General features: G+C 47.7%; 3 protein-coding genes across 3 annotated transcripts; all 3 read right to left on the reverse strand.

The window, feature by feature from the left end:
• Positions 1–21,604: 21,604 nt before the first annotated feature.
• Positions 21,605–24,351, reverse strand: Acta1 (actin alpha 1, skeletal muscle). Its single transcript, XM_004659681.2, has 7 exons — positions 24,329–24,351; positions 23,317–23,457; positions 22,897–23,221; positions 22,656–22,817; positions 22,321–22,512; positions 22,023–22,204; positions 21,605–21,940 (listed from the first exon to the last, which is right to left on the reverse strand). The coding sequence occupies exons 2-7, from the start codon at positions 23,443–23,445 to the stop codon at positions 21,797–21,799; spliced, it is 1,134 nt and encodes a 377-aa protein (XP_004659738.1). The 5' UTR covers positions 23,446–23,457; positions 24,329–24,351; the 3' UTR covers positions 21,605–21,796.
• Positions 24,352–36,588: 12,237 nt separating this feature from the next.
• On the reverse strand, positions 36,589–92,849 carry Nup133 (nucleoporin 133). The gene is made up of 26 exons (XM_004659683.2): positions 92,609–92,849; positions 89,477–89,595; positions 86,094–86,197; positions 84,667–84,774; positions 82,618–82,752; positions 80,868–81,038; positions 78,310–78,465; positions 77,708–77,778; positions 75,721–75,868; positions 72,816–72,963; positions 70,405–70,562; positions 69,346–69,437; positions 65,307–65,470; positions 63,764–63,858; positions 61,733–61,957; positions 58,908–59,030; positions 58,063–58,162; positions 57,302–57,553; positions 56,550–56,683; positions 52,855–53,013; positions 51,141–51,276; positions 49,732–49,850; positions 47,810–47,890; positions 41,285–41,349; positions 38,818–38,906; positions 36,589–36,801 (listed from the first exon to the last, which is right to left on the reverse strand). Exons 1-26 carry the CDS (start codon positions 92,788–92,790, stop codon positions 36,665–36,667), a joined length of 3,471 nt encoding a protein of 1,156 aa, XP_004659740.2. The 5' UTR covers positions 92,791–92,849; the 3' UTR covers positions 36,589–36,664.
• A 5,902-nt stretch (positions 92,850–98,751) lies between these two features.
• Positions 98,752–141,837, reverse strand: Abcb10 (ATP binding cassette subfamily B member 10). The gene is made up of 13 exons (XM_012949010.2): positions 141,417–141,837; positions 133,716–133,916; positions 132,801–133,003; positions 126,245–126,379; positions 124,992–125,138; positions 122,884–123,019; positions 117,519–117,614; positions 116,244–116,453; positions 108,665–108,744; positions 107,246–107,426; positions 104,544–104,587; positions 101,241–101,275; positions 98,752–100,793 (listed from the first exon to the last, which is right to left on the reverse strand). The coding sequence occupies exons 1-13, from the start codon at positions 141,835–141,837 to the stop codon at positions 100,562–100,564; spliced, it is 2,121 nt and encodes a 706-aa protein (XP_012804464.2). The 3' UTR covers positions 98,752–100,561.
• Between the last annotated feature and the right edge of the window lie 1,178 nt (positions 141,838–143,015).

Raw genomic sequence — 143,015 nt, forward strand, 5'->3', positions numbered from 1 at the left:
CCTGGAATTCACTGTGTAGTTTCAGGGTGGCCTTGAACTCGCAGCGATCCTCCTACCTCTGCCTCTCACTTGAGATTAAAGGCATGCACCACCACTCCCGCCTCAGCCTAAAACTCTTGGTGATTATCTCATTTCACCTTTTCGTTTGCTTTTTTTTTTTAACTTCTGTTTTTGTCTTTTTGGTGTTTACCAGACAAGGTCTCATTAGATACTCAATAGCTTGCTGGTTGCTGGGGTGGTGTGGGTGTAAATGTCCCGCAGGGCCTCAGGTGTTTTGGTCCGCAGCTGGTGGAGCCTTTGGGAGGTAGAGCCTTGCTGGAGGAAGTGTGTTATGGGGAGGGGAGCAAGACCTTGTGGCTGATTAGTCCAGCTCTATTGGGTGTTGAGAGCTAGCTTGCTCAGGCTGCTCTTGCTGCTGATGCATGAAGATGCAAGGCGGTTGCCATATTCTTCTCCAGTCTGATGAAACCTCCCTTAGAAACTAAGCTTGAAATAAACCCTTTCCTCTCATAGCTGCTTCTGGTCAGATGTTTTGTCCCAACACCAAGGAGATAACTTACAACTGCCTCGTCAGGCCTCAAATTTGTGGTAATCCTCCTGCCTCAGCCTACCAAGTGCTGGGATAACAGGCCTGTGCCACCACACCTGACTCTGCTTTTGTCCTCCCCACCCAGCAAGGCAGGATCTCACTGTAGCCCAGGCTGACCTGGAACTCACTGTGCAGTTCCAGGCTGGCCTCAAACTCACAGTGATCCTCCTACTTCTGCCCCTGAATGCTGGGAGGGATTAAAGGTATGCACCACCACACCCATCTGGTAATTTATTTATTTTATAATTTTAGTATTATTTATTTATTTGCAAGCAGAGAGAGATAGAGAGAAGAGAGTCAGACAGGATGAAAATGGGTGCACCAGGGCCTCCAGCCACTGCAAACAAATTCCAGATGCATGCACCACCTTGTGCTGTGCATGTGGTTTATGTGGGTACTGGGGAACTGAACCTGGTTCTTTATGGTTCTCAGACAAGTACCTTAATTGGTAAGCTATCTCTTCAGCCCTAATTATTTATTTTTTATTTGCTTTTGTCTTTTTTTTTTTTTTTTGAGATAGGGTCTTGTTCAAGCCCAAACTGACCTGGAATTAACTATGTATTCTCAGGGTGGACTCGAACTCATGACAATCCTCCTACCTCTGCCTCCCAAGTGCTGGGATTAAAGGCGTGCACCACCCCACCCAGTGCTTTTATCTTTTGAGGCGGGGTCTTGCTATGTGGACCAGGGTATCGAACTTGTGACCAACTGCCTTAGTCTCCTGAGTGCCGGGATGACAGGCCTGCACCATGCCACTGGGCTTACATGCACCTTCTCATGGTGCAAAATGTCAGCTCCTCCGTAATTACCAGCCACCATGCTGGGTCACTCCACAGACACCGTCCCTGCGAAAATCAAGGATGTCATTGCTTCTGCCAGGGGACCAAGCTCACAAGAAATGCTCAAGATTTTGTTTTAGGGGATCAAAACTAGGCAGAGGGAATGCTGATTTTTGTTGTCGATGAAGGTGCAAACTGTTCTTCCAGACTCTGGAAGATGATCTTGACATACATCAACCACACAACTGAGCTGAGTACGAGCCTCCCCGCCATGAGTCATTTGTGTGTCTTTATCCACTTCTCTCCTCAAGACAGTATCCTGTGAAGCCCTTCAACTGAGTCACAGTCAGGGTGAGAGCACGGTAGTTTTTTTTTTTTGTTGTTTGTTGGTTTTTGGTTTTGCTAGATCAGAAAGTTCACGGGACATTAGGACATGTGTGATTTTACCTTAGAGGTAAGGGGTCAAGATGCCAAGGTTGAGCCGGGCATGGTGGCGCACGCCTTTAATCCTGGCACTTGGGAGGCAGAGGTAGGATCACTGGGAGGTCAAGGCCACCCTGACACTGCATAGTGAATTGTGAGATGTTCCCCGTGGTCTCGGAGGTTGGGAGAAAGCTTCCCCCTTAGTTCCCAGCTGGAGGAGCCTTTGGGCGGTGGAGCCCCCTGCAGGAGGCGTGTCACAGGCGCAGCCCTGCTGGGTGTGGAGAGCCAGCTCGTTCACGTGACTTCGTCCGCGTTGTGTGGAGATGTGATGCCCCAGCTGCCTGCTGTGCCACGTGGAAACTTTCCCTTGAAACCGTAATCCTGAAGTTAGCTCTTCCCTCTCATAAGCTGCTTTTGGCTGGGTGTTTTGTTCCAGCAATGGAATGCAACTGCGACGGGAGCTTTGCCTTGTTCCCCCTCCACTCTGAGAGCCGAGGAGGTCCCAGGTCTGCCCAGACTGACCCCTGTTCTTGACCATTTTTCCTCTGTCCTTTTTGTTTGTTTGTTTGTTTGTTTTGTTTTGTTTTGTTGGCCTTTTCAAGGTAGGGTCTCACTCTTGCCCAGGCTGACCTGGAATTCACTCTGTAATCCCAGCCCAACCTTGAACTCATGGTCATCTCCTACCTCTGTATCCCAAGTGCTGGGATTAAAGACATGTGTCACCACGCCCAGTTTAAAATAGTTCTATTTATTTACGAGACAGAGAGAGAAAGTATAGTCATGACAGGGCCTTCTGCCACTGCCAGCAAACTTCAGATGCATGAGCCACTTTGTACATCTGGCTTTATGTGGGTACTGAGGAATTGAACCCAGGCCATCAAGCTTTGCATACAAGTGCCTTTAACCACTGAGCCATCTTTCTTTTTTTTTTTTTGATTTTTTGAATTTTTTTTTTTTTGAGGTAGGGTCTCGCTCTAGCCCAGGCTGACCTGGAATTCACTATGGAGTCTCAGGGTGGCCTCAAACTCTCGGCGATCCTCCTACCTCTGCCTCCCAAGTGCTGGGATTAAAGGTGTGCGCCACCACGCCCGGCTACTGAGCCATCTTTCTAGCCCAAGTCCTTCCTGCTGAGACAGACACCATATTGGCTTTGGATCTCTGGTCTTTTTCTATTCTATTCTATTTTCTTTTTCTATTTTTGGCACGGGGGTATTTATTTTTTCCTATTTATTTATTTATTTATTTATGTATTTGGTAGAGAGAAAGAGAATGGGCATGCCAGGACCTCTAGCCACTGCAAACAAACTCCAGACACATGTGCCACCTTGTGCATCTGGCTAATGTGGATGCTAGGGAATCAAACCTGGGTCCTTTGGCTTTGCAGGCAAATACCTTAACCACTAAGCCATCCCTCCAGCCCTTATTTTTGCTTTTCTTTTATTTTTTTGGTTTTCAAGGTAGAATCTCACTCTAGACCAGGCTGACCTGGACTCAAACTCACAGTGATCCTCCTACTTGTCTCCTGAGTGCTGGGATTAAAGGCACATGCCACCATGCCTGGCAATTATTTTTCAGCCAGCAGGATAACCTGCTTACCACAGAGGGTCTTGGCAGAAGGTGGGTACTGACAGCTCCCTCTTGGAATTCATGATTCCGGCTGCAAACCCTGCCTGCTGGCAGCCGAGAGAGCTCATCTGTGCCACTGCCCTAATGCCTTCCTAGCATCCTGTCCTGTGGTCCACGGTAATGCTGTCATTGTCTCCTAAAGAGAGGAAGTGGAGTTAAAGAGAGGTGGTGAGATCTGGGCATGACCCATCACTGTTGAGAGGAAGAGCCAGGGCCCAACCCATGTAGCTTGGCTCCCAAAGGCTAATGCTACCCAGGGGTCTAACTCAGGTTTTGGCGGTGCCTCAGGCTCTTCGAAAAGAAAGAACTGTTATTTGTTAACTGAGAACATTAATCTCTGCCAGGTAGGTCTACAATGACGTGCATAAGCTCTGCTGCTAGGTCAGTTCTGAAGATGTCATCCCAGCCTCTGGGGACCTCGGCTCCACCTGCAGGACCCATCAAAGCGGGCTGCTGCTCTTGGCTGCAGAGCCTCCAGCTCGTCAAGGTTCTGCCGACAGGGGCCCTGGACAGGGGCTGTTTCTGGTTCAGTTGTAAACCAGCCACAATGCACAAAAAGCAGCAGGGACTGTTTTTTTTAAGCTTCTTCAATCTTGCTGGAGGCTTAGCCATCTATTTCTGGAAAGGTTTGGAACACGTGGAGTGTACACGCTCACAGACACGTGTGCACAAGAGCCAGACCACAAGCCACCTGGAGAAGCTGCTTCCTGCAGACAGTTATTTAGAAAGGGAAAGCCACATTGAAACAAATCTTCAAGCTGCTGAGGATGTTTCTACCCACAGGATGCTCTTGTCTGATATTTAGGAAGCGGATATGCTCCAAATATGGTGATAGAGACATTCTTCCTTCCAGGGAGAGCTGGGCACAAACTCCAGAGAAAGAAATTAGTATTTCCTCCACCCAAGGGGGCTGACAGCCCTTGACTTTGATAAGCAGGTGGTGGAAGCCAAGCTTGAACCTTCCCGTTAACTAACTGGGGGTGACGTGTCTGTAACGTCAACTTCAATTCAGCGTTTCCTTCTATGCCGCATTCCCTGTTGACCTGCAGAAGGCTTGGCATATGCCAAGAATGAGGATCTGTCCATAATGGGCCCCTTACAATAATAAGTAAGTGTACATAAGTCCACAAGATATAAACTGATTGGATAAGAAATAAGTGGACAATAAGGGTAGCCCCTGCTTGTTTCTGAATGATACCAGTGACTACCTCTCTCTCCAGCAGGTGGAGCTCAGTCTCCCATAGCCTGGGCTCCAGACGAAACTGTGGGGTAACTTAACAGGAGAGTTGCCAGGGAAGAGGCAAGGATGAATTTCCCAGGTTACATGTGTGGCTGTGTCGTGCTGTAGTGAGAAGGTGCTTTGTCTCCTCTGTGTTTCTTTTAAATTGTATTTGCATACGTGTGTGGGGGGGTGTACCAGGGTCTCTTGCCACACCACTCTGCTTCCGGCTTTACATGGGTGCTAGGGAATTGAACCTGGGCCTGTAGGCTTTGTAAACAAGTGCCTTTAAGCCAGTGATCCATCTCTCCAGCTTCTCCAGCAGCCCATAAAATCATAAAATCAGGATCAAATCATCAGAGAAACCCAAGCTGAAGAGTGTCCTGAAAAAATACCTGACCAGGACCAGGCAAGGAGGCCTTGTGTGTAATCCCAGCACTCTTGTTTTTGAGGCAAGCCCTACAGACTGGCTTTTTTTAAAGTTTTTTTTATTTTTCAAGGTAGGGTCTCACTCTAGCCCAGGCTGAGCTGGAATGCACTATGTAGTCTCAGGGTGGCCTCGAACTCACAGCAATTCTCCTACCTTTGCCTCCCAAGTGCTGGGATTAAAGGTATGTGTCACCATGCCCGACATGCACACAGGGAGTTTGATGCCAGGGCCTCCAGCCACTGCCACCAAACTGCAACCTTGCACACTTGTGTCACCTTTGTGCGTCTGGCTTATATGGGATCTGGGGAGTTGAACATGGGTTCTTAGGCTTTGCAGGCAAGCACCTTATCCACTAAGCCGTCTCTCCAGCCCCGATCCCGGCACTTTTGAGGTGGAGGCTGGAAAACAAGTAGCTCAGTCATCTTCAGCTGCATTGTAAGTTTGAGGACAGCCTGGGCTACATGAGATACAGTGTCAAAAAACAAAACAAGGGCTGGGGAGATGGTTCGATGAGTAAAATGCTCACTACACAAGCACAAGGATCCCCAGAGTCCACGTAAGATGATGGGCACGATGGTACCAGGCAGGCAGCAGCAGATGAACCCCTGGGGTACACTGGCTATCTAGTCTAGCCAGGTTGGTGAGCTCTACATTGAGTGAGAGACCCTTTTTTTTCTCAAAAAATAAATGAAGTGGAAGTCAGGCGTGGTGGCGCACGCTTTTAATCCCAGCATTCAGGAGGCAGAGGTAGGAGGATCGCTGTGAGTTCGAGATCACCCTGAGACTACATAGTGAATTCCAGGTCAGCCTGGGCTAGAGTGAAACTCTACCTCAAAAAACCAAAAAATTTTTTTTTAAAAAGTGGAGCAGAGCATGGTGGTTCATGCCTTTAGTCTCAGCACTCAGGAGGCTGATGTAGAAGGATCACTATGAGTTCAAGGCCAACCTGGGACTATAGGCTGAGTTCCAGGTCAGCCTGGGTTAAAGTGAGATCCTGCCTCCAAAAAAAAAAAAAAAAAAAAAATCTGGGCTGGAGAGATGGCTTAGTGGTTAAGGAGCTTGCCTGCAAAGCCAAAGGACCCGGGTTGAATTCCCCAGGACCCACGTAAATCAGATACACAAGGTGGCCCATGCAGCTGAAGTTTGTCTGTAGAAGCTGATGGCCCTGATGGGCCAATTCTCTTTATATATATCTGTCTGTCTCTCTCTCCTCTTCTCTCTCTCAAAATAAATTTTTTGAAATGTTTTTTTAAAAAAAAGTCTGGGGCTGGAGAGATGGCTTAGCGGTTAAGCACTTGCCTGTGAAGCCTAAGGACCTCAGTTCGAGGCTTGATTCCCCAGAACCCACATTAGCCAGATACAGAAGGGGGCACACGCATCTGGAGTTCATTTGCAGTGGCTGGAGGACCTGGCGCGCCCATTCTCTCTCTCTTTCTCTGCCTCTTTCTCTTTCTGTCTGTTGCTCTCAAATAAATAAATAAAAATAAACAAAATATTTTTTAAAAAAAAGTCTGGCCAGGTGTAGTGGCACACACCTTTAATCCCAGCACTTGGGAGGCAGACGTAGGAGGATCGCCATGAGTTCAAGGCCACCCCAAGACTACATAGTGAATGCCAGGTCAGCCTGGGCTAGAGTGAGACCCTACCTCGAAAAACCAAAAAAACAAAGGAAGTCTGTTGCAGTCAGCTCCCCGTTGCTGGGATGGACACCCAAGCCAGGCACAGTATAGGAGGAAGGTTTTGTTTCGGGCTCACAGACCAGGGCACGTCCCATGCATGGCAGAAGAAGCTGCCTGTGGACTTCCAGAGAGGAGCACCACGCAGCAGCACAGAACGGATTTGGACATACAAAACAACAAAACAACCCCCCAACCCAACTCATACTCTTCAACGGTGTCCAAGTTCTGAAAGACAAGGGAACATTCAAACACTGTCACCACCCGGAGGAGCATCAGCCAGCCCAGTGGCCTGCGTAGGTTTCTGGGGCTGGCGACCCCCGTGCGGCACACATCAACGGAGGGGAGAAGCGGACCACGTGACAGCACAGGACCTGCGCCTGCCTGGAATGTCCCATGCCTCATCTTCCATCCCGGAAACCAAGAGCTTGACCCCGTTCATGACTGCTTACTGCCCGGGCCATGGCAGGAAGATCATTTCCACAGTGACTCTCTCTTGCAGTATACGGTCACAGCCCGAGGCTGGAATCCCTCCACCATCAAGTACATGGGAATAGCCCTAGCTCCAGATGGTACCCTCCTGGGGTTTCGGCATCTTTCTGGAAGCTTCTCTGGATGTGACAGGCACGTGCCACGCACCACGAGGATGGGCCAAGGGCCCATGAGCCATCCCAGCTCAGCTCTGGAAGACAGGCAGAGTCATGGTCGAGCAGACACTAGCGAGGCTGGCCGGATGGCTGTAAGCTCAGGGGCAGTCCTCTGTGAAAGGTCTCATGGCCCTACCCGTCTGCAAGCCAGGGTTCTTGGGCTGGACAGACCAGAGAACCAGCTCCCCTGTGCTCTGTGCCCTGCTACAGTCCTCCAGGCCAAGAGCAGCGAGCCCAGCCAGACGCCCTCCACGCTGCAGGGCCCCAGGCAGTCACCTGGCTCTTCCTGGATGCAGTGGGCGAAAGGAGCCAAGTCCACTTGCCAGGATGCTTGTCACTTTCCATCAGCCCCCTCCCCCAAGCTGTTCAATAGTCAATCGGGGAACCGCATGCAAACCTGAAGCCCACGTTCAGGTGACAGGGCCCTGATGTGCGACAAGGAGGACCCCGCCCTGCAGGGCTCCCCACTGCTTCTCCAGCGCAAAATTTCACTTCCAAAACCACTGGCCCCCTTGTCCAGTTATAACGTTAGCCATCCTGGTAAACACACCAGTAGGTGACCAAGGAGGGAGAGCAAGGGAGTCCTTGACCGACACACACCAGGTTGATCTAGGGAGAAAGCCGCCAGACAGAAGAGCGTGAAAACTCACTCAAAGTACCCAGGGGACCCTGTGTCTGGCCTGGCCTTCCAGTGGGGCTGAAGGAGCCCTAGCAAGCTAGGGCTCAGACACGGGCCCTACCCAGAATGGACACCCTCCACCCGACATTACATGCTCCCCCACACCCCCTGGACTCTCCGGGCTACAGAGTCCCTGCAACCTAATAATACACGCAAATCAGAAGCCAGGCCACAGGCTCTGGCCATGCAAGGACAGGAAGAAAGCCGATGCCTGCCCTGGCCTGTCCCTTGGCCTTGTCCTGAGGCCGCGCGGCTGTCCAGGGCCAGCAGCGCCTATATTGAGAACATGAGCGTGCTGGAGGGAATGGCCGGCATGCGCCCAGCTGTCGCAGCAGCCCCGCCCGGCCACCCCGCAGAGCCACTTCTGCCACAGGCTCCGGAGGCCACAGGAACAGCATGGTGACTCCTCCACTTAGGACCCAGCCACGGCTTGTGGGGAGGGGAAGGGGGCACATACACCCAAAGGGACAACAATGTGAGCTAGAGCCTAAGGGGACCACCTGTCCTCGGCAGACCCTGCCTGAACCCTGGAGGGGTCCTTGCACCTCTCATGGGGAAGGGCCCACCCTAGCACCCTAGGCCCCCACCACCCCAGCACATACCTGAAGATCCCATGACTCAGGAAGAGTCAGCAGACAGTCCCCTGATACAGCAGTAACTGTGACCATCATCCCTCTTAGCCTTACTCTGCATGCCTGCTAAATGGCAATTTTTTTTTCTTTTATGAAAAAGAGAGAGAGAATTGGTGCCACTGCAACTGACCTCTAGATGCATGCACCACCTTGTGTGTCTGCATGAGTGTGTGCGCTTGCACCACCTTGTGTGTCTGGCTGATGTGGGATCTGGAGAGTGGAACATAGGTTCCTTAGGCTTCACAAGCAAGCACCTTAACTGCTAAACCATCTCTCCAGCCATTTTTTTAAAATTTCATTTACTTATTTCAGAGAGAGAGAAAGAAGCAGGTAGAGAGAAAGGGAGAAAGAGAGAGAGAGAATGAGAATGGGTACACCAGGGCTTCTAGCCACTGCAAACGAATTCCAGATGCATGTGCAACCTTGCACATCTGGTTAATGTGGGTACTGGGGAATCGAACCTGGGTCCTTAGGCTTAAGTGCCTTAACAGCTAAGCCCTCTGTAAATGGGAATTCTTTTCCCCAGTAGGTGGCTCCCAGAGGGATAGCCAGTCTCCTGACTCAGGTCATGATGGGCAGAGAGGTGCTCCCAAGCTGGCCCGATGTTAGGGAGCCAGGGACACGAGAAGCATTGTCTCTGCATTCCAGGAGTCCCCAGGTCAGGGACTGGAATTTGAAGGAGTGTCCTGAAGCTTGAGGCAGGGTCCTGTCCTGCCCTGGGGTGGACATATCATCCCCTGCCCAGGGCATGGATGGTATTCACAAGCTCCTGGGGATGTTCAGTGACGGCCAAACCTGGAGGGCTGGAGAGATGCTTCAGTGGTTAAAGGTGTTCGCTCTTCAAGCCTGCCAACCCAAGCTTGAGCCCAAACACCCTCATAAAGCTATACACAAAGTGGGGCCTATGTCTGTAATCCCACCATCCCTGTGGCAATGGGAGGTGGAGCCGAAGCTCACAGGTCAGCTACACGGGCCTTTCCAGTGGCAGAAGGGGAGAGTTGTGGGGGAGGAGGCACTGGAGAGATGGCTCAGCAGGTGAGAGCACTTCCCGCTCAAGCAGGAGAGCCCTGCCGAGCTCAGTTCTCCAGCACCCACGCGCACAGCAGGGTGCGGCCATGAACATCGACAACCCCCGTCATGTACGGAACAGAGACTGGAGAATTGCTGGGGTTTCAAAAACAGGCTCTGGGATCAAAGAGTCCACCTCAAGGACATATGTGGGTCAACGACAGAGGGGATTGGCCTCCGCATGCGTGTATTTACATACACACATGCATGCACCTCACACTCATACTGCACATATGCAAGAAGAAGAAGAAAAAAGGAGAGAGGCCTTGTCTCAATGTCAAAGTGGAAGGGGAGGTTCGAATGCCTGAGATTGTCCTGTGACCTCTGCACTTGAGGTATGGCACGTGTGTGCCTGCATACACAGGCACATTGCATACACACCCATATGCCCACACATAGGAAGGAGGGTACTGTACGAATCCAGTCCTTGCCATCAGGACCAGGCACCAGAGGCACTTTGGAGGGTCAAGTTGAGGGCCAGGGCTCCTGCACAGAGCCCCAGAGTGGCGAACAGGGCTGCTCTCAGTGCAAGCTTGTAGTTCACACTGTGCTTACCCGAGGCGAGGGGCGAACCCGGAGCCGGTGTGTCCAGGCCCTCTGCTTCTTGTTAGGACTAGGCAGGATGGTCAGCTGCTGCCAGGAGCTTCCAGAAAGGGGTGCTGTGCCACAGGAGGGTGAATTGCCATGAACCTGGGCCTCAGAGCCTTGGAGCTCTGGTGGGGGGGCGGGGTCCTGATTCCACCTCATTGGGCCTGGCCAGGCATCTTTTTTTCTGAGCACAGAGTATTTTTTTTTGTTGTTGTTGTTGTTTTGAGGTAGGGTTTCACAGTAGCGCAGGCCGACCTGGAATTCACTATGTAGTCTCAGGGTGACCTCGGATTTACAGTGATCCTCCTACTTCTGCCTCCCAAGTGCTGGGATTAAAAGCATGCCCCACCACGCCCGGCTCACAGAGCACTTCTTAAAGACAAACCAAAAGGCCCTGACTCTTCATCAGGCAGCTGGTATCCCTCCTGGGAACACAGGGCACACATTTGTTGTAGCTGTTCACCTCCCCAAAGCATGCTGGGAAAGGTTCTGTGTTTCTCCTGCCTCATCCAGAACCTTCTTATTTCCTGGGCACCTATGAGGCAGGAGGACACCGGACCTACCTTATGATTTAGTAAGAGACTGTAACAGCAAGAGGCAGGGCTACTCAGAACCTGGCACAGGAATATCACCTGAGAGCTCATCTGTCTTTTTCTTTCTTTCAAGATACATAAAAAGGCTTTATTTGGGCTAGTGGGATTGCTTAGTGGTTAAGGTGCTTGCCTGCAAAGCCAAAGGACTCAAGTTTAATTACCTAGCACCCATGTAATCCAGATGCACAAGGTGGCACATGTATCTGGAGTTCATTTGCAGTGGCTGGAAGCCCTGGAGTGCCCATTTGCTCGCTCGCTCAATCTCTCTCTCTCTCTCTCTCTATCTCTGCCTCTTTCCCTCTCTCTCAAAAAAAAAATTTTAAAGGCTTTATTGGGAAAAGAAAGGAAGGGAGGGGGTTACTTAATAGGATGGTATTGTATATCTGTAAGTAGAAGAATAGATTAATGAGGGTGAAAAGGCCCAAAGTAAGGCCAGGGGAAGAGATTGAGTAAAGGAAAGGTGGAGGGAGGGCTAATCAAAATCTAAGAGGATATAAATAAATCATATGGAAACCTACTTTTTTGGACAATGGAACACTCAGGAGCCATAGATTGTTGCCAGAAAATTTTCAGTGCCAGGGATGGGATACCTTCCAGTGAGTTGATGCCCCCAAAACATTACAGGCCATTGCCAAGGCTCTTGGTTTCCCACCAGGAATAGATGAGAAGACCCTATTGCTGAAGACTCCACATACTTGGGCTGCAAGGTCACTGAGAAATCCTGCTGGAGCTGAGCTGATAACCTCCTCCATGTAAACCAGCTGACAGAAAGCTGGAAGAAGTCATTCTACATGTAGTTCAATGGAAGAAAGAGATACCACCAGTGAAGATACTCAACAGTGGACACTGCAAGCCTTATAATTGGCCAGCCAGGCCAAATGAGCCAATGGGTGCAATAGTGGCACATCTGTCATGGTGGAAACCAACTGCCCTCTAATTGGACTGGAGGCCCGCTCCATAGGAAGGAACACATCCCTGATACTGAAAACCTAAAGCAGGGGTAGTCATGAGCCCTAGGGGTATAATATCTGCTGCTGTCTGGCTAAATCAAACTGTCCAGTAAGGACTTCCCTTAATGTTCATACTAATGTTCATGTTAATGCTACTCTCACTTTTGGTAGAGAAGCTTCTCTTTTCAGATGGCAGTGACCTTGGGATGACTCAGAAGGCATCATGGTGCTGGAAAGAAGTGACAGGAGTGCTCAGCACTGCAATATCTCTATCACACCTTCCCAGACTCAGGGTCTATTGCGGAAGAGGTGGCAGAAAGAATGTAAGAGCCAAAGGAAGTGTAGGACTCCTTACAACATGCTCCCCCCAGACACAAAATGGCCTGGATATCCATGACCTTACAGTGCCTGACACTACATACATAAGACCATCATAATAGGAGAAAAAGATCATGAATCAAAATAAAAGAGAGACTGATTGAGAGGGGGAGGGGATATGATGGAGAATGGAGTTTCAAAGGGGAAAGTGGGGGAAGGAAGGGCATTACCATGGGATATTTTTTATAATCATGGAAGTTGTTAATAAAAAAGTTTGTTTTTTGAAAAAAAAAAAAAGCTGGTTGGAGCTGGGGAGATGGCTTAGAGGTTAAGGCATTTGCCTGCAAAGCCAAAGGATCCGAGTTCAATTCTCTAGGACCCACATAAGCCAGATGCACAAGGGAGGCGCATGTATCTGTAGTCCGTTTGCAGTAGCTGGAGGCCCTGGTGTGCCCATTCTCTCCCTCTCTTTTTCTCTCTCTCTGCCTCTTTCTCTCAAATAAATAAATAGTTTTTAAAAAGGCTTTATTTGCAGAGGATCAGGAATTTAATCAAACAAGCCAAATCCCATGTCATCATCTGACTCCTCGGAGTCTTCCTGCAAAAAAAAGCCGGGGAGGCACCAACAGCCGCAGCCCGCCGGCAGGCACACTGGCAAACTTGCCAGTACCTTGGGCGATGACATCTTCAATATTTTTCTGTTCAGCTCACTGATGACCTTGTTGAGCTGGTCATCACCAGCCTCGAGGCCCACACTGTCCAGGATCTTCTTGATCTCTTTGGCGCGGGGGGGAGAAGTCTCCCCACCCCCCGGAGCAGCCTGCAGGTAGGAGGCGACATAAGGCGTGTCAACAGCGGCCGACTGGCCAAGCGTGTGTGACCTCGGCAGCGCTGGGGAGTTAAAGGCATCTGTACTTCTCTAGGACAAGAGACTGAACCCTTGGGCTGTGGGGTGTTGTTCATTGGTGAAGCTTTCTTAGCAGGCTCAAGGCCTGAGTTCCATCCCCAGGACAGTTAAAACAAAGCAACAAATAAGCAAGAAAATAAAACCCAAACACACACAAACAAAATAGAAAACTGCCAAGCATGGTGGCACATGCCTTTAATCCCAGAACTCCAGAGGCAGAGGTAGGAGGATCACCATGAGTTCAAGGCCACCCTGAGACTCCATAGTGAATTCCAGGTCAGCCTGAGCCAGAGCAAGACCCTACCTCAAAAAAAAAAAAAAAAAAAAAAAAAACTTGAAAGAAAGAAAGAAAACCCACAAAAGACTAAACCCAGATGAATTCCAGTGTTGACCAAGTGACAGAGCAGCATACCTCTTGCCCTTGAACACTGTCAATGACCTTGGAAAGGCTTATGTGCCCATCATTAGGCCAAGAAAGGACAATAGTGTCACCATGGAAGGTCTGGGCCACTGGTCAACTAGGCACAGCAAGTGGAGGGACTGGCCCAGGCAGGACCCTCTTAGCACTGCTAACAAGCACCTGAGTTCCCCCGTGCCAGTTTCTTTTTTTTTTTTTTCAAAATTTTTTTTTTGTTTTTATTTATTTGAGAGTGACAGAGAGAGAGAGAAAGAGGCAAATAGATACAGAGAATGGGCGCGCCAGGGCCTCCAGCCTCTGCAAACGAACTCCAGACGCGTGCGCCCCCTTGTGCATCTGGCTACGTGGGTCCTGGGGAATCAAGCCTCGAACCGGGGTCCTTAGGCTTCTCAGGCAAGCGCTTAACCACTAAGCCATCTCTCCAGCCCCCCCCCCCCCGTGCCAGTTTCTACCATCTCCAAGCTGCAAAGCTGGGCGTGGTCTTTACAGATGGCGGGGTGGAGGTTCACAGACATGAACAATTTGTACAAGACACCACCCCTTCCAAAATGGCAGTCTGCGGGGTGGGATGGGGCATGTGTTTGAGGTTCTACTGTTTGCTTCTGGTCCATCCCTTGCCCATGCTGCTGCACAGTTAGGAGCCCTGGCACATGGGTTCCCTGATCCCTTCCGGAAGCTGCCTTGGAGACCCCAGCCCACTGCTGTTCTGATAGATTCTCTAGTCCATTCCAAGAGCCACTGATGATGCCAAGGGCTGGCAGCTCCTCAACCTCATACAGCAATTAGCTTCACGTGCCTAGGTATTGAAAAGGCACAGAGCTCCTAATACGAGAGAGGGATTGCTTTGCAATTCCAGTTTGGTGTTCAAATGCTTCCCTCAGCCCTTGCCCTGTGCCTTCAGATTCCCCTCCACCAGCTGGAAGGCTTATTTAACATCAGATATGAGCAGGCGCTGATATAAAAATAGAGGCAGGCAGTGGGTGCTGCTTGGTGACTCACCGAGCCAGGCCGACTGGTGGAGGGCTCCACAGACAGCTGCCTTGCTCTCCTCTCCCTTCCCCTCCCCTCCCCTCTCCTCCCTCCATCCCTCCCCAATGCCCTCTTTCCCCTCACTCAGTGTTTCCCCGGTCCAGCTACTTTGACTCTCCTCCTTCCCTCTTTCCCTCTGCCTCTCGCTCTTCACTAAGCAGGTTACGAGTGAAACAGGGCTATTTTTGAGAAGGTTTTTCCAAGATATTTACCATTTCATATTTCCCCAAGTTTGTGTACAAGACACTGGAGAGATAACCCGGGGGGAGCTCTCATCCTCTGTGGTTTTCTGCCCAGAACATTCCAGTCCCACTGACCGGTCCTGCCAGCCCCACAGCACCGTGGACTGAAGGGAAAGTAAAAGGGTTGAGACCCGAGTCACAGGGTCCGTACTATCTCCCCGAGGCCACCCTGCTCTCCCCTAACCTGCCCTCCAGTTTGCATCAGGTCAATGTCTTTCCACATCATTCTTTTTTTTTTTTTAAATTTATTTATTTGAGAGCGACAGACACAGAGAGAAAGACAGATAGAGGGAGAGAGAGAATGGGCGCGCCAGGGCTTCCAGCCTCTGCAAACGAACTCCAGACGCGTGCACCCCCTTGTGCATCTGGCTAACGTGGGACCTGGGGAACCGAGCCTCGAACCGGGGTCCTTAGGCTTCACAGGCAAGCGCTTAACTGCTAAGCCATCTCTCCAGCCCATCATTCTTTTTTTTATTAAAAAAAAATTGTTTTTTTGAGGTAGGTAGGATTTCACTCTAGCTCAGGCTGACCTGGAGTTCACTATGTAGTCTCAGGGTGGCAATGCTATTGGCTCAGGATGAAAGTTTTCCCTGGCTACACAGCCCAGCTTGAGGGGCACAATTGTAAAATCAAGAGACTTCATCACTGGTAATGAATGTTGGAATTAAACTACAGATATTTTTCTATCTTTTTCTAAAAATATATTTTATTTATTTATTTATTTGAGAGAGAGACAGAGGAAGAGGCAGAGAGAAAAAGAGAATGGGCGCGCCAGTGGCCTCCAGCCACTGCAAACAAATTTCAGACCCATGCACTCCCTTGTGCATCTGGCTTATGTGGGTCCTGGGGAATTGAAGCAGGGTCCTTAGGCTTCTCAGGCAAATGCCTTAACTGTTTAGCCATTTCCCCAGCCCTTTTCTTTCTTTTTTATTGACAACTTCCATAATTATAGACAATAAAATATGATAATTCCCTCCCCTGCTTTCTCCTTCACAAATCCACTCTTCATCATTCCCCTCCCCCTCTCAATCAGTCTCTCTTTTATTCTGATGTCATCATCTTTTCCTCCTATTATGAGGGTCTCGTGTAGGTAGTTCCAGGCACTGCGAGGTCGTGGGTATGCAGGCCATTTTGTGTCTGGAAGAGTGCATTGTAAGCAGTTCTACTTTGCTTTGGTTCTTACCTTCCGAATGCTGCCTCTTCCGCAATGGACCCTGAGCCTTGGAAGGTGTGATGGAGATGCTTCCCTGCCTAAAACTCCTCTGCCACTTCCCCTCAGCACTATGGTCCCTATGAATCATCTCAGCAGTCACTGCCATCTGAAAAGAGAAGCTTCTCTACCAAAAGTGAGAGTAGCATTAATATAAGGGTATGAATGTTAACAGCTGAAATAGCTCAGTTGGGAGAGCATTAGACTGAAGGGTATGAATGGTAAGAGAAATGCTTACATAATATATGCATTTAACCATACACCAGCAGGTGTTACACCCCTCAGGCTCATGACCTCCCCTATCATAGGTTTTCAATATCAAGCATGTATTCCGTCCCATAGAGCGGGCCTCCAGTCCAGTTGGTTTCCCCCATAACAGACATGCCACTATTGCACCCATTGGCTCATTTGGCCTGGCTGGCCAAACTTAAGTGACCACTGTTGCTTATCTCCACTGAGGACTTCTCTCTGCAATAGGGCTGCAAGCACTGTGGCTTTTTCCAGCTTTCTGTCAGCTGATCTACAGGAAGGAGGTTTTCAGCTCAGTTGCAGCTTGATTTCTCCGTGACCTGCAGCCTAGTCATGTGGAGTCTTCAGCAGTATGAACCGCACATGTTTGGTGTTTGCTTGATGGTTATTTATTTTGCATTGGTTCAGTCTCTCCTTGTTATGCCTTTCTTATAGCAATGGAAATGTGTACTTTGTACCATCATACATTGAAAGTATATAACTTGGGGTTGGAGAGATGGCTTAGTGGTTAAGGTGTTTGCCTGCAAAGCCAAAGGACCCAGGTTTGATTCCCCAGGACACACTTTAGCCAGATGCACAAAAGGGCACATGCGTCTGGAGTTCATTTGCAGCAGTTGGATGCCCTGGCGCACCCATTCTCTCTCTCCCTCTTCCTCTGTAAAATAAATCAATCATTCAATAAGTAAATAAGTAAATAAATTTAAAAAATCAGAAGCCAAAAAAAAAAAAATCAGAAGCCAGGTGTGGTAGCAACGCCTTTAATCCCAGCACTTGGGAGGCAGAGATAGGAGGATTGCCATGAGTTCGAGGCCACCCTGAGACTACATAGTGAATTCTAGGTCATCCTGGGCTAGAGTGAGACCCTACCTCAAAAAAACAAAAACAAAAACAACAACAAAAATTCAGAAGAGTCAGGCATGGTAGTGCTGCATGTCTTTAATTCCATTACTCAGGAGGCTAACGTAGGAGGACCTCTGTGAGTTCAAGGCCAGCCTGGACTAGAGTGAGATGAGCCTGTCTCAAAAAAAAAAAAAAAAAAAAAAAAAAAAAAAAAAAAAAAGAAGCAGAAGGAAATCATTGTCCTACCCATCAAAGCTGTGTGGTGATTCATCACTGTGACCTGATTCCTTTGTCTGTTTTGCCCTGTTTCTTTTTTGGTGATTTGTGGACAGATGGTACAGGGGTTTCAGCTGCAAGGCTCCAGGCTTCCCCGCTGGTGCTCTGTCCTCCTAGGGTCTGGTCAGAGTTGGTGCATATTTAGACCCAGGCAAAGACAACAGCTTAACACACACGCACGCACATGTGCACACACGCACGCACGTACGCACGCACACGCCCAACAGGGCTTGGGCTTGAGGCAGACCTCCTCAGGCCTCCAAGGACAAGGCGGGCAGTACTGCAGAGGTGCGATGGCATCTCTGAGAAGGCATGACTGCTTTCTTCTTTATTTTTAAAATATATTTTCATTTACTTTTATGTATTTATATGAGAGCAACAGACAGACAGAGAGAGAAAAAGGCAGATAGATAGAGAATGGGCACGCCAGGGCCTCCAGCCACTGCAAACAAACTACAGATGCGTGCACCACCTTGTGCATCTGGCTTACGGGGATCCTGGGGAAATCAAGCCTCGAACCAGGGTCCTTAGGCTTCACAGGCAAGCACTTAACTGCTAAGCCATCTCTCCAGCCCCTTCTTTTTTTCTTTTTAAGGAATATAGACTGTGGAGTTTTGTTGTAGTTTTTAAAATTTATTTATTTTTTACTACTACTCTACTATTCTGATGTGAAGCAGTGCTTTGGTCACCCTTGGCTGCCTGCAGTAGTACCTTGAAATTCCTGAACACAGCTTGTTACTAACGGGGCTGGCTCCTCTCACTGCTCAATTAGAGGCCTGAAGAGGACTTCGTCTTGCAGCTAATTTTCCTTCTTCCCCTGCTCGTCCTCTTTCTGCTCTTCTTTAGGAAAACACATCATTTTTCATTTTTCTTTCTTTTTTGATTTTTCTTTGATATAGGATCTCACTCTAGTCCAGTCTGACCTAGACCTAGAATTCACTATGTAGTCTCAGGCTGGCCTTGAACTTACAACAATTCTCCTACCTCTACCTCCCGAGTGCTGAGATTAAAGACATTCACCACATCTGACTCTTTTTGATTTTTTTGAAGCAAGATTTCACTCTAGCCCAGGCTGACCTGGAATTCATAACAATCCTCCTACCCCAACCCAGTGATAGGATTAAAGGCATGTGCCCCCATGCCTGCTATTAGTTTGGGTTTTTTTTTTATTCATTTTACTTTATTTATTTATTTACCTATTTATTTATTTGAGGTAGGCTCTCACTCTAGTACAGGCTGACCTGAAATTCACTATGTAGTCTCAGGGTGGCCTCAAACACACAGTGATCCTCCTACCTCTGCCTCCCAAGTGCTGGGATTAAAGGCATGCACCACCCATGCCCAGTTTTTGTGTGTGTGTGTTTCTTTTACTTCATTTGTTTATTTATTTATTTTGGGTTTTCGAGGTAGGGTCTCACTCTAGCTCAGGATGACCTGGAATTCACTATGTAGTCTCAGGGTGGTCTCAAACTCTCTGTGATCCTCCTACCTCTGCTCCCCAAGTGCTGGGATTAAAGGCGTGTGCCGCCACTCCCAGCTCTCTTTTACTTTATTTTCTTTCTTTTTTAAAAATCATTAGAATAGTGCTTTATTGGATTCTTTTACTTTATTTTCAAAGGCAAAATTTTTATGTTTTTTAAAAATTATTTTTATTTATTTATGAGAGAAAGAGAGAAGCAGAGAGAGAAGGGAGGCTGGAGAGATGGCTTAGCAGTTAAGGCACTTGCCTGCAAAGCCAAAGAACCCATTTTGATTTTGATTTGACTTCCCAGGACCCATGTAAACCAGATTCACAGGTGATATATGTGTCTGGAGTTCATTACAGTGCCTGGAAGCCCTGGTGTGCCCATTCTCTCTCTCCCTCTTTCTCTTTCCTTCTCAAATAAATGTATAAAAGTAAAGCTGGAATGGCTTGGCAGTTAGAGCACTTGCCTGCAAAGCTAAAGGACGCAGGTTTGATTTTCCAGGACCCACATTAGCCAGATGCACAAGTGGGCACATGCATCTGGAGTCCGTTTGCAGGGGCTGAAGGCCCTGACACACCCATTCTCATTCTCTCTCTCTCTTTCTGCCCCTTTCTCTCTCAAATAAATAAAATAAAGTAAAATAAAATAAAATAAAATAAAGAGAGAGGTGGGGGAGGTAGAGAATGGTGTGTCAGGGCATCTAGCCACTGCAAACGAACTCCAGACACATGCACCACCATTTGGTTTACGTGAGTTCAGACCCTACCTCACTCTCGAGTGTGCTGGCATTGCACACAACCACATTCAGTGTGTGCACACCAGAGCATCCAGCTACTGCAAATAAACTCCAGATGCATGTGCCACCTTGTGCGTCTGGCTTACTTGGGTCCTGGGGAATCAAACTTGGGTCCTTTGGCTTTGCAAACAAGTGCCTTAACCACTAAGCCATCGTTCCAGCCCCTTTCTTGCCCCCCCCCCCAACCAATACTGAGGGAGTGGCAAGTACAGTGGCTCTCTGGTTAATGGGCAGTAACTTTATTCCAGTAGGCATATGATACCTGCTGGAAGCTATTGATTCTCTCCCCACCTTGAACCAATGTTTGTGTATATTCTAGGTTTTTGTTTTGTTCTTTTCTTTTCTTTGTTTGTTTGTTTGGTTGTTTGTTCTTTTTTTTTTTTTTTTTTTTTTGAGGTGGGGTCTCACTCTAGCTCAGGCTAATCTGGAATTCGGTATCTAGTCTCAGATTGGCCTCAAATTCATGGCGATCCTTGTTGCAGTCCGGTTCGCATTGCTGGTAGAAATCACTCAACCAAGAGCAGCTTCTGGGAAAAAGAGATTTATTTTGGCTTACAGGCTCGAGGGGAAGCTCCACGATGACAGGGGGAAACGATGACATGAGCAGAGGGTGGACATTACCCCCTGGCCAACATAAGGTGGGACACAGCAACAGGAGGGTGTGCCAAACACTGGCATGGGGAAACTGGCTTTAATACCCATAAGCCCACCCCCAACAATACACTCCCTCCAGGAGGCATTAATTCCCAAATATCCATCAGCTGGAAACCTAGCATTCAAAACACCTAAGTTTATGGGGGACACCTGAATCAAACCACCACAATCCTCCTGTCTCTGCTTTGTTCTTTTAGACTCACGCCTTTCTATATAACACTACACCAAGGGCTCAGGTCCCATGGAGGGAATTGTAGCCGACAGCCCACGTCTCTGGGATGAACTTCCAAACCAGGCACAGTTATGGAGGAAGGGAATTTATTTGAAGCTTACAGATCCGATCTGTGTGGGCTGTGGAGGTGGGTCGGCAGTGTAAGGCAGTTGCTTGCAAAACGTGCTAGCCTGGGTTTGATTCCACAATAACCACATAAAGCCAGACGCACAAAGTGGTGCATGCATCTGGAATTCCTTTGTAGGGGCAAGAGGCCCATTCCTATTCTCTCTCCTCTCTGCCCTCACAAAGACTGACATCCATACACACGTGGGGTGGCTGGGGTGCACTCAGCAGTGGAGTGCTTGTCTAGCATGCTCAGGGCTCTGGGTGGATTAAACAACGACTGAATAGAAGTATTATTTCTCCTTTCGTGTGGGCCTGGGTTTGCCTGCCCTGGATTTACTTACTGCTAGCCGCATTTAGCTGCCTCCTCTTTTTTTTTTTTTTTTTTTTTTTCTGGAGACTGCAGGTCCTCCTTCCTTGACCCCCTCCCACCCCGTGACTCCTCAGCTGCGGTAAGAAGGATGCTACTTCCTGCCACCAGTACCTGGTGTGGGCTACGCAAAGGACTTGCCCGTGTGGACGGGAAGGTGACTGTTAACACTGGCTCATTCTATGCAGAGTTGGACGCATTCCGTTAAATTCAGCGCGGGGTGAGAGTGTATAGGGCGAGGCTGCCAACTGCTGAGCCGCGCTGGGAGTCTCGCTTGGGGCAGCACCACGGTCAGCGCCCGTCGGGCGGCGGCTATGGGGGCGACCGCGGAGCTGTGCTGAGCCAGGGAGATGCCTTGGCACACACCCAGCGGCGAGGCAGGCCACGGCGGGACTCTTGGTGGGGAAGAGATTTGATACGGAGTGAACAACTGTGCGTGTGCGTGCGTGTCTGTGTCCCAGGGAGACCCCTGTGTCTCAGGGGCTCATTCATTTGGAGACCTGTGACAAGTGAGGGTAGGAGGTGGGTCCCTCTTCCTACTCCCCCCCCCCAGTAGTAAAAAAAAAAAGACAACAAACAGTTCTTGGCAGCAAAACAGAACGGATGGCTTTAATGCTTCAAGTTTCCCACTTCCTTCCACAGGGCTTTGTTTTAAAAATAACAAAATGAGGTAAACCGGGTCAAGGTCTGTACACGTTAGAAACAGGTGCGGGCCCGGGGCGGCGCAGGAGCGGTGGCCGAGCACCTGTCGTCCTGAGGAGAGGGCGCACGCGGAGCCGGCGCGCCTAGAAGCATTTGCGGTGCACGATGGAGGGCCCGGCCTCGTCGTACTCCTGCTTGGTGATCCACATCTGCTGGAAGGTGGACAGCGAGGCCAGGATGGAGCCGCCGATCCACACGGAGTACTTCCGCTCAGGGGGGGCGATGATCTGCAAAGACGAGGGCGTCAGGCGCAGGAGTCCCCGGCGCCCCCGGGCGTCCCCACCGCCCCCCTCCCGGGGCGGCGCCCACCTTGATCTTCATGGTGCTGGGGGCCAGAGCCGTGATCTCCTTCTGCATGCGGTCAGCGATGCCGGGGTACATGGTGGTGCCCCCTGACATGACGTTGTTGGCGTACAGGTCCTTCCTGATGTCGATGTCGCACTTCATGATGCTGTTGTAGGTGGTCTCGTGGATCCCCGCCGACTCCATGCCTGGGGGTCGCGGGGAGGGGCGGTGTGAACAGAGACGCAGGCGTGCGCCCCGCGGGGGGCACCGACGGCGCGGGCGCGGGGACCCTGGGCACGGGGGGCGGGTGGCCCGGGCTCACCGATGAAGGAGGGCTGGAAGAGCGTCTCCGGGCAGCGGAAGCGCTCGTTGCCGATGGTGATGACCTGACCGTCGGGCAGCTCGTAGCTCTTCTCCAGGGAGGAGGAGGAGGCGGCGGTGGCCATCTCGTTCTCGAAGTCCAGGGCCACGTAGCACAGCTTCTCCTTGATGTCGCGCACGATCTCGCGCTCAGCTGCAGGGGCAGAGGCAGCGGGGCGACGTCAGCGCGGGGCCGGGGGGGGGGGTCCCGAGCGCGCGCCAAGGATGCGGGGTGTGGATACGGGGTGCAGGATGCGGGGTGCGGATACGGTGTGGGGTGCGGGGTGGGGCGCGCACCCGTGGTCACGAAGGAGTAGCCACGCTCGGTGAGGATCTTCATCAGATAGTCCGTGAGGTCGCGGCCGGCCAAGTCCAGGCGCATGATGGCGTGAGGCAGGGCGTAGCCCTCGTAGATGGGCACGTTGTGGGTGACGCCGTCGCCGGAGTCCAGCACGATCCCTGCGGCGGGCGGAGCGGGGCGTTAGGGGCCGGGACCGGGGTCGCGGGCCGGGGCGGGGCGGGGCGAGGCGGCACTCACCGGTGGTACGGCCGGAGGCGTAGAGCGACAGCACGGCCTGGATGGCCACGTACATGGCGGGCACGTTGAAGGTCTCGAACATGATCTGCGTCATCTTCTCGCGGTTGGCCTTGGGGTTCAGGGGGGCCTCGGTGAGCAGGGTCGGGTGCTCCTCGGGGGCCACGCGCAGCTCATTGTAGAAGGTGTGGTGCCAGATCTTCTCCATGTCGTCCCAGTTGGTGATGATGCCGTGCTCGATGGGGTACTTCAGGGTCAGGATGCCTCTCTTGCTCTGGGCCTCGTCGCCCACGTAGGAGTCCTTCTGACCCATGCCCACCATGACGCCCTGCGGGGGGAGACACGAGACGCCCGGTCACCGACGGGCAGCGCCAGCCTCCACTCCGCACACTTGCCGGCTCCCTCCCCCGCCGAGCAGCTGACCTGGTGTCGAGGGCGGCCCACGATGGACGGGAACACTGCCCTGGGGGCGTCATCCCCGGCAAAGCCGGCCTTCACCAAGCCCGAGCCATTGTCGCACACAAGGGCGGTGGTCTCGTCTTCGTCGCACATGGTGTCTGGTTTCTGCAAGGACAAGGCCACCGCGGAGTTGAGCGCCGGAACGACGAGGCCGAGGCGAGACCCACCCAGCCCCCCTTTCCTCTGCGGCCAGAGGCTCTTCTCCTGGGGCGCAGGGCTGCGCTTTTGCTGAGGCCTTCGCTGTAGGTCACCCACTCCGGAGCTGGGGGCTGTATTCTTGGCCTCCCAATCCCATTCCGTGAAGGAAGCATCGAGGCCTGGCTGCCCACCTGCCTGGCCACCGAGACAGCGACATGCTCACGGAAGGGTGCTAGCGTCCCAACTACAGAGGAGCCGCCAGCTGGGACATCCATAGCCTTCCCTACCCTCAGGTGGCACTCCCGCCTGTCTCTGCTCTCAGACTGGCCCTTGCTGCCCTGGGGCTCAAGCTGGGGGTAGACAGGGAGGGAGCTTCCCCAGAGCTAAGGCAACCCTGAATCTCCCCTAAAGCACGCCTTCAAATCAGTCTCCTGGGGCTAGAGCTGTACTTGGGGGGAACAGCGAGCATTGGCCTCTCATCTCAAGGGCTTGGATCGGATGAGGGGGGTGGAGGAATGAAGGGAGAACCTAGAAACAGCCCAAGCCAAAGGCTGGGCATAGCTCAGTCAGTGGTAGAGCCAGGAGGGGTTAAAAAAAAAAAAAAAAGGAAGAGGAAGAGGAAGAGGAAGGACAAGGAACACTGCCATCCCAGGAAAAATACTAAAGGTCTGGTGAGTTGACCTAAAAGGCTGAAGAAATTCCAGAACCCATGGTCTTTAAAAAACAACACTGACTCTGGAGCTAAGGTGCACTGCCAGGCACAGGTCTGATGCTAAAAGACCCTGCTCTGGCCCTGGGCTCTAGTCACCCTCTGTGAGCCTCCCCACCCCCACCCTACCTGGGTGGGTGGCTACACCTGCTGCTCTCTGGCTCAGGCCCTGGTTGCCGCGGGAGGGAAGCGAGGCTGTCCGCTGCGTGACCGTATGTCCCCTTGCTCAGGTTTTATATAGCCCGTGGGAGCTTTCTCCACACCACCCCGCAGGAATGTCGCTGCCCTTCCCAAGCCATATTTGGGTGTGGGCACTAGAGTCCCCTCCTTCAGCTGGTTCCTAGCCTGGGCCCCCGCCTGGGTGCCCTGCACTGACCAAAGAAGGAGCGGACTGGCCCTGGCCCAGGTAGCTCAGACCGGGCCGTATATGGAGTCTCCTGAGCCATCTGCCCCTCCCAACACCGGATGCCTTGCCAAAGGGATGGGCTGGGGCAGAGGTCACTGTGCTTGCTGGTGGCCGGTCTGCGCTCTGCAAACTGCACCTGTTTCAAAGATCTTCCTACCCATCCACCCTGGGCATATGGGGTGCTTGGGAGCTACCTGACCACTGGTCTCCCACATTGCACCCCATTTCTGGGTTCTCTACTTAGGCCACCAAGTCCAGGTGTACAGTTCTGGTGTGTGAGGGGGGAAGGGGGTCAGGTAAGTCCTATGGACAGGTGAGTTGGGAAGACGGAGAAGCCCTAGGCGGAGACGGAAGGCGAGACTACCCCTTCTCTCCCACCCCAGAGAGCTCCCCAGCCCAGAGGTTAGACCCAAGCCAGCCCCTCCTCCACCCTGAGGCCGCCACACAGGACATGCAGCTGTCACCAGACTGACAACTGGTGGAAGGAGGGGGGTGTTGACGGGAGGGGTTGCACAGACCTGGCCTCTTGGGGCTTGGGGCCAGCGTACTGGAGCTGTCTCTTCTCAGTGCTGTCGTGTAGACAGTTAGGGTCAGAGTGAGAGGGGTCCCTAAATGCAGGACAGGCCGCCTGTCCTTTTGACTGGACTGAGGATATGTCCTTCCCACCACCTCCTTGGTGACGCTGAATGTCCCTCTGCTGGGTCTGAAAGAAGGGTCACAACTGGGACTTGGGGAGCCTGGAGGGCGCTGAGGTAGACAAAGGTGGTGATGGGTGTCCTTGCTAAGGAGGACCAAGACCTTGTGCTGGAGCCCAACCTCAGCTCCCCCCACAGAGGCCCGACAGACTCATCTTTATATTTAGAGGCTGATGCCCGCCAGGCTCACTGCTTCTGACCACCTTGGAGACACCGCCTGCCAGGCCTGCGCAGGCTCTATTTATACTGCTGACAGATGAGGCTCTGCCTTTTGGGTTTCTAGGAGTAGGAGCTACATATGGAAGGTGGAATGAGCTGGGGTGGGGTCAGTGGAGGTCACATCTCGGCGCCTGTCTCCATTTGGGCAAGGAGAGGGATCAAGAAGCCCAAGGTTGTTTTGTGACCAACTAGGAGATGTGCTGAGGGGTGTACCAGAGCCATGGCATGAGCCACCATGGAGCCATTCATTTTTCTGATGGCTTAAGCATTCCTAAAATAGTTGCTATTCGCTTTTGGTCATGGAACTGGGCAGCTGGGACAGGTGCGGGTCCTCTGAGGCCCCAGCATGCCTACCCCATGAAGCTCCTCCCAAACCGTACCGAGCGGCACAGCCAGGCTCAGTGGACCCAGCTGTGACTTTGTCTTTTAACTTTCTAGTTACTTGGGACTAAGTGACAAATAGCCCTTTAGATGCCGCGTCAGGAGGCACTGGAGGTGCCAGAATAAAAGCTAGCAGCAGTGAACGGCACGGACAGCCTCAGCTTCGGGAAGGCACTTACATTAGGACCTTGAAGGTAGGAAGAAAAGTGCAGGTGTCCCTGGACACCTCAAAGAGGGCAGGGTGTCACTACTGCCCCAAACACCCTGCTCACTGCCGTGCTCGCCTGTTCCACAGGTGTTTTCTCAGCTCAGCCTGACGGTCAGCAATCCAAAGCGGACCATGAGCTACCATCCACTAGCTACAGGAGACCTGGCACAGCACCTAGCAGGTGCTAGGTGAGCAGGGCAGATGGGCACTCACTGCCCACACCTGCGCTGGTGCATATTGGGCCTGCCGGTCACCTGGCACCCATGCTGCCACTTTGCTTTCACCAACTCAGGGAGTAGTAGGAAAATTCTGGAAGGTCAAGAGGGCATCTGAATGAAGTCATACATTTCTGCCCTCCTTTCTTCCCTTCCCTTCCCCCCTCCTTTTCTTCGAGAGAGACAGAGAGGATAGAGGAGGCAGAGAGAGAATGGGTGCACCAGGGCCTTCAGCCACTGCAAATGAACTCCAGGTGCGTGTGCCCCCTTGTGCGCATGTGCTTGGAGTACGGGGAACCTGGAGATTTGAACATTAGCTATTAGGCTTCCCAGTCAAGCGCCTTATCTGGTAAGCCATCTCTCTAGTCCTTCTCTCTCTCAAATAAATAATAAATAAATAAATATATTTTTTTAAGTTCAAATGTATAACACAAAGCTGTTTGTTCGGGGATGCTTGTGCATATGGCTGCACTAACCACGTAACATAAAGCAGGGAGCAGCCACACAGACAGGGAGGAGATTCAGGGTCACACTGTTTCTCTGGTAAAGCGTGTACAGTAGAAACAGTGTGTGGCAGCCCGGCTCACATTGCTGGTCAAAATCACCCAACCAAGAGCCGCTTCTGGGAAAAAGAGATTTATTTTGGCTTACAGGCTCGAGGGGAAGCTCCACGATGGCAGGGGAAAATGATGGCATGAGCAGAGGGTGGACATCACCCCCTGGCCAACATAAAGTGGACCACAGCAACAGGAGGGTGTTCCCAACACTGGCATGGGGAAACTGGCTATAAAGCCCATAAGCCCGCCCCCAACAATACACTCCCTCCAGGAGGCCTTAATTCCCAAATATCCATCAGCTGGGAACCTAGCAGTAGGAACACCTAAGTTTATGGGGGACACCTGACTCAAACCACCACAGTGTGTTGGCACCATCCTTAGCCTCCTCCATGTCCTCCATGTCCATCCCCGGCCCCCCCCCTCAGCGACCCTCCTCCTTGGGGAATGTGGGTGGTGCATTGTGGGGTGGCCATCAGTTATGGGTAAGAGGCAATGTCTCTGTGCATAATGTCCCAACATGTGGCTCTACCATTCTTTCCTCCAGCATCATCTGGGTCTGGCTTCTTTGTTACATTTCTTCTACCACACAAACTGGTTTGTAGGGAGTGAGAGAACATCGCACATGTCCTCCAAAGGCCAGGTCCTGGTGCGCAGAACCAGGATTGCTGCACTGCTGAGCCGCCATCCAGGCAGCAGAGATTAGGAGAAAGTATCTGAAAAGGCTCCACAGACAACTCCTGGGCTCATGGTGCAGGAAATTCTCACCATGCCTCACACAAAAGGTGACACAGGGCTGGGGGGATGGCTTAGCGGTGAAGAAAGGCACTTGCCTGCAAAGCCTAAGGACCCAGGTTCAAATTCCACAGGACCCACATACACCACATGCACAAGGTGGCACAAGCATCTGGAGTTACTCTGCAGTGGCTAGAGGCCCTGGCACACCCTTTCTGTTAGTTCCTCTCTCTCTGTCTCTCCAAATAAATGATTTCTTTTTTAAAGGTGACATAGTCCAATACATGCCAAGACTCATTTCAAAATGGGAATCCAGGTTTTCCTGGCTGAAGAGTTACCAGGTGGGGCGAGCCCCCTGTCCTGCAGGAGAAGAACGACCACCAGACGAAGATCCTTCTTGATCACACTTTATTGGAAAGCCTCTTGGTTAACAGGAAAGCTGATGGCGAGGGGCGCAGGAGTGTAGCTGCTTTTATAGGGCAGAATACTACGGGGCGCCTGCTGATTGGCTGCTATAGGCTCACCCGCCCACAGGAGCCACGGGATAGGCTCGGGACAAGGTGCGTCAAGCGCATGCGCAACCTCAAGCGGCGCTGCCTAAATAAGGAATTGTTTACCTCAAGACTGGCAGGAAGCCAGCGCCATCTTGTAATGGCGTCTGCATTAGCTCCCTACAGTTCCCCCTTTTTTATTAACTTATGGCATAGCTCAGGAAAAATAGCCACCTTTCCGATCAGGTCCACACCTCATGATGTGTTGACTGATCAAGGGAAGAAGTTCAATCTCCCCTTCCTCAGTGCAATGGGACAGATCCCCTGAGAGTGCAAAGGTGGCGGTCAAACGAAAGCTACCAGATCCCTGCCCATCCTCGTGCAATGGGTACTCTGAGACCCTGAGGGTGCAAGGGCCAGGGGAGCTATTTGTCTTTTAAAGCTGACAGCCAAATTTGGGGGGAGGAACCACTTTCCAAGGCAGCAAGCGCTTGAGAAATGACCATCTTGTCTCTCTTGGTCTGGGTTCGCAGGCGGCAAATCAACCAGAGGCAAAGTACGCATCCTCCCAGGCAGCACACCAGGAACATTTTCATTTCTACCCATTCCTTAAAATAAGAGAACACTCTTTAGATGGGAATTTAGGGCTGTCTGAGTCTCCAGGGCCACGGTAGTGGAGGAGGCCAAACTATTCAAAGTTTCAGTAGTCTGTACCGAAGTGGCCATGGCCACACTGGCTGCTGTGGCAGCAGCTGCTATTGCGGCCACAGCCGCTATCACCGCTGCCGTGATACCAAAATCTCTTTTTTGTCTGAATAGCGATAGCGTGCTGGGGGCCTCTACAGGCACGGGGACCCACCGGGGCACCCTAAGGACCATAGCATTCTTGAATACCTTGGCATTCCAGCATTGAGACAAGTAACAGGAAGCATTGGTACAATTATTGAAAGAGAAGTTACTAAGAACGAACAGAAACGGTGGATGCCGGCGCAGGGGCAAAGGAAGTATTCCTCCCACAGCCATGTCCAATGTCATTAACACCCCCAGATGTACTGAGGCGCTTCCAAAATGCCCCTTCATCTTGTGTCTCTTCCTCTTTCACTTGATTCTCCGTATGGAGGGTCCTGGACACATTATTGCAAGCTACAAGTCCTCCTTGTAATAGTACAAAGGGTGTAAAGTCTGTGTAGCTGCCATTTGTCCCACATAAAATCCACTTTGAAAATGGAGTTGTAAAGAAGCGAGGGAAGACCATGGCAGAATGGAGCACCGGCATAGGTTTGGGAAAGGTTGACAGAATACCCCAACGTGGCTCTCCTTTAATGGATTCCAGGCACAGGAAGAAGATTATCCACAAGACCTTTATCATCTCTGCCCTGATGGACCTTACTGTCTTCTTGACCCTCCTCCGGAGATCGCTTGACTGTCCTCACCAGCCGGGCTGGAACCCAATGAGGGGAATCCTGTTCCTGTGGAAAAACACAAACAGCTCCCCTGGATCTTATTATAATAAGATCCGGTCCTTTTCATTTATTATCTAAGACATCCTTTCACATCACCATCTCACTAGATGACTGGACCCTATGTTGACTGTGCCTGTCAGCTGCAGATTTATCATTGTTGTCTAAAATTTAAAAATTAAGGGTAAAAAGGGCTAAGGAAACTCTCTCCTTGGGGGTCTCATTTTCTGCTATCCCCCTTTTTTGTTTAAATAAGAGAGCTTTCAAACTTTTATTTGTTCTTTTTACTATACCTTGACCTTGTAGGTTGTAAGGAAGGCCAGTGGTATGAGCGACCTGTATTTGTGCGCAGAAGGCTCGGAAACCAGTAGATGTGTATGCTGGGCCATTATCAGTTTTTAGATGGCACGGCTTTCCCCAAGCAGCCCAGGCCTCCAAACAATGAGTCTTGACATGAGAGACCTTTTCACCTGTCAATGGAGAGGCGAAAATAACGCCTGAACAAGTGTCCACTGAGACATGTAGGTATTTTAATCTTCCAAACTCTGGAAGATGTGTCACATCCATTTGCCAACGGTCTCCAGGGCGCAGGCCCCGGGGGTTAACGCCTACATGTGGGGAGGGCAAAAAGGTGACACAAGACCGACAAGATTTTACAATGTCTCGTGCTTCATTTCTGGAAATAGAAAATTTCTTTCTCAAGGTGTTTGCAGGAACATGATATAGTCTATGGAATTCAGTAGCTGAAGCTTTTGTATCTTCCAGAGAAATCATGGCGAGCCTAGTGGCCCGGTCCACGAGGTTATTAGCCTGTGATAAGGGGCCAGGCAGTAGTGAATGTGCCCGAATATGAGTTACATAGAAAGGGCAAGTTCGCTGCAAAATTAAAGACTGAAGTTGTAAAAGAATATTAGACACTAGACTAGTAGAGCGAACCGAAGCGGCAATCTCTAGGCCAGCAACCGCATTAGCTACATATAGGGAATCCGTGAACAAGTTAAAAGAAGTAGAGAATGTCTGAAAGACCTCCAAAACAATTAGGCATTCAACAATTTGAGGGGAATCAGGTCTAAACATTCTTACAACAGGCTCCGAGCCCTGTACCAAGTAGGCCCCACGACCAGACTTTGAACCATCAGTAAAGATGGCAGGGGCTGATGTAATAGGCTCCTGAACAGTGATTTTAGGAAAGTAAACCAGATTATTTTCAACAAAGGACAAAATAGGGCTCTAGCCTGTGTCTGAGCATTATCTGTAACCAAAGATTTCCACTCAAGGAACTGGCCTTTTGAAAGACAAGCCTTTGCCAACTCTGTCCAATCTGTAGGAGTCAAAGGAGCTGTAATGATCCTGCACAACAGCGCAACGGAATAATCTGCACCTGGTCCAAAATCCTTGACAGCCTGAACCAAATCCTTTAGTTGTTTATAGGGAACTGGTTCATGTCTCCTTTGTTGAGTTACTGGGTCCTCAAAAACAGGAAAAGCGGAGGCCAGCCGCGATCAGGTTTTTGTTTTAATAAAGCGGCATGTGTCCCCAGGGGAATTATAGGGTGGTGGTGTGGAAGGCTCTATTGACTGTAAAGGACCACACCCTTGGCCTTTAGGCCCCTTTGTCAGCAGAGGGCGCCTAGGCGGGGACCTACATCGCTCCCTTTTATAACAGGCGGTGGTCTCCTTTAGTCTTTCCTCTTCCCCTTTAAATAATTTTTCTTCTTCCTCCTCTGCAGAATCGGAGCTAGCCTCCTCATCTGCCTCAAGTACATTTAAATGTGTAAGCTCCTCAATGGGAGGATAGAGCCTGTCAAAGGCTCCTTAGCCCCCCTCAAGGGGCGGGCGATCATAAGTTTCACCTATTTCTTTGAGCTCATCTTGTAAACTTTTATCTTTGTCTTGTCCTTGTTTTTCCTTTTTTATTTCTCCCTTTCTTCTAGGCCTAGTCTGTGAATCCCCATTTGGATCTGACTCAGAAAGGCTATCCTGATGCCTTGCCAAAGCCTCCTGTCCCTTTCTAATAATGTCTATGTGGTTCCCCTTACTCAAGCAGGAGAGAATAAGCCGCCAGAACGGCAATGTACCCTTACCAATTCTGTCCTCTTGTTTTGCCGCTTCCAGGTCTCTACCTAGCTTCTCCCAAGTAGGGAGAGAGAAGTCCCCCGACACCGCCAACCATGGCGCAATCTCGTCCAAATCTTTAACAATCTTTTTTATTCTTGCGGAGGAGACCTTAATGTCCCTTTGCTTAAGCAGTTCTTTTATTGGCTGGACGAAGTCAACGGGCGCAAAGTCCGCACCCTGAGAGTTGCCCATGTTGCGCTCACAGCAAACGACAAGGACAATAAACCACACAGGAATGAAAATAACAAGGATCAGGTAGGGATCTAAGTGGAGAAGCATTATGACTGGGGATGACTTACCGACGTCTTCCTCTCCGTGTGTCAAGTTCTGGATCCTCTTCGGCCCCTTGCCCGGTGACCACAAAGCACCCGGCGTCCCGGGTTTCGGCACCACTTTGGGGCGAGCCCCCTGTCCTGCAGAAGAATGACCACCAGACGAAGATCCTTCTTGATCACACTTTATTGGAGAGCCTCTTGGTTAACAGAAAAGCTGATGGCGAGGGGCGAGGGGCACAGGAGTGTAGCTGCTTTTATAGGGCAGAATACTATGGGGTGCCTGCTGATTGGCTGCCATAGGCTCACCCGCCCACAGGAGCCACGGGATAGGCTCGGGACAAGGTGCGTCAAGCGCATGCGCAACCTCAAGCGAGGTTGGCGCCAAGGCGCTGCCTAAATAAGGAATTGTTTACCTCAAGACTGGCAGGAAGCCAGAGCCATCTTGTAATGGCGTCTGCATTAGCTCCCTACAACCAGGGTATTTTCTTCTACATGCTTTTTTTTTTTCCCAAATCCCGCCACTGCAAACAAACTCCAGACACATGCAACACTTTGTGCATGTGGCCTTGTGGTCACTGTGGAATTGAGCCTAGGCTACCAGGCATTGTAAGCAAGTGCATTTATTATCTGGCAAGCAAGTGAATTTCTCTGCTGAGTCATCTCCCCAGCCCAGAGGTTATTTATTTATTTATTTATTTTTAATGTGTGTGTGTGAGAGAGAGAGAGAGAGCAAGAGAATTGGTGCACCAGGGCCTCCAGCCACTGCAATCGAACTCCGGGTATGTAAGCCACCTTTTGTGCATGTGCAACCTTGCAAATGTGTCACCTTGTGTATCTGGCTTACATGGAACCTGGGGAGTCGAACATGGGTCCTTAGGCTTTACAGGCAAGTGCCTTAACCACTAAGCCATCTCTCCAAGCCTTCCTCCCCGCCACACACTTTTTTTGGTTTTGTCAGGTAAGGTTTTGCTCTAGCCCAGGCTGACCTGGGATTCACTATGTACTCTCAGGGTGCCCTCAAACTCACAGCAATCTTTCTACCTCTGCCTCCCAAATGCTGGGATTAAAGGCATGCACCACCATACTGAGAAGTTGTCTTTTTAGAGATCATTAGAAGTTTTTTAATACTTTTTTAAAAGTGAGACACAGAACTGGTACTCCAGAGCCTCCAGCCACTGAAATCAAACTCCAGACGCATGTGCCATCTTGTGTATATGTGCGACCTTGCATCATCTTGTGCATCTGGCTTACGTGGGATCTGGAGAGTTGAATATGAGTCTTTAGGCTTTGCAGGCAAGCACCTTAACTGCTAAGCCATCTCTTCTGCCCTTAAAGATCAGTTTTTTTTCTTTTTTGTTTTTTTTTGGTTTTTCGAGGTAGGGTCTCACTCTGGTCCAGGCTGACCTGTAATTAACTCTGTCATCTCAGGGTGGCCTTGAACTCATGGCAACCCTCCTACCTCTGCCTCCCGAGTGCTGGGATTAAAGGTGTGCGCCACCACGCCCGGCAAAGATCAGTTTTTTGTATGTAACGTGAGTGCAGGCACACAGATGCCATGATGCACATGTGGAGGGCACAGGTCAAGTTCAGGGTTGGTCCTCGCCTACCACATAGTTTGAGGCAGTTTCCTGGCATTCGCCTCTGCAAGCTGGCCCACGAGCCAGGGATCCTCCAGCTACGTCTCAGCTCTCTCCACAGAAGTGCTAGGGTACATGCTTGTGCACCCAGCCTTAACACGGGTCTGTCACGCTTGTGCAAGTTTTCTCCACTGAACCACCTCCCCACTCAAGAAAGCTATTTTCTACAGCATTTTTTTTAGCACATTGTTTAGAATGTAGATTGGTACGCGTGGTGAGTGTGCACTTTACACATGAGGACAGGAGAGGCATGGGCTGCATTGAGACTTCTGTAGTGTGCTTCAAAATGCACAGCGTGTGGCATCACAGCAGCCCAAGGTGCCTGGAGCCAGTCAGTCCTGGAGACCACGGACTTCCCCATCTCAGGAGGACTCGATGCCCCACAGCTGCCAGGGGCCTTCACTCACAGATCCAGCAAGTCCTCTGTGTAGTCCAGTTCTGCCTGGGTCCTGACTGACCACACACCCTAGGAGGGCTGGCCCAGTACACCTGCCTGCTCAGGGTCAGGGGCAGCACTGTCCTGCTGCCCCCATAGGCAGGCAAACAACCTTTCTAAGGAAAACGTGTCACAAAGCACCGGCACACCTCCTGTTACCTGACCTAGACAAAAGCTGCAAATTCTCTGATGAAGATTAATGTATACGCATTTTTTAAAATTTAGAAGGAAAAAAATACTCAAAAGCTGTACTTTCACAGTTGGAATAATTTTTATTATTTGTGAGGAAAGAAAGAAAATGAATGAATGAGAATGGGAGCACCAGGTCCTCTAGCCACTGCAAATGAACTCCAGATACATGGGCCACTTTGTGCATCTGGCTTCCCGTGGGTCCTGGGGAATCCATCCTGTCACTGCATTTTGCAGGCAAGTGCCCTAACTGCTGAGCCATCTCTTCAGGCCCCAGTTTCTCCTTCCCTCCCTTTCTTTTCTTTAGACAAGATTTCACACTAGTCCAGACTGACCTGGATCTCACTCTGTAGCCCTAGACTGGCCTTGAACTCATGGTAATCCTTTCTGTATCAGGCTCCCAAGTTCTGGGACTAAAGGTATGTACCACCACACCTGGCTTACAGGTGGAAAAAGTTTAAATGTCAATTATTTGGGAGCTGCTAACAGAGACAGCCAAAGGGTTAGCCAGAGACAGGGTGGCCACTGCCACGGTTATAGCCACAAGCATGGAAGCTTCAGCCTGGTTCTCCTGTTCAGCCCAGGCTGGTGAGGAGAAAGCAAATCTGAGACAGCAGATTGGAGGGTCCACAGAAGGGCAGCCCACAGTGGGCCCGGCTTGACAAATGCTTGCCACAGGGAAAGCCGAGGGGCAATAACTCAGCAGGAATTACTGAGCACACCCGAGGTTCACTGAATCACAAGATACATTGTGACTGGTACCAACCAGGGACCTGGTAACAATGACAGACTGGGAAGCCACACAAACACCTCATTCACTGAAATACTTGCATTAAAATCATTCCTTACCTAAGTAGAAACGAGAGGAATGTTCCAATGAGTTAGCCAGTTGTCAAACTCACAATTAGACCTACTGTTTTTTTTTTAATATTTTTATTTTGTGTATTTATTTATTTGACAGAGAAAGAGGGGAGGGCGAGGGAGAGAATGGGTGCACCATGGCCTCCAACCACTGCAAATGAACTCCAGATGAGTGCACCCCCTTGTGCATCTGGCTTACATGGGTCCTGGGGAATTGAACCTGGGTCCTTTGGCTTTGCAGGCAAATGTCTTAACTGCTAAGCCATCCCTCCAGCCCTAGACCTACTGTTTTGACTTTTCAGTTGCATAAGTCACAGAAAAGGATCTGACTAAAATAGACACCAAAGCCTCAGACTCTCCTCCGTGTACCACATTCAGAGTCACAGCGACTCCAGAGACTGACTAGGGAAATCTTACAATTTTTTTTTGCTCTTTTCAACATTTATTTTTTTTCAAATTTTTATTAACAACTTCCATGATAATAAAAAATATCCCATGGTAATACCCTCCCTCCCCCAACTTTCCCCTTTGAAACTCCACTCTCCATGATATGCCCTCCCCCTCTCAATCAGTCTGTCTTTTACTTTTGATGTCATGATCTTTTCCTCCTGTTATGATGGTCTTGTGTAGGTAGTGTCAGGCACTGTGAGGTCATGGATATCCAGGCCATTTTGTGTCTGGGGTGGGCATGTTGCAGAGTCCTGCCCTTCCTTTGGCTTTTACATTCTTTCCGCCACCTCTTCCGCATTAGACCCTGAGCCTTGGAAGGTGTGATAGAGATACTGCAGTGCTGTGTTTGTTTGTTTTCTGAGACATGATCTTGCAAGGTAGCCCTGACTGGCTTTGCACTCAAGGTCCTTCTACCTCAGCTCCTGGAGTGCAGGGGTTGTAGGTGTGTGTCGTCACTCTGGCCTGACGTCGGGACTTTCAAGACAGGAGTGACAGCAGCACTCGAGAGGAGCTGCAGGTGCCCTAGACTGAGGAAGGCTGGAAAGAGGGTTCCGGTGGGGAAGAGGGTGAAAATACCAAAGCATGAACAAACACCTCAGCTGCATGAATATAAAACTGCATTTGCTTCAAGTTGATTAAGGCCTAAGGTTTTGTTTTATCTACTTATTTTCTCTCTCTCTCTTTTTTCCCTGCTTTTTGAGGTAGGGTTTCACTCTAGCTCAGGCTCACCTGGAATTTACTACGTAGTCTCATGGTGGCCTTGAACTCGTGACGGTCCTCCTACCTCTGTCTCCCAAATGCTGGGATTAGAGGTGTGTGCCACCCCGCCTGGCAGTGTAAGTTTTTAAATTTTTTTTTTTATTTATTTGAGAGCGACAGACATTGAAAGAAAGAGGCACAGAGAGAGAGAGAGAATTGGCATGCCAGGGCCTCCAGCTACTGCAAACGAACTCCAGCACGTGTCCCCTTGTGCAGCTAGCTTACGTGAGTCCTGGGTAATTGAGCCTCGAACCAGGGTCCTTAGGCTTCACAGGCAAGCGTTTCACCACTAAGCCATCTCTCCAGCCCAAGTGTAAGGTTTTTAATAAGAACACATTTATACAAATTTTAGAAACAGTGACCATTTTTAGAAAAAGTCACATCTGACCCTGGACATAATACTCATAATTTGCTTTCAGGACGAACTCAAAGTAAGGGTTGGACTTGAGGCTTCCCAGCTGATCGGCCTGCAGCAGATCCTTCACGTCGGGCAAGTACTCACTGAGCTGGGTGCCTGCAAACAAGGAAACACAAAGCCACTCTGACTCTGTCTTCTTTCTCTTTGATCACAGACAAGTGACATTTTCATTACACTTTTTTTTTTCTTTTCAAGGGAGGGTCTCACTCTAGCCCAGGCTGACCTGGAACTCTGTAGGCCCTAGTTGGCCTCAAACTCATTTATAATGATCCTCCTCCCTCAGCCTCCTGAGTACGTGTGCCACCATATTTGGCTCAATCTCTCTCTGTTTTGGGGGGTAGGGTGCGGGTAGTAGTGGCTTCACTGTAGCCCAGGCAGATCTTGAACTCACAGAGATCCTCCTACTTCTGCCTCCCCAGTGCTTGGATTAAAGGTGTGCACCACCATCTGAAAGGCCTCGACTCGATATCCAAGACCTCGCAGTCCCTAGCAACCCCTACACGAGACCCTCATAACAGGAGAAAAGGATGATGACATCAAATTAAAAGACACTAATGGAGAGAGGGAGGGTTTATCACGGAGAGCAGAGTTATAAAGGGGAAAGCGGGGGGTAGGGGATACCATGGTTTGTTGTAAGTATAGAAGTTGTCAATAATAATATATATATGTGAGTGTGTGTGTGTATGTATATACATGTGTATACATATATGTGTGTATGTATATATGTATATACATATGTATATATACACACATATATACATATACATACACACACACACAATACACACACACACACACACACACACACACACACATACATATACATATATATAAAGGTATGCTCCACTGCTACCAGCTTTTGGTATGTTTTCAACTTTTTTGAGGTAGGGTTTCATTCACTTGGCCCAGGCTGACCTGGGGGATGGGGGATACCATGGTTTGTTGTAAGTATAGAAGTTGTCAATAATAATATATGTGTGTGTGTGTGTGTGCATATTTGTATATGTGGGGGCATATTTCCTAATTGCTCTCCATCTTATTCTTTTGAGACAAGGTCTCTCACTAACTTAGATACTGCTCATTTGGCAGACTAGGTGACCAGGAAGCCCTAGGGACCCTGACGTCTCCATCTCTCCACAGAACCACCACACCCAGCCAAATCCTGGTTTTTCAGCAAACACCCCTGAAAGGGAGCACCGTGGCTCAGATGAGCTAAAGCACTGGCCTGGTGCAAATACCCTCAAGCCCAGCATTAGATCTTCCTATTTATCACACTCAGCTCTGTGCAGTTCTATACTGTCCAAGAACAAATGTCCACTGAGCAACCACCATGTACCAAGCAGGGGCAGGCATATTTGGTATGAATCAAATAATATATTTTGGCTGTGTGTGGTGAGGCACGCCTTTAATCCCAGCACTAGGGAGGCAGAGATAGGAGGATCGCCATGAGTTCGAGACCACCCTGAGACTACACATTGAATTCCACATCAACCTGAGCCAGAGTGAGACCTTATCTAGAAAAGCCAAATAAAAAAAGATTTGTAGATTTGTGTTGGGCACAGCAGTGTACGCCTTTAATCCCAGCACTTGAGAGACAGAGGTAGGAGGATTGCTATAGTCTAAGGCCAGGCTGAGACTACACAGTGAATTCCAGGTCAGACTGGGCTAGCATGAGGCTCTTGCTCAAAAAACTTAAAAAAAAAAAAAAAAAAAAAAAAAAGGATTTGTATAATGGTCTTATCAATTTACCTTCAGTTCAGTTGAGAACAGACTCCAAAATCTCATCTCACTTCAGTTGAAATCCTCACAAGAGTTAAGTGAAAATTCAAGGAAATCATTACTTTTACCAGTATAGATTTCCAGTATCACAACTAGCATTTGTGTCCATAGGTGACTACAGGACTGGAGTCCCAGAGGGTGAGCTCGACTTCAACTTGACACTTCCCCCAGTACAGGGGCTGTAAGACTCCTTATTCACTGTGACCAAACACAACGCTGCTCATGACCCTGCTTCATGTAAACCTCCATGTCATGTCACATCTTGGCAGTGCTCAGAGCCCACAATCTCCAAAGCTGAGCAGCGAGCAACATGTAACAGTAGAAACCACTCACCATCTTTTAAAAGCTTCTGTAAGATCTTCACAAACACACTGTCTTTAGACACTTCAATGGGATCATCTTTGCCATCTGAACTGGACCAGCTGGAAAACAAAATCATCACCACAGCTGAGGCCAATGACTGCTTGCGACTGGCTTTCTCTCGGTGGCTGTGGCGTGGCGTGTCATGCTCCGTGACAGAGTTCGCGTAGGTCTGCACGAACCTCGCTACAACAGCAGCAAGCGCCAACAGCACTCACACCTCACTTCAAAATCAGACAGTGAAGACCCCCACCACCTTTTAAAATCTTATTTACAAATGCAGGTGTGCATGGCTGTGCCAGGGTTTTAGGCTGCTGCAGATGAACATCAGAGGCTTGTGCCTTGGCTTTACATGGATGGCAGGGACTGAACCTGGCCCAGCAGGCTTTGCAAGCCAGTATCTCTAAGTACTGAGCTTCTCTCAGCCTCCCTCCTTTTTACTTATTTATTTTATTTAATTTTTTTGAGGTAGGGTCTCACTCTAGCTCAGGATGACTTGGAATTCATTATGTAGTCTCAGGTTGGCCTCAAACTCATGGCGATCCTCCTACCTCTGCACCCAAGTGCTGGGATTAAAGGCATGCTCCACCATGCCCGGCTATTTATTTATGTTTTAATATTTTTGTTGTTGTTGTTTTAAAATAGAACTTTATTCTTATATGTGAGAGACAGAAAGAGGGAGAGTGAGAGAGAGAAAGAGAGAGAGAGAATAGGCACACCAGGGCTTCCAGCTATTGCAAATGAACTCCAGATGTGTGTGTGCCCTTCTACATCTGGCTTACGTGGATTCTGGGAAATTGAACTGAGGTCCTTTGGCTTTGAAGGCAAGTGTCTTAACTGCTAAGCCATCTCTTCAGCCCTTATTTTTATTTTTGAGGAAGGGTCTCACTCTAGCCCAGCCTGACCTGGAATTTACCATGTAGTCTGAGGCTGGCCTCAAACGCACAGTGATCTTCTTACTTCTGCCTCCCAAGTGCTGGGATTAAAGGCAAAATAAACACTTTGTTTTTGAGCAGCTTTTTCCCAAAAGGATGTGAACGTGCAGCCACTGCTCTGCAGTCTCCAACACACACAAGCCCCAGAACACATGCAACCCTCTACAAGCTGCCACGGCAAGGAGTTCCCACAAAAACGACGGAATCCTTTCAAGAAGCGGGCTGATCATGGTACCAGACAGGCACAGGGCTAGCATTTTAGAGGGTGATGCCAACACTAGACCCAACAACCCTAGCTTCCTGAGAGTGATCTGGAACAAAAGCTGCATGTACTCTCTCAGCACCCAGGAAAGAGAACTGCAGAGGTATCTCAGTGTCCAGGCCCCCTCACAGCTCTCTGCCCAGAAGAGCCCTAACTTCTCCCTGCCCTGAGTCTTTGCTGGAGATGTCCTCTGTGGAAAGGAGATAGCTGCTGAGAAAACACTGAGACTGACTCAGTGACTGAGTGGGCACTGATATTCCCACTGCAACCACTTTGGACTACACAAAGTGTACCTTCAAGTGCGTTCTGGAAGAACAGGTCTGACTTCTGTAAAAATAAGGACTATGCACATGCCTATGTAAACTGGAGTCCAAATGTTAACAACAAAAGCAGTGTTCTTTTTTGAGAGAGAGCAAGAGTAGGAGAGCGAATCAGTGCACCAGGGCCTCCAGCCACTGCGATCTAACTGCAGACGTGTGTGCCATCTTGTGCATGTGTCACCTTGTGTCTACGGGATCTGCGGAGCTGAGCATGGGTCCCACCAAGCCATCTCTCCAGCCCACAACAGCAGATTATTTTCTTGGGGTGGGGGAGAGGAAGGGAAGAAGAAAGAGAAAGGGAGGGAGAGAGAGAATGAATTGGTGTGCCAGGGCTTTCAGCCACTGTAATCAATGACTCCAGATGCGTGTGACCCCTTGCAATTGCATCACTTTATGTGTCTGGCTCATGTGGGACCTGGAGAACCAAACATGAGTCCTTAGGCTTAGCAGGAAAGCACCTTAACCACTAAGCCACCTCTCCAGCCCTAAAAGCATTTTTGTTTTGTTTTTGAGGTAGGGTCTCACTGTAGCTCAGGCTGTCCTGGAATTCACTGTCCAGGGTGGCCTTGAGCTCTTGGAGATCCTCCTACTTGTACCTCCCAAGTGCTGAGATTAAAGTCATGTGCCACCACACTTGGCTCCAAAAGCAGTTTGTAAATGCTGAGCATGGTGGCAAATGCCTCAAAGAGGCCAAGATAAGCGGATCACAAGTTCCAGGCTAGTAATGATTTACTACATTGCTGGTCCTGTATATTTAGGCTGTTCCTAAATGAATGAATTAAATAGCATGGTTACGAGTGAAACCACACTACACCCAGAATGCTAAAACAACCAGAAGTGTCCAGACCTGTCTGGTGCATGATGTCACAGCTGTCCTGGGAGCAGACCTATGCATAAGACTTGGCACCCAAGCAGGGACTTACTCGTCTCTCTGCAGAGCTCTGCACAGGATTTCCAGCTTCAGGTCGTAGATATTCACATCTTCCTCCTTCACAGTGAAACAAAATGTTCAGGTTAAACCCTGGCTCTGATGGTTAATCTCTGGTGGTCAACTTGACAGGACTTAGAATCCCCATAGAAACAAATCTCTTGGCATGTCTGTTAGGGATTGTTAAAATGGAGGTGGAAAGGCTAACTCTAACTGTGGGTAGTATCAATCCACTGGCCGAGGGTTCCTTTCTACCTAAAAAGAAAGGTGACTAAGAACCGGCCCCTGGCCCTCTGTCTGGCTTCCTCACCATTCCTTCTGCATGCTTTCCCCAGCCAGATGAGCCCTAACCTGAACCAGACCCTTCCTCCCCCACTGTGCTTTGTTCCAGCAATGAGAAGGTAACCGACACACTGCCTTTGAAACTAAGGAACATATTTTCCATTTTGTTTATAACAACTCTTAATCCTATATAAGCATCACTGCTATGCTTTAACTCGTAGTTAAAATTTCATCTTTCTGCCGGGCGTGGGAGCGCACGCCTGTAATCCCAGCACTCTGGAGGCAGAGGTAGGAGGATCGCCATGAGTTCAAGGCCACCCTGAGACTACATAGTGAATTCCAGGACAGCCTGGACCAGAGTGAGACCCTACCTCGAAAAAACAAACAAACAAATTCATCTTTCTTTCTCTCAGGTTCCAGTACTATTTGGAAGAGACAGCCAGCTCTGTGCTGCCTTCAGATTACTGTGATTCATCAGGAACTCTGAGAGGACAACATTGTAAGAGGGCTGTTGTTCCAGGTCAGCCTGGGCTACAGTGAGACATTACCTCGAAATATTAAAACAAAAACAAAACCACCAGACTGGGCATGGTGTGCACACCTTTAATCCCAGCACTTGGAAGGCAGACATAGGGTGATTGCTATGAATTCAAGGCCAGCCTGAGTTAGAGTGAGACCACATCTTGAAAAAAATATAGACAGATTTGTGTGTAAAAGTTAGTATGCCATGTCATTATTTTTTATCTTTGGTTTTTCGAGGTAGGGTCTTGAACTCATGGTGATCCTCCTACTTCTGCCTCCTGAGTGATAGGATTAAAGGCGTGTGCCACCACATTCAGCATGTAATGTCTTTAAACAAAACCGAACCTCAGGAGTTTAACAAGCTACATTTAAAAATATTTGTGCATAGAAATGGCACCTAGAAGTTGTGTGAGGTGGCACATGCCTTTAATCCCAGCACTTGGCAGGCAGAGGTAAGAGGATCAACATGAGTTCAAGGCCACCCAAGACTACATAGTGAATTCCAGGTCAGTCTGGACTAGAGCAAGTCCCTACCTTGAAACTCACTCCCCCCCCCAAAAACCAACAAAACAACACTCTTCTACTAAAAATGAGGTGTATACGAAATTATCAACCACAGCACAGACGTATAACAAGTATGGATCCAAGCAGTTATTAAAAAAAAAAAAAAAATCTCCCAACTAAAAAAAAGTCCAGGCCCAGATGGATTCACTGCTGAATTTTACCAGACCTTCACAGAAGAATTAACACCAGTGCTTCTTAAACTTTTCCATAAAATAGAAAAGAAAGGAATCCTACCAAACTCCTTCTATGAAGCCAGCATCACCCTGATACCAAAACCAGACAAAGACAGAACAAAAAAAGAAAATTACTGACTAATCTCCCTTATGAACATTGATGCAAAACTTCTCAACAAAATATTGGCAAAAAAAAAAAAAAATACAAGAATATATCAGAAAGGTCATTCACCCTGACCAAGTAAGCTTTATCCCAGAAATGCAGGGATGGTTCAGCATATGCAAAACGATAAATGTAACATATTATAGAAATGGAATGAAGGACAAAGATCACATGATCATCTCAGTAGATGCAGAAAAGGTATTTGACAAAATCCAACATCACTTCATCATAAAAGTCCTACAGAGACTGGGAATAAAAGGAACATATCTCAACATAATAAAAGCTCTTTATGACAAACCTACAGCCAACATAATACTAAAACAAAAACTTAAAGCTTTTCCACTAAAATCAGGAATAAGACAAGGGTGACCACGGTCCCCATTTTTACTTAATATAGGACTAGAAGTCTTAACCATAGCAATATGGCGAGAGATGCACATAAAAGGGATACAAATTGGAAAGAAAGAGATCAAGTTATCATTATTTGCAGATGATATGATTCTATACATATAGGACCCTAAAGACTCTACCAGCAAACTGTTAGAGCTGATAAAAACCTACAGCAATGTAGCAGGATACAAAATAAACATACAGAAATCAGTAGCCTTACTATATGCTAACAACAAACACACAGAGGATGAAATCAGAGAATCACTCCCATTCACAATGGCATTAAAAAAAAAAAAAGTACCTTGGAATAAACCTAACCAAGGAAGTGAAGGATCTCTACAATGAAAATTTTAAAACACTCAAGGAGAAATGGCAGAAGACACCAGGAAATGGAAAGACATCCCTTGTACTTGGATTAGAAGACACTCAACATTGTGAAAATGGCAATCTTCTAAAAAAAGCAACCTACACATTTAATGCAATCCCCATCAAATTTCTAATGGCATTCTTCACAGAACAGAAAAAACAATCCAGGGCTGGAGAGATGGCTTAGCAGTTAAGGTGTCTGCCTGCAAAGCCAAAGGATCCCAGTCTGACTCACCAGGACCCATGTAGGCCAGATGCACAATGGGGTGCAAGCATCTGGAGTTTGTTTGCAGTGGCTGGTAGCCCTGGCATACCCATTTTCTCTTTTTCCTCTCTGCCTTTCTCTCTCTCTCTTAAATAAATAAATAATTTTTAAAAAAGAAAAAACAATCCAAAAATTCATCTGGAAGCATAAAAACCTCATATATAAAAGAATTTTGAGCAACAAAAATAAGGCTAGGGGGTGTCACCATACCTGATTTTAACCTGTATTAAAGAGCCATCATAAGAAAAACAGCACAGTCCTGGCATAAAACCAGACATGTAGATCAATGGAACAGAACAGAGGACCCAGTATAAGTCCGGGTAGCTATAGCCACCTGATCTTCAACAAAAATGCCAAAAATAATCATTGGAAAAAAGACAGCTTCTTACATGCGCAACCATGTTTATTGCTGCTCAATTTATAATAGCTGGGAAATGGAACCAGACTAGATGTCTCTCAACAGATGAGTGGATAATGAAGATGTGGCACATTTATACAATGGAGTTCTACTCAGCGGTAAAGAAAAATGAAGTTATGAAATTTGCAGAAAAATGGATGGACCTGGAAAGTATTATACTAAGTGAGGTAACCCAGGCCCAGAAAGCCAAGCGCCACATGTTCTCTCTCATATGTGGATCCTAGCTACAGATGATTGGGCTTCTGCGTGAGAATGAAAATACTTAGTAGCGGAGGCCAGTAAGGTAAAAAGGAGATATAAAGGGTAGAGAAAGGAAGGGAGGAGGGTACTTAATAGATTGATATTGTATATATGTAAGTACAATGATTGTAATGGGGAGGTAATATGATGGAGAATGGAATTTCAAATGGGAAAGTGTGGGGGTGGAGAGGGAGGGAATTACCATGGGATATATTTTATAATCATGGAAAATGTTAATAAAAATTAAAAAAAAAAAGACAGCTTCTTCAGCAAATGATGCTGGGAAAACTGAATATGCATTTGTAGAAGGAAGAAAATAGATCCTTATCATTCTCCACGCACAAGAATTAAGTCTAAATGGATCAAAGACCTTAATATCAGACCCAAAACCTGAAACTGCTAAAGGAAAAAGTAGGGGAAACCCTTCAACATATCAGTCTTGGCAAAGACTTCTGAATATAACCCCAATTGCTCAGGAAATAAAACCATAGATCAATTGCTGGGACCTCATGAAATTTTGTACAGCAAGGAACACTATGAGTAGAGCAAAGAGACAACCTACAGAATGGGAGAAAATCTTTGCCAGCTATACATCTGACCGAGAATACCAAAATATACAAATAACTCAAAAAAGTAAATAATAAGAAATCAAATAACCCAATTAAAAAATGGGCTGAGGAACTAAATAAGAGTTCTCAAAAGAATAAATACAAATGGCATATAAACATCTAAAAAAAAGTTCTACAACCCTAGCCATCAGAAAAATGCAGATTAAAACTACGATAAGATTCCATCTCACTCCTGTCAGATTGGCTACCATTATGAAAACAAATGACCATAAATGCTGGCGAGGATGTGGAAAAACGGGAACCCTTCTACACTGTTGGTGGGAATGCAATCTGGCCCAGCCACTGTGGAAATCAGTGTGGAGGTTCCTGAGACAGCTAAAGATTGATCTACCATATGACCCAGCTATAGTACTCCTAGACATGTGTCCTACGGACTTATCTCACTACCTTAGAGATACTTGCACAACCATGTTTACTGCTGCTCAATTCACAATAGCTGGGAAATGGAACCAGCCTAGATGTCCCTCAACTGATGAGTGGATGATGAAGCTGTGGTACATTTATACAAGTTTGGAGTTGTACTCAGCAGTAAAGAAAAATGAACTTATGAAATTTGCAGGAAAATGGATGGATCTGGAAAGGATTATACTAAGTGAGGTAACCCAGGCCCAGAAAGCCAAATGTCTCATGTTCTCTCTCATATGTGGATCCTAGCTACAAATGATTGGACTTCTGTGTGAGTAAAACAAAACTCAGTAGCAAAGGCCAGTAACCTAAAAAAGAGATACAAAGGGAAGAGAAAGGAAGGGAGGGGGAACTTAATAGGATGGTATTGTATATATGTTAAGTAGAAGAACAATTAATGGGGGTGAAAAGGCCTAAGTGAGGTCAGGGGAAGACATTGAGTAAAGGAAAGGTGGAGGGAGGGCTAATCAAAATCTAAGAGAATATAAATAAGTCATTTGGGAACCTACTTTTTTGGACAATGGAACACTAAGGAGCCATAGATTGTTAGTAGAAAATCTTCAGTGCCAGGGACGGGATACCTTCCAGTGAGTTTTTGGCCAGGGAAGTCCCTGATGCCTCCAAAACATTACAGGCCATTGCTGAGGCCCTTGGTTTCCCACCAGGAATAGATGATAAGACCCTATTGCTGAAGACTCCACATACTGGGGCTGTAAGGTCACTGAGAAATCCTGATGGAGCTGAGCTGAAAACCTCCGCCATGTAGACCAGCTGACAGAAAGTTGGAAAAAGCTACTCTGCATGCAGCTCAACAGGAAAAAGAGAAATCACCAGTGAAGATACTCCACAGTGGACACTACAAGGCTTATATTTTGCTAGCCAGACCAAATGAGCCAATAGTGGCATGTCTGTTATGGTGGAAACCAACTGCTGTTCATGGAGGCCAGCTCCATGGGAAGGATACTGAAAACCTCCAAAAAGGGTAATCATGAGCCCTAGGGGTGTACCATCTGCTGCTGTCTGGCTAAATGTATATTCTATGCTCATCTCACTACCAATGTATTAATGCTACTTTCACTTTTGGTTAGAGAAACTTTTATTTTCAGGTGGCAGTGACCTTGGGATGACTCAGAAGGCACCATGGTGCTGAGAAGAAGTGACAGAGGAGTGCTCAGCACTGAAATATCTCTATCACATCTTCCAAGGCTCAGGGTCCACTGCAGAAGAGGTGGGAGAAAGAATGTAAGAGCCAAAGGAAGGTTAGGACTCCTTACCATGTGCTCCTCCAGACACAAAATGGCCTGGATATCCATAACCTCACAGTGCCTGACACTACCTATACAAGACCATCATAACAAGAGGAAGAGATGATAACATTAAAATAAAAGAGAGACTGACTGAGAGGGGGAAGGGATATGATGGAGAGTGGAGTTTCAAAGGGGAAAGTGGGGGAGGGAGGGAATTACCATAACTGTCTACAATTATGGAAGTGATATACAAAAAACTTAAAATTAAAAAAAGTCATGGGCTGGAGAAATGGCTTAGTGGTTAAGGTGTTTGCCTTTTAAGCCAAAAGAGCCAGGTTCTATTCCCTAGGATCCATGAAGCCAGATGCACAAATTGACGCATGTGTTTGGAGTTCATTTACCGTGGCTGAAGGCCCTGGCGTATCTATTCTCTCCCTCTCTCTATCTGCCTCTTTCTCTCTCTCAAATAAAGAAAATAATTTTTTTTTTTTTTAAGTCAAACTCCAGACACACGGGCCACTTTGTGCTTCTGGCTTTGTGTGGGTACTAGTAAATCAAACTCAGGTCAGAAGTCTTTGCAAACAAGCACCTTTAACTCCCAGCTTAGTTTTATGATTGGCCAAAAGATAAGTTTTTTGTTTTTTTTTGTTTCTTCAAGGTAGGGTCTTGCTCTAGCCCAGGCTAACCTGGAATTCACTGTGTAGTCTCAGGGTGGCCTCGAACTCATGGCGATCCTCCTACCTCTGCCTCCCAAGTACTGGGATTAAAGACATGTGCCACCACGCCGGGCTCAAAAGATAAGTTTTTACCTCTTTTGTATATACTTAGTTGCTTGAAACCCGGAAATTTTACTTACCTCATCAATGTATTCCAGCAAATCCAGGGCTTTCTTAAAATCATACTCATTGGCTCTTCTGTTTTCCTCACAGATGTAGAGCTATGGTAAGTTACAAGATAGAATATTAGACATTTTTGTAGTCAAGAACAATGTTACACCCCTTACCGCACAAAAATGTTCTAAAAATGTACATCCTTACCAGAAATTAATTTCTGTAACAGGGTCTGTATACGTTTAAAATTTCTATTTGTAGCATCAAGAAGTACATTTTGGCATCTTTCACACATGCTCCCCTAACCCCTCGAGGTAGGGTGTCACTCCAGCCTTTAAAAGCTGTGACTTAGTTCAGTCAGGCTATAGTTTACTCCTGGGTTCTATCCCCAGTGCTGCAAAGCGATAAGGAGGCACCCGCTATGTGACTTATGGTCACTGTGTTAGGAAACAACTGGTTACAGATGTTCCTCAAAATACTGTCATTTTACAATCAGAACATAATTGCTTTGTTACAATTATCAATGTGAAGTTTCCCTCTCTTTTTTTTTTAAATTTATTTTTATTTATTTATTACACAGAGAGAAGGAATGGGCACACCAGGGCCTCCAGCCACTGCAAACGAACTCCAGATGTGTGCACCCCCTTTTGTATCTGGCTAATGTGGGTTCTGGGGAATTGAACCTGGGTCCTTTGGCTTTGCAGGCAAGTGCCTTAACCATTAAGCCATCTCTTCAGCCCCCTTTTTCTGATGCTGGGGGTCTAACCCAGGAAGTAGGATATGGAAGGCAAGTACTCTACCACAAAGCTACACCGCCAGCCCTCGTCTTCTTTTTCTAGCAAGTATTTGTGGTAGGACAAATTTCATTTTAAAGACTGTATTCAGAACTTTCTAGAAGTAAGCTATCTGTTACTTTTCATTGTCCTCCAACATTTAAGTCCCTTATTCTGCAAATCTCTTTCCTCCTCAACCTTTGAAAGTGGAAAATGGCATCAAAGTGGATGAAGCAAGACAGGCACCCCCACTTTCTTCTCTGTGACACATGAAGTAATGCACTTAAACCCTCAGCTTAACTCTCCAAATTCAATGTGCTCTTGAGAGAAGCTACATGAGCTCCATACAGAAGCTCTGTTGTCAGTAATGGCCAATAAGCACACAAGGGTCTGGACTGCTTGTTTTCCTTGAACTCTAATTAGAACAAATTCGGGGTGAAGTAACCGAGAGGGGAGGCTTTGTGCACACAGCATCAGCCAGCTTATCCACTGCAGCTCAGCTTGAACCTCAGCTCTGGATTGTTCAGTGGCCAGGAGATGGGTGAAGGCTGTTCCCCCAGGCTGAGCATCCCAGTTCCTCAAACCCTTTTTTTTTTAAAAAAACTTTTTTTTTTTTTTTTAATTTGTTTGAGTGCGACAGACACAGAGAGAAAGACAGATAGAGAGAGAGAGAGAGAGAGAATGGGCGCGCCAGGGCTTCCAGCCTCTGCAAACGAACTCCAGACGCGTGCGTCCCCTTGTGCATCTGGCTAACGTGGGACCTGGGGAACCGAGCCTCGAACTGGGGTCCTTAGGCTTCACAGGCAAGCGCTTAACCGCTAAGCCATCTCTCCAGCCCTCAAACCCTTTTTTTAATGGAAGAGCCTGCACAGAAATGTTCTGGGAAGAGTTATCTCATAGCACACACCTCTACACTGAGAGAGCAAGACAGTGATTCCTTATAGTCCCCTGGATGTGTGCTCGAGGGCCAGAGGAGCTGTGTGGGGAGGCAGAGGCCGGGCAACTGCTCCCGGCTCCCAAGCAGATCACAATTTTTTTTTTTTTGGTTGGGAGGGGTACTCTCAGGAAGGTGGAACGGGGGAAAGAACTTCATTAGGATTTACAAGTCGGGCCAGTAAACGCACACTTGTTCTGAGTGTGGAAGCAGGCGAGGTCAGGACAACCTGGACACCTACGCTGATGAGCTGTGGTGCAGTAAGCACGGGCATCGTGCTGAGACTCAGCTGTCTCTCGGCTAGCAGCTGCTCTGGCAGGGTCTCCTGGTGCAGCAGAAATCGCTCCTGCTCAGCCATTGCTGGTGGTCAAGCACACAGAGACAAGGATCAGACTTTCACTTCTGTCATCATGAATCACATACAAATTAAAATCCAGACACTATACAGGTGCTTCGTTGGTAGTCAGTGGTCTCTGGGTGCTAGTAACTTTGCTTATTCTTGACTGCTCATTATGTTGACTTCATCCAAGGCATATCAATGACCACAGCATTGGTCAACACTGGAGAGAAGGAAGGAAGAACACTTGCCCCTGAAGCCGTCCCGAGAGCTCTGAGCCCCAGCCACAGGGCTGTACGCGAGAGTGCTCAGGCAAGAGCGCAGCAGACTCTCGCTCACAGAGGGCAATGATAAAGACACCAAGGTGGAGCACCATAAAAATAAAATGTGGGGGGACACGTACCTCATCTACTAGCTGACAAAGGCACCCCACTGGATGAGGTGTCAGGCCTCACCTGGCCCATATTCTTTGGGATGCAGCCGATCCCCTGGCTCCGCCTGACGCCCTGAGTTGCTGGGGAGGGTGGGAGCTGCTCCGTTTGCACAGAGCAGAGACAAGTGCTCCCTTTCAGCCCTTGAAGCACCCCACCAACTCCCAGGGGCAGAAAAACAGGGCCCCAGTAGCTCCAGGAGGTGGGACCAATCATCAAACACAACCTTCTTCCCTGATTGATGGTTTCTTTTATTTACAATTTTTCCACAGGAATTATTCAGATTTTACTTTGAAGTCCTTACCCTGTGACTCAGCACACTGCAGGGACTGACAGTCTACAGGAGTCAGAGCTGAGCTACCCCAGTGCACTACAGGAAAGAAGCCGAGACAGAACCCACGGCGAACACCCAGACTGCCAACGACTAGCCTGAGGGACTGAGAACAGGCAGGCACATGGGAAAGAACGGAGGACCTGGACACTGCCTGGGCATGTACGTGTGCCACACACACATGGGGCACTTACACATGCTACGTGCCACACAGGCACGTACACGTGCATGTGCCACATGCCACACCACATCCCACAAACAGTAAAATAAGAAAATGAATAAATAAAATACAAATGTTGGGCCAGGTGTGGATGGCAGAGGCTTATAATCCCAGCAGACAGAGGCAAAGGAAAGAGGACCACATACTTGAGGTCAGTCAAGGACAGCCAGACCCTGACTCAAAACAACTTCCCCCCTTAAAATAACGACGACTCCAAATACCTAAGTGAGCAGTAAGCACAAGTATTACATGAGAGCGTCCTCTTGAAGCAGAGGTGGCAACGGAACAGTGACTGCGCAACTGCTCACGTGCCTCTCGTTCTAGGTCTTACCGTCAACTTTCTCTCGCAGCTCGTCCTCTGAAAGGCCTGAAGCTAAAGCAGCCAATTTACTCAAGCCAAGAAGGGTTTTTTTCTTTGCAAAGTAACGAGTTTCCATATTTGCTAAACCCAGAAGTGTCACATGAGCCTGTGATAAATAAAACAGGAAAACCACAGCAGGTTCTTGAAGTGAAGGCTCAGCACATCCCAAGCCCATTTCTCCCCCAAGTGACATTAAAAGAAAAAAACTCACCCTGGCATCACTGCCATAACACAGTGCATCTTCAACTCACACAGGAGGCACTGCCTCCACAACAACTATGTATTCACTTGAACATCTTGTCATAAGCACACTAATCTGTATTATTAATGCTCATAATAGGAACTAATACCATGAGAACAGTCACTAGTGATGACTTTCACATAAACATTAGGGAAAAGGGCTGGAGAGATGGCTTAACAGTTAAGGTGCCTGCCTGTGAAGCCTAAGGACCCATGTTCGACTCTCCAGGTCCCACATAAACCAGATGCACAGTAATGCAAGTGCACAGTGTTACACATGAGCACAAGGGGTACACATGGCTGGAGTCTGAGTGCAATGTCTGGAGACTCTGGCGAGCTAATTCTTATCCCCCCCCACACACACACAAAAAGACAAGCCTGTTGGGCCTGTCTCAAAAAAAAGTTAATGCTTTTTATTATTATAACAGCAGATAACACACAATGACCTGCACTTGAAATATCAGAAATAATGACACCACCATTCAAATTAGCTGAGAGAAGATGAAGAGATAAACATGCTAATAATTTGCATATGCCCAGCTCAAATTGAACTTTTTTTTTCTTTTCTGGGTTTTCAAGATAAGGTTTCACCCTAGCCCAGGCTGACCTGAAATTACTATGTAGTCTCAGGGTGACCTCAAACTCACAGCAATTCTCTTACCTCTGCCTCTTGAGTACTGTGATTAAAGGTATGCACTGCCATGCCAGGCAAACTAAACATTTTTTATTTTATTGTAATTACTCATTACTTTCTCCTTCCTGGCAACAGCCAAGCTGACTCTCATGTATTTATTTTATTTTATTTTTTTATTTGCAAGCAGAAAGAGATAGAATAAAGAGGGAGAAATGGGCACATCAGGGTCTCTGGCCACTGCAATTGAACTCCAGATACATGTGTCACTTTGTGCATCTTGCTTTACATGGGCACTAGGGAATCAAACCTAGGCTTTGTAGGCAAGCACCTTAACCACTGGACCATCTCTCTAACCCTTAACTTGCATTTTCTAGCTAAGGATGCTGAGTACTTTTTAAACACTTGCTAGCCATTTCTAAAACTTCAGAAATGCTTGTTTGGATCTTTTTGTCCAGTTTTCTTTCTAGTTTTTAATTTGGGTTATTTGCTTTCATGCTACTGAACTGAGTTCCTTATGTATCTTTTTTGTTTGTTTGTTCGTTTTTTGTTTTTTTGAGGTAGGGTCTCACTCTAGCTCAGGCTGACCTAGAATTCACTATGTCATCTCAGGGTGGTCTTGAACTCATGGTGATCCTCCTACCTCTGCCTCCCAAGTGCTGGGATTAAAGGCGTGCACCACCATGTCTGGCTTCCTTATATATCTTAATCATTCTTCAGATGGGTGGCTGTAAATAGTAATCACTAAAACTCAAACTAATTCAAGACATCTAAACTGCACACAGCTGTTTAGCAGGACCAAACCCTTCTTACCTTTTCTAGCTCTTGGCCATTAATTTCGTGTAACCAGCTGAGATGTTCATGTGCTTGCAAAAAATTTGCCAGCTGTCCATGTTGAGAAATGGGCTGAGATAATAATTTGCCCCTCTTTCCTTTCTCCAGATACCAACGGAAGAGAAAGTCTGAAAAATTCTACAAGGAACAGAGCCAAGAATACATTAATACTTAGAAGTAACACATTTCTGATAATCAAATATTAAGTACCTTCCAAAAACCCCCAAACAAATCTTTTAGCCAGCAATTGTAGGGCTGGGGATGTGGCCCCGTTGGTAGAGTACTTGACTACCACGCAGGAAGCCATGGGTCAGAGCCCAGTGGTGCAATAAGCAGGATGTGATGGTGCACACCTGTAGTACCGGAGGCCGGAGGATCTGGATTCAAGGTCATTGTCAGGCCACATAATAAGTTCAAGGCTAGTCTGGGCTACATAAGATACTGTCTCAAAAAACAAACAGGTTGGGCATGGTGGCACATGCTTTTAATTCCATACAGCACTCCGGAGGCAGAGGTAGGAGAACTGGATTGCCGAGAGTTTGAGGCCAGCCTAAGACTACATAGTGATTCCAGACCAGCCTGGGCTAGAGTGAGACCTACCTTGGAAAAAAAAAAAAGTAAAACAAACAGCAACAACAAGTTATTCTGCACTGCTAGTGTACAACTGATGTTAGCAAACCATTTTTACCCTGGAACTCAGTCCCTCTACTTGACAAATCCAGCAGATATCTTGCTGAAGAGCCTGATGTCAAAACTGGTAATGGGAGCCATAGGCCACATGTAAAAGAGTTGAGACTTAACTACATTAAAACCTCCGTTTTCCTCAGGTACCCTGGCCATTCCTCAATCCATCAGCATTATTTGTGGCCAGTGGTTCCCCTTTGAATTCACAGAAAGTCTCATCTCCTTCACCATACAGAGTTCTAGGGACAGTACCAAGAGGTGACGAGCCAGAACAGGCCTCAGGCTAGAGTTCTCTACAGATGGCCATGTGGGCTGGTTTTCCCCACAGAATGTGTGTTCAATGTTGAGGTTCTGAGGAGAATGTGCTGGAAAGGAAGACTAAATGACCCTGTGTCTCCTGGATTAGGAGCTCTGCACTAAAGCAGGGATCTGCCTATGACCAAAAGACCTGAGGATGAAGTGAAGCAGATGTGAGAAGTGCTGAGTCCAAGCCTGCATTTCTGTTCCTAACTCATCAGTGATCAGTCTCTGACTACACCGCCTAAAACAGTAGAGGCTAGGGGTTCCCCAGGACGAAAAGAACACAGTTGTACAGGACTTACACACACACTCACTCACATCTACAATTCAGTTTAAGGGGAGTGATGGTTTGAATGGAAAATGTCTCTATCACCTGAAGTGTTTGTGATTAGCTTCCTGCTTGGTCCCCAGCTGGTCGAGTGCTGCTGGAGGCCAACCTTGGGGATGATTAGTGCAGCCTACTGCAGGTACTGGGAGCTGAAAGCTGCCTCACTCACTCCTGTCCTGATGCTGAGCCAGGTGTCATGCTTCCTCCACCGTGACGAAGCTTCCCCTCAAAACTATAAGCCAGAAATAACTCCTTTCCTCTCATCAACTGCTCGGGAAGGGCGTTCTGCCCCAGCAACAAGGAGGAAGGTTCAATTCCCCATCACCCATGTAAAAGCATGGCCGTGCTTATCTGTGACCTCAGGCCTCGGAAGGTGGAGCAGAAACTGCAAAGTAGCTGGGGATCACGAACTGAAAACAAAACTGCAAAAATGGCAGCTCTGGGTTGAATGACAGATTCTGTTTCAAGGAAATGAGCAAAAAGAGGAGGACAACCAATGTTCTCCCCTGGCCTCTGCAAGCATACCTGCATTTGCATAAACCACATACAGAGAGCACAACACACTCCACCCGCAAAGAACCCCCTGAGGATGACCGGGTGGCTACATTCTCACAAAACAACCTAAAGACAAGCAGATGGTTTGTATCAGCACAGAAGGCCTTTAAGCTTAAACTATCTTTTTGAGTTTTTAATTTTTTTTAAGACAGTCTCATGTATCCCAGGCTGGCCTTAAACTATGTAGTTGAGCATGACTTTCAACTTCTGATCCTCCTCTCTCTGTCTCTCTAGTGCTGAAATTGCTGGCATATGCCACCATGTCTAGTTTATACAGTGTTGAGGATTGAACCCTGCTCCCTGTATATGCTGGGCACTCCACCAACAGTTATATTACAGCCCTAAAGTAACTGCTACAAGTTAAAGAAAAAGCAAAGGTGAGCAGATGTCAATAAGCAACAAGAGGGCTGGAGAAATGGCTTAGAGTTAAGTGCTTGCCTGTGAAGCCTAAAGACACTGGTTCAAGGCTCGATTCCCCAGGACCCATGTTAGCCAGATGCACAAGGGGGTGCATGCATCTGGAGTTCGTTTGCCGTGGCTGGAGGCCCTGGTACGCCCATCTCCCTCTCTCTCTCTCAGTCTCTTTCTCTCCCTGTCGCTCTCAACTAAATAAATAAAAAAATAAACAAAACAAAATTAAAAAAAAATTAAGCAACAAGAATCCATGAGAAGAATTTTAAAATATCTAGATTGGTCAGATGCATTCAGCAATGCCCAGAACCTTTAAAGACCTTGTCACACAGACTCGGTCAGTGAAATGCCAAAAACACTGATCACTCAGGGTCATGGATATGCCTGAGATGTTAAGGTGAGTATAAATCATGGGCTCAGAAGGATTCTAACTGGTGGAAATACAGTGTGAGGAATTTATAGCTTTGCGGTTTACAGTGGCTTTCTAACTTTCATACAATATTCCTTTGATAGCAGAAATGAGCTTTTCTATGATAATCAACTCATGAAATAAAGTGACTTTAAGAAGCCACCTATAAAAACAGGTACTTGTCTAAAAACAGAAGCTTATGTCAGGAGCCTGAGTGTGCATCTGGGGTCTCAACAGGCTTGCCCTTGAGGATGCCCAGTTCAACTACAAACATCATTAATGTCCCTGCACGTGCGTATTCTTGTTACAACTCAAAGACGAGAACACAGGCGAAGGTATGCTGTGCCTGGGGGGCTCACGCTCGTAATCTCAGCACTTGGGAGATGAAGGCAGGATTATGTGTTCCAGGCCAGCCTGGGATATATAGTGAGATTCTATCATGATAAAAACAGTGGAGCTAGAGAGATGGCTTAGCGGTTAAGCGCTTGCCTGTGAAGCCTAAGGACCCCGGTTCGAGGCTTGATTCCTCAGGATCACGTTAGCCAGATGCACAAGGGGGTGCATGCATGTGGAATTCGTTTGCAGTGGCTGGAGGCCCTGGCGCTCCCATTCTCTCTCTCTCTCTGTCTGTCACTCTCAAATAAATAAAAATAAACAAAACAAAACAAAACAAAAAACAGTGAAAGAAAGCTGGGTGTGGTGGCACATGCCTTTAATCCTAGCACTCAGGAAGCAGAAGTAGGAGGATCACTATGAGTACGAGGCCACCCTGAGACTAAAGAGTGAATCCCTGGGCTGCAGTGAGACCCTACCTCAAAAAAGCAAAAAAAAAAAAAAGAACTATCTGTGTATTAATAGAGTTAATCAACTCATCAGTACCTTCTTATTCCTTTCTCAGCTACTGACAAAAAGGCTGTCTTCTCCCAACAGTCCCAGTGACACCTAACGAAGAGGCAGAGCCCACTGCCTGCACACCCAGCGTGTTACCTGGTCAGCAAACTGGGTCATATAGCGTTGGAGTCGGGCCTGGTTGTCCGTCTGCTCACACATCTGTACCAGGATATCGAAGTCACAGTACTTCTCTGCCAGAGAGGCCGCCCAAGGGTGCTGGCCTAGCGCAACTGCAGGAAAGAACAGAAAGGAAATGTCCTATACATCCAATATGTGGTAAGAAATGTGTCCGAACTGAGAGGTAATGCAGGGGAAACCTTTCCGTGTCTGTGAAGGAAGAAAGCGCAGCCCCTGGCCCATCGCTGCCCCTGGAGGAACTAACTCCCCTTGTGCTGCCAGTAGAACAGCCCTGACCCCGCCTCAAAGGAGTGTACTTTCTGTTCCACCTGTGTCCCCCCGGGCACTGCCAGGCTTGGTTTTAAAGCCAGTGTTCCTGCGAAGGCATGAGGAGCTGAAGTCTGTTTTTTGGTCGGTTGGTTTGTCTTTCCTTAGTTTCCCAAGTGCTAGAAAATGCCACCAAGCCTAAGCCCAGGGTGCTGTGCTCTTTGAGCGCAAGTACTTCCACAGGTCAACTCACTCACTTCTCAATCCACTGCTGTGTGTGTGGCACACGCACCTGGTTACGTACTCAGCAAAAAGGCAGATGGCAAGAACAAAGAAAGCTATACGAGTGTGCCTGGCTTTCTTGGTTGCAGATGGATTAACACGGCAACGTGCCTGAGCTCCCGAGCTCTCTGACCCTCTATCCATCCCACAGCCATGGCCCTTGCTGACTCTCATGCACTCACGCAGGGGAGAGAGGAGGTCTGATCTTTTCTGCACATACTCCACTTCCAGGTTGTTGTATCTTTCTTGGTCACTGGATTTGTCTAGAGACTTCAACTGGGCAACATAACCATCCAGGAAGCAGTCAATCAGGGCCACAAGCTGCTCTGTCACAACACTTCGGAGGTTGCTGTCAGCTTGTGGGTACACTGTCTGCAGGATGATCCCATGCTGGCGTATGATCACTGTGCGGATGCCCGCGGGACCACCTGTGGCTGGAGAGTCCACAAAGTAACTTGTTACAAAAGGGTTCTATGATGGAGAGGGGAAAGATCAAATACCTAAAAACCAGGTTGCCTCATTGTTCTAGTAAAAAAAATTGGTGTTCAGGTGTTTTCTGTTCATGCCCTGCTTGAACCACCTTTCCTCAACACAGGTACACATGATCCCTCTTTCTTCTCCACACCTTTAATGCTACGCTGTTTTGTGATATGAACATATATAGAGTCCCTTCCTCCAAGGCCAGAACCTACTTCTGTGGAGAATCACTGGTACTAAAATCCAGCAGGTGCATCATGAGCACTGCTCAGATAAGGAGATCATGGTGGGTTGGGGGGTGTCAATAAATATGCCGGAGGGACATATTTATGAAATATGAACTGCTCACTTGGGGATGGCAGCTGTTCTTTCATTTCAGGGACAAACCTGTCCTAGGAAACGACACATCTTCTGACACAGCCATGAGGAATGTGCTCTGGTAGCTATAAACACGCCAGCATGTTACCTGTCCATGGCACGTGCTCCAGCTCTTTTCCTACAGGCTCTTCCTGACTATACATGGAGCTTCTGTTTAGGCGACAGTGACTGGCAGCCTGCAGCATGTCCTAGGAGAATGAGGGACAATTCTCAGCACCTGTGTGTGCCTTTTGTTTTCCACATTTATTCACAATTTAACTCCAACTTTGAAAACTAAAGCAGAAACACCAGTCCTTCAAAGGCTAATGGACTAAACTAAAGCATTTTAGCTAGAAGTTTAGTTCAGTTTTGAGTAGTTAAAAAACTGAAGGCATGTACTTGGCCCCAGCTACTTGGGCAGCTGAGGCAGGAAGGTCACAGAAGCACAAGAGCTCAAGACCAGAGAAGAGAGAGGATTAAGTTACATTTCCAAATTAAAGTGGAAAGTCAGGTTTATAGAACTTACTAGTTAGCCGGGCGTGGTGGCGCACGCCTTTAATCCCAGCACTCAGGAGGCCAGGTCAGCCTGGGCTACAGTGAGACCCCACATCAAAAAACAGAAAACAAGCAAGCAAGCAAAAAAAGAACTTACTAGTATCCTGAAGGAAAACATTCAAATTTTTTTTCCTTTGGTTTTTACACCAAGGTCTTACTCTAACTGGGGCTAACCTGGAACCTTGCAGCCCAGGTTGGCATTAAATCACTCTACCTCAGTCTCTGGAGTGCTGGAATGAAAGGTGTGAATCACCACACAGAGCTTGAATTTTCTGCTAGTTGATAAAATGCATACTATTTCAGCTTTCTGAAATTTAACAAATGTCTTACAAGCTACTAGCAATACAGAGCACGTAAGAAACTTTCTTGCCCCTCCCAACACCGCGCTCTGTGTGGCACCTTGAGGATCGTGTTGACGTTGATCGCCACCTCGGCCCACTCCAAGGAGTCCAGCGCTGCCTCCCTCAGGACCTGCTCCTCATGCTCCAGCAGGCTCTCGCAGATGGTGTCCACCCGAGACACCTGAGGGCAGACAGAGTCACTGTCACCACAGAGCCAGCGGGATACAACCCCTCAGTGGGTTTGGTTGTGTCAGTAAGGTTCATCTTCAGATCATTCAACCGAAGAAAATCGACTACAGTTGGTGAAAGAACGTAACACCAAAAAGAAAAAAAAAATTCTAACTTGTGACTAAAGTTGTTGCTATTTCAGACATCATAAGGAATCGAGGGATGATTTACAGTGTACAGGGGATGTGTGCCTTATGTACTATGACATTGCTTTAAACGTTTTTATCATTTTATTTATGTATTTATTAGATACAGAGGGACAGAGGGAGAGACAGAGAGAATGGGCATGCCAGGGCCTCCAGCCACTGCAAATGAACTCCAGACGCATGTGCCACGATGTGCATCTGGCTTACATGGGATCTGGAGAATTGAACCTGAGGCCTTAGGCTTCGCAGTGCCTTAACCACTAAGCCACCTCTCCAGCGCTACCATGCCATTTGGGTTTCGGTGTTCATGAGGGTGAGAAGAGTCTGGAGCTAATCCCCTGCAGGCACAGGCATGCCTCCTGACTCATACAAAAGCAGGGAAAGGCTAAGGTACTTAGTGCCTGCTACTTGCCCTCCTGTGTGCAAACAGCCTGAATGCCGTACACCACAGCCTGCACCAGGAGAGAGGAGCTCTGCTTTTATGAAGCACTTCATGGTCCTAGGCCTCTTCCCATGGCGGCCAGTGGCAAGAAAGGGCTGTACCTCCAGAGCCTGTCCTGTGTCCTTTTACCTTCCATGAGGCTGGCCAAATAAAAAATCTCTCTTTATATGGCTCACCAATTGGAAACTGGGTTGAACTAATTTGCTCTTCCTAAAGTGCTAGTTCTGGGCTGAGGAGATGGCTCAGTGGTCAAGAGTCGTCGTTGCGTAAGCATGAGGATCTTCAGTCTGGAAACCACCGAGTCTGACTCCCCAGAACCCATGCAAAAAGCTGGACGTGGGGGCAGCAGAGATGGCTTAACGGTTAAGCGTTTGCCTGTGAAGCCTAAGGACCAAGGCTCGATTCTTCAGGTCCTACATAAGCCAGATGCACATGGTGGCGCATGTGTCTGGAGTTTGTTTGTAGTGGCTGGAGGCCCTGGCATACCCATCCTCTCTCTCTCTGCTTCTTTCTCTCTCTGTTGCTTTCAAATAAATAAAAATTAAAAAATTTCTAAAAAAGCTGGGTGTGGCCACACATGGTTGTGACCCCATCGCAAGGAAATATGTGGATAAGAAATAAGAAAAGGGGGCTGGAGAGATGGCTTAGCGGTTAAGCGCTTGCCTGTGAAGCCTAAGGACCCCGGTTCGAGGCTCAATTCCCCAGGTCCCACGTTAGCCAGATGCACAAGGGGGCGCACACGTCTGGAGTTCGTTTGCAGAGGCTGGAAGCCCTGGCACGCCCATTCTCTCTCTCTCCCTCTATCTGTCTTTCTCTCTGTGTCTGTCGCTCTCAAATAAAATAAATAAATAAAAATTTAAAAAGAAACATTTAAAAAAAAAAAGAAATAAGAAAAGGTAACCAGGGCTGGAAAGATGGCTTGGCAGTTAAAGCGCTTGCCCAAGAAGCCTAAGAACTCATGTTTGAATCCCCCGGTCCCAAGGTAAGCCAGATACAGTGAGGCAAGCATGCAAAGCTGCATATGTGGAAAAGGGGTGCATGTGTCTGGAGTCCATTTGTAGCAGCTGTACCTGGAGTGCCCATTCTCTCTCTCTTTCAAATAAATAAAAATAATAATAATAATAAAAGAGAAGATATCCAATGTCTCCTCTGCATGCATCTGCACACCATCTACACATACACATGCATACACCACAAATACACACACACACACACACACACACACACACACACACACACACACACACAGAGCTAATTCCCTTTAGAAATGCAAGTTATGGGGCAGATGCCTCCTTGGTGTAGAACTTCAAGTTGTAACTGCCCTTGGCATGGGTTTGTTGGCTGTCCTTGTGTATCCTCTCTTCCTGGTGCCCCTCAGTGTTCCCTTATGGGCTATGCCAAGAGGAGGACCATGAACACTATCCGGGGGGTCGGGGGGAGCCAACGACAGCACTCACTGTAAGAGAAGAGGCGGAAGCAGCAGCTCCAAGCACAACCATGTTACGTGAGTGCACGCCCAAGAGCACACACACACTTTTACTCATCACCTCCCTCAAGCACTGCTCACAAATCCCAGATCTAATGGATGACTCCGGCTTTCCCCTCTGCTCCAGCCAGCAGGAAAGCCAATACGCCACAGGCAGCCACTTTGCTCTGCTTCTTACCCAAATGTAGACAAGGAACCAGACTCTTTTTTGGTTCTTTCAAACAACCTACCATTAGCAGTATTCTAAATACTTTGTGGTTATCATGTAAAATTTTATATGGCTAGAGATCAAAAAGGAAGAAATGTTGTTAAAATTTGACTTTTTAAACTGGGAAACTTCAGAGGGATTGTCTTACAGATTGCTGGCCAATTTCCTAGATTGAAAAAATAAAAAGAAACCAAAAATGTGCAAGCAGTGAGCCTGAACATCAGCTGCGTGCGGTGGCTGTGCTCCAGTAGGTCACAGGTATTCGAGGTGTCACAGCAAAGTTCAGGCTTGCCTTCCCCCGAAACAGGCTTCACTCTGTAGCCCAGACTGCGAACTCCGATCCTCCTTTCTCTGCCTCCCAGGGGCACTTTACCTCTCGGAAGAAGACATCTGCAGGAGTCAGGCTGGATGGGACGTCACACTCCCTCTTGTTCAGGGTGAGCAGGATGGCTGCATTCACCAGCTCCGGCAGCCGGGAGTGGTGGTTCTTGAGCGCGATGGCTGCGGAAAGCTTTTCTGCATGCTCACAGAGCAGCAGCCGAGTGGTCATCGGTATCCCTCTGACGGGAGATGTGCTCAGGCGCCTAAGCAGGCCAACCTGGCGGTGACAAATACGTGTTCTCAGAAATCACTCGCAGCAGGTGTGTCCACCTCTTCCCAGGAGCTCCCCTACCGTGGGCCACCTCCAACCACCTCTGTTCCCAGTGTACCCTCACGCCCACATACCCTCCTGCAGGAAGTGCAGCTGTTGCTGTCAGGGTCACCCAGAGCCTCTACCCGTGACCACTGCATTTCTACCTGCGACCATCATTTCACAAACTGCTGCTGTCAAGCGACTTGTTCCTGTCTGTATCAGACCTTTGAACTTGGAAACTCGGCACTGCTGTCTCTTCTTACACATATACCACGGAGCACCCCGACCCCACCCACCCGTCCGCCCAGCTTAAGAGGCAAGCATGTGTGTGGATGTGCACGTACACCCCAGAGGGTGTCTGTCTGTGACCTCACACCAGCAGGGGTGACAGGCTAACTCTGTCTGTGACCTCACACCACCAGGGGTGACAGGCTAACCCTGCCTCTGACCTCACACCACCAGGGGTGACAGGCTAACCCTGCCTCTGACCTCACACCACCAGGGGTGACAGACTAACCCTGCCTCTGACCTCACACCACCAGGGGTGACAGGCTAACCCTGCCTCTGACCTCACACCATCAGGGGTGACAGACTAACCCTGCCAGACCTCACACCACCAGGGGTGACAGACTAACCCTGCCTGACCTCACACCATCAGGGATGACAGGCTAACTCTGTCTGTGACCTCACACCACCAGGGGTGACAGGCTAACTCTTGTCTGTGACCTCACACCACCAGGGGTGACAGGCTAACTCTGTCTGTGACCTCACACCACCAGGGGTGACAGGCTAACTCTTGTCTGTGACCTCACACCACCAGGGGTGACAGGCTAACTTTTGTCTGTGACCTCACACCACCAAGGGTGACAGGCTAACTCTGTCTGTGACCTCACACCACCAGGGGTGACAGGCTAACTCTGTCTGTGACCTCACACCACCAGGGGTGACAGGCTAACCCTGCCCAACCTCAGACCAGCCAGGGTGACAGGCTAACCCTGCCCAACCTCAGACCAGCCAGGGTGACAAGCTAACCCTGCCCGACGTCAGACCAGGGAGAGAAGCCATGGCATTGGGAGGGGTTGACATCACTTCCCATTCCTTTTGGAACCAAGATGTAACCCTGGTGACTATGACCAGGTTCTAGGAACAGTGCTGCTCATGTTTCCTGGCTGTGAACGCATGTGCTTCCTGCTCAGTGACAAAGCCACCGAGGCGACAGCACCTTGGATGCAGAGCTGTGCAGCTGGAGCTCCATCAGGGCTTTGAGAGGCCATGAAGCTCACACCCTGGGCGCCTGTGGCCTGTGATAAGCAGGTGTGTCCATGTGTATCACAATCCCTCTTTCAGCACACAGCTTCAGTGTGGAGGACAGCTTACTGATCCCTTCCTTATGAGCTGGCCAATGTCATGTTCTAACAATTTAAAACCAATGCATAAAAACTTAGGTTTTTAGATTAAAGGAAATCTGAATAAAATCCTGTTCTTAAAAGCACTAGTCTAATTTGGTTGTAGTGGCACATGCCTGTAATGACCATCATTAGGAGATGGAGGTGGGGGAATCAGGAGTTCAAGGCCAGCTTGGGCTACACCCTGTCTCAAAAGTCCTTCCCTCTGAAAAGGGCTGGTTTCATGACATGATATGCAGAGGAGGGTGTACAGACATTTCCAGCTGAAATTTTCCTTCAGGCTTCCTTCCTGGAGGAATAGGTCTCCACATGGACCTGGAGTCAGTTGCTTCAGCACATAGGCCAGGTCCCCCCAGACACCTACTTGGTGCAGGAAGTCCATCAAGAGGCAGTGGGCTTTCATCTTGTCCTCCAGCTGGTGCAGAATGATCAGTGAGGTGTTGCTGAGCCCAGGAGCCTCTGTGAGAGAGAAAGCTTTCTTAATAAACACAGCTATAAAGTAAAAAGAAGATCTTAAAGGGAGAGAGCAAGCTCCAATCCTCTCATAAAATTATTTACATTACTCCAGAGCTTTAAAACTTAGGACTGAGCCAGGTGTGGTGGTGAACGTCTTTAATCCCAGCACTTGGGAGGCAAAGGTAGGAGGATCGCCATGAGTTCAAGGCCACCCTGAGACTACTTAGTGGCCAGCCTGGATTAGAGTTTGACACTACCTGGAAAAACAAAACAAACAAGCAGACAGACAGACAACCAACCAATTAAGGACTAAGGATGTAACTCAATGGTCAAGCTGTGAGGCCTTGGGCTTAATCTGCAGCGCTGCATAAAGAAAACAAAATAGCACACCTGTGACCCACCACTAAGGAGGCAGAGGCAAAAGCACTGGTCCACTGAGGCCACCGTGGGTTACTTAGCAGGGTTCATAGAATTCATACTGAAATCTGTGTGACTTGGCTCAAGGAAAACTGAGGAAGGAGGTGTTTAGTGAGGCTCAGCAGACATACCAGAAGGCAGAATCATGGGCAGAGTGATATAATATTTGGGGGCAAGTCAGTACCAAATGCCTACCAACATTATCAAGTTCCTTTTAGAAATAAAATGCTAATAAGAGTCCCCAAGACTTGCCCAGTGTTCCCTGGGACTTTATCTAATCTACACACAGCACCATCTGTTCCGAGCCTGCCTTACCACCTTCACTTTTATTTGTGAGTGCACACATGCATGTGCAGCGTTTGATAAGATGTGTGTGGCAGGTGTACAGTCTGTGTTGAGATCAGAGAATGGAGGATGTCTTCTTTTCCCTCATCTGTCTTTTTCTTTGAGACAGCCTCTCACTAAATCCAGCACTGTTACTTTTGGTTGGTGAGTCCCTGTGATTCTCGTCTCCATGCAGGAGTGGTGTTATAGATGTGCATGGCAACTTTCTATATGGATGCTGGGGAATAGAATTCTGGCAGTCTCTTGGGCTGGAGAGATGGCTTAGCGGTTCAGCGCTTGCCTGTGAAGCCTAAGGACCCCAGTTCAAGGCTCCATTCCCCAGGACCCACGTTAGCCAGATGCACAAGGGGGCACACACATCTGGAGTTCGTTTGCAGTGGCTGGAAGCCCTGGTGTGCCTATTCTCTCTCTCTCTCTGCCTCTTTCTCTGTCTATTGCTCTCAAATAAATAAATAAATAAAAATAACAAAAAAAATTAAAAATTAAAATTAAAAAAAAAGAATTCAGGCAGTCTCAGATTCCCTCAGGCCTCAAGTTGTGTGACAACCTATTCATCTCCCCAGCCCTAAAAATTTTCAAGTTAACATTTACTTACTTGAGAAACTAAAAATATATGCTGAGTTATCCTTGATTGCAGAACCCAACATTCCCTGCTTTGATTCCTCCATCATTCTAATCTGTCCTCTTACCCTGGGGGACAGACTCTGCCCATCGTGGGTCCGAGGCTGGGTAGTCATCCACCAGGTCCACGCTGATCTGGGTGACAGCCCTGTCTAGCTCAGAGTCCGAATCCATGTCAGTGTGAGAAGAAAACAGCTCATCAGCCATCATCTGGGCACGGTTTAAATCCTTCCTGCAGAGTGCGGGGAGCACAGCATGGAGAAAGAACATTCCCGAAGCTCACCACGGAAATGGTGAGGTTAGAGTCGCGTGTACGTGTGTCTCCCAAAGGACTGCTAACGACATGCACCTCCTTAAAAGAAAGTTACAGTGTAACCATGAGTTCACCAATATACTGCATCCTTCCGATAGGTGCTGGACACAGCGATGACAAGTCACTCCAGTTGGCTCTGGGCTTCAGAAATTACAGTGCCAACAAGTCCACAAGCAAGCACGGGACAGGGAGAGAGAGAGGGCCAGTGAGCACATGGAAGGACCAATAAATCTGGCAAAAGGGTAGGGAAAGCTCTGTGGAGGAGGATGACAAAGGGGACAGGGAGACTGTGACAGTTGTCAGCCATCCACAGAGCACGTGCCAAGTCTCCATTGATTAGGGGGGAGGTGGTATCTCAGTGAGACCTGAAGCCATGCTTGAGAACCCACATTGCCAGGGGGAGGAGTTTGACAAAAACATCCAGACTGGCAGACTGGAGGACAGTGAGCCCCTAAAAAGAGAAAAGGGGACTCTTCTAAACTGGGCAGAAGCATGAGAACCCAATGCCAGCAGCACCAAGAAGCAGACACGTGTGCCCCACATTCAGAAGGGAAGAACCACACACAGAATCAGAGTCCACAAAACCTTGACTGCAGTGTGGGCTCAACATGTGACCTCAGGACCATGAGAGAGGTGGAGGGCTAGGTGTCACTCCAGTTCTTACTATGAGTACCCAGGGAGAAATGGAAGGTGAGAGAGGAGAAAAATATACTGAGAGGTAACTCAGGACACAGGTAAAGCAACCCACTTTCTACTTCCTCAGGACTCGCGGCTGCATGGCCCTAGCTACCACGCTGGGTGGAACTTCTGGGAGTCCAGGGCCCAGCCACAATGGGGTCTGCTTATGCTGCTCCCAAGACTGCCTCGGACTCAGCTCAGGTACCCCTTTCCTTGCCTGGGAATCCTCCCCTGTAAGATACCTTAAACTGCCTGAGCACCATCTATCTACAGCCTCGAGTATACTCTATTTGGAAACAGAGCATTTGTACCCAGGATTAGTAAGAGAGGTAGCATCCTTACAAGAAGGTCATGTGCTGAAGTCATGTGTTCAGCTGGGTGCAGTGGTATACAACTGTAATCCCAGCACTGAGGCAGGAAGAGCTCCAATTTCAGGCCGGTCTGGGTTACAACAGAGATACCCTGTTGATGAAAGGGGTGAAGGTTGGAGGGAAGAATGAAAGTAAGAAAGGAGAGGGCAAAAGAGAGAAGATGACACTGTCAAGGCCATGTGAAAATGGAGGCATAGACAAGAGAAGCACCAGCAAGCCCAACTGTGCCATGGCTTTCAGGATCATCAGTAAGGAGGGCAGGAAATCTCTTCTTAGAGCACATGGGGGAAGCTAAGCCCTGTGGGCCCCGTGTTCTCAGGCGGCATGATCTCAGATGTGGGTGTCTGCACTGTTCGAAGCCAGAGTCTATGACAGTTTGCTTTGGCAGCCCGAAGAAACCACTGTCATGAGTGCACTGGCTGGCTGCATTTTCACACACAGCTGACAGGGTCATAAGTAAAGACACCCTTGTACATGATGAAGTAACCCAAATCTTTCCAGTGAGACCAAACCATGGACAGAAGAGGGTCAAAGACTACACCTACCTAGCTAGTGGTACCCCTCATGGTAGCAGGCAGTGCATTCTGCAAAAGAAGCCCAGGCAGCCAGCAAGAGCGCAGGTGCACAAGTTTGTGGCTGGTTAAGTTCTGAGGCTCTTCTGCAGCGGCTTTGAGAGCCTTGCACACAGGAGGGACATCACTTGCTGAAAGGCTGAGGGAACAGGAGGGACACAGGCGGGCAGCAAAGACAAAGAGAAAGGCTGAAATGACTTTCGAACCTGGGAAGTACAAACAGCCAGGCTGGAGACTAAGCCACTACAGGTTATGGGAACACAAGGGGACTCACACAGGTTTTAACCAGTAGGTACAAGTTTCTACAAACTTTCAAGAATAAAAAGGTTTTGAATTTACATTTTGATGAGCTAAAATAAAAAGCAAACCAATACAAAGCAAAAATGGACAAAACCTGAAAGTCTCATCTCCCCATGTGACCCTCCTGGGGATGTGTCACTACCTGGGGATAATGTGGTTGTAGTGGGCTGGAGGGAGGGGCTACTGGCCTCTAGTGGGAAGTGGCCAGCGTGCAGCTCAACAGCCTGCAAATCAGCACATGGCCCTCAACAAGGCACCTGCCTCAAATGTCAATGCAGTGATGAGGAGGCCACAAGAAGCAGGGAGCTGGCCACAACGAAAGCCCAGCTGGGGCCTGTTTAACTGCCAAAACCTGACCTCCAATAGCAACTGCAGATGTGAACTTCCCTGAAGACCCATCGTTTCTGTGGTGGCACAGTACACAGCAAAGCTCAGCTAACAGGCCTGGTCTACTTCGTTCCTAACACCCACGGAACTCCCCCTGCACCTCAGCTGCTTGGACGTTATAAACAATGAGCCTTGCTTGCTTCCCCATGACCATCAGTTTTACAGTTACTGTTTCCTGTGGAGGCTGTTAGATCCAACACTCTGCCAGCCTAGCTGGGGTCTCCTGTGGCTGCCAGGTTCAGATAGCTGTGTGAAAGCTCAGCACTCAGGAGTCCCTAGTGACAGTGCACTCCCCTGAACTGCTCTCATCATCCACACCACACAACAGGCACTGGTAAAATGGATCCCACACATAAGATTAGCAGACTTTGAAGAAATCAAGCTGGAGTGGAACTGGAAACCTCCTCCCTGTGACTAGCTGTCAGAATGCTGGGAGGAGCTATGCAGCATGAAGCAAGCAGCCTTTTGAGAGACAGAAGTCATCAACGGTGTTAAATAGCAGTGGACCCTACAAGTTTTATGGCTGGCCAGCCATGCCAATGTGCCAACTGGTGCCATGGTGGCATGTCTGGTACAAGAAAAACCAATTGCTCTCTGATTGGACGGAAGGTCTGCTTCATGGGAGGGAATACATGCCTTGACTGAAAACCTAGTCAAAAGTCTATGGCTGGGGAGGTCAAAAGCCCTAAGGGAGTAACAACTGCTATTGTCTGGCTGAACACATGTACTATGCTATCTCACTTTTGGTTAGAGAAGCCTCTCTTTTCAGATGGCAGTGACCACTCAGGTGACTCAAAAGTTACCACAGTGCTGAGAAGAAGTGAGTCTTCAGCACTAAGTGAGACATCTCTATCACACCTTCCCAGGCTCAGGGTCCACTGTGGAAGAGGTGGTGGAAAGAAAGTAAGAGCCAAAGGAAGGTAGGAAATGCTTATGATGCTGTCTTCTATACACAAAGTGGCCTTGATATTCATGACCTCACAGTGGCTGACACTACCTACACAAGACCTGCATAATAGGAAGGAAAATGATGACATTAAAATAGAAGAGAGGCTCATTGGAAACAAGGGATTAAATGGAGAATGGATTTAGGGGAGGGGAGTGAGAGTGGTGGGTGGGGATTATCACAGATTATTGTCTATACTTATGGAAGCTGTCCACAAAAAGTTAAAAAAGGAAAAAGAGCCCGGGTGTGGTGGCACACATCTCTAATCCCAGCACTCAGAAGGCACAGGTACGAGGATCGCTGAAAGTTTGAGGCCACCCTGAGACTACATAGTGAATTCCAGGTCAGCGTGAGCTACAGTGAAACCCTACCTCAGAAAACCAAAAAAAGGAAAAAGAAAGATGTGCCATGTCAGCCAGGCATCGGGGGAGCAGCCTGTGATCTCAGCCCTGGAGAGGCTAAGGCAAGAGAACCCCGAGTTCAAGGCCAGCCTGGGCTACACTGTAACAAACAAGCATATACACGCACAATGTGCTGTACCTGCAAAACTGCAGAAAAGCAGCTTTCAGTAGTTTTGTCTTATCTTCCTGGGCAATAGTCTCATTCTTGGAAGTGTTCTCAAAAACCATACTCTGCAAAGAAATAAGCTCCAGTTTAGCGGTGGAGGTACAAACACTTGCACACTCTGAAGGACAATCAGGGCCACTCTATGATGGCACACACCTTCACAGCTGTTCACCAAATTTTAACTTTTTAAAAAATTATCTGTATCTATGGGGGGTGGGATCAGACCATAGCCTCAGCCACTGCAAACAGATGCCAGACACTTGGGCTATTCTTTGTGTCTGGCTTACATGGGTGGCTTGGGAATTGAACCTGGGTCAGCAGGCTTTACAAGCAAGTGTCTTTACCTGCCCAACCATCTTCCCAACCCTGAAAGCTGATGGTTTTCACCTCAGCGCTTCTCTCAATACACATCCCAGAATAACAGTCAACAGCAGCAGCACCTGTATCCAGACCCTGTGAGAGCTGCTAGCTCAGGCCAAAGGGGCCGGGGCCAGGGCCAGGCTGAGGCCAGCACACCTGCACACACACACAGCTGGCGCACGTCGTGAGGGGCTGGGCAGGGCAGAAGGAAGTTGCAGGATACGCTCCCCTGAAGAGCATCTTCCCGAGAGCTAAAGCGTGTGCGGTGGTCAAGCAGACATTAAAGAAAAGCAGCACTCCGAACCACGCTGTTAATGCTCTGTGTGCCCCTCAAAGTTGTACAATATGGGAAGCGCCATCAGCGCTCGGGGCTCAGCAGGCCCGCAGCAGAGTCCATGCGGACGTCGTGCTGCAGGCAGGGTAAAGGCAGCAGGAGGAGCACGACTGAGTCATGCCACGCTGGCGAGCGGGAAGGTGGCAGCACCAGCCGCTGGCTCGGAGATGCAGCGGGAAGAACAGAAGGTCAGTCAAAACACCTCAAAGCAGCCGCTCTGTGAACAAGGGGGATGAGGGGGATGAAGCCCTGTTGCATCCTGAACTTTCTGAATTGTCTGCCATCTTGTGTGAAGTGCTATTAAAACCAGACAGTAAGTAGGTGATGAGGGACTTTACCTCACTGCCCCGTCCACCAACAGAAGAGGCCAAGGACTCCTCCAGGCCTTCTGCTAACAGGGTTACACTTTCCCTTGGTGAGATCGACACCAGACCACTGTTCCTAGAGAAAAGGATGGGAACGCCGCCACAGGAGCCAGTGCCCAAAATGCCATCTCCTGAAGAGAGCAACACAAAAAGGAATCGCTTTTTGAAGCCCACCACATCATGACACACATCTCTTTTCCTTTTTTAAAAATATTGTGCACATACTTTATTTTCTTCTTTTTGGAGTCAGTCCTGCTATGCTGCCCCACCTGATCCCAACCCGAGAGTTCATGCCAGAGTCCTGCCCAAACTTCCAGCAAGTAAGCTGTGGCTTAAGAACACTTTTAAAAAATATATTTTATTTATTTAGGGGGGGAGGAGGAAGAGAGAATGGGCATGCCGGGGCCTTTATCTGCTGCAAACAAACTCCAGACACTGTGTGCTACCTCGTGCATCTGGCTTTTGTGAGTACTAAAGAATTGGATCTTGGGTCCTTAGGCTTGACTGGTAAGTGCCTTAAATCTCTCTAGCCCAAGAAAACTACTTTGAATTCAGCTTAGAAATTCAAGAATTAAGCTGGGCATTGTGACGTATGCCTTTAAAACCAGCATTCCAGAGGCAGAGGTACAAGGACTGCTTAAGTTCAAGGCCAGCCTGGACTACAGAGTGAGTACTGGGTCAGCCTAGGACCCTACATTGAAAAAAAATAAAAATAAAAACAAATCCCACAATCAGGGCTGGGGATATGGTTCAATGGTTAAAGGCACTTGTTTGCAAAGCCTATTGGCCCTGGTTTGATTCTCCAATACTCACATAAAACCAGATGTACAAAGTGGTGTATGCGTCTGGAGTTTGCATGTAGCAGCAAGAGGCCCTGGCATGCCCTTTCTCTCCCTCCCTCTCTCTGCTTGCAAATAAATAAAAATATTAATATTTTTAAAAATTCCAAACTCAAATGTCAAGGACTTGTTCCTACTTGAAGAAACAGAAAGTCCTTCTGTCTGCAAAGTAGTAAAAGCTGGCCATACAAGAAAGCAGTGAGTCTAGTAGAACCAAAAGGAAAAATCTTCATTTTGCAAAATTCAAGAGTGGCAGCCTTCCCATCATGTGGGCATCGTCTCACTTCTCACCTGACTGTCCTTACCTATTGGGCCAACCTGGGCAGGAGCCTCAGCCTGGTCGTCTTAGAAATAGCCTATCCAGCCGGGCGTGGTGGTGCACGCCTTTAATCCCAGCACTCGGGAGGTAGAGGTAGGAGGATCTCTGTGAGTTCAAGGCCACCCTGAGACTCCATAGTGAATTCCAGGTAAGCCTGGGCTAAAGTGAGACCCTATCTCAAAAAACCAAAAAAAAAAAAAAAAAAAAAAAAAAAAAGAAAGAAATAGCCTATCCAGGGCTGGAGAGCTGGCTTAGCAGTTAAGGCATATGGCGTTTGTCTGCAAAGCCAAAGGATCCCAGTTCGACTCTCCAGGACTCATGTAAGCCAGATAGATGCACAAGGGGGCGCATGCATCTGGAGTTCATCTGCAGTGGTTGGAGGCCCTGGTGTGCCCATTCTCTCTCTGCCTCTTTCTCTCTTTCAAATAAAAATAAGTAAATAAATAAAATATATTAAAAAAGAAAAGAAATAGCCAATGCAGCCACCCTCCAGGACCTTGTGTTGGAGTGGACTACCACCCAGGCTCCAGCTGTGGCCCTACCCCTTGCCCAGAGCCTGTCCCCTAGCGCAGACCCAGTAAGCAAATACCCTGCAGACCATCTGGAGTGCTCCGCCCACAGGCCAGCGCTCCCAGGACTGTTCTTATCACAGGCCCGGACAGGCTCATTTAGAGAATATCACCTCACTTAGTGTGCAGAGGCCAGTAAGTTAAAAAGGAGACATAAAGGGAAGAGAAAGGAAGGGAGGAGGATACTTAATAGGTTGATATTGTATATATGTAAGTACAATGATTGTGATGGGGAGGTAATATGATGGAGAATGGAATTTCAAAGGGGAAAGTGTGTGGGGGGGAATTACCATGGTATATTTTTTTATTATCATGGAAAATGCTAATAAAAATTAAAAAAAAAAAAAAAAAAAGAATGTCACCTCAGAATAAGTCAATCTCACCAGCGAGGCTAAGCAGTTACTTCTTTGTGTGAGTTCTTTCCTTCAAGTCTCTTCTGGAGAAAATGTTACAAATTCTGCAGTAAATCAGAGTCTGGGAAGTCTATCCCTCTTTTTGCTTTCACTATGGTTGTAACTCAGCTGCTACTGCGGGTACTGACGCTTCAGTGCCATTTGCAGGTAGTAAGCTGAGGCCAACATGGATGGATGGAGAACAGAACCTACCAAGAGTGTCCACCAAGCTCAACAACCCTGCATTCTAAAGCGGCTGCTGTACCTTGTGTATCGAAGACAATTTTCTCCTGAGGAAGAGAAAACTTCCCAGTTCCGGTAGAACACACAAAGACAGCATTTTCCGTATACAGATAGGCCATCTGGCTTAAAAAATTCGGGACCATCAGCCGACATGTAATCAGATCTTCAGACTAAAAGGTAAATTTAGAATTACAGTTAATGAGAACTGAAACAAAAACACCTGATTGTGGGATTTCAGAACCACATGTTTATGGGACATTACCCCATAAAAATGATACAATTAAAATATTCATTCATTGATTTTCCCTGTGACTCCTATACATCATGCATAAAATGATTTACAAACACTGTTACAAGCCAGGTGTGGGGGTGTGCATCTTTAATCCCAGCACTCCAAGGCAGAGGTAGGAGGACTGCTATGAGTTTGAGGCCAGCCTGGGACTACAGAGTGAGTTCTTGGTTAGCCTGGGCTAGAGTGAGACCATACCTCAAAAAAACACAAAAAACTGGCTAGGCGTGGTGGCACATGCCTTTAATCCCAGCACTCGTGAGGCAGAGGTAGGAGGATTGCCATGAGTTCGAGGCCACCCTGAGACTACATAGTGAATTCCAGGTCAGTCTGGGCCAGAGTGAGACCCTAAATTGGAAAAAGAAAAAAAGAAAACCCCCAAAACACTGCCCGTCTGGACATTTGTCACCCCCCCACCCCCAGTTCGCAGGCAGCAACAAGATGCCATCTGTGAGGAATGGACAGCCAATTGACTGGCACCTTTACTTGTCTAAGCAAACAGCCTCGAGAGCTTTCTATTGTTTATAAATTATCCAACCACGAACACTATGTTGTAGTCCAAATGGACTAAGATACTGTTTTTTTTGTTGTTTTGTTTTGGTTTTTCGAGGTAGGGTCTCACTCTAGCTCAGGCTGACCTGGAATTTACTATGTAATCTCAGGGTGGCCTTGAACTCACAGTGATCCTCCTACCTCCGCCTCCCAAGTTCTGGGATTAAAGGTGTGCGCCACCACTCCTGGCCAAGATACTGTTTTAGAGAAATCATTTGTTGAGTTCCAAATAGTTAGCAAATTTTGAAAACACTTGTATAGATAGAGTTCAGATCATAACTTGAAGCTTGTAACAAATGTGAGAGATAAAATTAAAGCTTTCTCATATCATTTATTTTAGAGCTGGAAAATGTTTATAAATAATTGGTAGGTTATTTATAACCAAAGCAACTGTTTTGGTTTTGGCTTTTATTCTATTGTCCGATGTTATGTACAAACCTGTGCTTTACATGGGGGGGCGGCACCAAAACATGCTCTTATATGTAAGAAAACTGAGTTAATTGTTCATACATAAAACCAGAGGCATAAACAGACACCACTGTATGATAAAATTTGAAAATAAAATAAAAGTTATCATTAACGTAATTTTTTAAACATTAAGTTGGGACTGTACTATAGTTTTTATTCTCAAATTGTTTTCTCTGTACTTATTTGCACTGTGAAAAAAATTTATGATAGTATTATATCCAATCATAAAATATCAGAACAAAGCCAGGTATGGTGGCGCATGCCTTTAATCCCAGCATTTGGGAGGCAGAGGCAGGAGGATCAACATGAGTTGAGGCCACTCCGAGATTACATAGTGAGTTCCAGGTCAGTCTGGGCTAAAGCGAGACCCTACCTCAAAAAACCAACCAACCAAACAAACAAACAAAAAAAAATCAGGACACATGATAAAGTTTATTCCTATTAGTAATAAAAGAGCAGGGCTGGGGAGATGACTCAGCAGGTAAGAGTGCTTCCTGTGCAAGCATGAAGGCCTGAGTTTAATCTCCAGAAGCCTGTAAACTTCCAGCATGGCACACACCCCTGAAACTCCAGTGTCAAAGGGGTGGAGACAACACCGCTGGGGCGCCTTAGCCAGCCAGCCCAGCCCACACACATGGAGCTCCAGGTTCAGTGAGAGGGTTTCTGAGGAAAATATGCTGGGAAAGCAAAAGAGGATATCCAACATTCTTCTGTGATCTCCATGGCAACGTGTTCAGGGTGTGCACATCTGTACATACACACATACATACCACACACCACACTTTTACCAAAAAAAGAAGAGCCGGGTGTGGTGGCACACGCCTTTAATCCCAGCACTCGGGAGGCACAGGTAGGAGGATCGCCGAGAGTTTGAGGCCACCCTGAGACTACATAGTGAATTCCAGGTCAGCCTGAGCCAGAGTGAGACCCTACCTCGAAAAACAAAACAAAACAAAACAAAAAAAAAAAAAAAAAAAGAAGAAGAAAGAAGGAAAAAGAAGAAAGAAGAAGAAGGAGGAGGAGGAAGAGGAAGGAAGAAGAAAGAAGGAAGAAAATGAAGAATAAAAGGCTTTCCTCTGAGATTTAGAATAAAGACTTAACAGAATCCAGGGATACAAAATGCCTTGTAGCTGTCTTGGTTCTCATTTGTGAACTTCAGTTATTAGATAACTTTGTCAAATGCTATTCATAAGCTTGCCATCAGTGAGCCTGCCTTGTCATGGCTTGCAGGAGCTCTGTAGAGTACACATGCTGTGCCTATAAATACAGTCTCCCCGGACACTGGGAATGTTCTATAGCATACAAGCATCCAAAGGGAACCCAGGCTGGGTGTGGTGGCACACACCTGTAATCCTAGCACCTGGGAGGCTAACCAGGACCCTGAGTTCCAGGCCAGGTTGGGACATAAAAAATGACTCTGAGCCAGGCGTGGTAGTGCACGTCTTTAATCCCAGCACTTGGGAGGCAGAGGTAGGATGATGGTCAAGAGTTCAAGGCCACTCTGAGAATACATAGTGAATTCCAGGTCAGCCTGGACTAGAGTGAAACCCCATGTCAGGAAAAAAAAAAAAAAAATTGTTTTTAAAGTCAGTGTCAGACTCCTTGTAAGTGAACTGACCTGGAAAGGTGGGTTGTACTGAGTGACTTCCACAGTAACCGCATCTGACATCTGGTTACCATTGTCTTCCACTGTTATCAAAGAGTAATAGATGAGGCAGGGACTGTCTCCTGGGTGCCACGCTGCTGCCAAGACCAGGAGCCCATCACTAGATAAGGAAAAAGAAAGACTACAGGTCTCTTGGAAACAACTTGACAGGCTCTTAAATAATCACACACACTTACCATGTATGTTAGCTTGCATATTATTGAAGGGGGAGAAAACATCTTCTCAAGACTACTTATATACAAATGTTGACAGTGACTTTATGGTAACTGTCTAACCTGGAAATAACTCAGTGCCTTTCAACTATTCAGTACATAAATCCCAACACATCCACACAACAGAATACTATTCAACAATGAAAATGAACACATTTTGGAATCTATTTTAAATGCATCATATTAAGTGAAAGAAACCAGAGTCAAAAGGCTCTATACTGGCCGGGAGTGGTGGCGCACGCCTTTAATCCCAGCACTTGGGAGGTAGAGGTAGGATTGCCATGACTTCGAGGCCACCCTAGACTACATAGTGAATTCCAGGTCAACCTGAGCTAGAGTGAAACCCTACCTTGAAAAAAAAAAAGGCTCTATACTGTATGGTTCCATTTATACACCACCCTGAAACACATAAAACTTAGGGGAGAAAGAGCCGATCAGTGACTGCCAGAGGCACAAGGACATTGTGCTGGGAGACTGATGGAGCTGCTGTCTTCTGCCGACCAGACTCAGCTTCATGCATGTCATGCAAGTGCTCGCCACTGTGCAATAGGCCCAGCCCTGTTCTGTATCCTGACTGTGAGTAAACGGACTGCCTGCACTTGTAAGGACTCACAGTATTTAATAGCGGCGTGGTGGCACACACCCGTAATCCCAGCACTTGGGAGGTGGAGGAAGGAGGATCAGGAGTGCAGTAACTAAGGAAGGTAGGCATGCACACAGACGAAACCCTGGACAAGTGAAGTATTCTGTCAAAACCCCTGGAGGACTTGAGAACTCGTCTAGGTGGACAGTGTTTCAAACACTGTCACAGGACAGCACAGAGGAACAGAGGCCCAGGACAGCAATGGCTCATTCTCAACCTACCTCCCAACCTGAAAACTCTATACAAAGCTGACAGTGGACTCTGTCCTCAGTTTCTAGTCTGGTAAGGATAAAACAGGTGAGTGGCCTTTAATGGAGATGTATGTGGACAGTAAACACCATTATAATCGTACCTACCTGGTAGCATCTTCAGGAGCACGTTAGGGTTCAGTAGTTCAAGGAGAAAACCCCAGAGAACTGCCACACCCACAGAGCAAGCAGCACTGGCCGTGCTGCACCCAAACAACGCAGTCAGCATGACTCAGAAACACAGGAAAAAGTCTTTGAGTCTGAGACAGGGTTTTGCTATGAGTCCCAGGCTGGCCTGAACTTACAGTCCGCCTGCCTCAGTCTTCTGACCACAAGGATCACAGGCTGAGTCGGCAGGCCTGGCCACAGCACTGCTGTCAAGGAGAAGCGCACTCTGAGCACAGAGCAGGGCTGGGTCTGACTTGCACTGGCAGGACACAACCTCACAGCACCCTTCTCTGCTCAGCTCAGTCGCTGATTATGGGCCACGAGAGCGCTCTCAGTGACAGGAAACAAGAACCTGCTTATGTCTGTGGAGAGCAGACAGGATGCAGCCCAGGGCTCCCTCAGCAATGGGAAGGACGGGATTTTGCCAGTGCCTGAAAATGGAGGAAAGAGCCATTCTGGCTGTGTGAGCTGAGAAGCTGCAGCTTACTGGGCAGGAGCATACCACTCACAGCTGAGAAATGCCTCTGTCTCCCCAGGAACCATCACTGCTATGTAAGGAAGAGCAAGAGCACGTGGAGGGCTTACAGGGAGAGTGAGATCAGCACTCGAAGAGCAGGCAGCAAGACCACTCATCACCACACTGTCTTCAGGACAAGGCAGTTGCTTACCAGTTTTGCTTCAAGTCCAAATACCGAATGTTGACCCCTTCTTTAATAGCTTCATAGTTACTTTCAGATCCCTAAATAGAAATAACAAAGAGTAAAGCTTTCTGTGCTTTTTTTTCCACCTTTGCACTCCCAGTACCTGGTGAACTGCTACACCCAGAGTAATGCATGTCTAAGACTGCGTCAGCCAGGCACGGTGACACACGCCTGTAATCCCAGCACTTGGGAGGTGAAGGCAGAAGGGTGAGGAGCTCAAGTCTAACCTCAGCTACATAGTGAGTTTGAGGACTGCCTAAGCTATCTAAGACCCTGTCTTAATCTCTTCCTCAAAATAGCAAGCCAAGCACTGACAGGGATTGAGCACTCAACTTCTGCTTATCTGACGGTCACACACTGCTTCCTACATCAGAATGGCTCAAGTCAGCAAAGCAGATGGGCTGGACATGGTAGTCACAGTCTGTAGTCCCAGCACTTGGGAGGCAGGGGTGGAGGACTGAGAATTCCTGGCCAGGCGGGGGTACAGAGTGAGGACCTGTCTCAAAGCAGACAGGAAGGAATAGGCACACCAGAAATGTGAGCCCGAGGCGGAAGTTGCTGTTACTCACCCAAATAGCATCTGTAATGCTTTCCTTCAGGGCTCTGTGTAGATCCCAACTGTGAGCCTGTTTTTCTGAAGTATCATCCAGTTCCCATTTGCTGATGCTTGAGCTTGTCAGGGTGTAGAAACTCGAATTTTCTCTGTCCCAGAGAACACTGGATAGCTGTGCAGAGAGAAGAGGGGTTAGGTTGAGGCTGAATCTCCATAGGCAGAGGTCTGGGACAAGTAGAGCTAAGAGATGAGAAAGTTACAGGCTCCCCAGAAAACTTCCTCTTTAATTTTTTAAAAAGATTTATTTATTTGCAAGCAGAGAGAGAGAGAGAGGACAGACAGGCAGATAGCGGGCACATCAGGGCTCCTAGCCACTGCAAACAAATTCCAGAAGAGATGGTTTAGTGGTTAAGGCGTTTGCCTGCAAAGCCAAAGGATCCCAGTTTGATTCTCCAGGACCCATGTAAGACAGATGCACAAGGGGGCACATGCATCTGGAGTTTGTTTTCAGTGGCTGAAGTGCCCCCCCCCCAAACAAATAAATAAATATTTTTAAATTGTTTTGAAAGGTTGTAAGGCAGAAATAAAAAAATGGTCAGGTGTGGTGGCACATGCTTTTAATCCCAGCACTCAGGAGGCAGAGGTAGGAAGATCATCATGAGTTCAATGCCACCCTGAGACTACACAGTGAATTCCAGGTCAGCCTGGACTAGAGTGAAACCCTACCTCGAAAAAACCAAAAACAAACAAACAAACAAACAAACAAAAACAAAACTCCAGATGCATGTGCCACCACCTTGAGCCTCTGGCTTTGCTGCTAAATTCTCTCTCCAGTCCCGCCCCTGGAAAACCGCCTTAAAGGAAGTGCATCAGAATCTTGGGTTTGAGCTTGTAAACCAGAGTCAACCAAGTATAGAGAAAGCTTGGCAATCTGGGACACCACTTGGCTCAAGCAGTACCTACACCCTTTCCTATCAACGTACCCAGCAACATGTTAGCAGCCTTGGACCCTCCCCTGCATTGAGCTGCATGTATACTCTACTTCAAACAATGGAATAAGTGACTCCCCTTAGTGATGCTGTGGTAATATTATGCTTCTGTTCAAACATGATCCAGGGTGTATCAGGGATTGAGAAACAGGGAGCTGATATGGCCTGGACTGATTTGGGGGTGCATGTGTAGTAAAGCAAACTATGTCTTCTGAGCAAACTAGGGAGAACCCACTACTTGCCATCTCATGGCTATGCCTGATTCAGTACACACAATTAAAATCAGATGCATCTATCCATATATTAATGCTACTCTCACTTTTGATTAGAGAAGCTTCTCTTTTCAGATGGTGGTGACCACTGGAATGATCCAAAAGGCACCACAGTGCTGAGAAGAAGTGACAGAGGAGTGCTCAGCACTAAAACACTTCTATCACACCTTCCAAGGCTCAGGGTTCATTGCGGAAGAGGTGGGGGAAAGAATGTAAGAGCCAAAGGAAGGACTGCTTAAAATGTACTCTTCCAGATAGAGATTGGCCTCAATATCCATGACCTTACAAAGCCTAGCACTACCCTCACAAGGCTCTCGTAACAGGAGGAAAAGATGATGACATCAAAATATAAGAGAGACTAATGGAGAGGAGGGGATATGATGGTGTGTGGATTTGTGAGGGAGAAAGTGGGGGGGGGGGGAATTATCATGGTCTATTGTCTGTAAGTATGAAAGGTGTCAATAAAAAGTATGGAAGAAAGAAAAATCAGATGCACCATGGAAAGGACATGTGGAATACAGAAAAGCCCATATAACCCAAGCTGTCAACCAAAATCGAGACCATTCAAAGTACACCCTAGTAACCCGCTCCTCCTCCTTGAGCCCGTAACAAAGGAGCCCTGGCACTAATCTGCTGCTCTTGGATAATCTAGCTCCCTGCTCTCTCCCACTTCCATCTTAACTTCTGCTTTATCTTTTAATAAAATTTTGCCATTTGTGTGCACGTCTTCAATTCCTTGAATAAGACTCCAAGAACTTCAAAACACCCAGACAGAGACCACTGGCAAACAATCCTTCCCCAGGCTCAGGAGCACAGAGCTGAGATAGAAGTGGGGCTGGCAGAAAGGCTGGCACACATTACACATGGATAACAAACCAGAGTGGCCAGCAGGGTGGATTCTCATTAAGTTAGGTCCAAGCGTCTGGGCCAAGCAGGTGCATACTGTTGAGAGGGTATAGCTGCGAGTTGTTCAGAGAGCTAGATGCGTGGAAGATGACACTTCAGGTCAAGTTCAAAACAGTCAAATTCATTCTTAAAGAACACAATTAAAAATGTTCACTATCAGGTGTGATAGCACAAACCTTTAATCTCAGCATGTGGGAGGCTGAGGTAGAAAGACTGCCATGAATTTGGGCCCAGCCTGTGACTACAGAGTGAGTTTGAAGTCATTTGGGCTAGAGTGAAACCCTGCTTCACAAAACCGAAAAGTAAAAATAAAGAAAGAAAGAAATCACAAATGCTTTAATTTATATGGAAGCAATCACAACTCCACAGGAAACTTTCCACTTACTATCAGTACTATATAAACTTACCATGAGATCATTAGAAGGGGACAAAATTCCAAAAAGGGAAGAAACTCTCCGGCCAATTCCTGAGAGCATGCCCTGGCCCTGGGGCAGCACATGCTGGTGGATCTTTCCTGAGCTTTCAGGTATCAGCCGCACCAGCTGGCTTCCCACGGAGGACAAGATGAAACTTCCTCCCTGTGAATAAATACATGAGATTAGCTAAGTATGTCTCTAATACCAAGAATATGAGAACTAGCAAAAATGTTTGATACAGAGCTGGGTGTGGTGGCACACACCTTCAATCCCAGCACTATGGGAGACAGACGTAGGAGGATTGCTGAGGTTTCAAGGCCACCCTGAGACTACATAGTGAATGCCAGGTCAGCCTGGGCTAGAGTGAGATGCTATCTCAAAAAACAAAAAACAACAACAAAATCTTAGCTGGGCGTGGTGGCACATGCCTTTAATGCCAACACTTGGGAGGCAGAGGCAGGAGGACTGCTGTGAGTTCGAGACCACTCTGAGACTACATAGTGAATTCCAGGACAGCCTGGGCTAGAGTGAGACCCTACCTTGAAAGAAGCAAAACAACAAATTATCTTTATTTATTTGAGAGAAAGAGGTGTGTGTGGGGGGGGGGGGGGGCAAGGATACCATGGCATCCAGCCACTGCAAACAAATTACAGATGCATGTGCCATACAGTGCATCTGGCTTATATGGGTCCTGGGAAATCAAACCTGGGTCGTTTGGCTTTGTATGCAAGCGCTTTAACTGCTAAGCCATCTCTCCAGCCCTTTTTGAATTTTTTACTTAACTATTTCTTTGTTTTTAATCTTTTATTTATTTATTTATTGGGGAGAGAGAGAGAGAGAGAGAGGCATCTAGAGAGAATGGCTACACTAAGGCCTCCAGCCACACCAAAGGAACCCCAGACGCATGTACCACCTGTGCATCAGGCTTATGTGGGGCCTCAGGAATCGAAACTTGGTCCTTTGCCTTTTCAGGCAACTGCTGTAACCACTAAGCGATCTCTCTGACCCTTGTTTTGTTTGTTTTTTTGAGGTAGGGTCTTGCTCTATCTCAGGCTGACCTGGAATTCACTATGTAGTCACAGTCTAGCTTGAATTCAAAGAGATCCTCCTACCTCTGCTTCCTGAGTGCTGGGATTAAAGGTTTACACCACCATTCTGGCTACTTGATGATTTTTTTTTTTTTAATTTCTTAGCATGCTTTGCTCTTAATAATTTCTTGCTGCTTCACTGTTTTGGGTGCATCTTTTCCAATTCTTTACATTTTTATTTATTTATTGGGGCGGGGGAGGGGTAGAAAATTGGCATGTCAAGGTCTCCAGCCACTGCAAACAAACTCCATACACATGTGCATATGGCTTATGTGGGGTGCTGGGGAACTGAACCTGGGTCCTTAGGCTTCACAGGCAAGTACGTAACTGCTAAGGCATTTCTAATCCCTTTTCCATTTCTTCAGACAATATGTCAGGAGTCTGGAATCAACAGAGATCACTAGTGACCACTGACAATCATTCTCCCTAGCATTTAGGAGTTTCCAATAGCTACTCTTATAAACTGCTTGTAAAGAGAATGAACCTGCATCCTACTGTCCTGGGGTGTGGCGGGGGACTTTATTTGGTCTAGACGTTCACACCACAGCCCTCACTTTCTTTCTTCTCTTTGGTGAGAGCCTCCATGGCTGCTCCAAGCCCACTCTTCCAGCTCAGGACCTCTGTTGGCCCATGCTGCAACTCTCCACACATACCTGCACTGCTGTCAGGAACCTGCACGTCTTCTCGCCTCCCAAGTCCACACAAACCTCAGAGAAGGTGTCTTCCCTGGCAAGACTTGGCCAGTAGCGAATGGACCCCTCTCTGGTAGCCACCATGACAGCAACAGCCTTGAAACAGAACCACAGCAGTCAGCAACAAGCAAAGGAGCCCCAAACTGGACATCAGTGAAAACTAATGAAGCCAGAAGTAGAAATATGTTACCCAATATTAAAATTATCCAACAGTAAAACTGCCTTCACCTTTCTGCACAAATCTGTTTATGTTACAGTGCAGATGGTGTTATTATCCACAGTAAATACAACTGCTCTGTCACCACGTCCCTTGAAGGTCATGCCTTCCCCACCCTCCCCAGCAACCAGCTTCCATCACTGAGGCTCTGTTTCTTAGAGCAAGTCAGAAAGGAAAACTACAAACTAGAGACCAACTCCTCCTCCCTCCCTCCCTCATCTTGCCCACTGAATTCATCCAGTCATTGCATGCACCAGAGGTCCCTTTTGTGTTACAGATCGGTAGCTCCCCATTACATGGGTGTTTTTTTTTTTTTTTCTTTGAGGTAGGGTCTCACTCTAGCACAGGCTGACCTGGAATTCATTATATAGTCTCAGATTGGCCTCAAACTCAAGGCAATCCTCCTACCTCTGCCTCCTGAGTGCTGGCTGGGATTAAAGGCGTGTGCCACGACGCCCGGCCTACATGGGTGTCTTTGCTAGAAGACACAAAGGTTTTTTCCAGCTTTGGTCTCACAAATAAAACCACTGTGATGCTCATGCATGGTCTTCTCATTGATCCGAGGTAAAGAGCCAAGAATGGTCTCTTGGGTTACAGGGCATTGCAGCTGCACTTGGTAAGAACTGGAAGACAAGGGTCTGGTCCATTTTGCATCCCACCATCAATGTGCAAGAGTGCCAGCTGCTCTGCATCCTGCCAGCACTTGACAGTGCCAGGACTGACTTCAGCCCTCTACTTGCTGCGCAGGGGTACCTCACGCTAAACATTTCTTCACATGCTTATCAGCCACACTCACACCCTCTCCAGTGAAGTGCCTATTTAGGGCCTTGCCCTCATTTTATACAGGATGGTCTGTTTTCTTATCATCTTTGCTAAGTTTTCTTTGTACAAGTCCTTTGTTGAATGTAGAACTGACCAAGTATTTCCTTCTAGTCTATAGCTGGGCATTTTGTTTTGTCTAAGCCAGTTTTTCATTTTGATCTTATTTTAATTCTACGCAGGTTTTTTTTGGGGGGGGGTATTTCAAGGTAGGGTCTTGCTCTAGCCCAGGCTAATCTGGAATTCACTCTATGTAGTCTCAGGGTGGCCTTGAACTCACACCTCCTACCTCTGCCTCCCAAGAACTGGGATTAAAGGTTGAGCTACCACATCTGGCATGGCAGGGTTGTTTTTTTTTTTTTAATCTTATATGGATCATGATTTGGTGCTTCCAAGAACCCTGCCTAACCTTAATCCTTATGATTTTTTTGGTTTCTCTAAAAATTGTGTGATTTTACATTTACATTTATAATCTATTTTGCGTTCATCTTTGGGGCTGGGGAGATGGCTCAATGGTTAAAGGTGTTTGCTTGAGCTCATCTTTGTATGAGGCATGAGGCGGAAGGGTTAGTACATCTTTTGAAAGTTACCAGCACTTGGGAGGCAGAGGTAGGAGGATCGCTGTGAGTTCGAGGCCACCCTGAGACTCCATAGTGAATTCCAGGTCAGCCTGGGCTAGAGTAAAACCTTACCTCGAAAAACCAAAAAAAAAGAAAGTTACAAATGGCCAACTGTTCAGCATCCTTTACTGGAAAAACCCTCCTTCCTCCACTGAAGGGCCATCATACCTGTCAAAGACTTCGACATTCTGCCCCTCTAGTCTGTCCGGCAAACCTACGTGTCTGTCCTCTGTCACAGCTGATTCCTGCAGCTCTACAGTTATGTCTCAGTCAGGTCAGATGTGTCCTCCAAGTTTAGAATTTTCTTTCACTATCTTTACAAAGCTCATTTCCATCAGCCTTTGAGTCACCCACCTGAATGGACTGTGTCTCTCCTGAGGCAGCGGGGTAGGAGAGAGCCACCAGGTCGGCGCTCCAGTGGAGATCCGTGGGCGGCAGCTGAAGCTCTTTGCAGACAGACAACTGCAGAACAAACCCAATCCGAAACCCATCATGTTAAACCCAGTTCTGTTCATTCTGAATTCTCTATTTTCTCTGCATACTTCAGACTGACTCTTGGCTAGAAATGTCACTCTAAAATATCATTTCTTTTCATAGCTCTTTTTGATTAGGCTTTCAGTAATTTTACAAGGAAGTGTCTGAGAGACACTGCCAGGATAACAAACTCCAGATGCCTGCGCCACTTTGTGCATCTGGCTTTATGTGGGTATTGGGGAAATGAACCCGATTATTAGCCCCAAAGGCTCTAATTTTATTAAATGCAAATAACATGGATCTTAAAACAAAAATTAAAAGGTTCAGGCCTCATTGGCTGAGGTGACTGACAGGAAGGCAGGGAGGAAGGGAGAGGACAATGGGCGGGTTCTTTGTGCTGGGGAGGAGGCTGCTGGCTTAGGCTTGGTGCCCAGGTCAGAGCTGGGACTGAGAGAGTCTGGCAGGGGAGTGGGTCTGTGCGGCTTCTACATGGAAGGCCGGCGCTGTAATTCCTCCCCTTACTCCCTAGAGCCCAGATTAGCCACTTCCCACTGCTAGTCATTTTGGAGTTCACAGTAGGAAGGGACAGTAGGGATTGGAGGGAGGGCTGTACTCTGCTGACTTTATGGGGCCTTTAGAGGTAAAGAAGTTGTTCAGCCAGAAAACAGAATGGTCAGAGTGAACAGAGGGGAGGAGCCCATATTCTGAGTTTGTGGAACAGTGCATAATTAATTGATTAAAATGTCTGCTAGCTTCTGACAGGAATCTCACAAACGCGTGAAGCTTCCTAAACCCCACCAGACTTTCTCAAGAAGTATAGCAAGCAGCCAGCCTAGAACGACACTGCACTGGGCCCAGGGACAGAGGCACTGGATGAGGCGTGGCATGCTGTAGTGATGAACTGAGCCACTTCTGCAGAAAGGTTCAGAGACAAGGCAACGGGGCTGAGGCCCAGAGCACAGCAAGGCAGCTACAGTCAGCAGAACGTGGCCAGCCTAAGAGCTGGGAGGAAAAAGAAAGAGAACAGGCACGAGACCCAGAGCCCATGAAGACAGGGACACTTTGAGCTTAGGTTTGCTTAATTTGGCTGCAGTGGGTCTTTTGGGAGGAAAGAAACTCAGATATCAACAAAAACACGTTATTGAAGAGAAGAAACATCTCCCAAAGCTGTATCTGTACATTCACATTTTATACCACAAATTCCTAATGCCTGCACAGATTCAGACCAGCACCCCCACAAATTTTAAAGAACAAGGGTAGATGACAAGAACACCCCCGCCCCCACCGACTAGCTAAAGAGCCATTACCTTAGTGACAGGTGACAGAGTAATCTTCCAAATAAGGAGTTTCTCTTTGCAGACCAAACAAACCCACCCACCTTCATCTATGTGGACAGACAGCTGATCGTCAACTAGAGGGAAACAAAGCATGAATTACTCTTACACTCTATGCAAAAAAAGTTGCTCAATCTCCTTATTCCAACATCTTCTTTTTTTCCTCCCAGCAGAATCTGAACACATAACCTTTATTACATGGCAAAAATATATGAAATTGTTTAATTTTACATCACTTAAAAAATCTAGGGCTTGCCTGGCATGGTGACACACACCTTTAATCCAGCACTTGGGAGGCAGAGGTAGGAGGATCACTGAGAGTTTGAAGCCACCTCGAGACTACATAGTGAATTCCAGGTCAGCCTGGGCTAGAGTGACACCCTACCTTGAAAAACAAAAACAAACAAACAAAAATCTTGGGCTTGAGAGAGGCTTAGCAGTTAAGAGCTTGCCTGTGAAGCCCAAGGACCCTGGTTCAAAGCTCAATTCCCCAGGACCCATGTAAGCCAGATGCACACGGGGGAGTGTGCATCTGGAGTTCATCTGCAGTGGCTGGAGGCCCTGGCATGCCCATTTTCTCACATTCTCTCTCCCTCTCCCTCCCCCCCCCCCTCTCTCTCTCTCTCTCTCAATCTCTGCCTCTGTTACTCTCAAATAAATAAAAATAAACAAAAATCTTCATAGGCCGGGCATGGTGGCGCACGCCTTTAATCCCAGCACTCAGGAGACAGAGGTAGGAGGATTACTGTGAGTTTTGAGGAGGCCACCCTGAGACTACATAGTAAATGCCAGGTCAGCCTGGACTACAGTGAAACCCTACCACAAACAAACAAACACACACACACCACACACAACTTCATGGATATTTAAAGCAGAGATCCATGTCAATGACACTATGCATATTTCTTTACAGAAATTTCATGCTTAATTTCTTTTTTATGTTTATTATTAATAGGATGTTTCATATGGACACATCATGTATTGGTACCCTCTTTTCCCTCGTCCCTGCCCCCATTCCATTGGGGACGCTCCTTAGTAGGGCTGTGGCTTATGGATTGGAGGAATGTAGTTGGCTATTTTTAGGGGGAGGCAACATCTTCTTGCTTCAGGTGATAGACAGAAAACATTATTTCTCAGCTTTTAGATATTTAAGAATAATTAAGAGCCAAAACAAGAAGCCTACTTAGCTTTAATAATCACCTTTAGAAATACATGCATATGGGGTGGGGTTACCATGGTGTATCATCTGTACTGACCAAAGCTGTCAAAAGTTAAAGCCCACCTTTCAAGGCTCAGGGTCCATCGCAGAAGAGGTGGAAAAAGACTGTAAGAGCCAAAGGAAGGACTCCTTACAACATGCTCCTCCAAACACAAAATGGCCTGGATATCCATGACCTCACAGTGCCTGATACTACCTACACAAGACCATCATAATAAGAGAAAAAGATCATGACATCAAAATAAAAGAGAGACTGATTAATAGGAAGAGGGGATATGATGGAGGGTGGAGTTTCAAAGGGGAAAGTGGGGGAAGGAGAGCATTACCATGGGATATTGTTTACAATCATGGAAGTTGTTAATAAAAAATAATAATAAATAAATTTTTTTAAAAAGTTAAAGCCAGGTTTGGTGGCTCATGCCGTTAATTCTAGAACTTGGGAGGCAGAGGCAAAGGATTGCTGTGAGTTCAAGGCTACCCTAGACTACATAGTAAATTCCAGGTCAGCCTGGGCTAGAGTGAGACCCTACCTTGAAAATCAAACCAAACAAAACAAAAAAGTTAAAAAATAAATCCAGAGGCAAACACCATATTTGGGGTCTATGCTTAATATTCTTTAATTTTTGTTATAAAGACATCTTAACTTCCTGTTAGCTACATTCACAGTTGAACAATAAAGAAATACAAACAATACCCACCCCCATGAACTAAAAAGCATTTCAAAGAAAAACATCACATTGCTTCAAAAGAACATGATATTCTTTTTCTTTATTTTTCGAGGTAGGGTTTCACTCTAGCCCAGGCTGACCTGGAATTCACTCTGTAGTCTCAGGGTGGCCTCGAGCTCCCAGTGATCCTCCCACCTCTGCCTCCCGAGTGCTGGGATTAAATGTGTGCACCACCATGCCCAGTTAAGAACATGATTTTTAAACGAGAGCACCTTAAATGAGAGGTGCAGAAAATTATTTCATGATATGGAGACACAGAGGGTATTCTGTTAAGCAGCAAAGTTAAATTAACATGGTGCCGAGTCCTAAGCTCTGGTGGTACAAACATGTTCATAGCCCTGGGAATTTAGCTTAAGCTTATCGTCAGGGCAGGGGCAGAACACGTGGCCACTGGGAATGAACAGGTTACAATGTGGAACCACAGTAGGCTAATGTACCTTTTTGTTAAACTGGAACGTCTGCTCAGTAAGCTCTATAGCAGCTTGAGTCTCTCTGCCTGCATGCGTGGAGGGCCTCATCCAGTACCATACATGGTGATTTCCAGTCAAGAAGAGTTCTTTAAGTCTGTGTTGTTTGTCACAGATCCTGTCATACTCATCATCCCCATCTTTTCATCACTGGCCATCCCTTGTACCATCTCTCCGATGGCAGAACTTTTTTTTTTTTTTGAGGTAGGGTCTTGCTTTAGCCCAGGTTGACCTGGAATTCACTATGTAGTCTCAGGGTGGCCTCGAATTCATGGCAATCCTCCTACCTCTGCCTCCCAAGTGCTGGGATTAAAGGCATGTGCTACCACGACTGGCTTTAATTTTTTTAAACAATATTTATTTATTACTTGAGAGAGAGAGACAGAGAAAATAGGCACACTAGGGCCTTTAGCCACTGCAAACAAACTCCAGACACATGTGCCACCTTGTGTGTCTGGCTTATATGGGTACTGAGGGATTGAACGTAGGTCCTTTGGCTTTGTAGGCAAATGCCTTAACCGTTAAGCCATTTCCCCAGCCCTTGATGGCAGAACTTTCTCAAGTCACCACAATGGTAACTCCATGAGCTTGTCCCACAACTTCTGAGCCATGACCCAGGACCCATAACTATAGGTAGGACTTCATGTTGCTGTATTATTTCACACAGCAATGCAAGGCACTACATTTTGCTTTTTGGTTTTTAATAGGTAAACTAACTTGACCAACTTTTGAAACATATATAGTACTTAAAACTATTAGAGACTTAATGTGGTTATGTTAGAATAACTCATTTTCAGCTTCTCAAATTTATATGCATAAATGAGTTAAAAAAAAAAAATCAGCCAAGCTGCCTGCTTCTCTACAAGGCCAAAATGCCACTCTGTATGTGAGTTTGGATTTGGTTCTGAATTGCTAACAGGTAAATGGAAAGGAGACACATACCTTCAGCCAGTGTCAGGGCTTCCATGATTTTAACAGGAAGAGATGACCCAAACATTCTAACATCATAGTTCACAGATTCTGATATGGAGTGGTGGGGGAATATCCGTGTAGGTGTTCCTCTAAAAAGAGAGAATGCAACATTACTTGTTAACTTAAAATTTTCAGGCCAGGTGTGGTTGTGCATGCCTTTAATCCCACCACTCAGGAGGCAGAGGTAGGAGGACTGTCATGAGTTTGAGGCCACCCTGAGTCTACATGGTGCATTCCATGCCAGCCTGGGCTAGAGTGAGACCCTACCTCAAAAAAGCTCCCACTACCTTTGTCTTTATATATGTGGAATAAGAGACCTCTGAGACACAAGATGAGGTGTAACAGCGAAAAACACAGCTCATATATATTGGGTAATTAAACGTACTTTTTTCAAGGTAGGGTTTCATTCTAGCCCAGGTTGACCTGAAATTCACTCTGTAGTTCCGTACTGGTCTCAAACTCTCAGCAATTCTCCTACCTCTGCCTCCCAAGTGCTGGAATTAAAGGTCTGTGCCACCACACACAGCGAACATATTTTTCTTTAAAAAAGATCAACAAGGGCTGGAGAAATGGCTCAGCAGTCAAAGTGCTTGCTTGCAAAACTAACAACCCAGGTTCAGTTCCCCAGTACCCATGTAAAGCCAGCTGTACAAAGTGGTGCATGCATCTGAAGTTCATTTGAAGCATCTAGAGGCCCTGCACATCCATTCTCTCTCTGTCTCTCTACTTCCAAATAAATAAAAATATTTTAAAAAATCAAAAAGAAAAGATCAACAGAACATAGGGAAATCTGACTTCAGATCCCAAGCTCAGTAAGGAGGGGTACACCTCCAATCACAAGATCTACATACTGAAGCACTTTTCAAAGTGCAAGAGTTAAGGATACAGAGTGCTCTGTAAGCATCAGCATCCCTTAAAGTCCTGTCAATTTGTCTTTTTTGAGGCAGGGCCCCACTCTAACCATGAAACTCACTCTGTAGTCCAGGCTGGTCTTGAACTCACATTGATCCCACCTCAACTCCCCAAATGCTGGAATTATATGCATGTGCTACAATGCCCAGTTTAAAGTACTGAAAATTTTATAGATAAATTTTCATCCTAGGTCTGCAAATCAGAATTTGCTCTTTTCCTATAGGAGAAACTCACTTTTGAAAGATGAATAGAGGAACACCTCAAAAACAGTTCTCCCCTGCTTTTGGCATTCTGGATTAACGTGGGGGTGGGGAGAAAGTACAACTCCTCCGGACAGGTGCACTGTGCTCAACTCAAGCAGCTTTAGTGACAAAACTGCCTCTCCTGCCTGTTTGCAGAAAGCACTTTTTTCTGTAATCTGGCTAAAGCATCGCACTTTATAGCTGAAAGCCCTTAAACTGTCAGTAATGGCAATGAGTATGTGGGCATGAAGGCTCTCAGTACTACCATTGTGTCACATCTCATGAACACTTCATACTGGCTACTGTAATTTTGGTGGGGGAGCCTCACACTTGTACTTCACAGATGAACAAGCCTCTCAGCAGGCCACAGTGGCTCAGGCCTATCATCTCAGCATAGCACTCAGGAGACTGAGCTAGGAAGACTGCTATGAGTTCAAAGCCAGCCTGGGCTACATAATGAATTTTACATCAGTTTGGGCAAATGAAACTGCCACCTCAAAACAACAATAACAACAACAAAACAACACTAAAACAAACCTCTCACCATGGGCCTAAGGGGTGACTATGGCTACAAGCCAGGCTGTTTTTCACCTCCACACAAAGATAATGGCTCTCCTGGAAACCACAGGGGTTATGGTATGTACTCTGCCCGCTTTCTCTTTCTTGTGTACTTAAAAGGGAAACTGCTGGCTAGGTTGGTCAAGAGGGTCTTAGGCCAAAGTCACAACTTGCCTGGTGGTCACAGTGGGGAGAAGAGCTATTAGACTGCCTGCCTCCCAAGACAAAGACCACACGTTAGGACAACGTCAGTTTCCATGTGGCTACTTTCCAGCTTGAGACAATACGAATGACAAGGCACACCGGGAAAACATTACATGACATATCCCTGGATGATTGCCTTTTGGGCTTTTAATAAGTACCTATATTATTTCCAAGTTAAGATGAAATATTGAGGGTTGGAGAGATGGCTCAGCAGTTAAAGCACTTGCTGGCAAAGCCAAGGGACCCAGGTTCAATTCCCCAGTACCCATGTAAAGCCAGATGCACAAGATGGTGCCTGCATCGGAGTTTGTCTGCAATGGTTAGAGATGCTGGCACACCCATTCTCTCTATGTGCCCCCCTCTTTCTCAAATAAAGAAATACACAAATAAGGGCTGGAGAGATGGCTCAGCAGTTAAGGTGCTTGCCTGCGAAGCCAAAGGATACAAATTCAATTCCCCAGGACCCACGTAACACAGATGTGCAAGGTGGCACATGCGTCTGGAGTTCATTTGCAGGAGTTGGAAGCCCTGGCATGCCCATTCTCTCCCTCAAATAAATATTTTTAAAATATAAAATATTGAAACATTAATTATTCAACATAGACTTATGATTATCTACTTTGCACTTAGTATGAAGAAACTAAATTTGAGTCTATTAACTATGCCATGCTCCACAATTAAAAAAAAAAACGATACAATGGGTAAGCATGTAGTTTTAGAACTCATAAATTGTATATTCAGGGAAAGGATAGCAGAGCAGAGGCTGCGCATCACTCTGCCACAGCAGGTGGAAAACAGCAGCGAGAGAGCAGAGTTCCAGCAAGGGGGAGCTGGCTATAAACACCCCAAAGCCTGCCCCCAGTAAAATACTTTCTTCAGCAAGGCTCCACCTCCCAAGTTGCCACCAACTGGGGGCCAACCATTCAAAAAATGGCAAACAGCTGATTCAAACCACCGCCGTACCTTACAACACCCACTGTTCTGATTTTGTTCAAGGGGAGCTCTCACTCTACTCTGTGGCGTAGAGAATGTATCTCTGGGTCTCGGAGTGAAAAGGGAGGATGTGCGTTGAAAACGTGCAGCAGCGTTCAGGAGCGACCTAGTCTACTTTCCATCTCTGCCCAACTCCTCTCGCTCGGGCTCTGAGCCTACTTACTGGTCGCCGAGCCCAGCCAGGATCGCGTACCTTGAGCTCAGAGAGCTACGCCGGCCCACCGGCGAGAAGAGCACGGGGGAGCTGACCGCAGACCCCAGAGACAAACCTCTTCTGCTCGCCGCCCGGGGCGTGGACGTCGGCCCGACTCCGGCTAGCGGACCCCGTCGGGACCCAGGACCCGGGGTCCGCGGAGAAGGGACGGCCGGGAACATGTCTGCAAGAAGCGCAGCGGACGGGCCGGAGGAGAGGCCCACGCGCGCCCAGAGCTTGAATACCCAGGGGCGGGGAGGCGCGTGGCGATGACGTCAACGAGCCGTCGCGCCCCGGCGAGAGCGGACGCTTAGTGATGACGCACGCGCGCGCACAGCGCGGCCCTGAGGCGCGCGGCAATGACGTCAGGTCGGCGCCGGGTGGTGCGCGACGGGGACGTGGCTAACCGTGGAGGGTTTTCGGAGTTCGGGGATGTGAAAGCGGGATTTAAGCGCCCTTCTCGCTCGCGCGAAGTGAACAGGCTCCCCGTGGCGGGGCGCGGGTTAGGGACGGTCGGAGCAGTGGACGCTGGTGTTGCCCTCGGCGTCGCGGTGATGCTTGTCCAGCGAGCTGTCACCTCGCGCATCTGCTCAGTCTCCTCCGTCCTCGCGCAGAGCCGGCCACCGACGGCGACCCGCGCCCGGATGTCCTCTGACGCCTCCCAGAGAGCTTGAAAACAGTCCACACGTTCCGCTGCTCCCCGCTTGATGGGACGGGCCGCTGTCGTGCCCACCCTCCCCTCCCGGTCGGGGCCCACCACCCCAGAGAAGCCCTAGGAGCAGGCTTGCGCGCGGCTGTCTGGAGGCTGCTGGTTGGGAGGGTCATGGTGGGGGGGGGGGCGGTCTTCCATTCTGTCTCCCACACTGCCTGCAAGTGGACTGAGGTAAGCTTGACACACTGCGCTAGAGCTTTGGATAACCTGGTTTGACCACCGACCATGGATTACTGGCTGAACTCCGTTGTGAGGTCCCATGTGATTTTTAACTCTGGCTGCTTTTCTGTTCCATCTTTCCCACTTGGACTCCACATTCCAAGAATCAAAGGCTCCAGCATCGTTTACTTTCTCCTGATTTCCTGCTGTTAGCCCACACGGGCACACCAGAGCCTCTTGCTGCTGCAAATGAATTTCAGGTACATATGCCACTTTGTGCATCTGGCTTTCCATGGGTAATGGGGGATTGAGCCGGGGCCAGCACGTTTTGCAAGGAAGTGTCTTTAACCTCTGGCTCACTCACTCTGCCCCTTCGCATTCTCATAAATAAAAATATTCGGGGACTGGAGAGATGGCTTAGCGGTTAAGGTACTTGTCTGGACCCAGGTTTGGTTCCCGAGCACCCATATAAACCAGGTGCACAAAGTTGGTGCATGCATCTGGAATTCACTGGCAATGGACAGAGGCACTGGTATTCTCTCAAATAATTAATTAAAAAATATTTTGGGCTGGAGAGATGGCTTAGCTTTGGTTAAGGTGCTTCCCTGAGAAGCCTAAGGACTCATGTTCAACTTTCCAGGTCCCACATAAGCCAGAAGCACAAGGTCGCACATGCGCTCAAGATGGCACATGCATCTGGAGTTCGGTTGCAGTGGGTAGAAGCCCCCTGGTTCACCAATGTTCTCTCATAAAAAAAAACAAAACAAAACAAAAAAAAAAACAACCATATTTTAGCGCTGAAGAGATGGCTTACGGTTAAGTGCTTGCCTGTGAATCCTAAGGCTTGATTCCCCAGACAGACGTTAGCCAGATGCACAAGGGGGCGCATGCGTCTGGAGTTCGTTTGCAGTGGCTGGAAGCCCTGGCGTGGCCATTCTCTTTCTCTCTGTCGCTCTCAAATAAATAAAAATAAACAAAAAATGCATCTTACTTTTAAACTTTTAAAATATATTTTATTTACTTATTTCTTTGAGAAAGAGACATATAGAGAGGGTGAATGGGTGCACCAGGACCTCTAGCCACTGCAAATCAACTCCGGATGTGCCACCTTGTACATCTGGCTTATATGGATATTGGGGAGTTGAACCCGGGTGGTCAAGCTTTGCAGGCAAGAACCTTAACCGCTGAGCCATCTCTCCAGCCTGTGAAGCCTAAGGATTTAGGTTCTTCTTTCTCTCTGTGTCTCTCTCCTCTCTCCTCTCTCTTCTCTCTCTCTCTCTCCTTGCAAATAAAAAATCTTTTTAAAAGCCAGGCACGTTGGCACGCACCTTTAATCCCAGCACCCGGGAGGCAGAAGTAGAAGGATCTCTGGTAGTTCAGTGCCACCCTGACATTACGTAGTGAATTCCAGGTCAGCCTGGGCTAGAGCGACACACAACAACAAAACCTTTAAAAATAAAGTTGTATTGGGGCTGGAGAGATGGCTTAGTGGTTAAGGCATATGCCTGCGAAGCCTAAGGACCCAGGTTCAATTCACCAGGACCAGATACACAAGGGCCACATGCGTCAGAAGTTCATTTGCAGTGGCTATTGGCCGTGGCATGCCCATTCTGTCTCTGTCTTCTCTCTCTCTCTGCTTGCAAATAAATAAATAAAATAAATTATTAAAAAATGAAATTGTATTGAATACACTGCATATGAGCATTATGTACTGCCTGTGTGGTAGAATTATGAGGGTACTCTGTAAGGTAGGGGAGGAGGATACTAGCATGGGAGCAGAGCGTGGTGGCACACGCCTTTAATCCCAGCACTCCAGATGCAGGGTTAAGAGGATGGCTGTGGGTTCAAGGCCTTCCTGAGACTACAGAGTTCCAGGTAAGTATAAAGTATAAGCTAGAGTGAGACCCTACCTCAACTCCCCCCCACAAAAAAAGATCCTAGCCTTGGGAAGGCAGCAAATGGTGAACAGTCCGTACTGCATGTTACCCATAAATGATGCAGTTCAGTGCCGTTCTGAAGTCTTGCAAATAGTACAGAACATGGGTGGTTCTTTTTTTTTGGGGGGGAGGCTTGTTAGGTAGTCCAGGCTAGCCCTGAACTTGGAGCAGTCCTGCCTCAGTCTGAGTTTTTACATTCTAGACTTGAGCCATCTTGCCTGGCAGAGCAGGTGTTTTCTCAGCAGCTGTGGAGCCCACAAGTCTATGGAGTGTTTGGCTTGCAGGCCAGTCAGTCAAACAACCCCTCTGCAGTTTGGGGTGAAAGCAGACAGGCAGTCCCACTGCGGATGCGCACAGTTGTGCTCCAGCAGAGCTACTGGCACCAAAACTTTGGTTTCATCGATTTTAATGGATCAGGAACTATTATTATTTAGATCTTTTCTACCATTTAAAACTAAAACCATATTTTTTTTTTTTTTTTTTTTTTTTGGTTTTTCGAGGTAGGGTCTCACTCTGGTCCAGGCTGACCTGGAATTAACTCTGTCATCTCAGGGTGACCTTGAACTCATGGCAGTCCTCCTACCTCTGCCTCCCGAGTGCTGGGATTAAAGGCGTGCGCCACCACACCCAGCTCCTAAAAACTTCTTAGCTTGCAGGCTGTACAAAAACAGGCATCAGGTTGTTAAAGGAATTAAGGAGTCAATGAGAATAATCAGGCAAAATTTACTTCAGAGAGAGGGAGAGCACCTTTATTTACCTGTGGGCTTCTGTTGGCTAATGCCGAAAACCTGACAGAGGCCCTGAACTCAGATTGTGTTGGATTTATTTACCGTTCATAAATTTTTGTTTGAATTTAACCGTGCTTAGAGAGGGGCAGGATTGACATCCATGAGTGTACGGTTCTGTCAAGATTAAGTACAGGCCGCTGTCTCCTGAGATAAGGTAGTTATATATTGCCCAAAGGGGTCAGCTACTGTCAGAGGAATACTGTCCCCCCCCTTACAGTTTCAGAAGAGGGAAGTGCAACATCTATTGCTTTACTGAAAGTCCTACGAGCATTTACATTTCTTATAGATACATTGATTGTATGGTACCTAGACTAATATAAGCTAGAAACATTCAATATATGGTATTTCTTTAACATGGTGACCCCTGCACAGCTTCATGAGGGCAGTGTGGTGGCACCGAGTGTGGGGCCTAGTCCTACAGGTTGTTCTAGGATTACTGACCGAATTCACAGATTTCCAGGAAAACACCACCACACCTCAAATGTAGAGACACCCCAAAGGAACCCCAACAGTGCATATTCACATGCTTACTGCTCATTTTATCTTTTCACCTGTCTCAACAGTTTCATGGAGTAAAGTGGAATTCCCCAAATAGAGCCCTAGTTTATAAAATTAATTAAAAGGATATAGCCAGCGTGGGAGCACACACCTTTAATCTCAGTACTTGGTCTCCACCTGGTGGTGGTGTTTTGGGAGATTAAGTGATTTTTAGGTGGTTCCTAGCTAAAAGAAGTACATTGCTGGAGGGAGGGAGAGTGAGCTTCAAGTTTTATTTCCATGCCTATCTCCAGGCGTCTTTTCTCTGCTTTCTGAACTCTCAAATTCTGTGGCAAAATAAATCCTTAAGTTGCTGCTTTGGTATTTGGGCACCACAGTAAGACACGTGTGATATGCCTACCATGATGTATTTTGTGATTATTTCCTGGTAATCACCAGGTTGAAGGTCAGGAGAGATGCTGTAGAGATGAGCCTGGGAGGGTACATAACAAAATATCAAATCTTTTATTTTTTTATTTATTGTTTATTTTTATTTGAGAGCAGCAGCAGAGAGAGAGAGAATATGGGCGTGCCAGGGCTTCCAGCCACTGCAGTGGAACTCCAGATGCATGTACCACCTTGTGCTTCTGGCTTTATGTGGATACTGGGGAATCAAACCCCGGTTAGGCTTTGCAGATAACAGCCTTAATTGCTGAGCCATCTCTCTAGCCCTAAAATATCAAAATCTTACCTCTTTGGGTTGGATTTCAGTTTTTTTAACTTTTTCTTTTGCTTATTTTCTACATTTACCCTTCAATGCCTCTCCACACATGTTGCAGAAAAGGTCAGAGCCTTGGCACAGCACTGCAGCACACCTGACCTGGCCCGCCTGAAACCGTGCCTGGCTTCATACTTTGCCTAAGCACATTTTCTCACCTGGGATGTGGGTACAAATGCCCCGAAACCTGAATAGTCCACAGCAATGGTGCAACACTCGCCTGCCTCGCCCTGTCTCACAGGACTTCTCTGTTCGGTAACAGAATCAGCAAGTAGCAGAATGTTTGTAAACAGCAAATACGGAAGGACGTTAACCATCTCCAGTAAGGAGGAAAGGGATGGGATTTGTAGTTAATCATCTCTCCGCTGTGCTTTTTAAATGCTTTATTTACTTAAGAGAATACAGACATGCCAGGGGGCCTCTCACTGCTGCAAATGGAACTCCAGACACATGCACCATTTTGTGCATCTGGCTTTACAGAGGTATTGGGGAATCAAACCTGGGCCATCATATTTTGAAAGCAAGTGCCTTTAACTGCTGAGCCATCTCCCCAGCGTCTCTTCTCTTTAATGTTAGATTCTGACTGGGCATGGTGGTGTATGCCTTTAATCCCAGCATTTGGAGGGCAGAGGTCCGCCTGGGCTAGAAAGTGAAACCCTAAAAAAAAAAAAAAAAAATCTTGCCAGGCATAGTGGTGCATGCTTTTAATCCCAGCACTTGGGAGGCAGAGGTAGAAGGACTGCTGTGAGTGTGAGACTAGCCTGGGACTATCCAGGTCAGCCTCGGCTAGAGTGAGACCCTACCTAAAAAAATCTTAGGCTGGGCGTGGTGGCACATGCCTTTAATCCCAGTGCTTGGGAGACAGAGACAGGAGGATCGCCATGAGTTCGAGGCCACCCTGAGACTACATAGTGAATTCCAGGTCAGCCTGGACTACAGTGAGACCCTATCTCAAAAAAAAAAAAAAAATTCTTGCGCTGTGGAGGTGCAAATAGGTATTTTAAAAAATAAAAATAAAAGTGATGGAGGGGCTAGAGAGATGGCTTGGTGGTTAAGATGCTTGCCTGCAAAGCCAAAGGACCCAGTACCCACATAAAGCCAGTTGCACAAGGTGGCACATGCATCTAGAATTTGTTTGCAGTGGCTAGAGGCTCTGGCATGCCCATTCTGGAAAAAAAAAAAAAAAGTGACAGACACAGAGTTGTGGATGCAATTTAAGTGGCAGAGCACTTACTCAGCATATATGAATACCAAGGTTCAACCCCCAGCAACAACAACAACAACAAAATGGATGCAATGTTCACTATAAATTTTAATCTGATATAAAATGTTACTTAGAGACACAAAATATAATGATCCACCAGTTCAACTGTGAAAACACATCTGCAGAGGGAAAGGACTGCACTCTGATCTGTGAACCACACACCAGCAAACTAAAACCCACACAGCTTCAAATAATTGTTACAGGTGAACTGTTTACTAACAAGAACGTCACTCTCACTCACCCACGGAGCCCATCGAACCCAATAACAAATTCCCTCAAGTAGAACAACAGACAATGCTCTCTGCTTCTCATGAAGTGGTATTTCTTCTTCCAGTATAACCACAGGAGCGGACACTTTGTGTGGAAAACATGTTTTAACTCCAGCATAAGAGAAAGCACTTTTGTTGGGTGTGGTGCCTCATGCGAGGTAGGATTGCTGTGAGTTTGTGGGCAGTCTGAGACTACATAGTGAACTGCAGATCAGCCTGGGCTAAAGCGAGACCCTACCTTGAAAAACCAAAAAAAAAAAAAAAAAAAATTTCAGGGGAAAAAAAATGCACTTTTTCCTGAGGCAGCAGCACTGACACAGATGTGGTAGATTTCCGTGCTGCTGGCATTACTTTAAGAATTGAGGTGACTAAAACTTTACTTACAACTGAAAGAGGAAGGTTACTAATGTTCTTTTGAGGACAATGCCACATTCTCAAGGTTCCTTGCACTCCATGTACTGCAAGAGCTTCTAAACCCTTCAAGGAACCTTGCTTGACACAGGAGGTTCACTCATAGGCAGGCTGGCCTCAAACTCACTGTGTTGCCCAGATTGGCCTTGAACTGCCTCAACCTCCTGAGTACTGGGATTACAAGTGTGTGCTACCACACCCATGTTAAAAGTTAAAATTTATTTTATTTTTTAGATTCAGCCTTATTAATTAAATTACCAAAAAAATAATCACAATATACCTGGGAATTGCTTATGACATGTAGTTTTCAAAATCCATGCCTCTAGTAAAGACAGAATTCATTTTCATTCACTTTCAATGATGACAGCGAGTCACATAAACACGAAGGAAGAGCGTCAAAATGTTCTGTTCACAGGAGGGGACTTCCCTTTGCAAAAGGCATCAGGCTCGCAGGCACCCAAGTAAACACTGCACACATCCAAAATCGCAGCCCACAGGACACATCTTCCTCACCTCTGACGACATTGGCCATTCACCCTTATTGGCAGTGACAGACAGGTTCGCTTAGAAGAGGGCCAGAATGCACCTGCATTGTAGGAATCTCCCTAGTGAAGTGAGACACCAGGTAGGCAAGCCCTGGTAATTGGCAACTGGCCTAAAATAATTAGACCTTTAATTTACAACTCCCTCCTTAAAGTTGTCACTTGACAACAGCTAACTACAGCAGCAGGCCAAAGAAAACAAGATGCTGTCCTGTGCTGACTAAAATGAACGAGGTGAAAGTGTCAAGCTTGGAGTAACCTCAGTGCTACAGACATGTAGAAAGTTATGATGATATTAAAACTCTGAATAGAAAGGTGTTGAGGATAAGTTGTTTTCCAACAAGATTTTACATTCTTTAGGAAACAGGCCTATTTCAAATACTTGGAAGGTAGTCTGCAGATTTCACAACCTCAAGAGCTTCTGTGTGCTGACTGGCTTTAAAGTCCTTCATAGTTAATCTACCAGTGACAGCCACTGCAGCGGATTCCTTCTGAGACGGGATCTTGCTGTGTATGCAGACCACGCTGGCTTCAAACCTGCAATTCTCCTGTCTCAACCTCCTGAGGGCTGGGTTTACATGCAGCACCACTGTGCCCAGCTCCAGCCACTGCTTCTTTAGGATGATAGAAAGCTCTGCTTGTTCATTAGCTTTCTGTAAATCCCGTCTGGCTTTGAAAGCAGCTCTTCATGCTTCCCGTGCTCGCTGATCTTGCCCTGGTCGAGGACAGCAACGAGGCTCGCATTCTTGATGGTGGACAGGCGGTGGGCGATGACCAACACGGTTCTTCCCTCCATCAGCCGGTCGAGCGCCTCCTGCACCAGGTGCTCGTTCTCGGCATCCAGGGCACTGGCACACGCACATGCACAAGAGGAAATGACATCAATACCACATACGTGGTTTCACATGTCCCTGACACACCCTCCAACATGGATGCATATGTCACTGAGACATCCTCTAACATTAATACACATGTCACTGACATAGCCTTCAACATGGATGTACATGTCAATGAGACACCTAACATGGGTGCACATGTGGCTGAGATACCCTCTAACACACACATCTGCAACACCCTCCAACATGGATGCACGTGTCACTGAGATGACTTCTAACAAATGCATGTTACCAAGACCCCATCTGACACAGATGTACACACCCTCGAACTGATACACATGTCACTGAAACACTCTCCACTGCAAATGCACACGTATCATCACTAAGAGGCCTTCTAACATGGATACATACATCAGACACCCTCTAATGTGGATGTACAGACCATGGAGACATACTCACCTGGTTGCTTCATCCAGGAGGAGAATTTTTGGGTTCTGAAGGCATAAGAAAATTGGAAAAGAAAACTGTTTTACTAGAGAGCACTGCTGCAGGCAGCAAGACAGAACAGCATTCTGACCACACACAGCCTGCTGACCCGCACTGCACCACGCCACCTGGCCTTTGGCTTGAGTGACATGTGAGCTGAGTGTTGCTGTCTCTGGCAAGTGTCATGTGAAGGGGCCAGGACTACCACTATCTGCGTGAGTCCAGTCAAATGAAATGTCTGGGCTACGCTCAGCTGAGAGCAGAAGGCAGAAGAGTGGCCTGGGCTGATGTGGAGGGCGACGAGGAGGAGAGGGCTGCTGAGGGAGGAGCCTGCCTGGGTGATGGAAATGCTCTAACATGCACCATGGCAAGGTGCCCCACTCAGTGTCCCAAGGCCGGTGGGACAGTATCCAGGTGAGAATTTTTAGTATATGAATTACATCTCAACAAAGAGAGAGAACACACTCCTAAGCATCTGGGTCGGGTCTGTGATGGGAAGTGCTGTCAGCAAGTTGAAGTCACTGTCACCACGATTACCAGAAAGGATGTTGCTTAAGGCAGCGTTATCCGGCTGGACAGTCAGCAAACAGCAAGAGGGCGTCTGAAACAGTGAGGACAGCCTGAAGCTCTCAGCCCTGCCGAGAGCTTTTAGGAAGAGAAGCTAACAAGCAAGGCACACAACAGGAGTCGGGTGATGAGACCATATTAAGTTCTCGCTTTTCCTAAGGATCTATCCACAAGAATGAAAATGTGTCCCAAAATTGGACACTGTGCTCATTTTCTTTTTTAAGTTTTTCAAGGTAGGGTCTCCCTCTAGTCCAGGCTGACCTGACATTCACTACGTAGTCTCAAGGTGCCTTGAACTCATGGTGATCCTCCCACCTCTGCTTCCCAAGTGCTGGGATTAAAGGCGTGCGCAACCTCGCCCGGCGTTCACATATCAACCAGCCCCAAAGCAACTGAGGGCTGGACCAGCAAACAGCACATCGACTGTGAAATACAAGGGAATGAAGTTCTCAACAGGTGACAACACGCGGGAACCTCAGAGACATCACTGTGTGAGAGCAGCAGCTGTGGAGACTGCGTGCTGTCTGGGTCTTTATCTCAACTGTCTAGAAAAGTAAATTTAGACACATACAGCAAATTGTTGCATTAGGGTCAGGGTGAGAAAGGGAAGATTGCAGACAGACAGGAATGCTTGAGTTGAGTGTATACAATTGGAAACTTACTAAAAGACATGGAAAAACACATTAAAGTGGGAATGATATGAAAATAATGCTTTAGTAAAGTTGTTAAAATTATCTATACAGCCGGGCATGGTGGCACATGCCTTTAATCCCAGCACTCTGGAGGCAGAGGTAGAAGGATCACCGTGAGCTCAAGGCCACCCTGAGACTACTTAGTGAATTCCAAGTCAGCCTGGGCTAGAGTGAGACCCTGCCTTGAAACCCCCCCTCAAAAAAAATCATCTATAAGCTAGGCGTGGTGGTGCACACCTTTAATACCAGCACTTGGGAGGCAGAGGTGGGGGATTGCTGTGAGTTTGAGGACACCCTGAGATGCCACAATGAATTCCAGGTCAGCTTGAGCTAGAGTGAGACCCTACCTCGAAAAAAACAAACACAAAAATCATCTATTAACCACATGTGGTTAAAATTTTTTTTTGTACTTTGTTCATTATTCATCTGAGAGACAGAAAGAGGCCAATAGAGGGAATGAGTATGGGCATGCCAAGGTTTCCTGCCATGGTGCCACTTAGTGCATCTGGCTTACATGGATACTGGAGAATCAAAGCTCAGGTCATCAGACTTTGCAGGCAAGCACCTGAACCACTGAGCCATTTCTCCAGCCCTGGTGCACACCTTTAATCCCAGCATTCAGGAGGTTGAGATAGGAGGATCCCTGTGAGTTTGAGGCCAACCTGAGACTACAGGGTGAATTCCAGGTCAGCCTGAGCTAGAGTGAAACCATGTACGTACGTATGTATGTGTGTGTGTATAGATATATATGTATGTATGTATACACACACACACATAAAAACACCTATAAGCTGAAGAGAATAGCAATGGGAGCTATCATTTCCTTATAAACAAAATGTCTGACTCTGCCAAGTTCTTCCTGCTCCTCTTGGGAGTTTTTCTGTGGGCTTCTAATCTACTGCTCAGAGCAGCAGCTGGATAGAAGTTAGACAAGTACACATCACAGCATTGTTTAGACATTTTGTTTCACCAGTCACCTACACGATTCATGGCAAAGGGTCCTTGTGTTAACTTTTTCTCTCTCATATCTCAACATGGGGCCCCCAACACACCAAAAGTGTTTGCTGAACAGGCCCAGGGTACAAATCCCAAGTTAACCTTACCAGATTGTCAGCTACATACACACCTCCCCCCTCAAAAAAGGGGGCTCTGCATTGTGGAAAACAGTGTGGAGGTTCCTAAAGCAGCTAGAGATTGATCTACCATATGACCCAGCTATAGCACTCCTAGGCATATATCCAAAGGACTCATCTCATTTCCTTAGAAGTACATGCTCAACCATGTTTATTGCTGCTCAATTTATAATAGCTGGGAAATGGAACCAGCCTAGATGCCCCTCAACAGATGAGTGGATAATGAAGATGTGGTACATTTATACAATGGAGTTCTACTCAGCGATAAAGAAAAATGAAGTTATGAAATTTGCAGAAAAATGGATGGACCTGGAAAGTATTATACTAAGTCAGGTAACCCAGGCCCAGAAAGCCAAGCGCCACATGTTCTCCCTCATATGGGGATCCTAGCTACAGATGACTGGGCTTCTGTGTGAGAATGAAAATACTTAGTAGCAGAGGCCAGTAAGTTGAAAAGGAGACATAAAGGGTGGAGAAAGGAAGGGAGGAGGATACTTAATAGGTTGATATTGTATATATGTAATTACAATGATTGTAATGGGGAGGTAATATGATTGAGAATGGAAATTCAAACCGGAAAGTGTGGGGGTGGGGAGGGAGGGAATTACCATGGGATATATTTTATAATCATGGAAAATGTTAATAAAAATTTAAAAACAAAAAAAAAAAAGGGGGCTCTGGGGAGATGGCCCAGTGGTTAAAGATGCTTGCTTGCAAAACCTGCTGGCCTGGCATTCAATTACCCAGCTAGCCACACAAAGCCAGATGGGCATCCATGTGCAGCACCAGGAGACACTGCTGTGTGCCCCTTCCACATGCACAAACAAAGTTTTTAAAAATGAGGAAGGTGGTACAGTATTAGCAGCCAACTGGCTCAGGCTTACCTTCAGCAGAGCACGGGCAATTGCAATCCGCTGCTTCTGCCCACCTGACAAAAATGACAGATAAAGAAAAGAAAGCTTAACAAATTTTTTTCTTTTACTTTTTTCAAATTTTTATTAACTTCCATGATTATAAGAAATATCCTGTGGTAATGCCCTCCCTCCCCCCACTTTCCCCTTTGAAACTCCATTCTCCATCATATCCCCTCCCCATCTCAATCAGTTTCTCTTTTATTTTGATGTCATCATCTTTTCCTCCTCTTATGATGGTAGAAGTTGCTTTTGCTAGTTTTGAGACAGACACAAAATGGCCTGGATATCTATGACATCACAGTGCCTGACACTACCTACACAAGACCATCATAAGAAGAGGAAAAGATCATAACATCTTTTTTTAAAATAAAAATTTGTAGGATTAGCTGTGCATGGTGGCACACACCTTTAATCCCAGCACTTAGAAGGCAGAGGTAGGAGATTGCTGCGAGTTTTAAGGCCAGCCTGAGACTACAGAGTAAATTCCAGGTCAGCCTGGGCTAGTATGAGACCCTACTTCAAAAAAACCAAAACAATAAATTAAGGAAAAAATAAGAGTTCTGGGCCAGGCTGGAGAGACCCTGCTTCAATTTCAATCCCACACGGGCAGACTGTATCTGTGGCCTCCTTGACTGTAAAGTAAAACATAGAATTTGTTTTAAGATATAATTATACATACATACTAGTGTGCACTATTTGTGAAATTACATTTCAGGAAGGTGGCTTAGCAGTTAAGCACTTGCCTGTGAAGCCTAAGGACTCCGTACGAGGCTTGATTCCCCAGGATTCAAGTAAGCCAGATGCACAAGATGGTGCATGCATCTGGACTCTATCTGCAGTGGCTGGAGGTCCTGGTGCACCCATTCTCTCTCTGTCTGCCTCTTTATCTTTCTGTCTGTCTGTAAGAACATGAGCCGGGCGTGGTGGCGCACAACTTTAATCCCAGCACTTGGGAGACAGAGGTAGGAGGATCGCAGGTAGGAGGATTGCCGTGAGTTCAAGGCCACTCTGAGACTACACAGTGAATTCCATGTCAGCCTGGACTAGTGTGAGACCCTACCTTGAAAAACAAAAAGGATGAATGTCACACAGTGCTGGCAATTTCCACAGCAAGCAGCATGAGCGCCTATCTGTGTGAGGACTTGTCTGAGAGTCAGGACAGCTGGTTGGCTTCACAAGGAAAGCTGCAAAGCTAACTCCTGGGATGTCCAAAATCACCCAAATATTTCACATACATTTGACTTTTTAAAAAGTGTACAGTAATTTCAACCTTTTGTTTTAAATTGTCTGTGGTCCAACCTCAAGCCAAGGTTTGCAGCTGGAAAGGACCACTGCCTGGTCTAACCTGCAGGCCAGCTCTGGTGGCAGCACCTGACATTTCTGGAGATGAGGAACTTGGAACCTCTTCAAGAAACGCATTTCAGTGTTTGCAATGAGAAACAAGTTTGTGTCTAACCAAAACGTATTTCCTATTAGCTCAACTACTGGTTCTACTTCCGCGTTTTACAGCAGTTCACAGAAAGCTAGCCATTTTCCCAAGAACTGTGCCCACAGTGCACAATGATCTGCTGGACACAGTCTGATATCACAGGGAATGGCCAACTCTGCCTCCTGAATGTAAGGCTGTTCAGCACACTTGAGCCCGAAGGCCAGATGTGGATCAGGCATGGGCTATTCTACATAGCCTCAAACGAAGAATATTCTTCACTTCCGTAAGTGTTGTTCAGTAGATAAGCACAGCACTAAAGCCTGGCTTGGCTGTAGAACACTTGCCTAGCATGCACAAGCTGCACCCCCAAGATCACACACACAAGACCCATATAACCGAATGTATCCACTCTCTGGTCCCTTCTGGAAAGTCTGCTGACCCCTGGCTTGTATGTGAGGTCCACTCTGGGGAGCAAGAATGCTTTCCACATCAGGCTTATTGGAGACATGGTCTCTGCTTCCCTGGGCAGATCATCTACTATCTTGTCCCATCTGTCTCATTTTATTTAATTCTCTAGAATCTCAGGTTGGAAAAGACATCTTTTCTCAGGATAAAAAAAAAAAAGTGGGAGGTGGGTGTGGTGGCAAATGCCTTTAGTCCTAGCACTCAGGAGTTGGGAGGCTAAGAAAGGAGGATCCCTGTGAGTTCAAGGCCACCCTGAGAATACATAGTGAATTCCAGGTCAGCCTGGGCTAGAGTGAGATCCTTCCTCGAAAAACCAAGAAAATAAAATAAATAAATAAAGTGGGCTGGGAAGATGGCTCACTTCAAGGTGCTTACTGGAAAGTCAGTTGGCCCAGGCTTACTTCCCAAGCCACCCACGCAAGCTGGACAAAAAATGTGGTGCAAGCCTCAGGTGTGTGTTTGCAGTGGCAAGAGGCCTTGGTATGCCCATACATACACACACTTTAAAAAAAAAAAAAGCTTAACTGTTTCTGGGTACTGCTCAGTGGCAATTCTAGTAAGAGCTTTGGGTAAAAAGTGAAGGAAACTGGGATGTGGTCCCCACACAAGAGGTCTCAGAGAGAATGAGGCTATTTCACAAGCTCCATGATGAAAGGCTAACCTGCAGGTGGCAGTGCACTTTGGGCATCGGCAGTTCCTTGGAGCAAGCACCTGTGCTCACAGCAGGAGCCTGCCCACACCTGACGAAAGCAAGCCAATAAACAAAAGTAGTATTCACCAGATAGAAGGACACCCTTCTCCCCGACCACAGTGTCGAAGCCCTGTGGGAAGCTCTGAATGAATGAAGTGGCATTGGCCACTGCTGCTGCCCTCTGCACCTGCTGGGCTGTCACAGAGGATGGGCTGTCGGCACCGTAGGCGATGTTCTCCGCGATGGAGCAGGAGAACAGGACTGGCTCCTGAAATGGAAAATATAGCACATGTATCAGGAACTCACTGTGGGCACCTCAGAACTGAGCACATATCTCAGGTAAGAATGACACATGCTCCCAAGAACAGGGCTCTCTGCCTGGTGGGCCTCCTTTTCTATAACCTTGCCCAACAGACGTAAAAAAATTTCAATTTATGAGAAGGAGAGAGAGAATCAGAGTGAGAGAATAGGTAAGCCAGAGCTTCTATCCACTGCAAAACAAAAAACAAAACCTCCAGATACATGTGCATCCAGCTTTATGTAAATACTGGGGAATAGAACCTGGGTCCTTTGGCTTTGCTGGCAAGAGACTTAACCATTAAGCCATCTCTCCAGCCCCAACAGATTTTAAACTTCCCCAGTTTATCATAAATGGGACTGACTTGATCAAATGTAGTCCCCAACACACTGCAGGCAAAGAGACCTGATGATAGGTGCCCGTCCATGGCAAGAACCTCTTCCCTCTTGGGGGAAATACCAAGGCTTACAGGCCTGGAGAACCTGAGCCCAGGAGCCTGCCTCATGCTACGGACAAGGGGCCCACCTCTATCCACTGCTTTCTGACTCACAAGACAGGACTGGGTTCTGACAGACCTGCAGAGAAGTCCTGAGAGTCAGCCAGCTCTAGCCTCTCCTCCATCCTCACAACGTGCATGGCTGAGGTCCAGCCAGGGCCGATGGTTGCGCCACCCACCCAGCTCAGTGCTGCAGGGGACCCCTTCAGAGAAGGGTGCAAAAATGGTGAGTGGTGAGTGCAGTACCCACAGCATGGTAAGAAAGCTGGCTGTGGCAGAGTTCCCGCCCTCTGCAGTCCTATACTTGCAGCTTCATGAACGGGACCCAACTGCAGAAAGATTCTTAAGACCTAGAACTTTTGAGAGAAGCCCGAGCTCTTGAACAGCCTTTGTTTGTGAAGCTGAGCTGCTTTTGCAGAGTAGAGCTGGGCCTGGGAATCGGGAAGAACAGAAAGAGCTTCTGCCCTGCCTCTGCTTCTCAGCCCCTCCACTCTGCAAAGAAACATCAGGCCCAGCTCAGGATGAAGCCAACACTTCAAGTGCTGAAGTGCTGACATCAACGGGACAGGCTGGGAGCCTGTGTGAGGTGCATTTGATGCTGGAAACCTTCCATCTCTCTCTGAAGCAGCAAGAGATCAAGGAAGACCAAAGGGAGCAGCTTCCAGAAAAGCAAGATGAAACGGGGGTGGGGGGGGGAGAGCTGCCTTCTTACCTGACTGACCACCCCAATCTTGGATCTCAGCCAGACTGGATTGAGCTGGCGGATGTCGTGACCATCCAGACTGACGGTTCCTGTGGAGAAGGGCAGAGGTCACAGGCTAGTGAACAATGGGAACATAAAGGGCCCGGAGGGAAAATTTCACAGGCAGGTTTTCAAAGAGTAAAGAAACCCCCAGGGCTGGTGATGTGGCTCAATGGTACAGTGAGGTCCAGGGTTGCATCTCACACTATTTAAAAAAAGAAAAAATGGTGAGGCGTGGTGGTGCAGTTTTAATCCCAGCACTCGGTAGGCAGAGGTAGGAGGATCACTGTGAGTTAGAGGCCACCCTGAGACAACACAGTGAATTCCAGGTTAGCCTGGGCTACAGAGAGACCCTACCTCGAAAAAATAACAATAAGCCAGGCGTGGTGGTGCATGCCTTTAGTCAGGAGGCTGAGGCAGAAGGGTCACTGTGAGTTTGAGGCCAGTCTGGAACTACATAGGTCAGCCTGGGCTAGAGAGACACCCTACATTGAAAAACCAAAACTAACTAACTAAATAAATAAATACAAAAAACCAACCAAACAAAAATACTCCTAATAACATGGAATCTAAAACCACTTTTTCTTGTTTGGTATTTCGAGGTAGGATCTCCCTCTAGCCCAAGCTGACCTAGAATTCACTATAGCCGAGAACTCATGGTGACACTCCTCCTGCCTCTGCCCCCCAAGTGCTAGGATTAAAGGCATGCACCACCATTCCCAGCCTAAAACCACATTTTGGATTCTTTTGGACCAAGAGGGGCCTTCTGGAATGTCTGAGGCAAGGTCACTCCCTAGTGGTGAGGTGAGCCTGTCCAAACCACCTTCCTGGATCCACAGGTTACAGACAGCTCCCCTAAACTCCTAGTGACTTAGGGTTCCAACCATCAGATGTCCTGTGCATTGTGTGGGTGAGGGGCACGTGCAACATCCACGGGCTGGCATGGTTCTGAGGTGGGCCATCCAGCCTGCAGCCTACAGCCATGCTGGCTTGAGGCCTGGCTCTGGAATGAAGTGCTGGAAGTGTTCTGTAAGCTTAACCTGGAGCTGAGGTTTTGTCAGCCCTACGATTATGCAGAAGAGGATTTTTTTTTTTTTTTTTGGGAAGACCAGAGTTTTACACTGTTGTTTTTCAACACATAATCAAAGAACACATTTGATCTCCAGGCAGGATATAAAACAGTAACATGCTTTTGCTCTTAAAGATGGTATAATCCAGTTGAAAATAAACCATGAACTGGAATGAGAAAGCTGCATTAAGCACATTCCTGCTAAAACACTTCCATGGCCTTAATGAACTCTCCCTTCGGGTGCCCTGCCTAGTGAATGGACTGCCATTTTTTTTCAGAACACAAGGGTACAATAAAGTGCATGAAGTTGATTTTAAAAAGGAAAAAGGGGGGCTGGAGAGATGGCTTTGTTGTTAAGGCATTTGCCTTTGAAGCCTAAGGACCCAGTTCTATTCCCCAGGATTCATGTTAAGCCAGATGCACAAGGAGGCACATGTGTCTAGAGCTCATTTGCAGTACCTAGAGGCCCTGGTGTGCCTGTTCTTTCTCTCAAATAAATAAAAAAGTATATTTTTAAAAAAGAAAGAAGGGGATATGGCTCAGTGGTTAAAGCGCTTGCCTGCAAAGCCCAATGACCCGGCTTCAATTCCCCAGAACCCATATAAAGGCACATATACAAAGTGGCATGCAACTGCAGTTCGTTTGCAGTAGCTAAAGGCCCTGGTGTGCCCATTCTCTCTCTCTCTTTTCTCATTTCTCTCTGCTTGCAAATAAATAAACAAAAATATATTCTTAAAAATTTATAAAACAACTGGAGGCCCTCTCCATGGGAGGGAATACATCTCTGATACTGAAAACTTAAAACAGGGGTAGTCATGAGTCCTAGGGGTCTACTGCTGTCTGGCTAAATGTATATACTATGCTTATCAAACTGCCCAGGAATCACTTCTCTTAATGTTCATACACTTATATTATGCTATTCTTCACTTTTGGTTGAGAATTTTCTTTTCAGATGGCAGTGACCTTGGGATGACTCACGGTGCTGGAAAGAAGTGACAGGAGTGCTCAGCACTACAATATCTCTATCACACCTTCCGAGGCTCAGGGTCTATTGCAGAAGAGGTAGCAGGAAGAATGTAAGAGCCAAAGGAAGGGCAGGACTCCTTACAACGTGCTCCTCCAGACACAGAATGGCCTGGATATCCATGGCCTCACAGTGCCTGATACTACCTACACAAGATCATCATAATAGGAGGAAAAGATGATGACATCAAAATAAAAGAGAGACTGATTGAGAGGGGGAGGGGATATGATGGAGAACAGAGTTTCAAAGGGGAAAGAGGGAGGGTATTAACATGGCATATTTTTGATAATCATGGAAGTTGTTAATAAAAAAATGAAAAAAAAACTAGTAAGATGTCTTAGTGATTAAGGCACTTGTCTGTGAAGACTAAGGATCCAGGTTTGATTCCCCAGTACTCATGTAAAGCAAACTGCACAAGGTGGCACGTGTGTCTGTAGTTCATTTGAGTAACTAGGGCCCTGGTGTGTCCATTCTCTCTTTATCTGCCTCTTTCTCTCTCTCTCTAATAAGTAAAATAAACTATCTTCTTTTTATAAAAAAAAATTATAAAAGACCTGACAGCCATTATGCCTTTGCCACAGCACATGTACATGAGGCTATCTACTTGGACTGAGGGCTACTAACAGCAGAAGGTAGACACTAAAAATAAAAAATGACATTTGGATTTATTGGCTGCCATTTGGGTGCCTGCTAAGGTAGCCATAATCCATTGTCCAGGTCATCAGAAGGGGAGAGCACAGACGTGAGAGGGAACAGACTGGCAGAGCTAGCAGCAAAGAGTGCTGCCTCTCAGCACCCGTCAGATTGTCTGGTCCCTCCCGGCACCCACTCTTTCTGAGTGACCAATGTACATGAAACAGGACCTACAGCTCACCTCTCATCTGATAAAGAAACAGACCCCACAAGGATGGTACCAACTGCAGGATGGACGGCTGTTGCTGCCCCAACCCCTAGGGCAGAGACTGGCTAAGCAACTACATGAAGGAACTCAGGAAACAAGCTAGCCGAGCTAATAAGGAAAGAGCTTTTCTTCCCAGGTATGGACTCAATCATCAAGGACTCCCCCACTGCTGCCAGGCCTGCCAACAGACAAGTGCCTCCTCTGGTAAGGTACCACCTATGGAGGCAAGAGAGCGGAACAGTGCCAGGCAGATAATGGGAAGTGGTAAAGCCAGGTCAGTGTGGATGTAAATATTTACTTGTTCATGTTGACACCTTTCCAGAATGGGTGGAAGCCTTCCTGATCTGAGACAGCCCTGATAGTGACTAAGAAGTTGTTAGAGGAGACAATTCCCTTGCTATGGATTGCGGTCTCAGGATAAGATCAGATAATGGGCCAGCCTTTGTGTCAAATCACTAGGGAATTAACCTAGACATTGGGGATTAATTGGAAATTGCATTGTGCCTAAGATCCCCAAAGTCCAGGACAGGTAGAAAGGATGGATGGGACCTTGAAGGAGACTTTAAACCCTAGAAGGAAAAGGATGGGTGGGACTCCTTCCCTTTACCCTGTTAAGGGCCAGGTGTACCCCTTATGTAAAAGGAATTACTCCATTTAAAATTATGTATGGAACCTCTGCCCCCATCCTGCCCAGGATGGGTCTTGAAGAGATAACTGACTCTACTAATGAAAGGCTTCTTTCTATCCAAGTCTCACAAAGAGTCCAGGCGTCCATTGCTCCAGCAACCAAGGCTGCTTGTCAGACTCACCCTGCTTGCCCCCATCCCTTTCAGCTTGGCAACAGAGTTCAGATCAGGAGACACCATATTGGGACGTTGGAAGGGCCCTGTGGTGGTTTGATTCAGGTGTCCCCCATAAACCTAGGTGTTCTGAATGCTAGGTTCCCAGCTGATGGATATTTGGGAATTAATGCCTCCTGCAGGGAATGTATTGTTGGGGGCGGGCTTATGGGCTTTATAGCCAGTTTCCCCATGCCAGTGTTTGGCACACCCTCCTGTTGCTGTGGTCCATCTTCTGTTGGCCAGGGGGTGATGTCCACCCTCTGCTCATGCCATCGTTTTCCCCTGCCATCGTGGAGCTTCCCCTCGAGGCTGTAAGCCAAATAAACCTCTTTTTCCCAGAAGCTGCTCTTGGTTGGGTGATTTCTACCAGCAATGCGAACCGGACTGCAACAGTAAAGTGGTACCAAGGAGTGGGATTGCTGCTAGACACCTGACTATGTGGCTTCAGCCTTTTGTGGCTGATTTTCAAGAGGAAAGTGGAAGGAGTTGAAACCTTGGCCTAAGAGGTGCCTTGCAGTGCTGTAAGTACAGCTTAATGGACTATACTGGTCTGAGCTCTAAGACCTGAATGCAGTAAGAACTATGGACTGTGAGGTTTGGCTTATGAGGGTGAGAAAGAGCTGTGCCTGGACTGGGCTAGCAGTTTGTGTGAGAAGCTTGCTCTTGTGGCCATGTCCTGAGAAGTTGTGCAGGGTTGCTTTGCGTAGAAATGAACTGATGTGAGCAGAGGAATATGGCACAGAAAGAAAAATCTTTGGGTGAACTACTGCCCGTTCAGCTGCAACTGAGAGATAACAACCTTTGAGACTGGGCTAGCTGACCTGCGCTGGGGCAACAGGAAGAATGTCAGCTCTTTTGAAGGGGTCTGGGTGCTCAAGGAGTGCCCTGTTCTTCAAAGTCTGCTTTATTCCCCCCTGGATTAACAAATTGGCACCTACCTGGTATCGTGTAAAATGCTGGAAAGAGGGTCATTGAATTTGCAACATGGTCTTGTGTTTTGGAAATGGCCATGGGCAGTGTGAAGCAGGTTTGCTGGTTGCCTGCATAGAGACCCCATGGGGCCATGAGGATGAACCGTGGCTTGCAGTGGAGACCCAGTGGAGATGCCGGGACCATGAGATGGCTGCCGAGGAGCTGCCGGCCCCGATGAAGTTTCCCAGGACTGTGAGTAGCCTAGCTGGAGGGGCGGAATTGGAATGCCAGAGACTTGTTGCTGGTTAGAATTATCGGACTTGAAGATTTGTCACTGGTTTGAGTTGCTGGACTTGAAGCTACAGAGTTTGATGTTTGCCCTGGTTGTTTTAAATCTTGTATTGGTTGAATGTTTCTTTGCTATGCCCAATGACATCTATTGCAGTGTGAATATTTATTCTGTGCCATTCTGGGTTTTTTGAGGTTATATTTTGGTATTATGGCTCAGTTAAAAGATCTTGAACTATGGGGATGTATGAACATCATTGAGATTGATTAAAACTATGGGGACTTTTAAAGTCAGACTGAATGCATTGTATTTTACATCATGTATGGATATCAGTTTATGGGGGCCAGGGGCGGAATGTGGTGGTTTGATTCAGGTGTCCCCCATAAACCTAGGTGTTCTGAATGCTAGGTTCCCAGCTGATGGATATTTGGGAATTAATGCCTCCTGGAGGGAGTGTATTGTTGGGGGCGGGCTTATGGGCTTTATAGCCAGTTTCCCCATGCCAGTGTTTGGCACACCCTCCTGTTGCTGTGGTCCATCTTCTGTTGGCCAGGGGGTGATGTCCACCCTCTGCTCATGCCATCGTTTTCCCCTGCCATCGTGGAGCTTCCCCTCGAGGCTGTAAGCCAAATAAACCTCTTTTTCCCAGAAGCTGCTCTTGGTTGGGTGATTTCTACCAGCAATGCGAACCGGACTGCAACAGGCCCCCACGAGGTCATCCTAACCACTCCAACAGCCGTGAAAGTGGAGGGAACAAAATAGATTAGACTTACTTTTTATGAAACTAGGGGGTCTATGTATGGATTTAGATAAAACTGGCTTTACTTAGAGAAAATCAAGCCACTAGTAATTGGTTTCAGTCTATGCTTACTTGGTCTCCATGGCTAACTTCCCTTGTCCCTTCTATTGCTGGCCCCCTGATACTACTGCTCTTAGGCCTTCCCATAGGACCCTGCATTATTAATGCTCTCAGATATATAAATAGAATAAATCCTGTTAAGCTAATGGGAAGTGGTAAAGCCAGGTCAGTGTGGATATAAATATTTACTTGTTTATGTTGATACCTTTCCAGAATGGGTGGAAGCTTTCCTGATCTGAGACAGCCCTAATAGTGACTAAGAAGTTGTTAGAGGAGTATTGTGGACAAAATACACCCCCTTAGATGAAAACACCCTAGGCACTGTTCTTCATGAGTCAAGGATTTGTCTTAGTGTCATATCCAAGGGGGAAATGGAAAATGGAATGTGAAAGGAATAGGAAGATCCCTCTGTGCAATGTACCATGACCTCCCTGTATCTCTGTGTTTCTCAATATGTTTGTGATTACATAACATAGAGTGTTTCTTGTCTCAGTAGTGGCTTCCCCCACACCGTTTAACAGTAACTTTATGGTTTAACTTCCATCCTGTTTTTACTATAAACATCATGTGGCTATTTCCAATAACAGCTAACACTCTGAACAGTTTGAGGCTGCATCCTGAGATCCTGACCACTGGGATGCAGATCTGGTGCACTAGCTTTCTTCTTTTTCTTTCTTTTTTACCCAATAAAACTTTGCCTCACCAAAAATATAAATAAATAAAAATTAATATATATAGAGAGAAAATAAAATTCCTAGAGCCAGGTCTGGTAGTACAGACTTGTCATTTCAGCTACTTGGGAGATGAGATGGAAGGATTGTAAGTTCAACGCCAGAGTGGGCAATTTAGTGTGATCTTGTTTTAAAATAAAATGGGGGAGCCGGGCATGGTGCTGCATGCCTTTAATCCCAGCACTCAGGAGGTAGAGGTAGGAGGATTTCCCTGAGTTTGAGGCCACCCTGAGACTAATAGTTATTTCCAGGTTAGCCTCGGCCACAGTGAGACCCTACCTTGAAAAACAAAAGCAAACAAAAAAAAGAAGTGAAAGTGACTGGGAATGTAGTTTCACAGTGCAGTGCTTGCTTGACACGTATAAGGCCTTTGGTTCCAGCCCCAGCATATAGAAAAAAAAATTCCTGCAAGTTCAGATCAGTTGCAAGTTACCCCAGGGAGTTACTCTCTGGTCAACAAATCAACTGTTGTTAGAACAACTCATAAAGCTGGGTGTGTGGTGCCTGCTTGGGAGCCCAGTGCCAGGGAAGCCAAGGTAGGAGAATCGGTGCAAGTTTGGGGCCAGCCTGCCTGACGCAACAAACTCCAGGCCAGTCAGGCTTGACAGTGAGTCTCTGTCTCAAAACAAACCAACAAACACAACAACTAAGGAGCAGTTCGCAGGCAGAAGCATGGTGAGGTCGGGTGCCCACTTCCAGCTCCTGCCCCAGTGTGAGTGGAGAGCAAGGTCCCAATGTGCTGCTCCATGGCACACAGGCACTTCCTAACCTTAGCTGCCACGCACCACCAGGCATTTGTGGACAGTGGTGGCACGGCCATAATGCCCTCTTCCCAGCGCAGGGCAGGAGAGAAGGCACTGTGAACGTGGAGCCCAGACCATGCCCTGCGGCTCTCCTCAGTACAGTACCGTGAGCCACCTACCAGAAGCAGGGTCATACAACCGGAGTAGCAGTGAGACCACTGTTGATTTGCCAGAGCCACTGGGGCCAACCAGCGCTGTGATGGATCCAGATGGGATGGAAAGGCTGAAATCCTGAAACACCAGCACTTCTGGGCGAGCTGGATAGGCAAAGTGCACGTTCCTAAACTCCAGGGCACCTTGGAAGCTTTTCTCATCTAACACGACCCCCTCTGAAACATAAGGGAACATAGATTACTAAAGCAAAATGGAGCCCACCTCAGAACATGGCTCCCTGCCTGTCTGGGACAGGTGTTTCTTTCCCATTGCAGCTTGTCCTTGGGGTGTTCCAAGGGCAAGCCGGGGAGCAGTCTGTGTACAACACCTGCAATACACAGGGCACTGTGTGCATATGGTGCTGGGTGACCTTACGACCCTGAGGCAGAAACTGGGGCCACAGACAACAGCCTGCCCAAGCTAAGGGCTGCCTGAAGGTCTGCCCTCAGTGTAGTCTGGTTTCAACCAGATGACCTCACTCAGTGCCACTGTGCCTGAGTATCCCCTGTGCAGTTTCTTATCTTTCCCAGATAAATGTTTTGAAAAAACATGGTAATATATTATTGGGTGGAGGGGTGGCTAGATTGATCAGTGCCAATGGGGACAGAGGTCTGTCCAGCCCTGAGACCGTGGCCTGATATGGGAGATGCACTCCACTTCTTGCTGGTTTCAGGCCCTGGCTTCCATCACACTGGACAGCACTGGGCCTCCACTCATTGCGCTGCACCCACTTAGCAGCCCGCAGGCACCCCGAGTGCTGGGTGTTGCTATTCATCAGCCCTTCTCTGCGTCTCTCTGGGGTTTCCAGGTCCACAGCTGCAGGGAAGGAAGCTGACATAAGGAAGGAGGTGGTCCCTGCCATTTAGTGCCAGCATCCGGCCTCACCCACAACGTTCAAGAAGTTTAGAGCCTTTCACATGCTCTAGCCTCTCTTTCTCCCCCACCGACCCTTCACAGATGTCAGAATCACCATGATGATGGTCTGGAAAGTTGGCTGAGCTTTCCTATTCACACTCTGTCCTATTCTCACCACTGCCCTGTCCGGGGGTTAATGACTGGGTGTGAGTAGTGGGCAGTATGCTATGAGGTCACTCCCACACGTCCAGAACATGGCCTGCAGCAGCACCTGACAGCTGTCCTCCCTTCCACAGGAAACTTGGCCCTCTCCCTGCCCTGAAGCAGGGCCACATCAAAGCCAGCTTTGTTCAATCCCAGCAAGAACAGTCCAAATTCAGACCCACCATTGAAAGGCAGCTGCGGCTGTCTCTCCAGCAGCTCCCAGAGCCGCCCACCAGCTCCCAGGCCCTTCATCAGCTCCGAGTAGAATGAGCTCAGACCTGAAGACAAGAGATTATGATTAGCCAATGGGAAAGGCCACAGGTTCCTTCCATCCTGGCAATGAGGAGCTTTCGCTGTCGGCAAAGGAGCAGAGCAGCTGCCGCACAGCTACACCCCAGCCTCCTCCAGCTTCTCAGATCTCTAACAAGGGTTAATGTTTGATTGGGGTGCTACAAATATGTAGCCACACTGACGACCAGTGGACGAAAGTCACAGTACTCCAGGGAAGTCACCTCATCACACCTGCACTTGGGAGGCGGGAGAAGGTGAATTGTCTCAAGTTCGAGGCTAGCTTGAACTACATAGTGAGTTCCAGGTTAGCCTAGTCAAGAGAATAGCCCTATTTCAAAAACAAACAAACATGAACTATCAAGCTATGAAAGACATGGGAGAATTTTTTTTTTTTTTTTTTTTTTTTTGAGATAGGGTCTCACTCTAGCTCAGGCTGACCTGGAATTCACTCTGTAGTCTCAGGGTGGCCTCGAACTCACAGTAATCCTCCTACCTCTGCCCCGAGTGCTGGGATTAAAGCTGTGTGCCACCACGCCCAGCAGACATGAGAGAATTTTAAATGAATATGACTAACAGAAAGAAGCTAGGCAGAAAAGGCTGCATTCTATGATTTCAGTGACAAGACATTCTTGAAAATGCTAAAGCATGGAGACAGTAAAAAGATCCATGAAGGCTGAACAGGCACAATTCAGGGGTTTTTATATAATGGCAGATCCATGGACATTATACACCTTCTCAACCCACACAATGTACAGCACCAAGAGCGAGCCCTAATGTAAACTCTGGCCTCTGGTTGACTGTAACGAGTCAATACGGGCTTGGCAGGTGAGTAACAGAGGCTCACTCCAGTGGAGACGTTGACAGTGGGGAGGGGAGGAGGACGGACATCTCTGTAAATGCAACAGAGTTGCCGTGAATACATAACTGCCTTTTTTTTTTTTTTTTTTTTGAGGCAAGCCCAACAGACTAGCCTTTTTTTATGAGAGAGACAGAGAACTGGCATGCCAGAGCCTCCAGCCACTGTAAGTGAACTCCAGGTGCATGGGCCATCTTGTGCACATGTGTGACCTTGCACTTGTATCACCTTGTGCATTTGGCTTACGTAGGACCTGGACAGTTGAACATGGGACCTTAGGCTTTGCAGGCAGGTGCCTTAATTGCTAAGCCCTCTCTCCAGCCCCTACATTGCTTTTTTTTTTTTTTTTGGTTTTTCAAGGTAGGGTCTCACTCTGGCTCAGGCTGACCTGGAATTCACTATGTAGTCTCAGGGTGGCCTTGAACTCACAGTAATCCTCCTACCTCTGCCTCCCGAGTGCTGGGATTAAAGGCGTGCGCCACCACGCCCGGCTCCTACATTGCTTTTTAAAGGAAGTATAAAGCTGAGTGTGGTAACACACCCCCATAACCCCAGCACTCTGGCAGCTGAGGCAGGATTACTGAGATCCAGATTTCAAGGCTAGACTGGACTACATAGTGAGACTGTCTCAGGAAGAAAAAAAAAAAAGCAAGCATCAAAAGTCCAATTTGTAGGCTGAAGAGATGACTCAGCAGTTAAGGTACTTGTTTGCAAAACCTAAGGACCTGGGTTCCATTCCCCAGTACCCACATAAAGCCAGATGTACAGAGTGATGCATACACCTGGAGGTCTTGTTTGTTTTTCTTTCTTTCTTTCTTTCTTTCTTTCTTTCTTTCTTTCTTTCTTTCTTTCTTTCTTTATTTTGAGGTAGGGTCTCACTCTAGCCCAGGCTGACCTGGAATTCACTATGGAGTCTGAGGGTGGCTTTGAACTCACAGTGCTCCTCCTACCTCTGCTTCCTGAATGCTGGGATTAAAGGCATGTGCCACCATGCCCAGCTGGACCTGAAGGTCTTTTACAGAGGCTGGAGACCCTGGGGTGCCCATTCTCTCCCCCTCCCTCTCTGTCACTCTCTGCTTGCAAAAAAAATATTCAGTTGGGGGGGGGTTGAGGTAGGGTCTCGCTGTAGCCTAGGCTGACCTGGAATTCACTATGTAATCTCAGGGTGGCCTCAAACTCATGGTGTTCCTCCTACCTCTGCCTTCTGAGTGCTGGGATTAAAGGTGTGCACCACCAGGCCTGGCCAATAAACATATTTTTCAAAATCCAGTTTGGGCTGGGGAGATGGCTCAGTGGCTAAGAGCACTTGCTGCACAAGCATAAGGGTCAAGAGATAGCCCAGAGTTTGATTCCTTAGCACCATGTAAACAGCTGGGTGTGGCCATGCACCTCTGTCCTGGGAGAAGTGGAGACGAGAGAATCACAGGCTCTCAAGTCAGCTCATCTAACCAAAACAGCCCAAGAGCTCCGGGTTGAGTGAGAGACTATATAAAGGAAACACACAGATGAACAACACCCAATGTTCTTTGGCCTCCGTGCACGCGTGTGCATGTGTGTGTGTATACACCACACACATATTATACACACGTGCATGCAAGTGTAAAAAACAATCCAATTCAACCTAAGTTAAATTCCCATACATTCCTACAGGCACTGGGTGAGGGTGTGGATGGGAAGTGGGCAGTAACAATGAACGCAATGAACACTGGATCTGCCCATTTTCACTTTTCTCCCCTGGCACCAGATGACAGGTAATGAACAACGTGTGGACCAGAGCATGTGGCCACAAATGCCATTGTCAGCCTGTGCACACAGCCACAGCAGCATCTTCTGTGACCAGTGCTGGCAACTTTCGCTCATGGACCAGACCAGAGCTGTGCTTCCCAGCGTGTTTCTGAGCAAGGCACAGCTATGTGCTTGCCCCAATGGAAGGGGAGGGCATCACCAAACAGAGATGGCTTTGACATGGGAAGGGAGTGAAGAGCAAAGGGATTAGGAACAGTCATGTCAAATGTGAGAAACACCAGACTGGGAGAAGTCAGGGAAGAAGCCTGGTGGTGATCAAGAGGATATGAACAGAAAGCCACAGTCACCAGAATTGTGAGTTCAAAGCTTGCCTGGGTAGGGCTGGAGGAATGAATGGCTTAGTGGTGAAGGCATTTGCCTGCAAAGCCAAAGGACCTAGGTTTGATTCCCTAGGACCTAGCTGCACAAGGGGGCGCATGCATCTGGAGTTCTGTTTGCAGCAGCTGGAGGCCCTGGCATACCCATTTTTTCTCTCTCTCTGTCAAATAAATAAATAAAAATGAAATATTAAAACAAAAGCTTGGGACCCTGTCTCAAAATGAAACCAAGAAAGGGTCCACTGTAGTGTGCACTCAGGTAGAGCAACGATCTCACCACTCTGTGGGTTCTGGGTCCACCTGAGGTGTCCCACACACAGCCTGCTGCCTAGTGCCCTTCAGTGTCTCATGGGGCTTTTCTTCCAGGGCAGCCTACAGACTGGCAATACTATTTGAGGGACCTCTGCCAACCTCACTCCAGAAAACCTCTTCATTTGCCTGGGGCATCTGAGACAAAGCCTCTGCCATCACCAGCCAGACGTAGAACCCCATGACACCTCAAGCGTCAACCATTAACTCGGCCTCAGCTGCTTAATTGGATTTTCACAGGTAGGAAGGAAACAGAAAGCAGGAAATCACTTGACCATGCTGGCTGAAGACACATGAAAGGGACAGCAAACTCAAGCTGTGGCTCACGGCCCTTCCTTCCCTTCACCCCAGTGAAGCCAAACTCCAAGTCAGTCCTGGTGGTCAGCTGGTCAGTCAGTTGGTTTGCCTGCCTGCGTCTTTCTCTCCAGGGTCTCTCTACTCCAGGGCTCTGGTCCTCCTCATGTACCAGGCCACAGCACTTAGCTGAGAGATTTTTTCGTTGTTTGTAGAAATAGGGTCTTGTTCTAGCCCAAGCTGACCTGGAATTCACTATGTAGTCTCAGGGTGGCCTCCTCCTACCTTTGCCTCCTGAGTGCTGGGATTAAAGGTGTGTGTACCACCATGCCTGACTCTTTCCCTTCCTCCTTTCTTCCCTCCCTCACTTGCTCTCTCTCTCTCTCTCTCTCTCTCTTTTTCTCTCCTTCTCCTCTCCTTCTCTCTTTCTTTCTTTCTTTCTTGAGGTAGTCTTATTCTAGCCCAGGATGGTCTTGAACTCACAGCAATCCTCCTAGCTCTCTGGCTCCCAAGTGCTGAAATTAAAGGCCTCTGCCACCATGTCTGCCTCCCCAGCTGAGTGATTCTTGACTAAAACAAGCAACTTGGTTTTGTTTTGTGTACTTCATAATTTACCAATATATTTTTTTTAATTTTTATTAACATTTTCCATGATTATAAAATATATCCCATGGTAATTCCCTCCCTCCCCACCCCCACACTTTCCCGTTTGAAATTCCATTCTCAATCATATTACCTCCCCATTACAATCATTGTAATTACATATATACAATATTAACCTATTAAGTATCCTCCTCCCTTCCTTTCTCCACCCTTTATGTCTCCTTTTCAACTTACTGGCCTCTGCTACTAAGTATTTTCATTCTCACACAGAAGCCCAGTCATCTATAGCTAGGATCCCCATATGAGGGAGAACATGTGGCGCTTGGCTTTCTGGGCCTGGGTTACCTGACTTAGTATAATACTTTCCAGGTCCATCCATTTTTCTGCAAATTTCATAACTTCATTTTTCTTTACCTCTGAGTAGAACTCCATTGTATAAATGTACCATATCTTCATTATCCACTCATCTGTTGAGGGACATCTAGGCTGGTTCCATTTCCCAGCTATTATAAATTGAGCAGCAATAAACATAATTTACCAATATTTTTGACTGTTCATCAGTGTTGAGTATGGCTGACTTGGTAGGAAAAGAATTTTATTCCCAATCATTTGTCCACCATAAAATCCTTACCACCCAGGCTGTGGGTCCCCATCCACCCTTGCTCAGCAGCCTCCTCATGAGCAGGTGCATACCTGCTGTAACAGCAGGACAGGAAACACAGCACCCCAGCAACCCAAGCTGTCACAGCCACAAAGAACACAAATTTAGCCAGGCATGGTGGTGCATGCCTTTAATCCCAGCACCCAGGAGGCAGAAGTAGGAGGACAGCCGTGAGTTCAAGGCTACCCTGAGACTACATAGTGAATTCCAGGTCAGCCTGTATTAAAGCAATACCCTACTTTGGAAAATCAAAAATAAATAAGTAAATATTAAAAAAAGAACACAAACTTCCCAACTGAGGACCTGCTCGCCTACCTACATAACTTCATTTTTGTTTTAAAAACCCAACGGGATTAGCAGAGGAGTGGAATCTGATCTTTAACATGTAACCCCACGGTTATGTTCTATACCTCCAATGCTCAGTCCAACCCAGAAAGCATACATGAGGAAAGAGGAGAGCTCGCCCACTGTCATGTGAGTGCTGCCCATCATCAGGCCTCCCTTGTACAGGACCGACAACACGACCAGATTCCCGGAGAGCCCGGCCTGCCAGAGGAAGAAAACACAAGTCAGGGGACCGATGGCCTCTCAGGATGCAAAAGCATGACTGAGGCCTTTAGTTTCCTTTTTCACAGACTATTTTCACCAGAACTGCAAACAAGAAACTTCTGAAATAGTCGCACCTAGATGAAAGAACTGATGCTCAGTCACCCACTGGCTTCTACTTCCCCAGCTGACTTCCTCTGCCCAGGAGAGGAATAACACTGTGGCCTCCCATGCAGGAGACCAGCGGAAGTTCACTATGTCCACGCTCTGATGAGGTGAGGGCTTCTCAGCTACAGCCCTGCCTCTGGGCCCTGCTCCCACCTTCTTAAGCTGTGGGTCCCTGGTGAGGCCTTCTGTGAGCCACTGCTTCCAATCCATCAATCCTGGTGATGACTAGATTGCCTTCTTCCCAGTTTGGACATGTCTTTTAGGGGGGAAGGGGTTTCAGGCAGGGTCTCACCTGACTTGGAACTCACTCTGTAGCTGAGGCTGACCTCAAACTCATAGTGATCCTCCTACCTTAGCCTCCCAAGTGCTGAGATTAAAGGCACACGCCACATGCCTCGTTGGACATGTCTTAATTTTCTTAAGATTTTTGGAGGAGGGGGTGTTTGAGACAGTCTCATTATGTAATCCTGGCTGGCATGGACCTTACTATGTAAACCAGGCTGGCTTTGAACTTGCGCCAACTCCTCTGCCTCACCCTCCCAGATACTAGGATTATCAGTGGTTTTCTATTCCAGGGACCTCTTGGGTATGGGGTGACCACTCAGCCACAGTTCTTTCTTGAAATGGACTAAATTTATCCTGGTTATCCCTCAGAAAGCTTCCAGTGTGCTTCATCAGGAGGACTGGAAAACATGTGCAAACACAGTCCAGCTCCAAGGTCCACCGGTGGCTACCCAATGCCAATGGCTTACAAAGCTGCTAAGCCACAGGCTGGGGACCATTGTCCAACCTTATCACACACTGCTCTTTCCCTAATCACATTTACTTGTTTTCCTTTTCTTCCACAAAAAGAACTGAAACAGTAAGTCATTTTTAGGCTTAAAATAGAACATTATTTCATTTTTTAAAATTTAATTTATTAGTTTTCTTTTCAGTAAATACAGGCAGTTTGGTACCATTATTTAGGCTCATCTGTGATCTACCCCCTCCCATTAGACCCTCCTTGTTAATGAAAATGGGTCTTGCATTGTGGAGTTAGCCCCCAGTTATTGGTATGATAAATGTCTCTGCAAATCATGACTCAACATGTGACTCTGACATTCTTTCCGCCCCCTCTTCTGCAAAATTTCCCTGAGCCATGTTGGGTTCATTTTGGGTCTGCTTCAGTGCTGAGGTGTTGGGGGCCTCTGAGGCTCTGGCTCTCTGATTTGGTAGGAGTTGATTTTTCTCTGCATTGATCATTTTTGTTTTTGTTTTGTGGAGGTAGTTTCACTCTAGCCCAGGCTGACCTGGAATTCACTATGTAGTCTCAGGGTAGCCTTGAACTTATGGCGATCCTCCTACCTCTGCCTCCCAAGTGCTGGAATCAAAGGTATGTGCCACCACACCTGACTCTTATAACATTATTTTCTATTATGAAAAAAAGTATGTAAGAATCTGTGGTGGTTTGAAGGAGTTGTCCCCCATAAACTCATGTGTTTTGACTGCCCCCAGCTGATGGCCATTTGGGAGGTGAAGCTTTGCTGGAGGAGGTGTGCTGTTGGGGGCGGGCTCTGGGGTGTTTGGCCAGCTCCCTTTGCTAGAGTTCGGCTCACCCTCCTGCTGCTGTGTCCACCTGCTGTGGCAGAGGTGACGTGCAGCCTCTGCTCATGCCGTGTTTTCCCTGGCTTCCCCTCAAGACTGTGAGCCAGAATAAAGCCTTTCCTCCCATCAGCTGCTCTCGGCTGGGTGCTTTACTTTAGCATCAAGGAGGTAAATACAACAGAATCTCTCAGAGTCTCACTATCCAGGATGATCTACTTACTGCTCCAAAGAAGCCAGCCCGAGCGAAGGCCTCCTTCCGAGCCAGCTGCAGCACCTGCTCCGCTTGGCTGCCGTACTTCTCCACTTCTGTCATCTCCTTCCCGAAAGCTCGGATGGTTCTGATGTTTCCGATGCGCTCCTCAGCTAGCTGTGAGGACAGCAAACACAAGGCAGGAGGAGGAAGGTCACACTTCAATCTAGGAGCAGAACTAATACGTGATTCTTGTTCTAGGTGCTACCAAGAGCAGGCCACCTGGGAAGCAGGAGCAAGCAGAGGACACAAGTCACCCATCCTGCTGTTGAAGAACCAGGCACCTGTGTCTGCACGCGTCAGACAGACAGACCACAGTCGACAGGGGCAGCACAGAAAAGACAACAGACTCCAAAACATTAGCAGATGAACTCTGGATTATTCACAAGTTTTGGATTATCTGAAATTGTGAATACACAGGATTATTCGTGTTTTTGTCCTTTCTCATAATAATTTCACGTTTTCAATGACAAATGAGCATGATATGTGCAAGATGAAGATACAAATTATTTTTGGATCTAAGGAGATCATCCAACTTTTCTGAATTAATGAAGGATGCGGTGTCAGCCAGAAACTATTTCCAAAGCACATTGTTTTTACTTATTTTTCTGAGACAAGGTCTAGAGAAGTAGCCCAGCTGGTGTCAAATTAGTGACCCTCTGCCTAGGCCCCCAGGTTCTGAGATTATAGACATGCATTATTTATTTCACGTGTGTGTGTGTGTGTGTGTGTGTGTGTGTGTGTGTGTGCGCGCGCGCACAAGCACAGACTTGTGCTCACCAAGGCCTCTTGCTGCTGCCAACAAATACCTTTTGCATCTGTCTTACATGGGGGCCTGGGAATTGAAGTTAGGCCAGCTAGCTTTGTAAGCAAGTGCCTTTAACTGCTATGTCATTTTCCCAGCCATACACTTGTTTTTTGTCCTACCAGAAACAGCAATGGTTAACAGTAAGAAGTTGACACAAGCCAGGCGTAGTGGCTCACACCTGTAATCCTAGCATTTGGGGGGCTGAGCTAAGGGGAACTGCCATGAGTCAAAGGGCTGACTGGACTACATAGTTGAGTTCTAGACCAGCAAAGTGGATGTACTCTGGGGTCGAATGGCAGGAAAGGATGTGATGAAAGAAAGATACTTTCTGAATGGCTCAAACACCCTGGATCCTGCCCGCTGTCCTCAGCCCCTCCCTACCCCCCTGGAGAGTGCACATGTGAGACGCTGTTACCTGCGTGGCTTGCGCCAGTGAGTCCTGTGTGGATTTGGACAGTTTCCGCAGGTATCGCCCATAGATCACGGCGAGGATGGATATCGGAGGCACCACGCTCAAAACAAAGGTGGCCAGATTGGGTGAGACAAAAAACTGTCAAGAACAAAGGTCAAGAGTGTTTGTTTCCTAGAGCAGCAGTGCATCCTCCTCCCTCCCGTGTGCATGAAGAGGCTGTTTCCAGGCCATGCCTCTGACCTGGGTAGGACTAGGCACTGTAAAGTCAAGATCAGCATGGCACTGATGAGCAGCGTGGAGCTGCTGAAGATGGAAATTCTAGTATGTGAAATCACACACTGGACAGGACTGGAGGCCAGCGGAGCTTGTTCAGCTCCATGCTGGCCTGACCATAGGAATTCTGAATTCAATCCTGGACCACCTCAAGGCCCTCTATAACCAGAACCCTAACCCACCAAATGAACAGCCAGAGAAGTCACCAAAATGCCCGACATTATAGGACAGGTGACCCTGAGTTCAGGTCATGACTGCCATGAGGAGGAAGGAAGCAGCTCTTCATGGCTCAGGAACCTGGCACCAACAGACAGGGCTGGGTCAATGTGTGGAAGACCTTCTGACCACCCGGTGGCTAAGGAACAGTAGCAGCTAGAAGTTTAAATGCTATCAGTGACTCCAATCTGCCGTCAAAACCTGCTAGATGGGGAGATGTCTCAGTGGTAAAGAGCACTTTCTGCTTAAACTCAACCTCCCAGAACCCACATAAAAAGCTGGACATGGCCATACACATCTGTAACCCCAGTGAGGGTTGTAGAGACCACAGTCACTGGGGCTTGCTGATGGATAGCAGCTCTGGGTTGAAGGAGAGGTCCTATTTTCAAGGAGATATGCCAGTGAGCAGTAAGAAAACAGAGACATGCATGGAATGCACACATCTGCATACACACATGCATGCACCATACATTACATACCACACCACACACAAGTGAGCACACACACACACACAAAAAGAAATCAGCCTGGCAAATTTCATTTGCACAGAAAACAATATAATTGGTACAAAATCTCCAAAGCTGCCAAGGAAGCACTGCAGACTACAGTGTAAAGTGGCGGATGAATCAACGAGTTGCTACTCCACTTCGTCATCCTCAGGTTGTTACCGAGTGCCATGTGCAGCAAGAATGTGGAGGTGTGAGAGGTACTTGGCCCATGAGGAAAAGAGAACGACTTCAGATATAACCTGGTCTGGGGCCTCCACCAACAAGGAACAGCAGGTGCACAGGGGCCTCAAGCCTGAAGTCACTTGTTCCTTCCAGGGAACTAGCAGGCAAGTACAGGGAAGAGCCACCATGGTCCGGTGGTCCCCAGACAGGGTAAGCCTCAAGGAGCACATCAGTCCCTGACGTGCCTTCCACAGTGCATCAGCTTCTTCCCAGTTACGGTGAAATGGCCTGAGGGCCACTCTGCTCTGACTGCAGGCTGTGAGGAGTCTGGGAACCTCCCTACAAAGCATTATGCATGGCGGGAGCACTGGTCTTCCTGACAGAGGGGTGCCAAGGTGTGCACCTGAGCTGGACTGTGGGCCCTATTAGCCTCAGGGAATTTGGCTGCTCACAGTCAGGCTCAGTGGGTATAGGCACAGAGCTCAAAGCCTCTCCCTGCTTCCCCAGAGCTACAAATTTGATCCCACAGAGGCCACTTCATGAGGTCCCACTATGAACCAAATAAGAAGCCGAAGGCCTCATGTGGGGGGTGAGGGGTGTGATGAGTGATGGAGCGTCGAGGAAGTGGCTTCAGTGAGCTGATCTGAGAGCTCAGAACAGACACTCACCACGTGAGTGACACTGCACTTCTGCCTCCCAGGAAAACCCGCCTGCTCTTCAGCTCCTCCTCCAGCTCAGACCAGCTCACATCTATGCCTTCCCCAAGGTCTGCCTCTCTCTTAGCTGGAAAATGAGACGTCAGAGTAGGTCAACTCTGGAAACATGCCCTTCAGCCTCAGCCTCATGCCACAGAGAGGACAAGAGGAAGCTTTTCTACTGAGAAGGAAGTTAAAGGAGTTGCAGCTATTGGTAAACAAACTTATGGAGAACTTGATTATGACTAAATACATTTGATAGATATTTATTTAAATTTTTTTTAATTAAAAATTTTATTAACATTTTCCATGATTATAAAATATATCCCATGGTAATTCCCTCCCTACCCACCCCCACACTTTCCCATTTGAAATTCCATTCTCCATCATATTTATTTAAATTTTTTGTTTGTTATTTATTTATTTGAGAGAAAAAGAGGGAGGGAGGGAGAGAGAGGGAGGGAGGGAGAGAATGGACGCGCCAGGGCCTCCAGCCACTGCAAACGAACTCCAGACGTGTGCGCCCCCTTGTGTATCTGGCTAACATGGGTCCTAGGGAATTGAGCCTCGAACCGGGGTCCTTAGGCTTCACAGGCAAGCGCTTAACAGCTTTAGCCATTTCTCCAGCCCTGATGGATATTTATTTATTTCAGAGAGAGGGAGAGGATGAGAATGAGAATATGGGTGTGCCAGGCCATTGCAAATGCATATACTTACTACCTTGTGGGTACTGAGGAATCAAACCCAGGTCCTTAAGCTTGCAGGCAAGTGCTGGGCCATCTCTCCAACCTCCAAGTATGTTTTGATTGCAAATTTGAGAACATATAAATACAGACCAAGAGCCAGGGGTGGTGGCGCATGCCTTTAATCCTAGCACTTGGGAGGCAGAGGTAGGAGGATCACCATGAGTTCAAGGCCACCCTGAGACTACATAGTGAATTCCAGGTCAGCCTGGGCTAGAGCAAAACCCTACCTAGAAAACCAAGAAAAAGTTTTTTAAAAAATACAGATCAAGTTTTTTCAATGAAATATTTGCAATCAGGTGCTTAGAAGTGACAGAGGAGTGCTCAGCACTGAAACATCTCTATCACACCTTCCAAGGCTCAGGGTCCATTGCAGAAGAGGTGTAGGTGTAGAGAATGTAAGAGCCAAAGAAGGGCAGGACTCCTTACAATGTGCTTGTCTAGACACAAAACGGCCTGGGTATCTGTGACCTCACAGTGACAGAGAGAGAACTTTCAAAGGAAGAAGTGGGGGGAGGGAGGGAATTACCATGGGATATTGTTTACAATTATGGAAGTTGTCAATAATAAAAATAAATAAATAAAATTTTAGGGCTGGAGAAATGGCTTAGCAGTTAAGTGCTTGCCTGTGAAGCCTAAGGACCTACGATTCCCCAGGACCTACGTTAGCCAGATGCACAAGGGGGTGCACACGTCTGGAGTTCGTTTGCAGTGGCTAGAAGCCCTGGTGTGCCCATTCTGTCTGTCTGTCTGTGTCTCTCTCTCCCTCCTTCTCTCTGTCTGTCGCTCTCAAATAAATAAATAAAAAACAAAAAAATTCAAAACTAAAAAAATTAAAATAAATAAACATTTAAAAATTGCATTCAGATTGAAATGTTCTACAAGTGTAAAATAACAGATTTTGAAGTCATAATATGAAAAACATTGGGCTGGGGACTGTAGCTCAGTGGGAGGGCACTTACGTAGGAATCTTAGTACTGAAAGGACTGGGGCAGCAGGATCACAAGCTGGAGACCAAGCTGGGCTACATATTAAGAGCCAGAGCCAGACTAGCTGGGGCTCTGTATTAAAATCTGGAGGACAAAAAAAGAGAGGGAGGGAGGAAGGAAAGGACAGCCAGAGACAAGGAGCTTTATTCTTTTTTGCCTTCTCATGGACAGGACTCTTCATACTATCTCCTCTTTCCTTTTCTGAAACTAATAAAGTCTTTCTAAGCTTTAACAAAGAAAGGAAAGAAGGAAGAGAAGGATGGAGGGAAGGCGAGGTACAGGATGGGAGTCATATAGTAAAGGTAATATAAATGATCTGATACATATATATATATATTTTAAATTTTCTTTTAGGTAGGGGTTTACTCTAGCCCAGGATGGCCTAAAACTCACACTGTAGTACCAGACTGGCCTCAAATTTACAGTGATCTTCCTACCTCTGCTTCCCAAGTGCTAGAAATAAAAGCATGCACCACCAACCCAGCTTGAGATATATATTTTGCTTCTGATTTTGTCTTTGAGAAAGAGAGAGAGAAAGAATTGTTGTGTCCAGATCTCAGCCACTGAAATCGAACTCCAGACATTTGCTCCACCTAGTGGGCAGGTACGATCTTGCACTTGCATCACCTTTATGCATCTGGTTAATGTGGGATCTGGATAGTCAAACATGGGTCCTTAGACTCTGTAAGCAAGTGCCTTGACTGCTAAGCCATCTCTCCATCCCTTGAAGATAGATGGATGGATGGATGGATGGATGGATGGATGGATGGACGGACGGACACACACACACACACACACACACACACATACATACATACATACATACATAGATGGATGATAGCTTTTTTGAGGTTGGCTTTCACTCTAGCCCAGGCTGACCTGGAATTCACTATGTAATCTCAGGCTGGCCTCAAACTCATGTCAATCCTCCTACCTCTGCTTCCTATGTGCTGGGACTAAAGGTATGTGATACCATGCCCTGCCCTTGACATAATTTTTGAAATATTTTTATTTACTTATGAGAGAGAGAGAGAGAGAGAATGGGCATACCAGGGCCTCCAGCCACTGCAAACAAATTCCAGATGCATGTGTCCCCTTGTATATCAGGCTTACGTGGGTCCTGGGAAACTGAATTGGGTCCTTTGGCTTTGCAGGCAAGTGCCCTAACTGCTAAGCCATCTTTCTAGTCCCCTTGATATAATTTTTTTTAATACAGAGTCTTACAATGTATAGCATATTACCAAAACTGGCTCAGCCAGGCGTAGTGGCACACACTTTGGGGAGGCAGAGGTAGAAGGATCACCTTGAGTTCTAGCCCACCCTAAGACTACAGTGAATTCCAGGTTAGCCTGGGCTAGAGTGACACCCTAGTCAAAAAAAAGAAGGCCTCAAACTCACTATGGAACCCAAGCTGATTCTTCCTGACTCAGCACTTTACTACTAGCACTCTCTAGTGCTAGGCTTATAGATGTATGTCACTATGCCTGGCTCATCAGTAGTTATTTCTATTAACTACATGTTGAAATACTGGTTTATACTTGGTTAAACATAACACTATAATTTTTTAAATTATTTTATTTTTATTTATTTGAGAGAGAGAAAAAAAAAGGCAGAGAAAGAGAGAGAGAATGAGCATGCCAGGGCCTTTGGCTGCTGCAATCAAACTCCAGATGCATGTGCCACCTTGTGCATTTGGCTTATGTGGGTCCTGGGGATTTGAACCTGTGTTCTTTGGCTTTGCAGGCAAGTGCCTTAACCGCTAAGCCTTCTGTACTGCCCTACACTTTATTTATTTTATTTTTAAATATTTATTTTTGTTTTTTGAGGGTCTCACTCTAGCCCAGGCTGGCCTGGCATTCATTATGTACTGTCAGGCTGGCTTCAAACTCACAATGATCCTCCTACCTCAGCTTCCTGAGTGCTGGGATTAAAGGCGTGTGCCACCATGCCCAGCAGAGGTGGGGGAGGGATGAACAGGAATGAGTATGAGCATGCCAGGGGCTCTAGCCACTGCAAATGAACTCCAGATAAATGCACCACTTTGTGCATCAGGCTTTACATGTGTGCTGGGGAGTCTAACCTGAGTCCTTGGGCTTTGCAGGCAAGTGCTTTAAACGCTAAGCCATCTCTCTAGCGCGCGTGTGTGCGTGTGTGTGTGTAAATGTTTTGTTTTGCTTTGCTTTTTTGTTTTTTTTCGAGGTAGGGTCTCACTCTAGCTCAGGCTGACCTGGAATTCACTATGTAGTCTCAGGGTGGCCTTGAACTCATGGTGATCCTCCTACCTCTGCCTCCCGAGAGCTGGGATTAAAGGTGTGCATTACCATGGCCGGCAAGCCCATATATTTTTTAAGGCAGTCTCACTCTAACACAGGCTGAGCTGGGAACTCACTCTGTAGCCCCAGGCTGACCTCAAACACATGGGGATCTTCCAACCTCAGTCTCCCAAGTGCTGGGATTAAAGGTGTGAGCCACCAATCCTGGCTACATTATAAGATATAATCTTAAGTTTTCTTTTGCTTTTTGACTGTGACCTGTAGAACATTAAGATCACATTGGCAGCTTGTGTCTGACTCCATGGGCCAGCAGGACTATGTGGAACACAAACATGGCCTGGGAAGTGAGCAACAGGAGACAGGGTGAGTCACCAGACAGGCCAGACGGCCACGCCACGGCGTGAAGACCACCTTGCAGGAGCATTCTCCTCAAGCAAAGAAAGTGGGGTCTAGGCCCCTCCAACCTTCTGCTCTGTTCCCAAAAGGGATCCTCCACTTGGTAGGCTCGGCTGTCTGCACACTCATCCTCACACATCCTCAGGCCACTCTCCAGATGACACTCATTCTAGAAGGATTCTGGCCAGGCAGGAAGAGATGCTCTATGTCCCTGAAGCCTTGTACGCTTACAGACCCTTCACACTCGAGAATCGCAGCCCAGACAGCCCCGCTGGGAGGCACTGAGGGGAGAGGCTGACCTACCATCATGCCAATGCCGACTGAGGCCTGGGCCCCAGCCCTTAGCCCGTCTGAGAGGTTTTCAGTCAGTGAGCGCCCCAGGAGCGCAGTGTCCGAGGAGAGGCGGTTAATCAGTTCTCCTGTGCGGGTCTTGTCAAAGAAAGCAATCTCCTGCTTTAGGATGGAGGAGAACAGTGAGGTACGTAACCTGTTCACAATACGCTGGCCTGCAAAGCAAACACAACAGTTGCCAGTGGGTGCAGGTGCCTGCAAACCACTCAGCCTGGTGGTCAGAACCCCTCTGAGTGCTACGGCCTGAGCATGTTGGCTGGGTGAATCCTGACGTGGGGCAGACTCATGTCAGGCCCTGGTCCATTAACAACCATGCCCCAGCAACCACTGACTTCCTCTTAGTAACTGCAGACTGAGGCAACATGACCCACGTGCTATGGGGGAGTACCTTGTTCCAAGAAAGCCCAGCTGTCCCTCCTGACTGCCCTTTCTGGTATTGCACTTTGCAGTGACAGGAACTCATCACATCTTACTAGCTCAGTGGAGTGAGAGAAGGGGTCCTGTTGGTGTGGGACAGAACCATATCTCTCCTAAGGTAGGCTCAAGTTCCCATCCCAGGGGCTACACAGTGTGGAGACAGGTGTAGAAAGCAGAGTGCCAACCTGCCAGAGCTCAGGTATCAAGCCTCCTGCAGACAGACGTGGTGTCTGCCCCTGTTCATCCCTGAGTATGCAAAATCAGAGTTTAGAAGAGCACTGAGCCCAGTTCAGCCCTTCACATCATCCTGACCCAGTATCAGAATGGTCCCCACAGAATGCGATTTCAGGAGGAGGAGACTGGGGCCTGGAGCTGAGAGGCTCAAAGCTCTAACACCTCCCTGGGCCGCCTGCATCATCATTGGGGTCACCTGCTCCCACTGAGACCAACCTGAAGATTGCATGAGGTAGACACGGATGGCGTTAGCAGCGGCACCACACAGGAACACACAGGTGAGCCCTGCGCAGAGGCGGGTCAAGGATTCGCCGTAGTCCACACTGGGGTTGGTGTAGACGACGTCGATGATCTTCCCCAGGAAGAACGGGGCGGACATGGTGATGACGCTGGACACAGCCAGAAACCCAACGGCAGCTGGAAGACAGGAGCTGTACTCAAACTCGTGCCGCAGCAAAGGGCAGGCGCCAGGCACGTGGGGCCTCCAGAAGACACGCGCTGGCCTGGGTGGCTTCCTTCCCTTTTAATGGCAGACCTGATTAAAGGAAGAACCAGATGGCTCCAGGCTGAGAACAAGCAGCATGGCCAGAAAGAAGTACACATGCCCAGCTAGACAAGAGGACGTTTTGGTCCCCTCCTTGCTCACTTAAGATGCAGGCACCTGACACACTTCCTTTCCTGCAAATGTCTCCTACCTTCCCTCCTGGCATTCCAAATGTATCATTGTCTGTCTCTGATTTAAGCCATAAAAGGCTTGAGCCTGGGGGCCAAAGAGATGATTCAGAGGTTAAAGGGGCTTGCTTGCAAAGCCTGCTGGCCCAGTATGGTGGTTTGATTCAGGGGTCCCCTATAAACTTAGGTGTTCTGAATGCTTGGTTCCCAGCTGATGGAGATTTGGAAATTAACACCTCCAGGAGGGAGTGTATTGTTGGGGGTGGACTTATGGGTGTTATAGCCAGCTCCCCCTTGCTAGTGTTTGGCACACTCTCCTGTTGCTCTTGTCCACCTCAAGTTAGTGATGTCCACCCTCTACTCATGCCATAGTTTTCCCTGCCATCATGGAGCCTCCCCTCAAGTTTGTAAGCCAAAATAAACCTTTTTCTCCCCACAAGCTACCAGCAATACGAACCTGACTGCAACACCCAGGTTCAATTCCCTAGTACCCACATAAAACCAAATATAAGAGGTGTCACATACATCTGCAGTGTTTACAGTAGCAAAAGGTCCTGATGCACCTATTCTTTTTCAAATAAATTAATGAAAATATTAAAAATAGATCAAATATATGGTTTAAAAAATTTTAATGGTTGGTTTTGTTTTGCTTGTTTCTGTAACCCTACCACCCATGTTAAAATCATACAGCAAAAGCTCAGTCATATTCACTGAATGAATGAAGGGGCAAACTGAACTCTGGCAAGGGAGGCAGTGGAGCCGTTCCAGGGCAAAGCCCTTCACCTGCTAATTCACACACCTGTAAAGAACACTTCTAGGGGCTAGAGAGATGGCTTAGCAGTTAAGGCATCTGCCTGCAAAGCTTAAGGACTCAGTTTTGATTCCCCAGTACCCACATAAAGCCACAGGGTGGTGCATGAGTCTGGACTTTGCAGTGGCTAAAGGCCCTGGTGTGCCCATTTTCTCTATATATGCTTCTTTCTCTCTCAAATACATTTTTAAAATATATAATAAGAATCTGTAATGAAAAAAAAAAAAGAATCTGTAATGGTCTGAAGCAGTTGTCCCCCATAAACTCATGTGTTTTGACTGCTTGGTTCCAAGCTGATGGCCATTTGGGAGGTGAAGCCTTGCTGGAGGAGGTGTGTTGTTGGTGGCAGGCTCTGGGGTGTTTGGCCAGCTCCCTTTGCTACAGTTTGGCTCACTCTCCTGCTGCTGTTGCCACCTGCTGTGGCAGAGGTGATTTCCAGCCTCTGTTCATGCACCTGCTTTCTGCTTCTTTCTCTCTCACAGATAAATTAATTAATTAAAAATTACTAGCAAGTAGAACTGGGAGATTGCTCAGTGGTCTGAAGGTGCTTGCATGCTAAGCTTATGAGTCCAGGTTCAGTTCCCTAGCATCCACATAAAACCAGATGCAAAAGGTGGTGCATGCATCTAACATTCATTTGCAGTAGCAAGAGATTCTGGTATGCCCACACACACATGCAAATTAATACCTAAAATATGTTTGTAAAAAACCTTGGGCTGGAGAGATGGCTTAGCGGTTAAGCGCTTGCCTGTAAAGCCTAAGGACCCCGGTTCGAGGCTCGGTTCCCCAGGTCCCACGTTAGCCAGATGCACAAGGGGGCGCACGCGTCTGGAGTTTGTTTGCAGAGGCTGGAAGCCCTGGCGCGCCCATTCTCTCTCTCTCCCTCTATCTGTCTTTCTCTCTGTGTCTGTCGCTCTCAAATAAATAAATAAAAATTAAAAAAAAAAACAAAAAAAAAAACCTTGTGGTCAGGGCTGTGGAGTTGGCTTCAAGGTTAAGGGCCTGGCAAAGCTAAAGCACCCAGGTTTGATTCCCCAGGACCCATGTAAAGCCAGACGCACAAAGTAGAAGATGAATGCATGGAGTCCGTCTGCAGTGGCTGGAGGCCCTGACACACCCATTCTCTCTCTCTCTGCTTGCAAATAAATAAAAATATTTTTTTTAAAAATTTTATGAGTGGATAATGAAGATGTGGCACATTTATACAATGGAGTTCTACTCAGCGGTAAAGAAAAATGAAGTTATGAAATTTGCAGAAAAATGGATGGACCTGGAAAGTATTATACTAAGTGAGGTAACCCAGACCCAGAAAGCCAAGCGCCACATGTTCTCTCTCATATGTGGATCCTAGCTACAGATGACTGGGCTTCTGCGTGAGAATGAAAATACTTAGTAGCAGAGGCCAGTAAGTTAAAAAGGAGACATAAAGGGTAGAGAAAGGAAGAGGGGAGGATACTTAATAGGTTGATATTGTATATATGTAATTACAATGATTGTAATGGGGAGGTAATATGATGGAGAATGGAATTTCTTTTTTTTTTTTTTAAATTTTTTTTGTTTATTTTATTTATTTGAGAGTGGCAGACAGAGAAAGAGTCAGATAGATAGAGAGAGACTGGGCGCGCCAGGGCTTCCAGCCACTGCAAACGAACTCCAGATGCGTGCGCCCCCTTGTGCATCTGGCTAATGTGGGACCTGGGGAATCCAGCCTCGAACCGGGGTCCTTAGGCTTCACAGGTAAGCGCTTAACCGCTAAGCCATCTCTCCAGCCCGGAGAATGGAATTTCAAATGGGAAAGTGTGGGGGTGGGGAGGGAGGGAATTACCATGGGATATATTTTATAATCATGGAAAATGTTAATAAAAATTAAAAAAAAAAAGTAGTCAAAAATAAAAAATAAAGTATTTAAAAAAAAAATTTTAAGCTGGGTGTGGTGGCACACTTTTTACTCCCAGCACTGGGGAAGTAGAGGTAAACAGAGCACTGTGAGTTTGAGTCCAGCCTGAGACTACATAGGGACTTCCAGGTCAGCCTGTGCTAGAGTTCAGACCTTACCTTGAAAAACCAAATTAAATAAGTAAATTAATTTAAAAAACAAAAGTTGTAGGGCTGGAGAATTGGCTTAGTGATTAAGGCGCTTGCCTGCAAAGTGAAAGGACCCAGATTCAATTCCCCAGGACCCATGTAAGCCAGATATACAAGGTGGTGCATGTGTCTGGAGTTTGTAAAACAAAGCTCACTGGATCACGTGGACCTGGCCAGGTGCCACCTCCTCTCTCTGTAGACTAGAGGCCTTGTTTCAAACACCAGGCTCCCCGGGATGGGAATGGTGACAGGGCTGAGAAAGTCTCTGATTTGGGATCCATATCTCAGCCTTGAGGAACTTAAGAGGTTATCCTGCTAACTGAGGATCAGCATAAAACTCCTCCAGAAAGCTTACAGGAAGAATGCACGTCTCATGGATGCAGGCCCCTGGTTCTGCCCAAGCTCTTACACAGTAAGGAAGTCTGTTATAAAGAAGGAATTCACCTGAACGAAGCCAAACCCATCCCAGAACATCCGGTCAAGTTTACTTTCAATTAATTAAATATATCAGTTACTTTCTTGATACTGAGGCAAACCGCCTGAAGAAATCAGCTTAAGGTTCAAGAGGGCTTATTTCAGCTTCTAGCCTACCACAGCAGGGAAGGCACGGTGGCAGCCCAGGAGCTGGTCACCTTCAGCCCACAGCAAGGACACAGAGCAGAGCAGTGGATGCTGCATGCTCAGCCAGCTCTCTCCTTTTTATACAGTCCACAGTCAGGGCTGGTTCTTTTACCTCAATAGCATAATCTAGAAAAGTCCCTCACAGACATGACTGGAGGTTTGCTTCCATGGTGTTTCTAAATCCTTTCAAATTGCCAGCTCGAGATGAGCTGCATACTAGGGGAATGGAATAGGGCATCCATCCACAGTCAGGCTATGTGCCTCCCCAGGAGCAAGGCTTAGCGCTGGAAGACACCTCCAGTCCAACAGCACCTCCTTGTGACACAGCCCCTTGGAAGCATGGCTCACTGCGTGCTGAGCCCTGGCCTCCCATCTGCCAGGCTCACAGGGAGCCTGAGGGAGGGCGCTGAGTGTGCACCCTGTGGCTCCTGGGGCCAAAGTGATAAGAAGAAGACTTATCAGCACGAGAGGGCACTGGGTAATGCTGTAGGCCTGCTGATAACAAGACAGCCACAATCCTGAAGGAGCAGGCTGAAGACCCAGGGAGGAGCAGCACCCATGTGATGCCGTTCTGGGCTAGCACCCGCAGACATTGCAAACAGCAGAGCCTGTTTCCCAAGTTTCTGACACTTAACATCAAAGTCTTCTTACCACAAAGGCCTGGAAAGCAAACAGCGAAGAAGAGGGAGAAAAGGGTTATTAGTCAAACACAAAGGAAATTTTTGGAAAGGAGTTTGTTACTTTTTTTCTCTAAAACATAACAAACACTGAAGTCCTTTTCTTCAGCTTTTTTTCTTTCTTTCTTTCTTTCTTTTTTTTTGGTCTCTGTAAAGACACAGAAACACACAGCTGTGGTAGTTCATGCCTATACTCCCAGTACCTGGAAGTGAAAGGCTGAGGTAGTAAGATTGCTGTGAGTCTGAAGTCAGCCTGGGCTAACGTTAGATCCTGTCTCAAAAAACAAGACAGCTAATCCCAGCACTCGGGAGGCAGAGGTAGTAGGATTGCCGTGAGTTGGAGGCCACCCTGAGACTCCATAGTGAATTCCAGGTCAGCCTGGGCTAGAGTGAGACCCTACCTCAAAAAACCAAAAAAAAAAAAAAGTCAGGAACAGATAGATGGAACCATCCACACACCTGTATTAATCCCTCCTTACGTTTCAAGAGACATGTCAGCAACTGAGGTAGCTCTTAGTACGATGTGTTACAAATTAACAGTAACCCCTACCTGCTCTACACCAATACCAGCATTCAGACTGGCTTTACATACAGTGATTTCTGAGGAAACCATGCATGGGGCTTTAAAGAGTTTATCATCAGATTTCCTTTAAAAATGTAGCCACTAGCTCTTTAACTTTTCTTTTTTTAAAAAATCCAGTACCTAGGAGGTTGAAGCAGGAAATCTCAAGCTGGAGGCCAGCCTGGGCTACACAGCAAGGTCATGTCTCTAAAATAAAATTTAAAACAAAAAGACCACACTAGCATGCCATGCAAGGTTTTTCCCCTCAGATCACATTTTCAATGTCTGGGCAAAGACAGAAGGAAACAGCTCTGACAACGAAAGCTGGTACAGCGCGGGCCTTGTCTAAGGCAGACTCCAGTGTGCTGGCGTGGCAGGACATGTGAGGGCAGGTAGCAGGTCACAGGGAAGATGGGCAGGAGGCAGGCAGGGCAGGGCTGGCTGGGGTGGCACCAGCAAAGCCTGACTCCTAACAACCCGACATGTGAGGTTTCAGAGACAGAAACCTGGGACGGCTCCTTTGAGTCTCACACTGGGGCCTGGGTGCACCCAGCTGTCCAGGCGTGCCAGGCTCCAGCGAGGCCTCTCAGACCCTCATTTGCTGCTCCACCGACATTTTTACCTGCTCTGTGCCAGAAGCAGGCTTCAAGCCCAAGACAGGAAGATGAGGCAGACACATCTTGCCTCATGCTCATAACCCAGTGAAACCCGCGGGCTACCTCAGGGTATCTGTAAAAGCCAGGCAACGATGTAATCCCATGTAATTCCAGCACCTGGAAGGTGAAGGCAGGAGGATAAAGAGTTCAAAGTCACAGTGAGTTCGAGGCTAGCCTGGGCTACATGAGACTGGCCAAAAAATAAAATTCTTAGCCAGGCATGGTGGCGCACGCCTTTGATCCCAGGTAGGAGGATCTCCATGAGTTCAAGGCCATCCTGAGGCTACATAGTGAATTCCAGATCAGCCTGGGCTAGAGTGAGACCATACCTTGAAAAACCACAAAAAAAGTAAATAAAAATCTTTTAAGCCAGAAAAAAAAATATTTTCCCTCAAAATCGCAACCACCACCTATCTATACAGGAAGTGTTTCCTTATATCTATAGGCACCAAGAATATAACTTCTGTAGGCGGCAAGTGAGCCAGGCACCTTCCCAGCTCCATAGGAACTCTGCCTCAAGTCCCTAATCTCCCCCATGACGGCACTTTGTATGAGGGACTCAGCCAGGAACTTGAGGTCCCATCCGTTCCGAGCACAGCAGGACAACCTCACAGTCCCGCTTTCAAAACCCTCATTTCCATCTCCAGTTTTACACATGACCCTGAGATGTCCCTCCCTACTAAGCGGGAGTTCCAACAGAAGGACCCTGTGTGTGCTTGTCAGGGTAACCCCACAGAAGGAGGCACAGCGCTTTTTCATGGAAGGAAGGAAGGAAAACTTAGAAAACACTCAAGAATCTCTGGATCTGCGGGGCATCGTGGCACACCTTTACTCCTGAGGTAGGAGGATTGCAATGAATTCAAGGCCCACCTGGGCTTCAGAACGAGTTCCAGGTCAGCCTGGGTTTGAGTGAGACCCTGCTTCAAAAACAAGAAGACAGAAGATCTAGATCTTACCAGACCACTGTTCTAAAGCATTCCTCCAATGATAGGTAAAAATGGGGTATGTACTGTTTTTTAAAAAGTTTTATTTATTTGCACATGTATGTATATGCATGTGTATGTGTGTGTTCACTAGAGCCTCTTGCCTCTGCAAACACCACATGCTTGTGCCACTTTTTGTGACTGGCTTACATGGACGGCTTGCGAACCGTACATAGACTAACAGGCTTTGCAAGCAAGTACCTTTAACCACTTAGCCATCTTCCCAGCCCCGAACATTGTTATTTAGAATGTTGTTTCTCAAACCTGATCTCTTTTTTTAAAAGTTCTCTACCGATGTCAGACTGATAGTGTGCAGCCTGATTTAAAACCAAACCCTGAACCCTTTTAAAGAACAATAAAACATATTTTACCCAAAATAAATAAATAAATAAAACGTTCTCTACCGACCGACAGGATCCATGGGTGGTCCTGATCACTGCTTGCCACTTGGAGAGGTGACAGCGGGCTCAGCTCATGAGGTCCCCACTACTTGGGCTTTTACCACGTGAATACTACTGGTTGCTTAGCAATGTTTTAAAAACTGGTATAAAAGTATAATGCAAAGTAGGCATGGCTTGAGTAAACTAGTATTCCTTAAAGAGGGAAAACCCAGGTCATTCTGAGAATGTCCCAAAGCGGACACTGCATGAAGCTGGGGGGAGGGGGTGACAGACCCAAAGATTCCGGTAACATGCTTGGCCGAGCTGGGACCGGGTGCACCAGCCGGTTAGGAAGACGCATGGCCAAGCCCACCTAGCAGGTGCCGGCTGACCCGAACGCCCTCGGCGGCCCGTTGGGGCCGGGCCGACGGGTCACTCACGGGTCGCCGGCACCCCTGCCGGCCTCCTACCTGCCAGCCTCCCGCGCTCGGGGCGCACCAGACTCAGGAGCTTCCAGGCCTCCGAGCGTCCGGCCGCGGCGGGCCGCTGTCGCGAGTTGTCCCCGAAATCTCGAGTCGCCGCCGCGGGGCCGCCCCGGAGCCCGGTGCACAGGGGGTGCAGGGAGCGGGGCCGGGCCAGCGCCGGGCACCTGCGGGCGCCGCGGGACACGGCCCACCGCCACAGGGCGCGCGCGAGGCCCGGGCCGCCCAGCAGTCCCGGCCGTGCCCGCAGGAGCGCGGGGACGCGGGGGGCCGGGGTCCTCTCTCGGGCCAGCGACGCCCACGCGCGGGTGACCGGGGTCAGCTCGGGGGCCAGCCATACCGTCGAGCGCACGGGCGGGCCCCGGCGCGCCCGCAGCAGCAGCAGCGGCCAGGCAGGGGGGCCGCACATGGTGCCGCGTCCGCCCCGAACTCCTCACCCGCCCGCCCCGCGGCGAGCTTGCGAGACCCTCCCGGCCTGGCCCCGGCGCGGGGCGGGGACGCCGCTGCGCCCGCCCCATCGGGCCGGCGCCCGGGGCCGCGCCCTCTCCCGCGCACGGCCCGCCCCTGGGCGGCGCCCCGCCCGCCACCCGGAGCCCCCGGCCAGCCGCGCAAGGACCGCTACAGCGAGCGCCTGCGCACTGCTCGCTCGCGGGAGCTTTTTCCCGCTCCTGCGCCCTCGCGCCTGTGGAGTTGGAAGTAGACAAGACCTTTCTCACGCGGGCCGCGGGCGCAGTGCGCAGGCGCGGCGTAGCCGCCAGCGTCCCCACGCGCGTGCGCATACCTCGGACGGTGGAGTGCGGCGACTTGCTGGAGCGCTTCGCCAGCCTGGAAGCGTTCAGGACCCGGGATGAGGAAGGGCGAGAATATTTGGTAGACTTCCAAGTGGGTCATCAGACCAAACGAGGTACAGGAGAGGCGGTCGCTTCAGGTGAAAAATGCTTAACCTCACAAAACAAAAACCTTAATAGCAGTGTTTGAGTTAAATTTGTCTGAAATGTCAAACGAATGCTAAAACAGCCCTAACGAAAAAAAAAATTTTTAATGCAAAATCCGTCCCCCAGACTTGTCAGATTCATTTTTCTCCTTAATCCCAAACCCTGGATGACTCATTATAGAAACTGGTAGCCAGCAGCTGGCTGTGCTGATTTTTTTTTTCTTTGCCCGAAGTAGGGTCTCGTTCTAGCCCAGGCTGACCAGGAATTCCTCCGGCTATGATATTTATTATTGTTGTTTATTTGCAAGCAAGAGAGAGAAAGAGAAATGGGCATGCCAGGGCTTCTAGCCACTGCAAGCAAACTCCAGATGCATGCATCACTTTTGGCATCTAGCTTTACATGGGTACTTGGGAATGAAACTCAGGTCATTAGGCTCTGGAGGCAAGCGCCTTAACTGCTGAGCTCCTGATTTTTTTTTTTTTAATCCCAGAACTCAGGAAGCACAGGTAGGATTGCCGAGAGAGTTCAAGGCCACCATGAGATTACGTAGTGAATTCCAGGTCAGCCTGAGCTAGAGTGAGACCATACTTAACCCCCCAACCCCAGAAAAAGAAAAAATGCTGTATTTCTCTGGATGACTGAAATGACAGCA

Source organism: Jaculus jaculus, chromosome 5, assembly GCF_020740685.1.
Source record: "Jaculus jaculus isolate mJacJac1 chromosome 5, mJacJac1.mat.Y.cur, whole genome shotgun sequence".
Classification (NCBI taxonomy): Eukaryota; Metazoa; Chordata; class Mammalia; order Rodentia; family Dipodidae; genus Jaculus; species Jaculus jaculus.

Bases quoted from the DNA above. Each gene is read 5' to 3' on its own strand.
- Acta1 (XM_004659681.2), bottom strand. From the start codon at position 23,445: ATGTGCGACGAAGACGAGACCACCGCCCTTGTGTGCGACAATGGCTCG. The intron at 22,205-22,320 runs GTGAGCCCGGGC...CGCGACCCCCAG, and splicing joins CTTCCAGCCCTCCTTCATCG to GCATGGAGTCGGCGGGGATC. The intron at 21,941-22,022 runs GTGGGCGCCGCC...TCGTCTTTGCAG, and splicing joins CCAGCACCATGAAGATCAAG to ATCATCGCCCCCCCTGAGCG.
- Nup133 (XM_004659683.2), bottom strand. From the start codon at position 92,790: ATGTTCCCGGCCGTCCCTTCTCCGCGGACCCCGGGTCCTGGGTCCCGA. The intron at 56,684-57,301 runs GTGAGTGCATGA...TCTTTCCTGCAG, and splicing joins AGACCTCCTCTCTCCCCTGC to TTGCGCTAGGCCAGCACCCT. The intron at 51,277-52,854 runs GTAAGAAGGGTT...TATTTATCACAG, and splicing joins ATGGCCAAGAGCTAGAAAAG to GCTCATGTGACACTTCTGGG.
- Abcb10 (XM_012949010.2), bottom strand. From the start codon at position 141,837: ATGTGCGGCCCCCCTGCCTGGCCGCTGCTGCTGCTGCGGGCGCGCCGG. The intron at 133,917-141,416 runs GTAGGAGGCCGG...CCTGTCTTCCAG, and splicing joins CGAGCGCGGGAGGCTGGCAG to CTGCCGTTGGGTTTCTGGCT. The intron at 101,276-104,543 runs GTAAGCCTGAGC...TTATGCCTTCAG, and splicing joins TTGCCCGTGCTCTGCTGAAG to AACCCAAAAATTCTCCTCCT.